This window comes from Monodelphis domestica, chromosome 6 (genome assembly GCF_027887165.1).
Source record: "Monodelphis domestica isolate mMonDom1 chromosome 6, mMonDom1.pri, whole genome shotgun sequence".
NCBI lineage: Eukaryota > Metazoa > Chordata > Mammalia > Didelphimorphia > Didelphidae > Monodelphis > Monodelphis domestica.
This window is the reverse complement of record NC_077232.1, coordinates 250,363,850-250,481,792: the sequence shown is the minus strand read 5'-3', so window position 1 is coordinate 250,481,792 and position 117,943 is coordinate 250,363,850. Positions and strand designations below refer to the sequence as shown.

Sequence of the window (117,943 nt, the reverse complement as noted above, 5' to 3'; positions counted from 1 at the left end):
GAGGCAAGGCTCTGTCACCACATGTTGGGATCTGGAGCTTTGGTCCTAGCACCTGTCTCTCCAGAGTTCACAGGGCAGACTGCTTTCTCAGCTTTTTCTCCCACAAGCTTCTTCTCCTGCTCTAACTGCTGCTCCCCCTCCTGGCAACATTCTAAACGATGGTTTCTCAGTCTCAGTTTTCCTTTCCACATTATTTTTAAATAATCTTTCTCTATCTTATCTGTTTCTTAATCATTTATTGTTTATTTACCTTTATCATCTTTCTGTCTGCCTCGAGATCTCTATCATCTCTTTATCCATTTCTCTATCTCTCTTTGTCTTTCTTGTCTATCTCCTATCTTTTAATCATCCATCCATCCATCTATCCATTCATCTATCTATCTATCTATCTATCTATCTATCTATCTATCTATCTATCTATCTATCCATCCATCCACCCACCTATCTATCCATCCATCATCCATCTATCTGACTGTCTGTTTGTCTCTGTCTATTCATCCATACATCCATCTATTCATCATATATCTACCTATCCAATCATCATCTCTCTCTTTATCTATCTCCCTTTATCATCTATCAATTTACCCATCTCTATCTTTACCTCTATCTCTATCTATGTCTCTATTTCATGTATCTATCATCTTTAACTTTTTATTCACCTATCATCTACCTATCTCTAACTTTTAATGCATGTACCAAAAGAAATAAGGTATAGACACAATATTAACTTAATTATTGGAAGACTTTTAAATTATAATTTTCTATTATTGTAGCTTGGTGTAGTAGTAATACAGTGGTATTCACTGTAATTTGGACTCAAGTATTTCCTGTTTTGATCTTCTGCTTCCTGGGTGTTCTTTGTCTTTTTTTCAGACTAGTGAATATATATATATATATATATATATATATATATATATATATATTCTGTATAATTTCAAAAACCAAGGCATTTTGACTTTTCCTTCTTCCTTCTATTTTCTTCTCCCAGTTAAGGGTATTATTTATTCCACTGACACTCTTTTTCCATTTATCAGGTTTCTCCCCTAATTCAGACTCATTTTTTTCCCTCTTACTCAAACTAAAGTATTAGTCTCCTGATTTGCCTTCCTCTAGTTTCTCCCCTCTCCAATCCATCCTTCACCCTACTGCCAGAGTAAGCCTCCTGATACACAGGTTTGACCACATTATACCTATGGTGACCCCTAGTGGTTGTTGTTCAATTGTTTCAGCGTGTCTGAATCTTCATGACTCCATTTGGGGTTTTCTTGGCAAAGATTCTAGAGTGGTTTCTCATTTTCTTCTCCAATTCATTTTATAGATGAAGAAAAGAGGAAACAGGTTTAAGTGACTTGTTCAAGGACAGACAGCTAGTAATTATTTAAGGCTGGATTTGAACCTGGGTCTTCCTGATCCCAGGCCTGGCACTCTGTCCACTGCACCACCTAGTTGTTCTGTTTTTGTTTTTTTTTTATTCTAGTCACATGCATAGGATGGAAGTGGGCAGTGATAGAAATGGGACCCCCATGCTCTGAAGTCTTTTATTTTTCACCATTTCACACTAATTAGGCATAAATTGCAACATCTGTATTGCTAAGCATTTAACTGCTGTTTATTATTAATCAGTTATAATAGTCTTGCATGGTTTTGTATTTATGTCAGTTGTGTACTGTTGTGTATTACCAATCGCTTGTACCATTCCATTCTGTTTTTATATTAGTCTTATACTGTACTGTACCCTCCCCAAGTTTCTCACTGAGATAGGGACATTCCAGGGAGATAGTGAGGCTTCTCCTCCACTGGGGTGTTCTGCTTAGAATTCCCCAAAGCACAGAAGGGTGGACTATTTTTTTTTAAACCCTTACCTTCCGTCTTGGAGTCAATACTGTGTATTGGCTCCAAAGCAGAAGAGTGGTAAGGGCTAGGCAATGGGGGTCAAGTGACTTGCCCAGGGTCACACAGCTGGGAAGTGTCTGAGGCCAGATTTGAACCTAGGACCTCCCGTCTCTAGGACTGGCTCTCAATCCACTGAGCTACCCAGCTGCCCCCAGAAGGGTGGGCTATTCAATAAATATGCAATCCCTGATCTACCACTTGAGTTTAGCATTTGATCAGCCATTGTGTTCAGTGGAGGTGAAATGCAAAGTAGCTAATTACAGATGGTACCAATAATGGTAATTTATTGGGATTCTGTTATAGTAATTCCATGATTCTTTATCCTTTATCTTTCCCTTTTTGGTGTGGGAGTAAACTGCCCAAATCATGCTTGTACATTAGGTCCTCAACCCCCTCAAACCTTGATGGGGAAACTCTAAACATTGAACCCATTTCTGTTTCTGTTATTAGTAACTCTAGATGTAGTTATTTCCATTGGAAATCTTGGAGACTGTGGTGGTGGAATGGAGCACTAATGAGTCTAATTTCCTTATTGAGAAAGCAAGAAAACTCAGAGCAATGAGTGCAGGACAAATGTTGATGACAAGTAAAGGATAGGAATAGGCATAAATTATCAATCCCTTGGATAAATATGTGCTAAATGCCCTTTCTGAAGAATCTTCACTGACTCCACACTCTTTACTAAATATAATGTAAACTCTTTAGCCTGGTATTCATGGTCTTTCACAATTTGGCATTAACTTATTTGCCCAGGCTCTTTTTACTTTGGAGTCATAAGGAAATCTTCACTCAAGTTCTATCACAGACATTTAACAAGTAACCAACTGTAGTTGTCATTTAGCCTATTTGAATTTCCTCATTTATGAAATGGCTATCGTCATCCTTGCATTCCCTACCTCACAAGGGCATAGTGAAGAAAATAATCATGAATTTCAAAGTGCTTCGTCAGTGAGAAGGTTTGTGTTTATTTCCCTTCATGTAGTCAGTTTATGGTCTAGCCAAACAAAATTATTCACATTATCTAGCTTTGTCTTGCTGTTTCTCACCTCCATTCTTCCATTCTAAGTGACACCTTTCAGTTATAAGCAAATCTCTTTCTTTTCAAGGTCTTGGAATTCTCACAGCACTCTATTTTGACTTCTCTTATGTACCTATATTTTACATTATAGTAGTGTGGTTTTCTAAAACAGACTAGATTATAAGATCCAGGAGCCAGGGGTAGTCTTCTGTGATTGTTAAAGGAATTGGGCCAAGACCAGTATAGATGGTACCTTGCGGTTTACAGTTGATCAACAATAGGAAGGTCACTCATAGGAGGGAGAAAAAGTACATCAATTCTAAGAACACATAGTTACTCTATCAGAGGGTGAACATCCTCACTAGTCTTTCTATTGGTTGGTACAGGGCTAGCACAAGATGAGGCTGGCATGTGTTGTCTATGCATGGCTGATGTCTGACAATGCCCCAAAGGACTGGGCATTTAATATTTTCATCTATACCCTCATTTCTGGGCAATTATCCTGGTCCACCCTGGAGAGGCCAGTATCATCAAATGCTCTCACCTTTGTAGTGGCTATCAATGGAGGAATTTTCCCAATACTTCTCTCTTCTTCCTTTTTTAAGCCTCTCTACTCCAATCCAAAAGAGTAAACATCTACACAGATTCTAGATATGCCTTTTCAATCATCCATGCCATGGGGGAAATATGGAAACACAGAGGATTTTTAACAAGCTCAGGGAAAGAGATAGCATATGCCAAAATTATAGCCAAGCTTCTAGAGGCCATACAATTGCCTAAGGAAGTGTCAGTTGAGCTCACATGTTTGCAAAAGACCCAGTGTCCCTAGGAAACCAAAGAGCTGATGTCACCGCTAAATATGCTGCAAGAATGGGCCTGATAACTGTATTGAATATATCAGTCATAGGGAAGATCTACCAAATTCATATGATAGTGAAATTCAGTCATGGAAAGATAAGTTTGGGGCCAAAAATATAAAAAGTATGTGGTTTTCTGACTTAGGCAAAACACATCTTGCCTAAGAAAATGTTCTATCATGTATGCAATGCTATACATGAGAAAGGACATTATGGGACTCAAGCTGTTATTGATACAGTGTGATGATTTTGGCTAGCACCTGGAATATCCTCATGCACAATCAAAGTCTGTACTAAATGCAAAATTTGTTTGAAATTCAATCAGGGAGTGTTCAAGAAGAAAGGTCTTGGGGGTCAAAGACTAGCTTACTTTACATTTGAATACATACAAATTTACTACATCAACCTGCCTAGAAAAAAAGGGTTTAAGTATTGCCTAGTTATAGTAGACAAACTAACTAGATGGCCAGAAGTTTTTCCAGCAAAAAAAAAAAAAACAATGCATCATTCACAGTGAAAGTGCTACTGAAAGAGATCATACCTAGGTTTGGGATTCCTTCCAGGATGGATTCTGATCAAGGATCCCAGTTCTCAGAATCCATACTAAGGCAGGAATATGAAAACTTAGGAATAAAAGCTAGTTTCCATATGCCATATCATCCATAGAGTTCGGGTCAAGTCGAGAGAGTGAACAGAAAGGTCAAAACTCTGATTGGTAAGATCTGTTCAGAGACTCACCTAAAATGGACTGAGATTTTGCCTCTAATGCTATTACATCTACTAACACACCCTAGTGGAGACTTACATCTTTCTCCATTCAAGATGCTATTTGGTCATGCAATTTGGCAAGGAAAAACTTGTAAGCCTTCCTATATTTCTATGTTAGGAGGAGATTGTACATGGGCATCTTATATAAAGGCATTACAAACCAGAATAAAAGAGCTTCATGAAATGGGTGTGATCCAACAAATAACGCCGTTGGATTATTCATTGCGCAGCATTAAACCAGGAGATAAAGTCTGTGTGAGGAATTTCAATAGAAAAGCAGCTACAGAACATAAAGAGTCAGTCCTTTTGAAGTTTTATTAATCACACCAAGTTCAGTAAAAGTTTCAGGGAAAAAAATTATGGATTTACTGCTCCCATACAAAGATAGAAAAACTTTACACCAATAAAGCAAATCAAAGGACACATACATATGACAAAGAAAATGCTGAGTATAAAAATCAAATTCCAGAAGAAGAGATCACCAGTCAAGTATAAGACAACAGTCAAGAAATAAGACAACAGACAACAATATTTACAAGGGGACGAAAAACATGCACAAAAGGAAAAGAAATGCCAGCCCAGAGGAAAAGCTGCAAGAACAGATAGAAGAAATTTGGACAATTTACAGAGACAGGAAAGACACTGAATTTTGTACATATTTGTAAATAAGAAGTGGACAGACAGTAACCGGGACTTACATAAGAATAGATCACAAACACATTTCACATGGTAGAAGCATCCAACGCACACATAACTTGGAAGAATGAAGACAACTATCAAGCAACTTGTAAGAAGAGGAGTCCAGAAGACAAGAGGTAAGTATAAGCATGCAACACAACACAAAAGAGCTACACAATTTAAAAACAGAGATATTTAATGACCCCATGTAGATAAACAGGAGTCTGTGATTGGTAAAAGCAAATATGTAAATACTTAGCTAGATTCATAAGGTCTTAATCAGATAGGAAGATCAATAGATTTTCCTGTGTGATTAACATCAGGGAATAGGGAATTGAATCATTGTTTGTATATTTTATACATACTCTCTGAAAAAATTGTACATACTTGTAACATAGGTTTGCAAATGTAGCTATAGGGTTTGTGAATATTGTATCATACTTTGTAGATAGATTGTAAATAGAGTATGTATAGAATAAGGTAGAGAAATTAGCATAACATAGTATAACAGTTTAGCAGTAAGCTTAAGAGTTAATGTATACATAACATAGAGTATTACATTGGTTGAGAACAGAATTTTAAACTGCATTGGCAGAATTGTTTCCTAGATGTTCTTTGTGAAAGCCTTGGCTGAAATTGTGTTAATGGAAGAATTTATAGTTAAGATAGTTTTGCATGGTGATAAGTATAGATAGGAAATTGTTGTATTAGTATAGAATTGTAGAAACAATAATAGTAGTAGCAATGTTATTGATTTTTGGTATTTCTTATGTTCAACATTGGCATTTTGTTTTCTGTAGTCATTTTTGTAAACCCAATATCTCACCCTAGGCTTTTCCTGGGGAAAAACCTTAGAAGTAGGATTAGATATATAGAAATAGCATTGCATAGGTATTTTGGGACATTAGCAAATAGCATAGAGTAAAGTAAGGTAAGTATTAAGGTTCACAAACACTGACTTTGGGAAGGTCGGGAATTCGTGAAAGGGGACAACTGAGAAGACGGATTTGCCCAGATACAAGAAAGGTACAGGAACAGGGTAAAGCAGGAAGTAAAAGCATGGAATGTTGAATGACAGGAGGATTCTAAGGCCAATGGAACTCTGGGAAGAACCATTGGAGAGGAGGGTGATTCGATTGTGAACTCTTGGAGAGAAAGGAGCTCTGAACCTTTCCTCCTGGGCCCTTTCAGCTTTTTTTTGGATTGAAAGAGATCTTTGGAAAGACATTTGAAACTCCTGAGTCTGTTCCCCAAAGCCTGAAACCTACAACTGTGTGGACTCATTGAAAATAGCAGTCAGCCTGAAGGGTTCACCTTGAGGATGGTTGCTCTGGGCCAGCAGTGATTCTCTTAACCAGGACCTGCTAACATCCTAGAGATTTATTGATTAATCATCCTAGGATTAGCCAATAACTAGATTACATTTAGTTCAGGGAGGAGTTTCCTGGATTGCTCTCAGCTGGGTTGAGGGCAAAGGATTGTCAACCATTGGGAATAGATAGGGTTTCCTATTACCCTTTTTCCTGAACATCAACCCTTATTCCCTCTTAATAAACCTCTTAACAATTTGGAAAGCAGTCAGATTAATTTAAGAAGATCACAGAGAGATTGGGGGGGAGAAGGGTCACTCAGAGGGAGAGCTTTATAAGGCCCAGGTTAAGTGAAACCCTTGGCAGAAATTCACTGTTATCCCTCCAACAGATTCTGTTCAGAAAGGAGGTCACTAAAGGAAAGCTAGGTTAAATAAATACCCTAGCTAAATGTCAATTCCTCCCTTTCTGAGGTGTTCTCTTTCTGATACAGACTGCAGCATCTTCCCATCATTCTGATCTGGCCAGGGATAGAGAGCATTCACTTGTTCTCTGACTAAAGGGGGGAAACACCCTGATAGTCAGCTTATTCAGACCAACTGACCACTCAGACACAATGGCAACCTAGGGATTTCCTACCCTTTTTACAATATCCAGTTCAAGATGTCCAATAATAGGCAGTTGGAGATACGAGATTGGAGGTCAGGAAAGAGGTAAGGGATCTGAAAATCATTTGGATCTGTGAGAGCAGATGAGATCCCCAGACAAAATAGTATGGGGGGAGCTCTCTTAGGGTACACCTAAGGTTAGGGAATATGACCTGAAGAATCCAGCAAGAAGAATGGATAGGTCCAATGTGTAATGGAGGGAGAGAAATGGAGTCTCCCACCACTGAATTCAGGACCAAAGTGTGGTAGAGATAGAATGGAGTCAAAGGGTGCCTTCAAAATCACAGGTTACTACTCCCTCACAGACTGGGTTGAAATAAAGTACAGAACAGACAGCTTCTTCCTCTCTGAGGAGAGAAGTTTAATTTTCCTCCCCCCAAACTCCAAGTCTCCTTTCTTGGATACTATGAAGCAGGCACTTGATCTAGTAAACAGCTATTTATTCTAAAGGAACATATGAAAGGTAGGGCAAGTAAGTTTTTGGGATAAGGTAATGGAAAGGTAAAGGAAGTCCCTAAAGATAACAATTGAACCCCTTCTCACCAAGTCCTGCAGGGACAGACTTTCCCTGCCTGACCCTCTGGGGTCAATTGTGAGACCTGTCCTGACTCCTAGCTGTCCTAGCTCTTTGAGAGCTAAGCCAGAGGTCTCTCAGAGGGGAGGGTCCTTCTGTCTAGGTGTAGAGGTCCAGTTGAATAAGAATGAGAGACACTGAATGCTCAATCCGTATTTAGGCATCACCTAATGTTCTACCATGCACAGGGTTTGCATTTATTTTATAGGTTTAGTGAGTACATACTTTTCTGGCGCACAATTATTTCTCAAAATACATGTTTCCATAGAACCTAACAACAGACTTGAAGCCTAAGGAGATAGTCAATGAAACATTGTTTCTATAATAGAAATAGATGAATGACATAAACAGGGTGGTCTGGAGGTTAGTTCCTCCTTATCTAGGGGATGACCAGTTAGGAGAATCATTGTTACTTTTGGTCAGCTTTTACAATCAATCACAATTACTTAGGAGATGGGTAACAAAACATTCTGAAGCTAGGTTCAGGGTTAGAGGGTAATTAAAGACAGACCAGAATTGGGATTTTCCTCAGTTTCCAAGCTGTATATTTCTTGTGCTTGATTCAAGCACCTGGCCAGGTTGCTTGGTTGTTAAAAACATAACAAAACAGTGGAATGTCTGTAGCTTGTGTTTCAAAGGAATGATTAATTTACCTATCATGCTTTGCCTGCAGTGGATGTGGAGTGTTTAAATGTGCTTCTGCTTGAGAAAGAAGGGAACACTAGTGGGTAATGGTCTTTAGGTTTTAATTCTGTGTTTGTAATCTTTGGGGGTAATAATCTGGGGGGATTATATATGTGTTAATCTTGTATTTGCTCTCATGTTATTTTTCCTGTTTGGGGGAGAGAACAATAATCATAACAATTCCATTAGAGAGAGAAGTCACATAGAGGAGGGTTCAGTGCTTGCTTCATCTTTCTGAAGGTTGCTCTGCTGCCTTCATTTCCCCAGACTGCAACTCTGTCAGAGAGTGGGGGTATGATGGCTCTCCACACTAGCTATGGACTACTTTCCCAAGGACTATTTAGAGGGATGGAGAAGAAATCTTCCTGTGGTGGATAGCTTTCTGACAAAGTCCTATCCACTCTTATTTGTCTTTCACTGGATACTGGGCTCTGGCTTCACAGGAGGATGTTCCAGGCTCAGAGGTTTACTCAGATCAACCTCTCTGGTGGGCTTTCCAAAGAGAAGTGAGTTCAACTGTTTGGATCTTCTCAGTTCCTCTGTTCCTTCTCCAGAATTCTCTCTCCTTCCTGCCCTTTCCCGCTCAGGTTGGTCTTCCAGCATGATGAGTCTGCTTCCTCTTACAGATGAAAAGCCAGAAGAGAGCAGTTTCAGAAAAAACCTAGAGAGGTGTCAGTGATGCTAGGTTGCAGAAATATCAAGAAGGAATGAGATTTGGGGAAAAAAAACCTCCTATTTGATTCAGTAATTAAGAGATCATTGTAAATTCAGAGAACAGTATCAGTTGATGAGGTGAAAAGCCAGAGTACAGTTAAGAGTGAGAAACAAAGAACCTTAACCTCTTATCAAAGAATGTTTTCTATCTTAGACATAAAAGGAAGGAGAGATTATATAGGATTAGTAAGGGGTTAGAAGGATCACATGAGGGTTTTTTGAGGATGATATTAGAAAATAAGTATTGTTTTATTAGTTTAGGGATAAGAAGTAAAGTGGCTGTTTGAGAAAAGAATTGGAGTTTGAAGCAGAGCTGAGAGAGCATGTTAATTTCAACTGCTGACAGTCATAACCACTTTTCTATGTCAATTACTCACTCTGGCAGCTGGCAGAGACACTCTCAGAGACTCTCTCTCAGGGCTGGAGGAAGTAACATCTTTGCCTCGCTCTCTGTCTGAGGGAAAGATCTGAAGGAGCTCAGTGTTTTCCTTTCCCAACTTGGGAAATGCTATTGAATATCTATTGTGGTTTTATAAATTGTTTAACTCTGAGAAGTATGACCACGAAAATGTGGGTTTCAAGACTTGTAATTGCCAAAACTGTAAAGATAATTTTCAGTGTCTTGATTTTAAATAAAAAATAAGTGGTCGCCATGGGAAAAATTCCCAAATATGAAACATCCAAGTCACCTGGGCTTTATGGAGATTTTAATTAATACGAATGAAGGAATTAAGGGAAGGGAGAGAGACAGAGTAAGAGGAAATAGTAGGAAAAGGCTAGGGTCTAGGCCAAATAGCCTAGACCTTTCTCTTTAAGAGAGAAAACTAAATCAGTCTTTTATCCACTCACCACAAGATTTTGTCCCAGGCAAAACTCTAGTGTTCAGAGAGACCCTCCAATTCAGTTTCCAAACTCAACTAAGTTCCAAGGCCCCGCTACTCCAACTAGTCCAAGCTCCAACTACTCTGAACTCTCACTAGTCTGAACTCTCCCTAAGTTGAGAGAGCCAGCTCCTTTTAAAGAGAAATTTCTTTTATGTCACCTCCCCCAAATTTTCACATCTATTGATCACAGCAGATGTTTTCCATGGGACTGACCATTCTTTATCCACATCTTCTTTTGTTATCACCTTCTCTGAGTAGACTAAAACCTCACACCTCTTGCTAAGCTTGCCCTTTGTAAGTTGCTTGACCTTTTAGTGATTAATTTAACCTTTATAGGAACTTAGTATCCTTTTGTATTAGATCTAAAAATAGACCTAGCTTAAGGTTCTAGCTTTACTATAAGTATGAGTTGGGGACTTTTTCTCATTGTTCCATCAGGAGTTTACAACTTTATCTTCCCCTAAAGTATGCCTAAGTATGGGTGGAGTAATGTTAGAGTTCCCAATACATTCCTGACCAAGTACCTTCATTGTTTAAAATGGGGAATAACCTTAACCAAATGTTCCAAGGTAGAGTCTGAGAAATTTTAAGATTCACAGAAGACAAAGAAAAACCTGTTCTTTGGTTTGGACTCTGAGTCTTAACAGACTGGATTCTTGTTGAGACTCAACCAGCTAGCCTTTGCTATTTTATAATTTGAAGGTGAAGTTAAGATTTATAAGGATAATAGCAGTAGTTTTTTATTTAGATAGTATAAATTTGGGTTAGTCAGATCAGGGAGGATTAGTGTAGCCTGTGAAACACAGGAGAAGTGGTTCCTTGTGGAACCTGGGAGTTTATTTAGGTGGATTTAAAATCCCTTAGAATTAGAAATCCTTTATTTATCTTTATATATTTCAATAAGTACTTTATTTTATAATGAGTCTCTTTAGCATCCTTGCACCTGGCCCTGAAGGGAAGTTCACATTTGAGCTTCACTTCATCTCTGAGGATACTTTTGATTACCTCTATCAAAAGTATCCGAACAGTTTGAACCTGATTGATGAGTTAAACAGTTTTGAACTTATATTGAATAGTTTCAATAAATATTTTATTTCATAACTCGCCAATTTATTTTCATAGTATTTGTAGACAGTTTTTGTTCATTTGTTTCAATTTTGTTCCAATTTGTGACCCCATTTGAGGTTTTGTTGGCAAGATACTAGTGCAGTTTTCCATTTCCTTCTCCAGTTCATTTTACAGATGAGGAAACTGAGGCAAGCAGGGTTAAATGACTTGCCCAGAATCATATAGCTAGTGCCAGAGGCCAGAATTGAATTCAGGTCTTCCAGACTATAGGCCTGAGACTCTACTCACTGTGCAACACTTAGTTGTCCCATTGTAGCCAGAAAAGATAAAATACAAAGTCCTTTGCTTGGCTTTTACATATTGACTCCTTATATATTACCAACCTTCTCATGATTTGGCCCAGCCAAGCTGGTTTCTCCTACCTTTCAACTATTCATCCACCACATCTGGAATATACTTCCTCTTTATCTCTGCTTCAGAATTCCCCACTTCCTTCAAGAGGCAGTTTCTGTACCCACTGTAGAAAGCTTTCCTGATCCTAACTGTAGTATCATTTTAAAAACTTATTCTACATATTTTATTTGTACGAGTTATATTCCCATTTAGAATGGAAGCTTCTTGAGAACATGGATGGTTTTGTCTTTGTGTTCCTTTGTATGAAACAGTAGGTACTTAGTAAATGAATATTGGTTTTGTTAAACTTTTAATGTGTACTTTATAATGGAATTCAGGGAGTGTAAAAGACAATATAATTAAGCAATTTCAGTTTATAGTCACTATTTTATGCCTTTGTATAACTGTATATTCTCTACATGTAATCCCATGAATCAGTATTTTAGTGATAAATTATAAGGAATTATCCCAATTATTAATTGATTGGATAACTGTGTATGAGAATCAGTAATCAACAATCATATTGTGAGTAAAATCCTCCGAAATGCCTTGGCATGATATCCTTGCCAAGGGGAGTTGTGCTCATGCAGCCAGCATCCTGGAATGTGTCCAGACATCATATCTCAGTTGGCTTTGAAGCTAACTTGGAATGTGTTCAGACACTGTCAGTCTGACTTATGGAGGTTTGACCAAGAGACAAATGAAACCAGAGTAGGGTGATACAGCAATGTTTATTTGGAGCAGCAAAGGGGTGCCCAATGCCAAGAGGATTAGCAAAGGGTCCTGTCTGGGTGGGGGGGATACATAGTTTTATAAGTTTGGAGAAGAATAGGGGTGAAGGGATGAGGTGATCTTGGATTAATCTCATTGGCCGTTTCTGGGTAGGGGCAGATGGTTTCTTAGGTTTGTAAAGTTCTTAGCAAGGTGCAGACAGCAAACATTCAGACTACCTATCCATCTTGAACCTGTTATTAGGTCAAGGAATGAGAAGTTTCAGGGTTCTGTCAGGTGGAACAGGCACTGCTTTGTTCTTTGTTTCACAAGTCTCAGAGGGTGCTGGGGTGGTGGTGGTGCTGTTAGTTTCAGTAGGTGTTGGGGGGAGGGGATTTCTGTCCTGAGGACTGTCAGACATTATGGTGTCTCAATTGACTCTGAAGCTATAAGAATAACCTTGGCTTTTGCCATACAAGAAATGGAGCATTTCTTCATAGAATATACCTTATTAAAAAAAAATACCTTTTCTGGTCACCTCTTCTGAGAAGAGATATTTAGAAGTTCATGCCTCTTCTTATTTTTTTTAGAATATTTTTCCATGGTTACATGATTTGTGATTCCCCCACCCCTGCCTTTTCCCTCCCCACTCCCAGAGCTGACAAGTGGTTCCACTAGGTTATACATGTATCATTGTTCAAAACTCATTTCCATGTTATACATATTTGCAGTAGTCACTCCTCTTTTAAATAGGGGGTCTGTGTAATCTGACCCTATATATACACTAGTTGACTATAGTTGATATACAAGGTTGTATATCAACAAGACTAGTTGATATACAAGGTTTGGCTCCTTGGTCAAGCTGGGACAGGCCTGGATCTTGACATTTTGTAATTTACATCTTTCTATAATAAACATCAATTTGTAGATGAGCAATTTGAAAATTATTGCTTTCTGTTATAGGGGTATTTGGGGGATGGGATTAGATGGGATTAACTGAATTACTTTGGGCTGGTATCAAGGTTTCTACACTGTGGGCAAAAGGGTCTAACAGACAGCCCAGACCCTGATCTGGGACCAGTACACAGATAACCAAAGTTACAGTAAATGGAAAGTGTATTTTATTTCCAAAGGGAAAGGTTAAGAGAGAAAGGGAAAAATCCCCAACACCAATTTTATTAGCTAAGTACCTCAAAACTTAAGGGTTTCTCACGAAGGATCTTCAGCGAGTTGATTTTCTACTCTCATCTCCCTGTCCTAGCTAAATTGAAAATCCCCAGTCCCAGTTCTACATATCCTGCGCTAAAATACTAGAGATACTGGTCAATAAAGATCAGACAGGGATCCAGGGGAAAGGTCCCAAATCCAGATGGATTCAGACCTCTGCTTACTAACAGCTTGATGTTGATACAGGATAGTGAAAGCTCTTAAGATCTTCTTCCAAGACACACCACACAAGGACAGCAACACAGGTTGCAATAAGGAGAGGGTCAAACCCTCAGGACTCAGCATCCACTCCCTCCAGGTTCAAATCCAGAGACAGACAGACAGACCCCCAGAGACTCCGAGTTTTCAGCTTACCTCCTCCCTGCAACATTCCTGAATCTTTCCCTGTTGGTCTCATGCCTCTGTCCTCTCAAACCTTAATTGTCCTACTAAACTTATCTCTTCCTTATAACATTTCCAGTATTTATTTTGTTTTTACAGGAGTTTCCAAGAATAGGGTGTTTCAGTGATTTCTTCCAATTTTCTGACAGTAGTAAGCCTTAAAAGCTCCAATAAAACTTAGCCCTTTTAGCTGTGAGATATCAACAATAGTATAAGATAAAATGTAAGAGACAAATCTAAAATCTTATGCTTTTAACTAACTGCATAAGCTCATAATTCATAGCAAGCCACCTTTGTGACAAATATCTGGGGAAGCTAGTGAACTGCAAGGATGTATATATGGCTAGACATTTTTGTAACAAGCATAGGGCAAGTATGAACTATACAAGCCAAAAAGTAAGTGGTTAGGGGTCAGCTGGGTGGTTCAGTGGATTGAAAGCCAGGCCAAGAGATGGGAGGTCTTGGGTTCAAGTTTGACTTCAGATACTTCCTAGCTGTGTTATCCTGGGAACTAATACACAATATTGATTCTAAGGAAGATAAGGGTTTAAAAAAAAACACCAAACCAAACAAAAGTGGCTAGATACCATCTTGATAGAGATGAAAGGATGTTAATAAACTGCGAGTTCTTCAAGGTTCTATCCAGCTCCAAAAATTTTTTTTTTAAACCCTTACCTTCCATCTTGGAGTCAATACTGTGTATTGGCTCCAAGGCAGAAGAGTGGTAAGGGCTAGGCAATGGGGGTCAAGTGACTTGCCCAGGGTCACACAGCTGGGAAGTGGCTGAGGCCAGATTTGAACCTAGGACCTCCCGTCTCTAGGACTGGCTCTTAATCCACTGAGCTACCCAGCTGCCCCCCCAGCTCCAAAATTTTAAGGCTCTAAGATTTTGTCTTAGAAGTGGCATCAGGGTATCTGGAAGAGGGACATCAGTTCCACATCCTGAAATTCAAATTTCATTTGTCTCTATTAAAAGTTACAGTAGTCACCCTATAGAAAACTTCTTAAATACAGGTTCAAGGTACAAAATGAAGTGAGATGATTAGGTCAAGTGGAAAATGAGAAAGATGGTTTGTAAACAGGTTCAAGTTTAACCTAGTCAGGTTATTTCTATTATTAGCACTGTTTTTAGACTTCAGAAAAGTGAGATAGGATACCCAGTTTCTTGTTTCACATAAAGTAGTTTTCAAGGTATGTGAGGGCAGACAACTTATTGGCTCTTGTGAGGTGTTGGGATTTATGATTTTTATTTGGAGAACTCTCTTCAGTCAATAAACCAACATCTAGCTTTGGAAAACAAACAAACAAACAAACAAGGGGCAGTTGGGTAGCTCAGTGGATTGAGAGCCAAGCCTAGACAGGAGGTCCTAGGTTCAAATCTGACCTCAGATACTTCCCAGCTGTGTGACCCTGCGTAAATCACTTAAGCCCCATTACCTAGCCCTTACTGCTCTTCTGCCTTGGAACAGATACACTGTATTGATTCCAAGATGGAAGGTAAGGGTTTTACAAAAACAAACAAAACGCCCTATCCCAGTCCAAGATCTCACAATGGGAAGGGCTCAGAGTCTCTAGGTGGGAGAAAAGAGTGTAATTCTGGCTTACTGTGATCAGAAAATTGGGGAAAATCACTGCCATCACTCTATGTTCAGATATATGTGAGTAATATCAATGTTAAGTTTGTAGACTTGGTATATCAAGGTTTGATGGTTACTTGATATACCTAAATGGCAGGCTCTTACAGGCCCAAATGCTGATTCTTAGACCAAGGTTCAGAAATATCAAAGACAGTGTTATTCAAAATGTAGCAGGATAGGAGGATCAGGAATTAGGAATCCCTAAATTATGAATTCTAGATACTCCTCCCTCCTTTCTACTGGCCTTGCAAAAGGATGTCTTCTTATCTTCCAGCTGCCTATTTCCTATACTCTCTATCTATGAACCCCAACTGAATAACTACCTGATCTAACTAATCCTCCCAATTAATGTTTATATAAGTTTATAGTTGTCAGAGTAGTAGCTTTGAATTCTTGGTGAGTTAAACCTTTTTCAGCCTGGGCCCAAGATGGCTTCAGGACTTTCCCATAGTCAGTTACTGGGTTGCCAGCAGTTTCTCTTCACAGCAGTCAGGTCACACACTCAGGACTCAGGAACATAGTTAGATGACAAATTGGAAGACAAGTGTAGGTAGGATCTCAATACCAGGACACTAGGACAGCAGGACAGGTAGTTTTGGCTCTGAAGAGAAAAGGTCAGCCCACTCCCACTTGGCTTACATAGAAGCTAGCCACAGGAAGTTGTTAGTCCAAGCTCTCCCAGGGTATAGGAACTAATGGCCTCAACTGTCCCACTGTCTTTTTTTTTTAATATCTTCCCCACCTCTAGAATAGGGTCCTTATAGTTCTGTGGTGTGCTGCAAGTCCTTTGCAAACTTGTTTGTAAGCCTTTTCTTTCCTCTTCCTCCGTACAGTTCTAATTTCTCTTTTCCCATTTCAATAATAATAAAAGCTAAGGGAGCAGCTAAATGGGCCAGTGGATAGAGGCAGGTGTGGAGATGGTAGGTCCTGGGTTCAGATATGGCACCAGACACTGCCTAGTTATGTGACCCTGGGCAAATCACTTAACTCTCACTGTCTAACCTGTACTGCTCTTCTGACTTGGAACCTATAATGCACAGTGATTTTTAAGATGGAAGGTAAGAATTTAAGAAAATATCTAACCTTTATATACCAGATGCTAGGGACTGTGCTGAGCACTTTACAAACATCTAATTTTATCCTCCCAACATCCTGGGGGTGGAGGTGATAGTATTTTCTCTATTTTACAGGTTGTAACATACCAGGCATGGAAGTATGGTTGATGTATTAAATACTTGATCAGATCAGTTAATGATGAATGTATAGGCAGTTCTAAGGGCAAGAGAATTACTGGGCCTAAGCCCTCACCTTGTCAAACCTCCTTCCTCTGAAAAGCGCATGTCAGGTGAATCCCCACCTACTCTGATCTTGTCATTGTCTATCCAACCAATGTTAAGACCTTCATGCTATGTTACACATTCATTGATTACCTCTCAATCCACAATAAAGGCTGGGGTGAGGCGCCCTGCTCTCTCTCTTGTTTCCTGCAACCTTGGAGTTCTCCCTGCTGTTTCTCTTTATCTGTCCTAGCACCACTCTTGGCCACATGCTTTCTATCTTGGAATTCTAACTTCCATGTGTTCTCTTATTTCTCATCTTTTCCTTTAATTATTTTTCCAAGGAAAATATTATCAGGGGCCAGCTCCGCTCCCCATTTCAATTAACTTGTCTGTGTCTCTTGATTTATCACCCATTTTCTCCGACTCTTTTCTCTGTCTCAAGCCCAAACCCACTAAGGAAATATTTTATGTAGCAGCCGCTGGTCGGACTGTTATACAGGTGAAGAAATTTGAAGAATACAGAGTTAAGTGACTTGTCCAGGGTCACACAGCTGATAAATGTCTGAACCGGTATTTGAACTTGGCTTTCCTGGCCTCAAGCAACTTGCTAATTTAATAAATAGAGGGGGTTTGGGGATGGGATTGGATGTAATTTAGGCCAGGATCAGAAGAGTAACCTGGTTTTGGGAAGGCCACCCAAGCCCAGTGCAGGCAGAGCCAGACCCTGAGATGAGACACACACAGAACCCTATGTTATAAAGTAACAGTTGTTTAATTAAAATAGGGACAGGTTAGAAGGAATTTGGATATAACTTACTCTAATACTAATTATCTACACATCCCCAGATCTACAGCTCTCTTCAGAGATTGCTTCTGAGTGTGTCTCTACTCCTCTACTCTCTATATAACCTCAAAATTACTATACTCAGCTAACACTAACCCCCTCCCCCCCTTTGATAATCTAAGGAAAAGGGTCTGGGTGCAAGTCTGCAAGGCCCAACGATGGTCTCACGATCGGCTGTTGTCACAAGAGCAGTGCAGGAACTCAGCAAGTGTCAAATAGCTGTAACACTAAACTTCTACTCCGAGCTGCAGGCCGGCGCTACTCCTAGAAGCCCTGGCAAGAGCGGAAGCGTCTGTACTGGCATGGTGCCTCACTTTGGAACAGCCATAGCCGCAGCCTAGCAGGCGGAGGAAGCCCCTAAAACCCACAGGCGGGGCAGGAAAAGCAAAGAAACAGTGAAAGCAGCAGAAGGTAAGGAGCCGGCTCCGCCCACACTGATTGACATAACACAGCCCATTTCAGCCCCGCCCCCCAGCGCTTATTTCCGGCGTCTGCCGTGCAGCACCCCCAACTTCCCTGTCGCAAAACGGTCGCGCGCTCTGGATGTCGTCCGGATCCTCCTGGTTACGTAACCTGGGCTCGAGGCAAACATGTCTGCCCCCTGCCGATGCCTTCCCCCTTTTTTCCGGGTCTCCTGACTTATTAGATTCAGTTGCCCAAACTTTGGTCCTTTCAACCACGCTCGGTCCTTTTTTTTCGACTCGATGGCAGTTGGGGGAGGAAGAGAAGGGAAATCATAGGGTTGCCCCGCATCGCCGAGGAGGAAGGCGGGGCCCCAGTGAGGGAGTTCGGAGTGGGTGGGTGGGACTAAGGAACAAGTAGCCTTCGTCTCTGCGCAGGCGCAGCTCGAAGGTGCGTGTTCGCGCGCGCGCGCGCCTGCGGAATCAAGAACACGAGGCGCCGGTGGGTGAAGCGTAAGGGCGCGCCAGGAGCCGGGGATTTCGGACGCATGTTGGGGACCGAGCGGAGGTGAGGGAGAGGAGTGGGGAGCGGGGCGGGGAAGGCTGACCCGCACCTTCCTCTCCGGCCCGGGGTAAGCGTCTCTCACTTTCACCTGGCTCTCCAACTTTGTCAAGCCCCGGTCGTGCCGGTTCTTTTTCCTTCCTCAGGTAGGAGGCGAGCATGTCCTTTCGAGGCGGAGGCGGCCGCGGAGGAGGCCGCGGGGGGGGCGGTTTCGGTCGCGGCGGCTTCGGCCGGGGCGGTGGCGGCGGCGGTGGCAACAACTACCGAGGAGGAGGAGGGCGAGGTGGGGACCGTGGCGGCGGCCGAGGAGGTCGAGGAGGGGACCGCGGCGGCTTCGGCCGGGGAGGCTTCGGCCGAGGAGGGGGCGGCCGCGGAGGCTTTCAGAAGGGAGGCTACAACGAGGGACCCCCAGAAAACGTGGTTGGTAGGTCACGCCCACGCACGCGCGCACTCGGGGGTGGAGCGCGTTCTCGAGGTGCCCATGTGCCGGGCTGTCTAGAGATGGCGACTCTGGGATAGACTCGGAACCTCCCCCTGCTGTCCCTGAACTTACAGGCTGAAGCGTGTAAGACCTGAAGTTCGGGGAGATAGAACCCATTCGAGAAACTACGGCGAACAGAAAGTGTGGGACTTCTTGCAGGGTTGTGGAAATATAAGAGAAAGATTAATTAAAGCTGGGGTTTACTTGGGGAAGAAGTGCGACCAAGCTGGGGCTTGACATGCTGTGATTTGGATGGGCGAAGGGGAGCGTTTCTAGGGAAGAGTAATTAAGGACTAGCCAGAATTCTGGCTGATTAAGTCTAATCAAGTCAACAAGCACCTTTAAGACATTCTTTAAAAAAAAAAAAGGACAGACCACACACACTGTGTATTTGGGATTGCTGAGTAATGGGGCTACCAAGAATGGCGCCCAAATCGAATGGGGGAGACCACCTGCACACAACTTTGCAACTAAGAATAATGAGAGGGGACGCAGTGAAGTGAAGGGGGGGACTGGGAAAGGTTTCTTACTTAAGTTGAGACGAAGGAAACTAGGACATTGTGATGAGGAGGAGAGTATTCCACCAATGAGGGACAGACAGCCAATAGAAATTACCAGAGGTGGGAGATGGAGGGTCTTAGGTGAGGAGTAGCAGGAGAAGAGGTCAGTCAATGGATCACAGAGTGAACAGTGTTTGTGGGGAGTAAAGTCCAGGAAGGTTTGAAAACTACCAGGGCTCCAACTTATGAAGGATTTTAAATGTCAGAAAGAATTTTATATTTGATTCTGGTTATGAAAGGAGGCCACTTGATTTTATTGAATGAAAGGGAGATGATAAGATAAGGCTAATTACGGAGGCCCTTGAGGATCTGTTTTGGAATCTAGGTTCCGTGTGGGAAGAAGGAATAGTCTACTGACAGCAATGAAGTGATAATAAAAACAAAATTTTTGAAAGACTAGTAGAAATGGCTAGAATCTTAAGATGACTTATAAGGGTTGCTATAGTCAAGCTAAAAGTGATAAAGACCACCACAATGATCAGAAAATGAGAATGGAGATGAAGGGATGGTTATTTGTGTGGGAAATTGTTAAGGCCATGTTAGGAAGTGGATGGATTACATTCCATTGATGAAAGAGAAGGTTAAGTCAGATGATTGAGGCCCCAGAAGGATGGTGAGACTATCTGGTTTAGAGGGACAAAATGAGTTCAGTTTCGAACTTTCTGAGTTTGAACTACCATCCAAATGAACATTTTGGTAAGTTAGCATTTATTAAGTGCTTCTTGATAAATAGTTTAAACATTACTAGAAGATTCTTAGAATGAAAAAAAGAAATGACAGTAGAGAGAAAAGAAAAAGCCTGGGGCCTTGGAGAATACATCGTTATGTTGGAGGTTTAAGTAACAGGAAATAGAAATGAAAAGATGGTCATAGAAATGGGAGTATAAAGAGGCTTAACATAAAGCCAGAAAGCCAAAGAGTATTTTTATGGGATGGTTTGGTTTAACTAATGTTTAATATTGTAACATGACCTTTTTTTATTGCAGTGTTAGGAGAATTCTTGCATCCTTGTGAAGATGACATTGTTTGCAAATGTATAACACATGAAAATAAAGTGCCTTATTTCAATGCTCCAGTTTACTTAGAAAACAAAGAACAGATCGGTAAAGTGGATGAGATATTTGGACAACTTCGAGATTTTGTATCCTTTCCCCCCTTTAAAACCCAGAGATCCGTACTTAACAATATTAACTATGTTTCCAGTTCATTCTAGTCTAATATAAAATCTTAACAATTTGGGGACAGGAAAAGTGGGATTAATCCAGGGAGGAGGAGAAATGTGTTTTTTTTTTTAAACAAAGTAACAATTCTTATAAGAACTTATGGTAAGTGAGATACACTTACAAGATGGATGGAGGTTGAAATTTGTCCTGGTAATGGAGATTTCTCATTATAAAATACAAGTTAATGATAGGTTACATTATTATGGGATTTAGAATTATGAGATTTGTATTAGGTAGTCCCATGAACAGAAGTTTGCTATAGGGGATAGTATAGAGTTGAAGACTTCTATCATCTGCTTATATACTGACTGTACTTTCCCCTATACCATAATTTTTCATTTGTTGGAATGGCACAGTATTCCTGGGCTTGGCCAGCTAATCCAGTCTTTATTATTCCTTAACAAACTTGATAGTATTTTTCAGTTAAACTGTCAGAAAACATGAAGGCCTCTTCTTTTAAAAAATTACAGAAGGTAAGTTGAACATTGTCAAAATCTGATTAAGCAAGCATTGACTTGTCTATCACTAATTTATAGTTACATTCAACTTTGAAGAGTTCACTTTTCAGAGATATGCTTTGGAAGACTCCTAATTAGAAAGCATTAGTGAAATAATTTTATTAATGTAGTAAGTAATGCTATTACTTCTAATGTACTAATGTACTTCAGATACATTAAAGTAGATTTTTCCTGGTGTATATGTAGTATAGAGTTTTGGTAAATTTGAGTACAATTTTATGTTTATAATGTAATTGGTGGGTACTTTTCTTTTTATATATATAATACAATATTTTGATGTTTTTGTCTAGGATTTTCTTAGAAAATTAACTACCTTTCAGTAATGTAAAACAACAAGATGTTGCCTTTTTTAAAGAATTCTGTCGATTTAAAAAAGCATATACTGAAGTCTCTACTTGGAGTGCATTTATTTCCAGAACTCATAGTTAAAAGCCTATTATTAATACCTTTAAGGTAAAATCTTGTGTCACTGGTTCTGGCAAGGAAACAAAGTAAGGTTTATTATCCTTTAGATCTTAGTACAGTGTCTTTAATACTCTGTAAATATTTGTTGATTTGGTTGTTTTGTTAAAGTTGTGAATGACGGGTGCCTATATTTTTGAGTTTCAGTCTGTTTGATCTTCTTTTGGCACTTTTTTGTTGTGAGCTGGAGAGAAATCATTCCATTTAAGGTTGAAATTGAAACTGAAGTTTTCAAAGTTAATTTTTCAGGCATTCTCATCCTGGTGACATCTTGAAAGTTTTTTTTTTTAATCTAGCTTAGTAAATAGAAATAAGGGGGAGTGATTAAGAAACTTATTAGGCAAATGGCTTGTGCATATTCACACAGTCTGCTTTTTCCTTATACCCTCAGTTTTATATTGACCCATACAAACTGCTGCCCCTGCAAAGGTTCTTGCCTCGACCACCAGGTGAAAAAGCACCTCCAAGAGGTGGTGGTAGAGGAGGAAGAGGAGGTGGTGGCAGAGGAGGAAGAGGAGGTAGAGGTGGAGGAGGTAGAGGTGGTAAGTTATTTCTCATACTTGCTCTGGATAAAATGTCTGCAAGACTTTGAAAGTTTGCTAGCATTTTGAAAGAAATACATGAGGATAGGAACTTTTTTCTTGTCATTGATGAAGGATGGGAAATCTTTAGAAATGGGTCGGAGGAGTTAGGTATTTAAAAATAGGACAAATAGGCTTAAGACCTGTTGCAATCTTCTAACAAATGTTGCTATTAGTAAATTGCGTATTTGAAAGAGCCATTAATTACATACATTTTCCAATGGATTAGTGTCCAGGTAAAAAACTTGCTCAATAATGATGTAACCTATTTTAGCCTTTTAAAGGAAGAATATTAAATGTATAAAATATAAGTAGTTCTAGTTTTTAATGCTTTGTTATATGGGTTGTAAAATTCATAGTTCTAGCTCTGGATAAAATGTTTGCAAGACTTTGAAAGTTTGCCAGTGCTTTGAAAAAATAAGAGGCCTATAGAACATTTTTTCTTTTTCTTAAATAACTAATTTTTTGCTATTTAAAATGCTTGTTTGTGTAGCTACTATTCCTTGCTGCACCCAATTTATGAGTGAAATATTCAAAATGTAAGGCAATTTTTACCACAGAAACAATATTATGGGTCAGTGATAGCAGACCTTTAAAAGATGACAAGCTGAGCCCTCCCCCCCACCCCATCCCCCACACTGAATGCCGTGCCCCTCCCTCCCACTGAGTGCTGGGCATGCATGCCCTGCCACCTCCCTTACCTCACATAGGGGAGGGAGAAAATGCTCTTGCTGGGCAATGGGGTGGGTGAAGTGAGGAATGTTTTCATCCAGTGTAGAGAGGGGGAGGGGAGTGGCCCCAGTGCCTGTGAACCATTCACATTATACCCCGGGTGCCCTCTTATGGGGCTGCTGGGCAAAGGGGTGGAGTTGTGAAAAAATGTCATTAGGCACAGTGGAGAGGAGGAGGGGAGCAGCTCCACCCAGTCCCTCTGCCTTTCTAGTAACACACTGGAGGCTAGGGCAGCCCCATGCTCACAGAGAGTGCTCTGTGTGCCATCTTTGGCAACCATGCCACAGGTTTACCATCACTCTTATAGGTAATAATTATTTTCGCATACAAGTCCTCAGAATGAATTCAGCTCTTAACTATCATGATGTTTTTATTGGAAAAGTCTTTTAATTTCATCTTTACAGTAAATATCTTTTTACCATTACATTTATTTTGTTTATCAAAGACTTGGAAGAAAGGCACATTTGTTAAATTTGGAAATTAAAAAAAGAATTTGGGAAGGATAGGTAATGTGTTGGAAGTGCTCATGGTTGTATGCCTAGGCTACTTCCTGAAGATCATCTTATTTTTTAAATTTTTTTCTATGGTTACATGATTCTTGTTTTCTTACTCCCCTTTTCCCTCCCCTCTTCTGGAGTTGACGGTTTCACTGGGTCATGCATGTATTATCACTCAAATTCTATTTCTACACGATTCATTTTTGTAACAGAGTAATCTTTTAAAAATCAAAACCCCAAATCATATACCCATATAAACAAGTGATAAATCATGTTTTCTTCTGGATTTCTGCTCCCATGGTTCTTGATGTAGATAGCATTCTTTCTCATAAGTACAGGGAATATGTCTTGACTCATCTCTACAAGTACTATAAAAAACTACATTTTCTACCTAGTTCAGCAGTGGGGTGTTTGGGTACAGTAAAGGACTGAAATGAGATTTATCTGCATTCTAGAGGAAAAGTAGGCAATACATTGGAAGCACACATGCTTTGTAAGGATTAGATTCTAAATTCATCGTCTAAGGTAATAATCACATGGCAAGCTTGACTATTTTGTACCTGAAATTTACCTTACAGTCTAAATATTATTGGAAGATGGTGAGTTTTCTTCAACAAATAAGAGTTCTAGCTATGAACTAATATGACCTTTGCCCTTCTCTCCCCTCAGCCCAGTGGTATGGTGGAGGTGGTAGAGTTAGTTGCTCACCTAAGGAGGGAGGCTAATGTCTCTGGATCATAGCTCCTGCTGTAGTAGTCATCAATAGGTAGAATCTGAGACCTGGGAAATATGAGATATAGAAGACTCAGCGGTTTTCTGTATACAACTCTACATGTGTTCCCCTTCCCCCTCTCTGCTCCTTCCTGGTGGCCCCCCCCCCCCATGTGACTATGAGTAAGTTTCATTGTATATAAAGTGGGATCTGTAAGAATGGGAACTGAAGAAGAACAGAATCATGTGAAGAGATGGTGCCTCCCAGAGGCTTCCCCTTCCTCTCACTATTGTCACCATAATGATATTTCTAACTCAGGTTTCTTTCTGTAGCATTTATTTTGCTTTTCAGATTTTAAATTCAAGAAATATTGGGTGGTTACACCATTATTTGATATCTTAATATAGATTAAATTTTGTTTTAATGGGTCCCATTTTAATTGAGGATGCCTTTAATCAGAATCTTTCTATAGCTTCAATTGGTTCATTGACAAAGGATTAATATAGTTCCGTGAGAACATGAACACAGGTCAGTAGCTAGAGAAAACCACCTAGGTCATCTGATGGGTGTTAAATGATTTGTCTAAGGTCATACAACACTAAAGAAAAAACTAAGGTTTGAACCCATCTTCTAATTCCAGCAGATATAGTTTTTCATCATTCCACTCTTCACTCCATAATCTAGAACTCTTGAGTATTCCATGCTGATGTTGTAACTTTTTAAATGCAATTTAACAGTTTTAATAAAAATTAGGTTAAAAAAACTAATGAGATTTTTAGTTATAGTCTCTTTTTGGGTAGGGATTATTGCCTTAGTCGTTATGCCCCCCTAATTACCTGGTATTATGCCTTACACTTATCGAGGGCTTCAACAAATGTGATTGAATGGTTAGAGACTAGAGAGCAGATGATGGCTAGAGAGAAAGATCATCAAGTTGTGGTTAGGCTTGAGAGAAAAGTGAAAATGGTGTGATTCTCAGGTAGGGTCTGTGAACACATTATGTATAAATTGGTGTGATGATAGTCAAAGTGAGATGGGAAAAGAGATAAGAATAGATGCTTTTTTTTTTTTTTTTTAAGTTTTGAGCTAAGGTCTGTGAAATCTTACAGAGTACATTGGTAAGAGGAAGTGGAGAAGGAAGGTCCTAGGTGGCTGGTTGATCCTAATATAAAATACATTAATTACTTATCCCATTACCTCATCTCCTTTTTTCTTTCCTAATTTTGCTGATATTCATCTTTACAGCTTTCATCATCCTTCCAGGGAGTTCCCCTACCAGGATGTTGCCCACACCAATAAATTCACAAATTCCTCCCCCCTACCCCAAAAGGTTATATTTCAATCCCCAAATATAGATATGTTTTTTGGCATTCACCCTTTTTGGTGTAGACACAGTCTGTTCCTTTTTGCCCAAGACCTTGCCAAATATAAGGGCTTTTTTTTCCAGCACTGTTTTTGGCACACAATTGGTCATCCCTCCCCTTCAAATTTTCCTCCCTCATAGTATCCTGTATACTGTTTCTCTATCCTTTTCTTTCTTGAAGTTTATTGGCCTTTTTTTTTTGTACTGTAATAGGTGAGTTAATTAATTTTTATTGGTGCTGAAGACTTTTCACATCCAGTCTTCATTCTCATCTCTTACCCAGTCTTCAATTTCCAATCTCTAGAAAGTCTTATATACAGAGTCTATTTCAACCAGGGTAGTCTTAATTTTAGAAAAATGTTCATGATCTAAAGTCTAGTCTAGGGTTCACTTTCACAAGGAATTTAAAACTTTTTTATGATACTTTGATCTTGTCACTATTATTCCCCATAGCCTTTATAATTTAAAACACAAAGTTTGGCATTTAATTCTACTCTATATATGATTGTTATGCATAAAAGGAACTCATTTAAAATAACTTTCTACCTTTTGTTTAAGACTTATTTTAAACTTTAGCTTGGTGTCCAGTGAGGGGATTACTAAAGCATTCTTCTGCCTACTAGTTGTATTTTCCTCATAAAAGTTATCATTTTCAGAGAATTTAACTTTTGTATTTTGTGTGTTTTTCTCCAGGTGGTTTTAGAGGTGGAAGAGGTGGTGGAGGCTTCCGAGGAGGACGAGGGGGTGGTGGCTTCAGAGGTGAGAGTTAAAGAAATTTCCACATAAAGTTCTGAGTTATATATGAACATTTTTCTTGGTTCTCGTTGACAATGTTTTAAATGTATTTTTCTAAAGAATTTACCACTTGAAGACCTGTAGCATACAAGTTTAACTATATAAATCTAGACAATAGCTAAAACTTGGAAGTATGTTATTAGTTGGTAACATCTAGATATTTATTTTTATGTGTACTAGATGGTTAAGGTAAATGATAGCTGGGTTAGTGTATCAATAATTACATATTGATAAGAACTAATGCAGTTTGACCTTGATTGTATAATTATATTAGTAAAAATTATATTCCTATCAATCTTTATTTTTCTTCATATTCTAGGTAGAGGACACTAAAGTGGAACTTTGGGCAAGTAAACTTCATCAGTTGACTTTCTGAATTATTCTTCAGAATTAAGGAATTATTTCTGCTGTGGATCTCAAGATTTTTTTTTTTTAAAGCAAATACAATACTGAGGAACTGGTCATTTTATGACGGTGTATCAACAGTGTCATACCATGCAAAGTGGATGCAAAGGATGAGACAGTTTTGCTCCAAAAGAGCATGGACTTGAATCTTTTATATATTTTGTACAATGTTCAGCACTCCGTGGGTGCTTAATAAATGTTCAGTAATACTTTTGGTGTAATTTGGAATTTTTAAATATGAAAAGTTAACCTTTTTCTTAGTTTTAAAATTGATAGCTGTTGTTACTAAGGCTTGACTTCATTTTTGAAAGTTAAATGCCCAATGAATAAGTTTTAAAAAGCTTTAGCAGCCCGGACATGAATATATTTGCATAAAAGCAGTTCATAACTTCTCAGTTTGAACTGTGCTAGTGCTATGGTACTATTGTACTTATAAACTATGTTGAATGGACTCTTCTCAAATACTTATTGTATATGGCAACTCAACACTTTTTAAATGACTGCTCACTTTATGTAACAACAGTTGTGATTCCTTTACTACTTTGATCAGTAGGTAATTTGATAAATTGTATAGGTGAAGAGAAGTTTGCCAACTGATAGGAAATTTAAGAAATAAGTATAGAAATTTGGGTTAGTTACTTCAATTGAGTACTGGCTGGAAATTACTGACATTATAATGTGTGGCTATAATTCATTCAACTTATGATCTGAAATATTCAATTTATTTCACAGTACTCTGCTTATTTAGTTCTATTTGTTGGGAATTTAAAGATTTAAAGTGTTCATGAATTATTCAGACTCCTGTTAGTTGAAGGTGAGCTTGAGGGTCTACAGAAAATTGAATTAGTGGGCTCAGAGACTGATCCAGCTTGTATGACAATTATGTTGATATATTTAAGAAAATTTAAAATACAAAAATATTTGCATGGAATACTGGTTTCAGGAAAGTGTTCTTATGGTGTAATTTCTGGAATTTTTATATTCACATATGCTCATTTAAAACAGTGGTCCTCATTGGTTTCTCATGAGTGCTTTTAATAAAACTATTCCAGCTGTTCAAATTTGCAAGAAACCTCAACAGTTTTACATTGTGCCACTACGTTAATTTTTACACTAATTTTTTTCCTCCTGATACTTTTGAAAGATGTTATTAATATTGTTTTCTTTGCCCATCATGCCTTAGGCAAAGTTTGGAAACCATTATGACTTTTTCTTGAGTAATAATTTATTGTTGATTTGATTACCACTTGAGATTCCAGTCATAATTCCATATTAGTATTCTGAAGGAAAAATTTTTTTTGCTTGACTTTTCCTCAGTCAGTTAAACTATCTGGATAAGTGTGATTTTTACTCTTGAGGCTTTGGCAAACTGGAACTCATGTTTGAGCAGGAAAGGTCCTGTTGGACTTAATTATTGCTTTACTATTAGGTTAAAATTTCAACAAGTACTAAGGTCAAGTGTTTTCTCTTGGCTTATGATAGAAATATCAGACTGCACCCAAGTGGGTGATGTCAGTGCCCCAAGGGCAAAATAATAGTATATTTTTTCTATAGTATTTTTTACAACTTCGATTTCTGTTGCATAAATTCTTTGTCTTCTTTCTGATGTATTTGAGCCCCATTTGGCAAACTATTAGAATGGTATAGTTAAAAGCACTCAGGGATTCATGCATCAGTGGAAGTATAAATTTCAGCATTGTTGTCTGGCTTTGACCATTGTTTATTCCAAGTCTTATTATTTTCCTTATTTGTTGATATGAGAGGCTTTTTGGGAATTCCTTCTTGAAATGAAATTTCCAGGAAACCCAGCATTTTATAATTAACTTGTAATGTTAAGTCCCTTTTTGAGATTCAGGATAAGAATATTTTTGAGGTTCACATTTTTTAACCTTTTATGTTTTAATAACTTTCTCTTAAATTGTTCCCATGATTCCCCTTCTATCTACCTAGACCATCAAGCATTAAAAGATCACTGGTGGTAGTAAGTAAATTGCTTTTGGATAAAATGAGTGGGCATCATGGCTACAAATACTATATAAAGTAGGATTCCTGATTTTTTTTAAATCATGAAGTTTCTATGTTACATATTTTTATGTCTATAATAGACATTTTTAATGGCCCATCTAGGCTTTATTCACAATATAGCTTTATTTATATTATTGGTGGCAGAAACCTGTTAAAAACCACTATGTGTGTATGTGCTCACCATAATCTAGAAACCTCCAGGGACAAAAGAGAACATAGTCAGAGGGGCTTATTTTCCCTTTTGTTTGTGCAAGATTATATTTCCTTAAGTCTAAATAAATTTACCGACAAGTTTGAGATTTTCTGACAAGCTTACAGGCTGAAGTTTAAAATTATTTGATTAAATGTCTGCTATAGAAGGGAGTATGAGCTATAATTTTTTTTTTTGACATAACAGTTTCGTGGAAGAGAAATTTATTTTCTTAACATTTACAAAGGGCTTTCCCTACAACCCCAAAATATAAATAGGAAGTGTTAACTCTTTTTTGCAGGTGAGGAAATAAATAATGAAATGTCCATCCATGGTAGCAGTTAGTAAGCTTTAAGACACCTGAGCTTTGACTAGTCTTTTGTTTTAACTTAAATGTGCTTCTTATCCAAATTCTTTGTTTAGGGTTTCATTTTCCTATGTTATAGAAGTTATATAATAGAATGAGTGCATCAGGAAGTTAGCCAATTTGCTTTCTGGTAAATGTTTTAAATGTGTTTGTTTCAAGTATCCTGGGTTTGCAGAAATGCTCAGTTTCCTATAACAATAATTTGAGGAAATCTTTTTTGGGAGAAAGTAACAAATTAGGTTAGCAAAACTTTACTATATGCAAAGCATAAGAGTAGATCATGTCTGTTATTAATGGTAACATCAGGAGGCTGCATGAGAAGGTGCATAGATTTTGCAATTGTGAGAGACTTCAGTTTTGCATGGCTATGTCAATTCAGTTTAAAAGGTTTTAATTAATTCTACTCTGCATAGGAATTTGGGAGAGAAATTATGTAAGATTTGGTCCTGACCTTCATGGAACTAATATTCTAAAAGATAGTGGGCAATCACTGAACCTCTTTGGATTGGAAAATCAGTGCCCTCTTGCAAAATGAAGTGGTTAAATTAGGTAAAGAAGCAGAAGGTGGAAAGGGTACTTGTAATCTGATTAAGGCGATTCTAGGTTTAGAATTCTGCCTCCAGAACTTAGAAGATGTTTGATTGTGGCTGACTCCTTGAGTCTCTCTTGAATTTCCCCATTGGTAAAATAGAAATAATACCTCTAACACCTGTGCCATTGCTGTACCATATGTGAAGAACTTTGTAAACCCTGAAATCTTATAATGTCTGTGATCATGGTCTCTGATCTCTAAAATGAGAATGCTGGCCTAGATGACTTCTAAGGTTCCTTCCAGTGCTAAAATAAATCTCTAATTCTGGATTTATAAAATTGAGGTGGTGATAAATAAATGGATGAATATGGCCCTCTAGTGGTTGTATGACATTCCTACAGTCTAAATTTTGATATCCCATTATTATTCTTAAAATGTTATTTTCACTAAGACTATGATCTTGGTCATAAGTAGATGATATATCAGTCTGGTGTAGAGAAAAATACGGAAAGGAATGGAATTCTTGAACCATTTGTCACTTCTGTTTTTCATTGTGTATGGCTTCATTAAGTTATATGTAATTGGCCTTTTTTTTAAAGGCATAGAAATATAATCTATATCTTGTACTCTATCAGATCAATAACCAAATCCAGGAATTCTTATGTAAGCTATACTTATTATTAAAGAATATTTATTAAATGACCATGTGTGGATAGTACTGTATGGTGTTAAATAAATGATGAGGTATGTAATGTTTTTATTAACATCAGTAGAGAAAACTCAGAACTCAATCTCAGCAGTTTTAGTGACTGATTATTAGCTCCCAGTTCTAGAAGTCATTTCTAAGGATGACTGAAGCTAGTTGTTATGCTGATTTTTTCTGAAAGTGTGGCTCTTAACCTCTAATCCTCCTGGGGCTTTGGGAACATCACCATAAAGGACAAAATGGAATGCAGTCTGCCAAGGGCCAAGTTATATCTGATTTTGTTTGGGACTAATGGAAACTTTTAGGCCACTGTATTAGAATCAGGGTAAAAGTATACTTTGAGCAATCCTGGTAGAAGCTGCTTATGGTTGCTCTGTCAGATCTGAGAGGCTTCTGAGATTTGAGGGGCCTGGTGATATGGAGCAGTCTCCTGGGAGAAGCTTCTCCAAATGTCTGACCATATGAGGATAGAACAATCCCCTGTGTCGTTTATATCCAAAGGCTGTTTTCAGTATTGCTCCCTCATATAGCTGTCCTGACTCGGGGAAACCCTGACCAAAAAAACCATTTAGTTTTCAGAGTATTTTTCAGTTGTGAACTTTTTGATTATGAAAAAAGCATTTGACTCAACAACAAAACCACCTTACAAGTTTTCATTTTTCAGCAAACTTCTCTAAACATCATAGTCACTCAAAATACCATAAGGAAAAAACATCAAAACGGAGCTCTGGTCAATGCAGTGACCAGCCATTCTTCCTGAGCAGAGGTAATGAAAATTAATACTCACTTTGTGACAGAAGTCATCAATTCCACGGTCAGTTCATTTGACTGCAACTGCACCTGTCTGCCACGAGGGTGTTTTGCAGATAGATGGATGATGAGCTGGACCCAGAGTCTTAAAAGGTGGATTGCTATCGGTGAGGTTTAAGAATTTCAATTCCTTTACCAGTTATCTCCGACACTGACCTTGTGTATGTGTGTATCAGACTTTTAATGTATTAGATGTTTTTGATAGCAAAATTCAGCCTTCTCTACCTTCCCTTTTGCTGCACATCCTGAAAGAAAGGTCTGAGCTTTGTAAAAACCTGGGTTGGAGACTGAGCAGCACGTTCTTGGGTGGGCTTGGCATCTGTAAATTGTTGCTGGACTCAGCTACTATCCCTCAGCAAATAAGCTCTGCTGGTTCAGAATGATAGAATTGTAGCTTAGGAGTCCTTCTCTAGTTATTCCCCTATAGAGTTCAGTCTGTGCTAGAATTGAATTCATGCTCTTTGACTCTAAATCCAGCCCTCTTTCTGCTGTACAGAAAAAGATGTCATGAATGGTAGTAAGATTTGTATTGCTTTGATAATCCAGAGAATTCTTTTCACCTATAGTCAAAATGAGATTTTTTTAGGGTAGAATGTTTATTTCAACATAGTATCTTAAGACAAGTTTGTTAAATCTAACTTAGATTCAGAACTAGAAAGGGACCTCAGGACATCTAGTTCAGATGAGGAAACAGACCCAGGCAGGTTAAGAGAACATCCTAAGTTCTTTCAGTTGATACTCAGGGTAGCATTGATTGCCAAAACTTTTCACCATCCTGATTTGCTTACTGTATGGTATCCAGAACCCAATATAATACTTTCAGATACCATCTGACTTGTGCAGAGTATAATTCTAGGCCTGGAAGCTTTTGGCCACTATGTCTTAGTTCTATGTTAAGTTATAAGTCCACTAAGTGCCTCCCCCTATTATTTTAGACAATCTGCTGTCTAACCATGCCTCTTCTACATGCTGAAATTGAATTTTTGAACCCAGGTATAAGACTTTACATTTATCCCTATTAATTTTCATATTTAGCCTATTAAGATGTTGGAGTCTTTCATCATACATTCAGTGTATTTCCTAGCTTTGTGTCATCGTTAAGTTTTTAAGTATGCTAGCTCACTTATTTCAGTTATTCACATGGATATCAGTCATTAATTAGGCCTGAACTTCTGTTCATGTCTTTGACCAAAAGTGGCATTATTCATACCCCAACAACTTTTTTTATTAACCACTTTTTATTAAGTGCTATTTAGTAGTGTCAATATGCTACCACTAAAAATTTTAAGGTTATTTTATTTATTAATCAAATTTAAAAATAAATTATTTTTGAAATTTTCAATTGAAAATAATTAGTATTTTTTAAAGAAAACTTTTTACTCATCTGTAAAGTAGGCATCATAATCATCTTGTCACTACTTACTTATATTTGTTTCTACAGGTGAGGAGTTATCAGGATGTCATACTTCCACATAGCTGAAGCCCCATTTCCTGCCCCCTGCCTGTTCAAATCCTGGCTACTATCTGTTTGACCGTGGGCAAATTACTTTATCTGGTTTTAGTTTCTTCACCTGCAAAATGGGAGGGGGTGGAATTGAACTAGATTAACTTTTTAAGATCCATTCTACCTCTTCAGTTTAGCTTCCTTTCTGTCTTCCCCCTGGTTCCCTCACGTCCATCAAAGGGAAGTTGCTCAGGTGAAGACCAGGAGAATGTGATTAGTCTTGGCTGAGTCTCAGAAGTAGGTCCTGACATGATGAGCTTTTCTCTTGGGTTGTAGCAGTTCAAAGCCCTTCTCTTTGTGGTCCCAATGCAAGTCCTGGATGTCGGCTTGCTCCCAGCTCTTCTGTTCCTATCTGTTGTCTAAAGTCCACAAGATGTTTTGGAATAGACAGACTGAAGTATCTCATCTTGATTTGGTGACTTGGAGTTTATCTGCTCAATTCTGGCAAGTCCAAGCCCAGTGGATCCCACCACATTTCATTGTAGATGGCTCATGAAACGCCCTCTTTTAACATCTCTCTGGCCTTAGAACTTGAGTCTCAGAACTCTTCCAGGTGAAATGCAATTAGAAAACACTCAACAGCGTAGCAAGGGAAATGACAGGGTGCAAAGAGTTTTGATTGATGTGCCCTCAAGACTCAGAATTCTCCCAGGGCTGACAGGAAAAGTTCCAAACTGTTGAAGACACAGTTCCCCAACTGACAGTCTGGAGCTGAGAAGTAAAGCCCAAAGGGTGCAGGTCTGATCTCTTCTGAACTCCCTTGGACATCTTGGAAGCAGCCTCTTTGAATATCATCAAGCAAGAGTGAGTAGGAGTTTCCCCAGTACCCTCTGGTGTACAGAGAGGAAAATTGGAGGAAATCAGTCTCTCTTTTGGACATCTGAAGACTCAGCTGGGTTCCTGTACCTGACCCATTAAAGGACTGAGTGTGAGAAATCTGGTTTCCTGTTGAACTTGCCTTTAGGAATTTGTTAAATAGTGCGTTTAATTAGAGGGTAAAGCTGTCAGATTTCCCTTCTCCCATTTTCCTTCCTCTTCCCTTCTCTGTTAATAAATGCAATATTATTTATATGTGCTGTTTTCCCTTTGTATTACCTTCCCCTTTTCCAAAATATAGATTTAATAACAGGCAATCCATTTCACAAGATCTAGAAGAATCTTTTCCCAGCCTGACCCCAATACTTAATAATCTCTTTAGACTAATGCCCATGAATCTTGGTCAGAACGCCTAGTGTTGGCTGCCTTTTGTTCAGCTAAGCTTATCTTCTGGGAACTTAACTCATTTGCAGTTGAGCCCAATTAAATCCAGTGGGGGAAACCCTCCAATGAAAGGGCTTCTTTTTGAGGTCTTTTTGTGGAACTGATTTGTCCTAACAATCTTACCCTGAAAACATTTCATACCTTCTGAAGCCTGGTCTGAGAAGTTGTTCCCCAACATCTACTCAACGAAATGTTTAAGAACAATTCAGTCAAGACTTTGGCACCTGAAAAGGAAGGTCCCTCAGTCTTTTCCCCAATTGAGCACAAAATTGTTGCTGCGTATTTGATCACAGCAGGTACTTGTTTTTCCATTTAAACCATTTCTAAATGTTTTAAAACTGGGGAAGTAAAAGAAAAATAAGGGGAGTTTGGGTTATCTCAAGTCAACACATCTATGTTGTTTGATTACAGTGTTACATGGAAGAGAGATGAGTAAAAGGCATTACTCTGTAGTTTTAATTAATGGTCAGGAATATCACCTCAATTTGGCTATTATGAAGAAAGAGATTGCAACAAATTTTATTATTGGAAATAAAAAATGCCCACCTGCAGTGGCAGTAGTTGTTTTTAGACTGTTTGCTATTTTCTCTAAATGTTCACAGCCTTATATATGGTGGTTAAACTTGGGTTGATTTTTATAGGTTTTTCACTTTTTGACTAGTTGTGATTTCACTGATGTGGGGAATTCTTGGTAAGAAACTTCCTGTGATCATGAAGCCTGGCACCTTTGCAACTAATATTCCAAGAGAATTGCCTAATGGTATGAAATGGAAATGTAGTGTCTCAAAAAGGAAGTGCTTTGGATTTCCTAATGAGAAATCCATGAAAATAAAAATATTCTTTGTTGTCATTGATGATGCATTTAGAAAATCTGGGTACTACCTAAAAATAGCACTTTTCCTGGAATCATTCATATTTCTCTAACAAAATGCTTTTATCAGATGAAATGATTTTTATGCTCAAATGCTAAAAAAAAAAAGTTAAGAATTTAAATGGGTGTGTGTTTTTTTGTAGAACAGTTATATTTATAAGTCATGTACATTTTCAGCTTTTTGCTGCTGTATCAGATTTCTGAAATAACCTCATCATTTTGGACTTGTTAGCAGTTTTAAATATTTTTTCCAATGAGATTACTTCATTCTTTCATGAAACTGAATTCCTTTCTTTTTTGTTTTTAAATTAAGTTTATTTGTTTAATTAATTTAGAATATGATTCATATTCTTTCACTCTCTTCTCATCCTCCCTCCCCCTTCCCTTAGCCAACAAGCAATTCCACTGGGTTTTACATGTGTCATTGATCCAGACCTTGAATTCCTTTCTTTTTGAGCATCAATGTTGATTTACATAATTTTGAGGGAAGAGGAATAAGTAGAAAAGTGTTACAAATTTTTTGAAATTATTTTTGAAAAGGAATATTGTACTATTTTAAAATGATATGTAAAGGAGCAGCTAAGTAGTTCAGTGGATGGAAAGCCAAGCCTGGAGATGGGAGGTCCTGAGTTCAAATTTGAACTCAGACACTTCCTAACTATGTGGCCCTGGATAAGTCACTTAATTCCAGTTGCCTAGCCCTTATCCTCTTCTGCCTTGGAATCAGTACCTCTTATTGATTCTAAGATGGAAGGCAAGGGTTTAAAAAGAAATGATATGGAAGTAAAATCTCATTGGACAAGGAAATGTTCCTTCTAAAAAAATTGTATGTCCTGATAAATGGGCCATAGATATGATGTTTCTGATGAAAAGAATAGTAATCCTCATCTAGGTAAATCATGATTTCATTATAATGTTCTATTACATTGTTACACTAAATTTATTTAGATATTCTCCATTGTTGACAGTTTAAGTTATTAATAGTTTTTGATAAGTGCAAGTAATATCATAACCACCACCTCTGCCCCCCTTTCTGGCAGTGATTTTAGGAAATGATTCCAATTGGAAGCTTGTTGGGTCAAACAGTAAGATTACTTTTGTAATTCTTTTACTGCAATGCCAAATATTTTTAGGAAGAGATTCTACCCATTTAAAATTCCACCAGTAATATATGAATATACCCATTGTCTATGATTGTACAACACTGAATTTTATTTTAATTATTTTTGCCAGTTTGATGGGTGTCTGAAGTTGTTTGAATGGACAATACTTTTAAAATGTTTAATTTTTACTTTTTTTCAATCTGGGTTATACATGTATTATGCAAAACATTTCCATATTGTTCACTTTTGTAAGCGAATAATCATATGAAACCAAAACCCCAAAGCAGAAATCCAAATAAACAAGTGAAAAATCATATGCTTTCATCTGTATTCTACTCCAACAGTTCTTTCCTTGTGTTGGTTAGCATTCTTTGTCATAAGTCTCTCAGGCTTGTCCTGGATCATTGCATTGCTTTTAGAAACAAAGTATCACATTTGATTGTCCCACAACATTTTAGTTTCTGTGTACAATGTTCTGGTTCTTTATATTACACTCTGCATCAGTTCATTCAGGTCTTTCCAGCTCTTTCTGAATTCATCTTGCTCATCATTCCTCACAGCACAGTAACATTCCATCACCGTCATAACACAATTTGTTCAGCCATTCCCCAATGAAGGACCATCCCTTTAGTTTCCAATTCTTTGCCATCACAAAAAGAGCAGATATAGATATGTGATATATATATTATATATATATATATATGTAGTAAAAATGGAGTTTTTGAACCCTAGACTTCAATCCCCAGAAGGCCTTGATATTTCCCAGAATTCCCTATAATCTCACCTGAGTCTCCACGTAGGCGAGATCACACTTTGTATTTAACTGGCAGTAATGCCTCCCATGCTCTCTTCCATTGAAATGATGTAGCAAGTATAGTAGTAAGCTAAGCTTGGGGTTTTTTATTTTGTATCCTCTTTATTCCTTGATTTCTAATAATCCTTAATAAACCTCATAACATTTTTATTATTAGAGATATAATTTAATGTATATATATAATATATATTTTATCCTTTTGGGATATAGACCTAGCAGTGATATTGCTGAATCCAAGGGTATTATTTGCTTGTTAGAATAAATATTAGCTAATTGTTTTAAATATTTTTTGTTATAAAAATATTTTTGTTCCAAATCTGTTTCCAATAATTTCTCCAGCTAGACAGTGTAAACCTTAAAATTTCTTAGACTTATGAATGTTGGAAATTTCCCCATTGGGAAATCTCGTACTGGAAAAAAATTCCTACTGATAGTAAGAACTCTATTGGAATGTGAAACCCCTTGGCAGAAACCTTTTGCTAAACAATGGAAAGGGCTTTGACCTATGCTTAAGCATAGAACAGGAAGTTCTTTGAGTCATGATTGATTTTAGAATTGATACAATAGAGATACTTGGAATGACAGAACCAGGTCTTGGAACTTACAATCTCCACCCTACTCAGAGTAACAGGATTTAGGAAGGGCTGCAGCATAGATCAAGATTTAATTATTTGAGAATATGACCTTCAACAGACATGTGCAAAGCCACAGACCTCTGGGCAGTCCTGGGTTAAACTAGAACCACCATTGGCACAGGGGAGACATGGACAGTGATTGGTAGATGTGAGAACTGAGGGGAGGGAACTTAGATGGTTTCCTTAAAGATAGCGGGGTCTGAGGAGAGGGAGAAGAGGTTTTGCTCTGAGGAGGTTGCTCTGAAGGAGAACTCAGGAGGTTGCTCTGAAGGAGGACTGAGGAGGGGTGGATGCTCTGAAGCAGTCTGAGAGGAGAGAGGTCCTGGAGGGAGAGCTCCTGGAGAGGTCTTGAAGGAGGCTGTGGAAGGAGAACTCAGGAGGAGTCAGGAGGAGAATTCTCTGGAAACATTTCTTGAAAGGAGGCTCTCTTGAAGGTGGAGCCTGAGGTTGGCATGAGAAGCCTTACCTAGAGAGATCTGGGGTGAGTGATAAAACGAACTGACTGATTTATTCATTCTTATTCCTTTCTTACTTTCTCTCTTTTTCTATTGATTAATCAGTGTATTATAAATTAAATTTCTCTATAAACCCAGTTGGCTTGGGCATATTCATAAATTGGGAATGTATTCCTTGGCGACCATCTTATATTTATATAAAACCAAGACACAGTAGAAAACATATTTCAGCGGTCATAATTGATATATATATTTCCCTTGCTCCCAAACATTTTAATTATCACAGTTTATGACTCCCACTCTTATCTACAACTATTTGATGCTCAAAACTATTTTAAATTAACAACAGCAAGGTGGTGCCACAGTGCAGCAGAGCATTGGGCTGGAAGTCAGGAAGACTTGAGTCAAATCCTTTCTGAGATATTCTCTAGCTGTGACCCTAGACAGGTCTATCTGCCTCAATTTCCTAAACTCTTAAATAATAGCTCCTACCTCCCAGGTGGTTGTAAGGTTCAAATGAGTTAATATTTGTAAAAAGGGTACTTAATAAATCTTCCTCCCTCCATCTGTAATATTTATTGGGAAAGGAAATGGGAAGGATAGAAAAACTGAGGATAAAGTGAGGTTTGTTTGGGGGTATGGATTAGTTTAAGGGGATAGAGGGAATATTGCTTGGTGAGGCAAAGGAGAGAGATGCCCCCTTCCGAGAGGAAGCAGCAGGGGTCCACTAAGGACTGTTTGTTGTTGAATGACTGAACTGGTGTTCAGCTCCCTCTATGCCCAGAAAAGATAGTTCACTTATCTGACTGCGAATTCAAATAATATAAAGTTTAATAACCAGTTGGGATTGGAGTTTTTTCCTCAGCTTCAGAGTTGAGGCCAGGGCCCCAGAGTCTGGCGGAGGGTTTCTCCCACTCCCATCTATATCAGTCCTGCTTTGTTTAATTCAGAATCTTAGCAGTTGACAAAAAGCAAACAAGAACAGTTCTGACCTTCAGAAGAGATTGGGCCTGAATATTTGGGCTGAAGCAAGAAGAGGCACACCACACCAGACTGGGCTGAACAAGCTCCTCCTCCAACACCAGGAAAGAAGTCAAACCCCAGCAGGAAGGAAGTGCTAGTCACAAGTCCCAACTGCCACTCCCAGTTGCCCCTTCCCCCACCAACTGTTAGTCTAGTTATCATTTGACTCAATTCAGATGGGCAAAATAGTAGTGGGCTAGCAGTGAGGATCCCAAGATAAAAATTCCTAACATCAAGGAATCTAATAGTTTACTAGAGTACAATTAAGATTCAGTAGTTAGATGGCCTAGTGAATGAAGTGCTAATCTTGGAGTCTGGAAGACCAAGTTCAAATCCTATTTTAGATACTTATTTGCTGAATGACCTTGGATAAATCGCTTTTCTTTATCTGAAAATGAGGGAAGTGGACTTAAGGATTTCTGTGGCTTCTTAAAGTTCTAACTCTGTGATCCTGTAGTAAGATAAATGTAACATTTCTTTTTGTTTTTTTCTTTTAGACAATTCATAAATCATTCTGCCTTCTGAATATGCTATTCTGAATAATCTCACCAGCACCTTAAATTCAACATATCCAAAAATCAACTCATCATCTTTGCACCCAATCAGCACTATCCTTTAACTTTTCTGTTTCTATTAATAGTGCCACCATTCTTCTAGTCACTCAAGTTTATAATCTGGGAACCAACTTAGACCTTTTCCCTCTCTCTCATCTCCTACATCAAATCTTTTGCTCCGTTCTACTTTCACAATATCTCTAGGATGTAGACTCTCTCCATTTCCACTGCAAACATGCAAGTTCATTTGGACTTGAATCTATAGTTATGATCATTGAATCAGATAATCACGTAGAAATAATCATTGAATTCATGAGAGTTGATGGTATAGCCAAGAGATTAGTGTGTAGTGAGATAGCAGAAGAGGACCCAGGTAGAGCCTTGGAGCTCCTGCACAATTAGGAGGAAATACTTGGGTAAGCCCCATAATTCATGTCTATCCCTCAGCACACTTACTTCTCTCTCTGCCTCGTTTGGGAAGAGATCCAGGAAAATAGTCTTCAGACAATCCCAGTCCTGATAGTTTTTTTTTTTTTAACCCTTTACCTTTTATCTTAGAATCAGTGTTGAGTTCCAAGACAGGAGAGTCGTAAGGGCTAGGCAATGGGGGTTAAGTGACTTGTCCAGGGACACACAGTTGGGAAAGAGTCCCTGCAGAACCTGAATCAGCACCCACAGAGAATGTTTACCTTGTCCTCCAGGTGTCTATTTCAAGTGCACTACAAATAAAGGGTGATGATACAGCAAGTAATCCTGGAAAGGAGTGGTGAGAGCTTAAGGAACTAAAGGAGACAAGCTCGTGTAGAAGAGTGGTCCATGATGTCCAAGGCTGACAATATGTCAAGAAGGAAGAGGGCTGAAAAATAGCTACTGGATTGGCTAAGTTAGTTATCAGGAGCCCTGGAGAGAGCAACTTCAGTTTAGTGATCAGATCAAGAACCTGTTTTATAAGGGATTAAGAACAGAATGGGAATGAAGAAAATAGAAATGCCAAGTATAGATTCAGGTGATTTTGTCTTTGGTTCTGAAAGGGAGATGGGATTTCAGATTATTTTTTAAGGGAATGGCAGTGTCAGAAGTCTGTTTGTAGAATGGATGAGATCTAGACTTGTTTGTAGATATTAAGGAAGGCATTAGTAGATAAAGAGATGGAAGATGAGAGAGAGCAGTAGGATGATCTTGATGGGTGAGTTACCAGAGGAGACAGATAAGGGAATGGCTTCAAAGGCATTGGCAAAGAGAAAGAGGATTTCTTCTGAGATGGACACAAAGGAGAGGAGAGGAGAGTGGTTTTGAATGATAGTTGGAAGAAGCTCAATGGCTTCTTTTTTCTGTCAAGTATAAGATAAAGTCTTCTTTTGAGAGGGAAGGGACAAGCAGAAGAGAAAAATTTTGGAATAGTGACTAGGGGGAGTATAAAAAAGAATAAGAGAAAAATTAAAGGATTGCCTTAAAGCAATGAGAGTCTATTTGAGATAAACATATACTTGAAGTTGTGTCAGAAGGTCAATGATGGCTGAATTCTTGATACCACCTTCTGATTCCTTCTCTATTTTCTTTTGTATGTCTGTACCAGAGGTTATGGAACCCTTGTAATCAGCAGCCATGGACTCTTGACATCATCAATGAGTATTAACCATCTTTCTATTATTTAAGCCTTCCTTTGTTTTTGCCAATACAATTTTATAGTTGACTTTATTTGAACAATTTAATTTAATTGATTAATATAGAACATGTGTCCATGGTTACAAGATTCATGTTCTTTCCCTCCCCTCCTCCCACCACCCCTCCAAAAGCCAATGAGCAATTTCACTGTGTTTTACATGTATCATTGATCAAGCCCTATTTCCATATTACTGTTATTTGCATTAGGGTGATCATTTAGTCTACATCTGCAATCATATCCCCATCGACCCATGTGATCAAGCAGTTATTTTTTTTTCTGTGTTTCTACTCCCATAGTGTTTCCTCTGAATGTGAATAGCATTCTTTCTCCTAAGTCCCTCAATAGTTGGCTTTTCAAAAATCATGTGACTCACATTGGATTGACAGCCAGCATAGAGGCAGGAAGTCCTAGGTTCAAATCTAGTCTCAAACCCTTCCTAGATGTGTGACCTTGAGCAAAGTTACTTAATCTCCACTGCCTGGTCTTTGTCTGGGAACCAATCTGCCTGGGAACCAATGCATAATACTGATTTTAAGAATCCCCCCCCCAAAAAAACAAACCCCTATCGTTATCTGTTTGACTTAGATTCCTGAAGTATAAAATAGGACTAATGATAGCACCTCTCTGATCCCACATCTCCTAAAAGGATGGAGATCCAAAAATTTTCTCTTCTGCTTGTCCCTTCCCTCTCAGAAGAAGACTTTGTCTTATACTAGATAGAGAAAAGACACCCTTATTTCAGGGGGCAGCTAGGTGGTTTGTTGATTCTAAGATAAAAAGTAAGGATTTTAAAAAAAGGAACCTTATTGTTATCTAGTTGCCTTAGTTTCTCCAAGTATAAAATAGGGCTAATGGCAACACCTCTCTCATTCCACATACATAAAAGAATGGATTTTGTGGGGGCAGCTATGTGGCTTATTGATTCTAAGATGGAAAGTAAAGTTTAAAAAAAATTTAGTCTTGTGGGTTCAAGTAAACTAATTACCTGATACTTAATGTTTATGTTATTTAACATTTATAATTTTTAAAAATTTAGTTTTGTTTATCATAGAATATATAATTATAATAATAAATCATTGATTTAATTTTGTAATATTTAGTTATACTTAATATTTTATAAATGTTTTAATTTAAAATTTTTAATATTATGTTGATTTAAATTACTTACTAATGTTCTCTCTTCATTTTACTCTATTTTTATATGTCTACTCCCAGCAGAAGATAAGCTCCCTGAGGATCCCTGGTATCTACACCCTAGTTCAGAGTTCTTTTTTTGGGTCAGCACCTATTCAGATTTATATCTCATAAACCCAATATAATCTTCCCTTTTTTACCAAATCAATTTAGATTACACAGTAATTCAAAATAAAAAATATTCAGCAGCTAGGCTTAATATTCCCTGAAGCCTATCTTAGTTTCTTTTGTACTTTTTGTGTTCTCTTTCTTTATTTTCTAATTTTCACACTCCATACTTTCTCCGTTTCTGTTGATTGGTCTATCTTACTGACAATTTTATTTACTAATTCAATTTTTCATTATTATTTGTTATTCTCTTTCCAAGTGGATATATCATGTAAGTAGTTGGAGATAGGACTTTGGAGCTTAGATCAATCTGGACACATTGATTTCAAAATAATCAGTATAGAATTGATAGTTAAATCCACAGGGCAGGACCAATTTTCAGGAGAAAGGAGTAGTAGACAGAGAATATCTGGTCAGTGCCAGAGTGAAAGGAGCTAGCAAAAGAGGAGTTATAGAAACCCAAAAAAACTTTGAAATGTGTTGTATTGTATAGGCCAAAGGATGGTTAAATTTCAAGAAGGTGATGGTCAATAGTTTAAATTGTGCAGTCAGTTCCCTTCCAAAATGGACTCCTGAAAATTAAACCCTCCTTCAAGATACTGTTTGAATGATTTTAGGGGAGAAAACCCATGACATGACTTTAATTCTTTTGTGAGTCAGGACTACAGCCACACCCAGTCAGCACAAAAAAAGAGATGCTCAAGTTGTCTGTCTGTGTCTGACTGTCTTTATACACATACATACACATATATACATAGCTATGATTCTTTTATTTGATGTTTAAAAGGAAAAAAAGGTATCTGATCAAATATTTGTGTAATGATTATCTAAGCCAAGCATTTCATCATTCATTCAAAAGAATTCCAAATAAAATTCAGAGCTGAGGGTCAGGAGGAAGACAGGACATCTCAACACTTCTTCAAAGTGCTTTATACAGTATTCTCACAACACAATTGGGGATTGAGGGAGGCCCCCAAACTTGGCCAATGTTCCACATACTTTGTGTGTGCATGAGTGTATGTGTATACAACTTGGATCCTTCTCAGTCCTGTTTGATATTTGGGTTGGGACAAATAAATTCCTTTTAGCTACCATCATGTTTTTGGCTGCCATCACAAGGAGGCATATATATCACTTAACAACTCTGGAGGGGCAAGGTGGAGTCAGTAACCTTTCCTCTGAATTTCTATAGCTATTCTGAAGTTGATTTCCTCCTTATAAGTATTTTAGACAGGTCAAAGGAATCAACTACCAATTTTCTGTGAGCCGGTACAATTGGACCCTAGCATTTCAATATCTCATTGTCTACTTCTGATTGATATGAAGACACGATAAACAATTATTTAAAATATATTTTACTGCATATTTTGTCTTTACATTACCCAAATTTTCAATCATATCTCTCTTCCTCCCAGGGAGCCATCTCTTTTAGCAAAGAATCCTTTTTTAAAGAATAAAAGAAGTGAAAAAAAAACCCAACTCAAAATTAATACATCAAAGCAAAATCTGACAACATAATGCAGTTATCTACATCCATGAACCTTTTTCCCCCATGCCCTACCCATACTTCTGCAAAAGGGTGGGAATAGGCGTTTCCTTATATCTTTTATCGAAGGCCAAACATTCCTTTAAAAAAAAACCCCATTAATTCCTTTTATTTAATTTTCTTTTGAAAAGCAGGCATAGGATACAATCACAATGCCACAAAGATACAGTGAACGTTTACAAAAGTTAAATACAGGGGTTACAATTCTTTTATTTTGTTTGATGTTTAAAAGGAAAAAAAAAGTTTCTGATCAAATATTTGTGTAGTGATTATCTAAGGCAAATATTTCACCATTCGCTCAAAAGACTTTCAAATAAAATTCAGAGCTGAGGGTTAGAAGAAAGACAGGACACCTCAACACTTCTAAGTGCTTTATAAAATATTCTACAGTAGTTTCACAACACAGGTTGGGGATTTAGGAAGGTGCCCCCCCTCCCCCCGCCCTCCAGTTAGCAAACATTTCAAGGCAAGTGAGAGGAGTTAAATACTGGTATCTAAACCAATTGATAAATTTGTAAAAGAAGCGCTTTGCTGTGATCACTGAACCAATGCATCTGTAATAATCATTGGATCTGTGCTTGGTGTACCTTGGGCTTGAGAAATTTTTATAAAATCTAACCTTTAAGCATATTTCAATAATAAATCAATTACCTCCACTTTCCTACAAGCATACCAGAAAAGCTGATTAGCAACAGCTGCATTATTTCCTAAAATATAATTTGGCCACCCATTTTATGTATTGTTAGATTTTTAGGTTTGGTATAGCATCCTAAAAGTTGAAACACTGAAAATATAAAGACTGCCATGGCTCAGCTTTTATATAGGTTAACCTTTATTTTATATTTATTTGTATATTTATATATTCTTTTTTGTTCTTTTATATGTTCTTTATATATATATTTTGAAATACAAATCAAGATATTGTATAACTTATTCTTCCTCTTAGAATCAATATTTGTGTATTGGTTGGCAGAATATCGGTAAGGGCTAGACACTAGGAGCTATCCCAGGTCTCACACAGTTAAGAAGTATCAGAGATCAGATTTGAACCCAGAATCTCCCGTCTATAGGCCAGGTGGCTCCACTGAGCCACCTATCTGCCTCCTTGCCTATATATTCTCTATAATTTTATATTGCTTTGCAATAATTGTTCTTTCCATTTCTACTATATGCCAAATTTTCTTGACTGTCTTGTTCATTTTGCATCAGCTCATGTCTTTCTATTCTTTTCTCTATTTGCCAGTATTTATTTTTTTTACAAAATATTTTTTACAAACATTTTACATATTTTTTATGAAATTGCCTTTATTCTTTTTTCTTTATCTCTTAGGTTTACAACAATAAAGATAAATAACCAAGTCAGGGTGGATGTATTTTTAAAAAATGCAGAATCTAACAATGAACCGGTTTTGGATTCAAGGCAGGGGATAGGGTTAGTAGACAAGTAGTATCTAAGTAGTTTGTACAAATGATTTAATTACAAGATTAATATTGACTTACTTTGAACTATACTACTGGGATCAGAGTCTCATCTTTAAAGAACAAAGCATGATTTCCTTCAAAATATAACAAAGCAATGAAGAAAAAAATTACTGGGTAGCAAAAGGATTTAAAACATTTATTTTATGATCATGGGAAATTATATTTGTCAGCATTTAAATGACAATGTTGAGTGTGTTCTGAGAGCTTCAAGGAAAAGTGGTCATATGGGTTGCAGATTGGTGGGAGGGGAGTTGTTGCTAAACCACTCTAAGGCAGCTTGGAAAGCACCAGCTGACCAAGTGAGAAAAGTGCCTTTCTCTATTTTTCTGAAGGTAAAGCAGGGAATGGAGTCAGAATATCAAACACAGGAGAGACCTAGTTAATGAAAGTTAAGGAACTAAGACAAAGAAGTCAGACATGGAAGGGGGCTCAGTTATTGCTTTTTGAAAAAAGAGGATTAATTTGTTATATTAAAATTTTCAGGTATCTCCCACCTTCCTTCCCCTTTCCACACTAGAGAAGGTATGATTTATGGGCTTGTTTTTATTGATTAGTTCTTTCTTTGGAGGGGGACACCCACAAGTCATTCTTCAAACAATATTTGTCTCTGTATATAATGTTTTAGTTCTGCTTGCTTCACTTTTTTTTTTAATCCTTACTATGTATTGGTTCCAAGGCAGAAGAGTGGTAAGGGCCAGGCAATGGGGGTCAAGTGACTTGCCCAGGGTCACACAGCTGGGAAGTGTCTGAGACCAGATTTGAACCTAGGACCTCCCCTCTCTAGGTCTGACTCTCAATCCACTGAACTACCCAGCTGCCCCCTCATTTCACTCTTCATAATTTCATGGAGGTCTTTCCATGTTTTATGTTTAAAGATATTCTGAACTCTGTTGATTTCTTATTGCAAATACTCCCCCACTCCTAATCCACTAGATCAATGAAGGCTCCCAGTCATTGTGCATACAAAAGCATACTCTAATGATCATTTCTGGCCACTTTGATTTCATTTTGATCTCTCTTTTAGACATATCCACATTATACTGACTTCCTTGTTTTCTGTGTCTTTGTAGGTGTGATCAGTATTGTCAGCAACGTCATTGTGCTAGGCATCTTTGTCAAATACAAGGCTCTTCGGACAGCAACAAATACAATTATCATAAATCTGGCTGTCACAGATATTGGGGTTAGCAGCATTGGTTATCCCATGTCTGCTGCTTCAGACCTCTATGGAAGTTGGAAATTTGGATATGCTGGATGTCAGGTATTTAAGATCTTTTGAATTGTTAGAGAATAATATGGAATAAGAGTGCTGGCTCTGAAATCAGAAGACTTAGGGTCCAATGCTTCTTCTGAAATTTACTGTATGACCTTGAACCAGTCACTTAACTTCCCTATGTCTGAATTTTCTTAATTATAAAATGAAGGTATTGGACCTAAGCAGAGGTTCTTGACTATGGTCTTGGTCTTGACTATGGACCAGAGTCTTGGCAAGGTCTTGACTTGCCTATGGTCTGTGGAATTAAAAAAAAATTTGCTATTTGTATTTCAATACAATTGATATCCTTTTTTATCCAACATATTTTATTTCATGGATTTAAAAAAAATTTGTCTGAGAAAGGGGTCGACAGGCTCCACTAGACTGCCAAAAGTTCTATAACAAAAAAAGTTTAAGAACTTTTGGATTAAAGACACTCTGAAATCCCTTTCTGCCCCAGACCTATGATCCTAAAACTTTAAATATTGAAAGCAATTTTTATGTTTTTTGGGAAAAAAATAGAGTTATTGGACTTTTTTTTTTTAAAATTAAAGAGGATTTCATTAAAGTGGGATTTTATCAGATCTTAGATCTAATGCTGGTTGAATGATTAGGAATTTGCTCTTGACCAGAATACAATCAGAGTATTGAATAGTTTCACACACACAAACATACACACCACAACAGTCCAAAGAGGAAACATGCCACTAAGGAAAGAATATTGAAGTAGAAATCTGAAGCCTGGGAGTCTAGTTGGGATTTTTGGGATGTGTGAGCCTTACAGGGCTGCTCGTCCACCTTTGGGGTCTACTGTTTTATGGGCTTAATAACAGCTTACATTTACAGATTGCTTTCCATACATTATTTTATTTGCTCTAGATTGTCAGATCCAGAAAGTCAGCTGGAAAGTTTTGCAAACTTTAAGACAAATTTTAAAAGTGAATTATTTTTTTTTTTTGCAAAATGGATAATTATTATTACATTAAATTTTTAAAAAAGTTTTCTACAAATAAAAGAAATGTCAAAATTATAAGGAAAGCAAAAACTGGGGGAATATTTTTTTTAGTTTTTTAGATAGAGGTTTCATATCTAAAATATATAGAGAATTTTTTTTTCACTTCATAAGAACAAAAACCTAACCACCTCCAATTGATAAATGGTCAAACGATATGAGTGTTTGGGGACGAAAAACAGTTTGAAGATTAAAAAAATCAAAGACAAATATAAGGCATATGAAAATACTCTCTGAATCACTGATTAGAGAATTGAAAATCAAAATTATTCTAAATGTTATATCATACCTCTCATATTGGCTAAAATGATTTTTTTTTTTAATTTTAATATTATTTTATTTGGTCGTTTTCATACATTATTCACTGGAAACAAAGATCGTTTTCTTTTCCTCCCCTCCCCCCCCCCCCCCCCCCCCCCCCCCCCCCGCCTTTCCCTCTCCCATAGCCGACGCATGATTCCACTGGTTATCACATGTGTTCTTGACTCGAACCCATTTCCCTGTTGTTGGAGTTTGCATTATAGTGTTCATTTAGAGTCTCTCCTCAGTCTTATCTCCTCCAACCCTGTGGTCGAGCAGTTGGTTTTCAGCGGTGTTTTTACTCCCACAGTTTATCCTCTGCTTGTGGGTAGTATTTTTTTTTAGATCCCTGCAGATTGTTCAGGGAAATTGCATTGATACTTATGGAGAAGTCCATCACCTTCGATTGTACCACAATGTATCAGTCTCTGTGTATAATGTTTTCCTGGTTCTGCTCCTTTCGCTCTGCATCACTTCCTGGAGGTTGTTCCAGTTCACATGGAATTCCTCCACTTTATTATTCCTTTTAGCACAATAGTATTCCATCACCAACATATACCACAATTTGTTTAGCCATTCCCCAATTGAGGGGCATCCCCTCATTTTCCAATTTTTGGCCACCACAAAGAGCGCAGCTATGAATATTAAAAGTGAATTATGATTACAATCACCCCTCCCTGCCCCACCCTCCTTTTTTTTTCTGGATGAGAAAATTGAGGCTTAGCAACAGCAAATGACTGGCTCAATGTCATATTGCTAGAACACTCCCACTAGAGCCAGAACTTCTATCCAGTGTTCTACCCATCAGGCTATACTGTCTCTCTAGCAGTAGCAATTTTGTGATGTATATTCCCAAGCCAAGCTAAGTTATAAATACTTGTTCATGTATTTTCTTCTAAAAATTTTACACTTGATTTTAGCCAAAAGGCCATGAGTTTTAAAAAAATGTTTAAATCTTATTTTGTTGGGGCAGCTAGCTCAGTGGATTGAGAGCAGGGCTTAGAAAAAGGAGGTTCTGGGTTCAAATCTGATTTCAGATATTTACTAGCTTTATGACTCTGGGCAAGTCACTTAACCCCAATTTGTTAGTCCTTACACTCTGCCTTGGAATTCAAACTTGCTATCAATTCTAAGATGGAAGGAAAGGATTAAAAAAAATCTTATTTTGTTAATATCTTTTGACTTCATATCACTTTTATTTCTGAATGTACCCCTTTCTACTCTCCTACCCATTGAGCCATCCCATATAATAAAGATAAAAAAAAAAGAGGAACATCTTTTTGTTTTCAAAAAAATATGCTTTGTTATATGGAATGGCTCTCTAGGAAGGGAAAAGGATGGTGAGAGATTGTGGTGAGAATTATGATATAAAAAACAAAAGACATCAATCTAAACTTGCTTGTTTTTTAATTAAAAATTTTTAATTTGTTCACGTTTTTATTTTTTCAGTTACATGTAGAAATATTTTTTCACAATTATTTTTTGACATTGAAAAATTTAGACTTTCTCCTTCCCTTTCCCTTCCCTCCCAGTGGCAGCAAGTTGTCTGAAATAGGTCATAGCCATGCTTTCATGTCATACATATTTCTATATTGCTCATAGACACCTATCACACATACAATAGAAATCTCCTGAAGGAAATATAGTGGAAGATGGCATGCTTTGCTCTCCCTTCAGATTCCAACAGTTCCTTCTTTAGCTATGGACAGCATTTTCTTCATGATTCTCTTGTCTTGGAGACTTGCTTTGCTGATAATGATTTAGTCACAATTGCTCATTGCACAATATTGCTGTGACTGTGTACATTGTTCTCCTGGTTCTGCTTACTTCACTTTGCATCAGTTCCTATAAGTCTTTCCAGGTTTTTCCAAGGCATTCATTATTCCTTTTGGCACAATAGTATTCCCTTACAACCATATACCACCACTTGGAAAACTTATTTTTAAACAAGGAAGAATGAAGCTCAGTAAAGCTAAGCAACACCACATCTACCTCCACATTTCTTCACTTCTTCAACTGGAGAGAGGAAAAGTATATTTTCTCAACTATTCTTCAGACCCAAGCTCAGTCATTATGATTCTTTGGCATTCAGTTTTTTGGTTCTTTTGATTTACATTGCTATAGTTATTTGTTGTAATATTCTTTTAAATTTTATTTTAATTATAAAAACCCTTACCTTCCATCTTAGAATTGATACTATTGTATTGGTTTTAAGAGAGGTAAGGGCTTGGCAAGGAGGGTCAAGAGTCTTGCCCAGGTCACACAGCTGGAAAATGGTTGATTCTAGATTAGAATCTAGGATTCCCCCCCACCCCCATCTCCAGACCTGGCTCTCAATCCCCTGAGCCACCTAGCTGCCCCCTGTACATATATTCTTAAACCAATTTCCATGGTCACTTGTTCAACAACAAAATAGTTTTGTGGTCTGATTATAGTATCTAAGAAATTTAGTTCAGTTACTATAGTTAAGAGTAAATATTTCCATTAAGAGTCTCCATGTGGAAGTAACAATTAAAGATAGTCATTTATATTTATTGTAAAGAAAACAAATTAAATCTGAATTTTTGATGCAGTAGTTGAGGCTACTCATCATAAACATAACATCATAAACATAATAAAAGTTAGCCAAAGGTTTTTTTTTTTTATCTTAAAATGAACGAATGCTGGGGAAATCTCTTCAGATAAGAGTTCATCACAATGCTTACCTGAAATGAACTTATTAAAACATTAAAAAAAAAAGACAGTTATTTTACTGATTAAGAATTAGCAAAATTAAAATATGTCTGAATATAAATAAACCTTTTTGAATCTATCAGTCAAATAACTCTAATTGTTTCTTGGGAAGGTGATTAAAATTGTGTGTGATTTTTACTTTCAGATTTATGCTGGTTTAAATATCTTTTTTGGAATGGCAAGTATTGGATTACTCACTGCTGTGGCCATTGATCGGTACCTGACCATCTGTCAACCTGACCTTGGTACAATCCTGTCTTTACCAGCTTTTGAAACTAATTAATGATGAGGGCTGGCTGAGCCACTGCATCAATTTACACTACCAATTTTGATGTGTCTGAGCCACTTGGTATTGCTTTCATAGTACTATATACCATTTTCCCCAGGCCATTTTCAAATGATCCTCTTGCTTCTATTGTCTAAAACAGTTATTCTAAAACAGTTTTGGTCTTGGGGCCTTTTACACTCTTAAAAATTAAGGATCCCCTAGAGAGGTTTTGGTTTATGTGGGTTGTAGCTATTGATATTTACTGTACTGGAAATGAAAATGTTTTAGGATTATTACAAATCACTCAGTTAGGACTTATTAAACATCTACTATGTGCTAGATATTGTGGGATGTGATCTGTTTAGGATTCAACCCCTTCTTCCTCCCAAGCAAGCATGCTCTCAAGAATCTCACAGTTTTGTTTTGACCCCTTAAAGGGTTTTGGAGATTTCCAAGGGTCTCCGGATCATCCTTGGAGAACCCTTGTTCTAGCATTTAGCATCTTTAAAATCTGCTTTGTATCTTAAACCCCTGCCATCAACTCAGGATTTAATTTGGTCCTTTCTGAAAACTTCCTGTTAATTATATGGAAACTACCCAACCAGAAAGTATCTCTGGAGCCACTCTCATCAGTCATTTTGTGCTGTATTGAAACTCTCCCTACTTACTGTGTCTCTTTAGTGTTTTTTTGGATGAATGTTGATTCTGAGTTCAGCACATATTTTTGTTCTTACATTTAGAATGATTTCTTCCCATTTTCTTCAAAAAAAATCTGCATAATCCATATTTTAGAAATGACCCCAAAATTGTGCCTCATTATTATCTCTTCTGTAGGTTTCTGATTTTGAAAGTAACAAGCAAACTAATCTTAGAATCTCAATTACAATTTTGGGGAAAAGATTTTCAGTCTTTCATTCTATCTCCTGATCAGTGGGCTCATGGTGAAGTTACAAGCATGATACTCAGGTGATATTGAAAATCTATCAGTCTGGTCTAGAGATGGGTTCAAAGCTGACCTCAGATACTTCCTATCTTTGTGACCCTGGACAAGTCACTTAACTCTTGTTTCCTAACCCTTACCAATGTTTTGCCTTGAAACTAATATCTAGTATGGATTCTAAGACAAAAGGTAAGGTTAAAAAAAAAAAAAGAAACATCTTATCAGTCATGCAAAGATAGTTTATAAGAGAACTGCCATATTGCCTATATGGCTTTGGGACCATATTTGTTACTCAGGTATTGGGCAGCTAGGTGGCATTGTCAAATGTAGCAATCATTGGTTTTGTTCTTTTTTCCTTTTAACACAAATTATTGTAATTTATAAGTTGGTTATGTTTGCTAGATTCACTGGGGAGACTAGTCTTCCAAAGGATCTCGGGGGGATTATGAAATTGGAATCAGTTACCCTAAAACCTATGATTCCCAGCAACCCACTCACTTCCTGTTGTTATGTGCACAGGAGATAAATTGGTTGGAATTTTGTGTCTAGCTCTTTCTTTCCTTCCTGTTGGAGGTTTTGGTGGAACGGGCATTTTGAGCAGGTAGAAAAACTTAGTCATGTGTTTCTATTTTGTCAGATAATAAACTTTAAAAATATAATACTTGAAGTATTAGACATTCATTTAACACTTACATTTTGGCTCAGTGGATAGAGTGCAGGATCTGGAGTTTGGAAAACTCATCTTCCTGAGTTCAAATCTGACCTTAGACAAAAACTAGCTGCTAGGCAAGTCCCTTAAAATTGTTTGCCTCAGTTTTCTCATCTGTAAAATGAGTTGAAGAAGGAAATGACAAACCTCCAATCTCTTTGCCAAGAAAACACCAAATGAGATCACAAAGAGTTGGACACAACTGAAAAACAAAACAAAACAAAACCGAACAACAACAAAAGTGTCATTAGGTAGCCCTCAGGTTAGGGCTGGTTTTTCTCTCTCAGATGGTCTATATAAAGCTGAAGAGGTCCCATGTAATTCTGGACTCCAGCTTACCTTTCTATAAAGGATTAAGACTCAAGTCCAGACATCACACAGGAAGCTGTGGAGCATGTGTTTTTTTTTTTCTTTAAATCATTTCCCCATTGGGAAAGTAGACTCTAAAATGATCCCTCTATTGCAAATATTAATAATATGGAAATAGGTCTTGATCAATGATACATGTAAAACCCAGTGGAATTACTCATTGGCTACAGGAGAGGGGAGGGAAAGAACATGAATCATGTAACCATGGAAAAATATTCTAAATTAAATAAATAAATTTAAAAAAAAAACATTTCCCCAATGTCTATTGGCAAACTCCATTTGGTTCTTTTTTTTTTTTTTGGTGGCATCTCCAATTTTCTTTACCCATTTGCTGATATAGTTTAGTCTTAGCATCCTGAAAAGGTCAAGTGCTGGCCAGTCAGCAGATTGAGCTCTTCATTGCCTAGAGACCAGGCAGTGAAACCGGAGTAGAGATGGGGGGGGGGGTAAATGCTTCACTGGAGAATTTTCCCATTTGCCAAATTGAATGGTGTAAGTACTACGGAGATAGAAGATATGTGCTAAGCACCGAGTAGGTCACAGACTAAATGAGTTTATCTGCTTTTGATAACATGATACCTTTAATAATGAGGTATGTGTGTACAATGAGTCACAGACTAAATTAATTTACCTGCCTTTGATAATAGAATACCTTTAAAAATATGTGTATATATACAAAGTTTGAGAGAAAGTGTAAAAATATTAAAAAACAAAGAAAAACCTAACACTAAAAACTTACTTAATAACTGTTTAACTCAATCCCAACTTTAAAATTAATCAGATATAAATACAGAACAGTTTATCAGTGAATGATTTCAATATTTAAAAAAAATTTTATTTAATTGATTAATTAATTAAGAAAAATTTTCCATGGTTACATGATTCATGTTCTTTCCCTCCTCTTCTCCCATCCCTCTCCCATAGCCAATGAGCAATTCCATTGGGTTTTATTTTTGTCTGAATGACATCAATATTGATTATGTTTGTTGATCAACAGGAGGAAGAATGACTTCTTATAATTACACCCTAATGATTCTGACTGCTTGGGTGAATGGCTTTTTTTGGGCCTTGATGCCGATCGTAGGTTGGGCTGGTTATGCCCCGGATCCGACTGGTGCTACGTGTACTATAAACTGGCGAAAAAATGATGCGTAAGGGAGTTTACTACATAAAATCATATGCTAGAAATTTTGCAATGCCTATATTCCTCTGGATTTTGGCTTAGTTTACTTATTTTTAGTTTTAAGAGTATTCTTCAGCCTTGAAGATGTTTTCAGAGCTAGAAAAGTTCCTAGCCAGGGTAGAATTTATAATGGTGGGAATGGGTTGAATGGGAGGGGAAATTTAATGTGAATTTTTACATCATAGAGAACATGTCAAGAGATATGGGAAAGTTCCTTTAGTTGTTTGGAAGAAGAATCATATAGTTTCTTTTCTTCCTACTTGGATATTTTCTCCTTTTTTTTTTCTTCTTGATATTCCTGATGAGTGGAGGGTATTTGTTTATAGGAACACCTGAGGTAGGACCTAGAGTGGAGCAGAAAAGAACTGGAGATGGGATGAGGAGCCAGAATTTATAATGACAACTTTTAAGGGCATAATATCTACTCATTCCTTATACTCTTTAAGAGATTGCCTAAGAATAAAACATCCTTTGGGCATTGTATAGACAAAGTACCACTCCCACAAGAATTCTGGGGAAAAGCTGAGGGAAGCACTTATAAAGTTTCTCTGAGGAGTAGAGTTCATCAAAATAATATTACTATGAAAAATGGAAACAGATTTAACTTTAAAACAATGAATTTTTAAAAAAGGCAAACTTTCAGGGATAGCTAGGTGACTCAGTGGATCAAGGGCCAAGTCTAGAGATGGGAGGTCTTTTATTTAATTTTTAAATTTGGGTTTAAATTTGGCTTCAGTTACTTCCTAGCTGTGTGACCCTGGGCATGTCACTTGAACCCCAATCCCTACCCTTACCACTCTTCTGCCTTGGAACCAATACATAATATTGATTCTAAGACAGAAGGCATGGGTTTAAAAAAAGAAGACAAATTGTTTAAGAGAATTATGAGAGTAATTTTTAGATAGGATCAATTTACTCTATTAATTTTTTGTTTGAAAATTATTTAGAGCATTGTTAACCATTGCCTTTATTTTTCAGATCTTTTGTTTCTTACACAATGACCGTTATTACTATAAATTTTGCCATGCCCTTAGGGGTTATGTTTTACTGTTACTACAATGTTTCTCAAAAGATGAAACAATATTCTCCTAGCAACTGTCCTGATCACATAAACAGAGACTGGTCAAACCAAGTTGCTGTAACAAAGGTAAGAGGGGATGCTCTTCTAGAAATAGCTACTCGCTCTCTTCATTGTGTGAATCCATCCCAGTCAGGCTGTCATCACATCTAGGATTTTAGGCTGCAATCCCTTGAACCTCTTGCCTGCTCTTCTACTTTACCTGTCTCCTCCAATATGGTGGGTAGGACTGTTTTCAAAGGCTGTGGACCAGTGATCCATGTAGGACTCAAGGCTAGTTTTCTCAGGTTCAGAAATATTTGCTGCTATCATACTCTGTCCCTATTGTATCTGAGTTATTGATCCACCTCTTTTCCCCTTTCTTCCTCCTTTTTGCTGCCCCTCTCCCCCTCATTCCCACCTCTGACCGCTGTCTGCTCAGCAGCCCCCAGAAGAATGCCGGCACAACCCCTTTTAGAGGTTGCCAACCTGGGTTCTGGGCAGCTAAGGGGAAAGAGTGCCTAATGAGAAATTGGGAAGTCTCATCTTCCTGAGTTCAAATCTAGCCTCAGACACTAGCTGTTTGAATCTGGGCAAGTCAATTAAGCCTGTTTACCTTCATTTCCTCATCTGTAAAAAGAGCTGGAGATGGACATGGTAAACCACTATATTATCTTTGGCAAGAAAACCCCAAATGGGGTTATGAGGAGTTGGATATGACCAAAACAACTGAACAGCCACCACGACCTGTGTTCTAGGGTTGCCTAAATTTGTATAGCAGTCACAAAATTAACTTGGGATGGGGTTCGATGTGTTCATGGGTGCTTGGTTCTGATATTGGAGTATCTCTGGGCACCCAAGGAAGATGAAACTGAGGGAATGTGTGTGGAATTGTAGATAATTGCAAATATAAAGCTCCTGGTCCTAAGAGGAGTGCTAGGAAACAGACCTGAGATTTCACTGATGCAGGGAACTTCCAGGTAGGTCAGTTCCCTTCAATAGTGCAGGTTAAGTCAATCAGTCACCAAGTACTTACTCTGGACTTAATTACTAAGTTATTAAGTGCTTACTATATATCAGGGGGTGTATGGGGTGCTCAGGGAGGGGTAGTATCTCTGGTATGGAGGGCTTGTCCTGCCCTCCTAGGGCAGCTCTCCAGCCTCTGACCCTCACCTGACACCCAGCTCTCACTTGTGGCTCCCAGTAGCTGCTAGCATGCGGCAGCGGCCACACCCTGGGCAACGGCTTTGACAGACTGGCCAAACCTTGTGAGGGTAGCCATCGGGTCGTTGACCCCTGGTGAACCAGGGCTTTGCTCACCCAGCATGTGAAGACTGCTTCTGCGGAACAGGCGGAAGAAACCAACAAGAAGGTTCAACGGCTGAGAGGGCGATGCAGCAAAGCACTGTGGAGTGCTCAGGGCGTGTTGGAGCACAAAAGACAACATGGCCATCCATTGCAGCTGAGGAAGTCTTCAGGTGTAACGCCTTTTCGTGCCAATGGACCCAGGCTTCCAACGCCGAGAGAGTGGGACTGTCTCTGTGCATCGGCTTTTCCACTTAAATCTTTATGCTCAAGTGTCTTTGTGCACAAAAACGCACAAAGACAATCGTCATCCTTGGTTACCGACAGACTACTACCATACCATATATCAGACTCTGGAGGATATAAAGAAATAATTTCTGCTCTCAAGGGGCAAAGATTCCAATGGGGGAGACATGTAAATAATTGGCTAAAGAGAAGATGAATTCAGAGGAGATGGGGATAATTTATTTATTTATCTTTTGAATTTAGAATATTTTTCCTTGGTTACATGATTCATGTTCTTTCCTTCCATGCTTCCCACCCTGCTCTCATAGCCAATGATCAATTCAATTGTGTTTTACATGTGTCACTGATCAAGACCTATTTCCATATTATTAATCAAAAGAAAGCATTAGCAGCCAGGGGGGAAGTCACCCCCTTCTGTGGCAAATTGTGGCCAGAAGTCAGGAAGATTGGAGAACAAATAAAGCCTCAGACTCTAGCTGTGTGAACCTAGGCAAGTCACTTAATCTTGATTTACCTCAGTTTCCCCTACTGTGAAATGGGGATAACCATAGTACCCACTTGAGAAGGTGTCTTGAGGATCAAATGAGATAATATTTATAAAATGTGAGTATTTATAAATACTAATTTACATAAGTAAATAAATAAATATTTATAAAAATAAACACAATGATAAATAAATGAAATGTTTATGAATTTTTAAATGAATAAAATATTTATTAAAAACTGGCCAATATAGAGCTTGGTACATGGTAGGCACAATGTAAATGTTTCATCTTCTCTCTTCCCTTTAATTTATACTTTGAGAGATTTGCCTTATAGTACGGAGATGGCAAATGACTTGCTTATGGGTCCGCCAGTCCAAAACTGTCAGAGGCAGGACTGGCTTTGCAGACAGCGCCCTAACCATCATTCCACACTGCTTTGCCCCAGGACTAAGCCAGAGAGTTTTTCTACGAGGAAGGGTTTAAAGGGACAAATGTTTTGTTTTCCAGATGTCTGTGGTCATGATTTTAATGTTCCTGCTTGCTTGGTCGCCTTATTCTATTGTGTGTTTATGGGCTTCTTTTGGGGACCCAAAGGAGATTCCCCCAGCAATGGCCATCGTCGCCCCTCTCTTTGCCAAATCTTCCACGTTCTACAATCCCTGTATATACGTGGCTGCCAACAAAAAGTAAGTGCCTCCGGGCGGAACTCTGAAAGTTGCATGGATACGAAATGGTAACGGAGGGGTGCTTATGGCGGAGGTTTGGAGTTGGTAGGGCCCTTGGAGGTTATCAAAACCAAATGCCTCCTCTTATAGACAAGGGTATCAAAACCCAGAGAGACTCAAGTGACTCGTCCAAAGTCACAACAATAGTACCCGTAGTGAGGCAGAATTTAGACTAAGTCCACCTCTCTAGTCATTAAATCCTGCTGCCTCTCAGATTTGTTTTGAAAACCCTACTCTTCTGTCTTAGACTCAATACTGTGTGTTGGTTCCAAGGCAGAAGAGTGGTAAAGACTAGGCGATGGGGGTGAAGTGACTTGCCCAGGGTCACGCAATTAGGAGTTGTCTGAGGAAGATTTGATCTCCCTCTTTACCCCCACAAAAAATAAACCTAGGATTTCCCAACTCCAGACCTGGCTCTCTCTCTCTCCCCACTGAGCCACCTAGCTACCCCCAAGACTAATATTTATAAACAGGAATGAATGATTTTGTGTTTGATTCTGGAGATGACAGAAATCATATTCAAAAAGGCAGCAATGAAGACAGGAACTAAAAAGTTCTCAAACAAATAATCACAGATTTCAAAATGAAAACATCTTCTAAATGACTTTATTCTCCACCCCTCCGAAGTTGGTCTTTTGGTAGTTTTTATTTTATGCATTTTTAAAGGTGTTCAATTGGAGATGTTAGTCTGAGAGACAGAGAACATTTGAAAGTGTGGGTTTTTTTTTTTTTTAACATTTCAAGCAATGTTGACATATCAAACAGATTTCTCCCCTTCCTCACAGGTTCCGGAGGGCGATATCTGCAATGATCCGATGTCAGACTCACCAATCAATGCCTATTTCCAATGCATTGCCAATGAACTAACTTGAGCTTTTGAGTTATGAAATGAAAAACAACCAACCCACATTATTTTCTTTTTTGTTGTATTTTAACTTTGATCTATCTAATATTCCCACAAAGCCTTTACCTACTTGAATTCATGTACTGCTATGAATTTGTGAGCTTTTGAGACCCTTCTCAAAAGCAGGGACCATTGTCTGATTTTACATCCTGCGCCCTTCTGTTGTTGTTTCAGTCCCGTCCAATTCCTTGTGGCCCCTTTTAGGATTTCCTTGGCAAAGATACTGCAATGGTTTCCATTTCCTTTTCCAGCTCATTTTACAGATGAGGAAACTGAGGCAAACAGGGTTTGGTGACTTGTCCAGGGTCCCACAGCTACTAAGAATCTGAAGTCTTCCTGACTCTCTTCACTATACCATCTTTCTGCCTCATGTACCCTATTAATACATGGTATTCATTTCATCAGTTTTAAAATTAATTGTTGAATCAAATGTTCCTAGATGATATACTAAAAAATCTACTTTATCTGATTTTTGTTTTCTTTTCCTTAATTTTCTAAATATATAATATACTTATTTTTAAACTGTTACCTTCTGTCTTCATTTCAGCTCTAAGACAGAACAGTGGCAAGAATTAGGTAATGGGGGTTAAATGACTTGCCCAAGGTCACACAGCTAGGAAGTGTCTGAGGACAGATATGAATCCAAGACCTCCCATCTCTAGGTCTAGCTCTCAATCCACTGAGCCACCCCGCTGCCCCCAATATGGTTTTAAATAAAAGATCAAGATTGTATTTCCTCAAAGCCATAGCCAATCTCATCTTCTTGTATACTCCTTTTTGCTTAGTTCACTCCTTTTAGCATAATTAATTATATAGTTTTTTAATATGAAGTATCAGCTTAGCATAATCAATCAAGGCCAGTTACTGGAGTTCAGAGAGACATGGATGAAAGTCTGGTGTTTGACACAGGGCAATCATCAAACCTCTCAATGCCCCAGGCAACTCTCTTTTAGACTATGCCTTGATCTGTATTGATAGAAGGATTTTCCTCACTGGGAACTCTATGTTAATGCAGTCATAGGTCTGTTCCAAAATTAGGGCTGTCAACCAAGATGCTAAATAGAAGAAGCCTCTAAATGACAAAAGGGTAGTTTTCCAAAAGCTCATTTGTACCTTTGTTGTTTTTAACTTAGAATATGTGGCCCCAAAGAAGTAACATTATTAAAGGAATAGTTAGTTAGGTTTCCAGGTCAACTCACAAAAGTCCATTTGATGTATAATGGACTGACTTTGTCTAAAAAGTCCCCTTTCTTCTGCTCCAACATCTCCTTGTAGGGTGGGAGCTAGTAACCATGAATTATTTTTAAAAATAAGTTTTTATTGATATGAGATTTTGCTTTCCATTCTCTGAATTCCCCTAATAATAAGTAATAAAAAGGGGGAAAATTCAGGAAAACTAACCAACATAGCAAAAAAATCTGATGTGAGATGCCTTCTCATAGCTCTTCTTTTGGATAAAATAATTTTCAGTTTTTATTGCTTTGTTATTATTGTTCTATTTATATTCTTGTAGTCATCATGTATAGTATTTTTCTTGGTTCTGTGTACTTCATTCTGTATCAGTTCATTAAGATTTTTTATCATAGTCATATCTTTTTATGGCACAATAAATAATATTCCTTTATAATTCAGGTATCAGAACTTGTTTATCCATTTCCCAAGCTACCTTGCTTCCAGTATTTTGGTTCTACTAAAAGTTTGACTGTAAATATTTTGGTGGGCTTTCATGGTCCTTTTCTTTTTGTCTTTGACTCCTTGGAGTGATCTCCCAGCAGTGGAATTTCTTGGTCAAAGGATGTGATGGTCGAGACTGACCTAGATCATTCCCAGTTAGGTGTAGGTTTGGTGTTGGAATGAGATGAGATAAGATAGAGGTTTACTCAGGTGTAAAATAAAAAAGATATTCAACTAAGATATGGCTGCAATTGGCTTAGGGAGATGAGGTCCTGCCCATTTCCATATTGTGACAAGGAAATCACTTTTAGAAGACTGATATATATTAATTTAAGGTCACCAAGGAATTCAGCTATGTAATTCCTTAATGAAAACTCAGGTCAGCCGTCAATCTTTTATGGAGTTTTAATTACAAACAGGAGGAAGAAAGGAATTAGAGATAGAGAGATAGAGGGAGAGAGAAAGGGGGAGAAGGGAATAGGGCTTAAATACCCCTTCTGTTTAGGCTGGGCCAAAAGGCCCAAGCCCTTAGATAGCTGGGGCAATAAAAGGAGATCAGTCCCTATTACTCACGTGACCAAAAATGGAGAAACAGTCTCAAAGGCCCCCACCTTCAGCTTCCTTCAGCTTAAGCTTCTCAGAGCACACCGCAACCACTCTGACAAACTCCTCAACCACCTCGAGTCTTCAGACCCCCCTATCCTTAAGGAAACCATCCAAGTTGCCTCCCCTCAGTTCTCACATCTACCAATCACTGTCCATCAATTTCCCTGTGCCAATGGAGGCTCCAGCTTAACCCAGGACCGCCCAGAGGTCTCTGGCTTTGCACATGTCCGTTGAAGGTCATATTTTCAAATAATTAAATCTTTGATCCTTTGCTACAGCCCTTTCTAAATCCTGTTAACCTGAGTAGGGTAGAGATTGGAATAATTAAATTTTGATCTAGGCTGCAGCCCTTACTCAATCCTGTTAGGACTGAATAGGGTGGAGATTGATTCCAAGTATCTCCATTGTATCAATTCTAAAATCAATCATGACTCAAAGAAATTCCTGTTCTATGCTTAAGCATAGGTCAAAGTCCTTTCTATTGTTCAGCAAAAGGTTTCTGTCCTAAAGTAATCTTAAGAAGGGAGGAGAAGGAACCTCCCATGCCAATGGGGTTCACATTCCAATAGCCAAGACCCACTATCAATAGGAAATTTTTCAAGTATGAAATTTCCCAATGGTGAAATTTTCCAACAGATATAAGTCTAAGGAATTTTAAGGTTTACAATATGGAAATAGTTCTGATCACCTGGGGAAGGTATTAGGACTTGTGTGAACTTAGAACATCTTAAAACTTTCCTGGTTTTCTTGACTTTTCTTTCAAACTTAATGATAGTCAGCACAGGAAATATTCACAGTTCCTTAGTACTCAAATTTGAAGTATCTCCAGTCATTCTCAGATGAAAGATGGCTTTACTGGTCATTGCACAAACTCTTGGTGCAGTTAATTTATTATTATTTTTAAACCCTTTCTTTCTAAGTAACAACTCTAAGACAGAAGGACAAAAGCTAAGCAAATGGGTTTAAGTGACTTGTCCAGGGTCACATAGTTAAGAAGTGTCTAAGGTCATGTTTGAACCCAGGTCCTCCTGACTCCAGGTCTGACACACTATCCATTGTGCTATGTAGCTGTCCCTTAGCATAGTTTTAAGCTATTAAAGCTTACCTCTGCCTCAGTTTTAGTTGTTTAAGCTATTTTAAAACTTAAAGCTGTGTTGATTGGAGATACCCTGGATACATGGGTGGGAACTGTCTCAAGTAGAGAATTATTAGAGATATATATCTAATATATGTCTATATGTAATATATATAGAAATATAGAATTATTAGGTTTAATTTTGCCCATTAGAAGACAACAAGAGGAGCAGCTAGAACCACTGAACAGTGGTTAGAGAGCCAGGCTTTGGAATAGGGAGATGTTGGGTTCAAATCTGTGAGTTTGTTTTAAAATATGATTACAAAAATGAATAAAATGGAAATAAAAAAGAAGTTATCTTAAAGATGAAGACTTTGCCAGGAAAAATTGCCATGACTAAAAGCTTACATGGTGGGGAAAAAAATATCTGAGTTCCTAGCTATGAGACTCTGGGCAAGCCACTCAACCCCAGTTGCCCAGGCCCTTACTGCTCTTCTGCCTTGGATACTTAATACTGATTCTAAGACAAAAGATGAGGATTCAAAAAAAAAAGGAAAGCAAGAAGGAGATGAGAAAAAATCAATTAGGAAAATGAATAAATAGCTTTCAAAGCAGACATTGTTGAGGTGGTCTAGCTTCAGAAGACTCGATTGAGTTCCTGTGTGATCTTAGGCAAGTCCCTTAACTTTTTGAGGCCTCAGTTTCCTCTAATGTAAAATGAGGGCGTTAGACGACTTGCCTCTCAATGTTTCTTCCATTCTAAGCACCTAACTTCCGGACTGATGTTTCTAGCTCTCTGGGCACCTGCTCTACCTCTACTAACCCATAGGTGGCAACATTGTCAACTTTATCAGCCCCTGTAAAACACTATCCATTTCTGCTTTTTCAGTTCAGCTTTCTTTGTGATCTCGTTTAGAGCCATACACCAGCCTATACGTTTTGTGTTAAGACACCTAAATCATCTAAAAGAGAGCCCGAGCAATGAAATGTTGGTTCTTAGCTCCGAATAGATACTTCTCCAAAGTGCAACCCCACCGGCAGAGGGAAGGGGCTTCCAAAGCCCGTTTCCCCCCTCTAGGAATCCCCGTGTAGCAGCTGACCGCTGTCACCACTTCCCCAGCGCACAACTCATTTTCTTCTGCTTTCGGATACGCAGCTTTGATGGAGCTACTGTATCCACCAGCCTAGTTTGACTGATCCCTTGCGGGATACATTTGAAGGTTAAGTAACTCCAGATCTCAGCTAATCCCGTGTAATCTGCTCTGACTAAATGGACGTTCACATGCGCGCGCACCGGCTCCTGAATGCTTGGGATTTGGCTTTTCGCTTTCCTTCCAATATACTTTCATAGGAGGGATGCATCGGTTGGCTTGTTTGGGCCTCATGTTTAGCTTTTTAGCCCCAGCGAGATCTTCTTGTCCATCTCAGTGCACCTGCGGTTCCCCCAGCAGAAGCGATGGCGTCGGCTCAAGGTACGCATTTGTTGCCACGACACGATTTAATTCCGTGTCAACAAACCAAAAACAACGTAGGCTGACAGGAGCGGAACCGAGGCTCCTCCGCCAGGGCAGCGATAGGGAGCAATTGTGCTACTATCGGCGATCCGAGGGAGGAGCTTTAACTCGCAGGAGCTGGACCTCACTGCTTAAGGGTTCTTGGCTCACAGATAACGCTTGCTCAGCCTCGGCTGCTTTGATTCAGCGTCCAGGCTCTTAAAACACCTTCCAGCCTTGCGAAAACCCAGAACTCACTCGGATTTGACCTGTTTCCCCAGATTATTCCCAAGCAGAAGCTCTTGTTTTCTCTTGGAAGTGGAGTGGTTTCCTTAAGCGCACAGGCAAATCTTAGCATTAGAGGAGAGCCCAGGAAGCCTAAGGAAGATTAATGCCAACAGGCCCATTGCGGCTCACCCAAAGGAGAGCGGACCCAGCTAGCCTCTGCTGCTTTGGGGCTCAGATGGCGTCCTCCTGAGTGTGACATCCAGGGAGGAGAGAGAGACAAAGGGAGATAATGATGAAGATGGTGACGACCCCGGCTCACACAGAGCTCCTTTACCGTGCCAGGCACTTTAAAATTATTCTCTCATTCCATTTAGGTGCTGTCATTAGCCCCATTTTACTCTTGTGGAAACACAGATCACAGTAGGGTTCTTTTTTTTTTTTTAACCCTTATATTCCATTTTACAACCACTACTCTATTGGTTCCGAGGCAGAAGAGCAATGGGGGTTGTGATTTGCCCAGGGTCACCCGGCTAGGAAGTGTCTGAGGCCAACCCAGTACCTCCCAATTTCTGTTCTCTGTTGTAGACACAGGGTAGGGACTTGTAGATTGCTTCGTTAATTGTTTTAATTAATTAATAAATGCTTAATTAATTAAGAGAATATTTGCTTTGAAAATGAATAATATGGAAATAGGTATCAAGTGACAACATTTGTACAACCCAGTGGAACTGCTTGTCGGCTCTGGGAGGGGGGAGGGAAGAAGAGAGGGAAAGAAAACAATCATGCAAACATGGGAAAATCTTTAAAAATAAATAAATATTTTAAAAAGGGAATATTTACTTTGATCAGATTCTGGGATTATTAGAAATCTTTAAGAAATGCCAAATATTCTTTTTGTATTATTATATCTATGCTTTATATATATAAATTTAAGGAGGTAGAAGTTTAATCAAGGGAAATTCTGATCAATTGAGTCCCCTCTGAAGAGGAAGAAAAGAAGCATTTGTTAAGTACCTACTATGTGCCAAGTACTGTGTTAAGTGCTTTACAATTATTATCTCATTTCATCTTCACAACAACCCTGGGAAGTAGGTGCTGTTATTACCTCCATCTTACAGATGAGAAAAATGAGACAAACAGAGGTCAAGTCACTTGCTCAGAGTTACACAGCCAGTAAATGTCTGAGGTTGGATTTGAACTCAGGACTTCCTGACTACAGGCCCAACATTCACTTAATGATATTTTAAGGCACAGACCTTTGTCAGAATGGGAAACCATCTACTGGACTGATAGGTACTCTGGTTCTAAATAAAATGAACCCTACCATTTGTTTTCAGAGAATCTCCTAAATATAAATGACACAAAATTACATGGGGAGACAGATGAAGGGGAAACATGCCACCATGAAAATCTCTAACCACCTTCTCTTGCCTCTGGTCTTTCCTTAAGGGAACTGGCCCATGGATTTTTAAAAACATCAGTGAGTAACGGGATAGAATCATCCAGTTCATGGTTGGGGGCACAAAGCAGAAACATTTCTGAATAGAATCAGAAAGCTGATCCATGAATTCTAAGCGGCCAGTTTTCTTTACCTGAGGAGGCCATGGATGAGCATGATCAGAATGAACCTTGATGGGTGCAGGGATGCAGAACAATCCCTAATCACTCCCCCTACCCACCTATAAAAAGAATCAGGGATCTCTCTCTCTCTCTCTCTCTCTCTCTCTCTCTCTCTCTCTCTCTCTCTCTCTCTCTCTCTCTCTCTCTCTCTCTCTCTCTCTCTCTCTCTCTTCCCCCTTCCCCTCTCATCCCCCCATTTTCCTTTTTCAGTTTGCGCCATGTTGAATACAGGCAAACAGGAGAAGTCAACCAGGAATTTGTTTAAAGTCTGAAATCTCAGGGGCTCTGAGTCTGAGGTAGAAACTAAGCTCAGATTGACAGGGATGCCCCTTTTATTTTATTTTTTTTTTAAACCTTTACCCTTACCTTCCTAAAACTCTCACCTTCCATCTTAGAATCAATATGTATTGGTTCCAAGGCAGAAGAGTGGTAAGGACTAGGCAATGGGGGTTAAGTACTTGCCCAAGGTCACCCAGTGAAGAAGTGTCTGAGGTCAAATTTGAACCTAGGACCAACCTCCTATCTCTCGATCTGGCTCCTAATCACTGAGCCACCCAGCTGCCCTCTGGGATGCCCCTTTTAACAAGTTCAGGCAGCAGAGTCTAAATGAATTCCTTTTCAATACTTACTAGTTGCATGGTCATGGGCAAGTCATTGAATCATTGGGGGAAATTATATTTGTAATACCCAACTTACAGGGTTGCTGCGAGGGAAGAGTTTTGTAAACTTTAAAAGAATGTGAGCTATAGGGCAACTGGGAGGCTTAGTGGATAGAGATGGAAGGACCTGGGTTCAAATTTGGCTTGAGAGAATTCCTAGCTGTGTGACCCTGGGCAAGTCACTTAACCTCCATTGTCTAGTCCTTACTGCACCTCTGCCTTGGAACCAATACACTGTATTGATTCTAAGACAGAAAGTTAAGGTTAAAATAAAAAAAAAAATAGCATAAAGGAGATAGTAAGATGGTTCAGTGGACTGAGAGCCAGGCCTGGAATAGGAGGTCTTGAGTTCAAATCTGGTCTCAGATACTATTTGACCTTGGGTAAGTCATTTAACCCCTTTTGCCTATCCCCTTTTTTTATTTGAATTTTTTCTTTCATTTGATTTGCAGTACTTTTATTTTTCCTAACACAGTTACACATTGGGTATTACAATTCTCTACTCTTAGGATGACTTAAATATTTTGGTATTCTACTATTGTGTGAGAACATTAAGGCAACATACAAAAATCTTACATAAATTAACTAGATGCTCCAATTTATAGGGGTTGTAAATTCAAACTTTTTTGCAACTGAAGACTGAGACCCATGACATAGGGGGAAAACAGTGGGTTTTCTTCTGCCTTAGAACCAATACTTAGTATCTATTCTAAGACAGAAATAAGGTGGTTTTAAAAAAGTGAGTTATGATTTATGATATTTTCTTTAACTTTGTTACAAAATGCTCTGCCTTCCATCTAGCAGTGTGGAGGCACAAATCAACATTTGCTTTGAGCTCAGCAATGTTTGTTAATGTATTTTGCAGTGTAGATATTACACACACACATAACAGAAATGTTTTGGGTTTGTTATGCATTTTATGCAGTACTGCATTATGGTTAAGAACTGTGGAAGAATAGTTTTTATCTATTCCGGCAGCATTTTGGAAACAGTCGCATTTTTAAAAATGTTTTTTTTTTACATGAGTATAATATAGTCTGGGAAAAAAAGATACTGATGGTAGGCAAGGTCAGCTCTTTTCTATTCATCCAATATGTCTCTGACTCTCTTTTCTCCCTCTGCCTCTCTGCTCCCTCCCCCAACTTTTCTTCCCTCTTTCTTCCCTTTCTTGCTCCCCTGCTTTCCTCTCCACCTCCTCCTGTCTCACCCTTTTTCTCAGTAGCTAAATGGTACAGCATATCTGGAATCAGAAAGACATGAGTTCAAATCTGATCTCAGACAGTTATTACCTGTGTGACCCTGGACAAGTACAGTAAGCTCTGCTTGCCTCAGTTTCTGAAAATATAAAATGGGGATAAAAACAGAACATAACTTGCAGGATTTTATGAAGATTAAATGAGATAATATTTGTAAAACACTTCTTGGCACATAGTAAGAGCTATATAAATACTAATGCTTTTCCTACTTCATTTCTCTGTCTCTGTCTCTCTGTCTTTCTGTCTCTCCCCCCCCCCCCCACCCTTTCCTTATTCCATACACAGGGTGTGTTCTAAAAGTCTTAGTGCAATCAGAATCTATGAAAACTTAATATTGAGTTAAGACTTTTGGGGGCAGCTAAGTAGCTCAGTGGATTGAGAGCCACATCCAGAGCTGTAAGTTCCTGGGTTCAAATTTGACCCCAGACATTTCCTAGCTCTGTGGCCCTGGGCGAGTCATGTAACCCCCATCACTTAGCTTTTACCACTCTTCTGCCTTGGAATCAATACACAGTATTGATTTTAAGGTTCAAAGATAAGGATTTTTAAAAAATGGGAATAATCGCTCCTACCCCTCAGAGTGATTATGAGAATGAATGCTTTGCTTTGCATGCTCATATCCATAGCCATATCTATATTTAGAAAACCCTTACTTTATATCTTAGAATTCATACTAAGGTTTGGTTTTAAGGCAGAAGAGTGGTAAGGGCTAGGCAATGGAGGTTAAGTGACTTGCCCAGGGCCACATAGCTAGGAAGGCTTTGAGATCATATTTGAACCCAGGACCTTCCATCTCTAGAACTGGCTTTCTATCCACTGAGCCACCTAGCTGCCCCTTTCTTTGCATACATTAAAGCAATATATAAATATTTTTCCTGCTGCTTAGTCATTTCACTATGTCTGACTCTTCCTGACCCATTTGGGATTTTCTTGGCAAAGGTTCTAGAATGATTTGCTGTTTCCTTCTCTAGCTTATTTTACAGATGAGGAAACTGAGGCAAATAGGATTAAGTGACTTTCCCAGGGTGGTATAGCTAGTATGTGTCTGTGGCTAGATTTGAATTCAGGTCTTTTTGACACCAGGCTAGGAGCTCTATCCACTGTGCCTCCTAGCTTCCTCCCCTTTAAAGGTAGGTCACTTTAATGAAAGAGTTACAATGGACAGAGAGTCCCACAAGATCAGCTGGTTTAGGAATCTCCATGATGATGATGATATGAAAGGTTGTTTTTAAGTTGGCATTTGGAATCAAAGTTCTTTCCTTTCGTTGATCCTGCTCTGTCTACACTTAGGCTAGTGTTGTGCAATGACCCAGACATGCACGAGATTCCTACCAATGTTCCTGTGGACACAACGAAGCTCCGAATCGAGAAGACTGTCATACGCAAGATCCCCGCTGAAGCCTTCTACTACCTGGTGGAGCTCAAGTACCTCTGGGTGACTTATAATTCTGTGGCCACCATTGACACGGGTGGCTTTTACAACCTCAAGCATCTGCATGAGCTGTGCCTGGATGGGAATTTGCTGACCGCTTTCCCCTGGGAATCTCTGCTGGAGATGCCCAATTTACGAACGCTGGATTTACACAACAACAGAATAACCAGCGTGCCAGCTGAGGCCACCAGGTACCTGAAGAATCTCACCTATCTAGACATATCAAGCAACAGACTCACTACTTTGCCCCCTGACCTTTTGGACACCTGGCCCCACTTCTCAGCAGATTTAGGACCAAGAGGCATGGGCCTTCCCCCATCAAGAATCATATTGGGTAAGCACACTGTCTTTTTTTTCACTCACAGATGATGGCTCTCAGTGCCAGAGACCACCTTTAATGGTGCACTTATTGAATGTGGTATTCTGGATGGAGTGCTGAAATTGGAATTGGAAAAGCTTGATTCTGAATCCTGGCTCAGACATTTACTGACTGTGTGAACCTGGGAAAGTCACTTAAACCCAGCTTTGGATTTTCCTGTATAAAATGGAGATAATAATGGCCCCCTACTTCACAGGGTTGTTGTGAGAATCAAGTGTGATTTCCTTAGGTGATATATAGATGCCGGCTATTATTGTTCTTGTTGTTTTCCTGATGTTGTTTCCCTCGTTATTTTACTGTAATCATATACATGCAGACATAAGACCTGTTAGGGATTTCTTTCTTCTTTCTCCCTTCTCCCTTCTCTCTTCCCCCTTCCCCTTCTCCCTTCTCCCTTCTTCCTTCTCCTTCTCCTTCTTCCTTCCTTCCTTCCTTCCTTCCTTCCTTCCTTCCTTCCTTCCTTCCTTCCTTCCTTCCTTCCTTCCTTCCTTCCTTCCTTCCTTCCTTCCTTCCTTCCTTTCCTTTCTTTCTTTCTTTCTTTCTTTCTTTCTTTCTTTCTTTCTTTCTTTCTTTCTTTCTTTCTTTCTTTCTTTCTTTCTTTCTTTCTTTCTTTCTTTCTTTCTTTCTTTCTTTCTTTCTTTCTTTCTTTCTTTCTTTCTTTCTTTCTTTCTTTCTTTCTTTCTTTCTTTCTTTCTTTCCTTCTTTCTTTCCTTCTTTCTTCTTCTTCCTCTTCTCCTTCTCTTCCTTCCTTCTCCTTCTCCTTTTCCTCCTCCTCCTTCTTGTTCTTATTCTCATTCTTTTTCTTCTCCTCTTCCTTCTCCTCCTTCTCCTTCTCTTTCTCTCCCTCCTTTTCCTCTTCCTCCTCTTTTTCTTCTTCTCTTTCTTCTTCCTCTTCTCCTCCTTTTCCTCCTTATAAACAAAAACCTTTACCTTCTGTCTTAGAATCAATACTGTATATTGGTTCCTAAGCATAAAAATGGTAAGGGCTGAGCAATGGGTATTAAGTGACTTGCCCAGGGTCACACAGTTAGGAAGTGTCTGAGGTCAGATTTGAACCCAGATCCCCTCAACTCTAGACCTTGACTCTCTATCCACTGTGCCATCTGCATGCCCCCAGGACATCAAAATTCTTGACTGCACACCAACCCTTTCTCAGTACTAAGGACAAGATCATAAATTTAGACCTAGTGTAAGAAAAATACTCTGTTTACAGATATTAGACCAGGGTCAATCAATCCTCTCTCCAACATTCCAAACCCTTTCTGTACAATTTTCCCCACACTAGACAGGACCTTAGAAGTCATCTTGTTCATTCCACCTCTTTATTTTACTGGTAAAGAAGGTCACATAGCTAGTACATGTCAGAGAACAATGATTTTAACCTAGGTTTTTTGTCTCCAAATCCAGTAATAAATGATGACCCTGGTTTCTTTTTTCAATTCAACAAACATTTTACTTTTTGTATGTGAAGGTCCTATTTTAGAGGTTGGCAAGACAAAGGTGTCCTCAGGAAACTTTAGTTTCTGCTCTGGTCTCTTTAACTAAACCCTTTGACAGGTATCTTTGTGAGCTTTTGAGGGATGGGGGGGGCAGCAAAGGAAATTCCTTCTAAATTTCCTATTGACTTAAAGAGGTTCATAGTAGTGGGACCACTGGCTTGTTCTGCCTCCTCTGTTTGCTCAGGTGACTGTTTCACTGTCCCCAGCTATGTACATGGCTCTTCTATGATATTTGTGTCCTTGTTAAGTTATATTTATATATTTTAAAAATCAATTTCTTATAAATCTCTCTAGATTAATTGAAAAAACCTTTACATATTTCTTTAGTTTTCAGGGGAGTTTGTTTCATGTGTAATTTATCCTCCCTTCTCAGAATGTAAATCTGCAAATGGCAGTGGATGTGGAAAGAACACTGGAGGTAGCTACGTTGCTCAGTGGTTAGAGGACCATGTCTGGAGTCAGTAGGACCTGGATTTAAATCTGGCCTCAGACACTTCCTAGTTGTATGAACCTGGGCAAGTCACTTAACTTGTTTGTCCAGCCTTTGCACTTGTCTTCTAGAGTTATCAATAGAACAGAATGTAAGAGATTAAAAAAAAAGGAGAAAGAACACTGGACTAGGTTTGGACTCTTCTCCATCAGCCATGTGACCATGGGAAAAAATTGCAGTCTTAATTTGATCATCTGTAAATGGGGATAATAATATGTAGGGTGCCTGTTTCATAATGTTAAAGTGAGGAAAGTACTTTGTCAAGGAAAAGCGCTATAGAGAGTCCAGCTACACTCATTTATGGGGAGATGAAGTGGGATTTATATGGATGTTAGATCATCTATAGAATGTGTGGCTAGATAAATAAAAAGGTGGTTTAGTAGGTAGACAACTGGGCTGGCAGTTAGGAAAGCTTGAGTTCAAATCCAGACTCAGATACTTAACTAGCTATGTGACCCCTGGGTAAGTCACTTAACCCTGCCTTAATCCATGGCAGAAGGAAATGGCAGACCAATCCAAGGTCTTTGCCAAGATGGAACAACAACAAAAATGATGTAAAGGGCATTGTGGGAAGTCATTAAATGATTTTTTTTTGTCATTGCTTTCAAATAAAATGTCCTTCAAATCTCAGATCTGTTTATCTACTTCTTGGTTACCTCCAATCGCCTAACAGACATCTCAAATTGGATGTCCCACGGACATCTTCAGCTCCATGTGTCCATGACTGAACTTTCCCTGAACCCCTTCCCTCTTCTACACTTCCCCATTACCATTGAGGATGCTACCACTCTGCCAGTCCCATTCTCCCTCTGGGATTACCTCCAATTTATCCTGTATATCTCTTGTGTGTTCCTAGTTGTTTACCTGTTGTTTTCCCTATTTTTTAGACTGTGAGTTCTTGGAGGCAGGGACTGGTGTTCTCTGCCCTTCCCTCTCCTCCCATTTTGTATTTGTTTGTTTATCTGTATTTATTCTTCCATCAATTTGCTTTTTGTTTGTTTGTTATCTAATTATTTGAATCTGGAGCTCCAGAACTTACCCTTGTACATTCATTACTGATCATCTCTACAACTTAGACCTCTTCCTTTTTTCCAAGCAAGATTGGCTTGTTCCTCCTTAAGCAATCTCCTGCCTCATATCCCCTTATTCCCCGCTCCCCCCCCCCCATATTGGTTGGGGATTTATTTGGGACATCTGAATGGCTTAGCCCATTGCAACTCATAATTCCTGACCTTAAGTAACCCATCAGCCTCAACCTTCGCTGATTTTGGAACCACAGGCGTGGACCACCAGGGGCCCAGCATCTTCTGGGTCATTTAAAAATATTTTCTTGACACTTTTTTTCCATCTCTCTCACTGACCCCAACTCTTTCCCAACAAAAGCCCTCTCCTGTAAATGATTGTTGACAGAATGTTTGTTGTTACTATACTTTTTATTGTTTATACTTTTTTATTATTTAGTGTATTTTTTATTCTTTTTCCGAGAAAGTTTCCATAAGAGAATGAACTCTTTTGAACAATGATTCAATTTTAAAAAGTTAAACCTTTGACTCCCTGGGTAGGGGAGAGGGAAAGGATATGTCAGGAAATGAATATGATGCAAAACAATAGTTATCAATGGAAATAAGATGAAGAACCTTGATGTTTTCTCTCTCAGTTGTATCTCTTCAAATATTTCATTTCTGATGTGTGAAATCAGTAAAAAAATTTGATCCAATAAAGATATCTAGCTATAATGGCTAGCATGAATATAAATCATAATAATTATGACTTTGTCAATTAAAAATGCATGCTGTTTGTAAATCTAGGTTTAAACAACCTAGAGAGCATTAATTTTGCCCTCTGGTACTCTGTGTCTAACCCTCAGATATAAAAGCACCATTTATACCACAAGATTCTTTAAAAACCAGTCTTTTATTTACATTGTTGGTGCTATGTTGTGGGTATGTGTTGGGAGGGAAGGACATCTTTAGGACATACTTTCTTAAAAGTGTTTATTGCAGATTTCCCCCAGAGACAGTTAGGTAGCACAGATAGAGATAGGCAGCCCTGAGTTCAAATCTGGCCTCAGACACTTATAAGCTCCATGTCCTTGGACAAGTCATTTAATGGCTAGCTGCCTCAGTTTCCTCAGCTGTAAAATGAGAGTAATAATAGCACCTACTTCTTAGGGCTGTTGTGAGGATCAAATGAGATAATATTGGTACAGTGCCCAGCACATAGTAGGGACTTAATAAATGCTTGTTTCCTTCTTTCCTCTTATTTGTAAATATGAACTTTAATTAATAATAATAGCTAGCATTCATAATAATGAATTACACAGTAGCTAGCATTTATATAGTGCTTAATAGTAACTAACATTTATATAGTGTTTAATAATAATAATAATAGCTAACACTTAAAGCTGCTTAATAATAATAGCTAGCATTTATATAGTGCTTAATAATAATAGTAGTTTGCATTTATATAGTACTTTAGGGCAGCTATGTGATATGGTAGAGAGAGTACTGAGCCTTGAATCAGGAAGATTCATCTTTCTGAATTCAAATCTGGCCTCACACACTACTAGCAGTGTGACCTTAGGCAAGTCACCTAACCCTATTTGCCTCAGTTTGTTCATCTGTAAAATGAGCTGGAGGACATGGCCAACCACTCTAGTATCTTTGCCATGAAAAACCCAAATGGGGTCACAAAGAGTCAAACACAACTAAAACAAGTGAACAATAATAACAGATGGTGCTTTAAGGCTTGCAAAGCACTTTACAAATATCATCCTCACATTATTAGTCCCATTTTACAGCTAATAAATATCTGAGGCTGGATTTGAACTCATCTCCCTGCCTTAGAGTCTAATTCTACTGTGTCCCCTAGGAGCCACACAAGAATCAGTTATCCCTGTAGCAAGGACTAAGACTATATTTAATGTTAAACATTATCCCTTGTGTTGTTGAACAATTGGTTAGTCCATCAACAGACTCTTCTTATTTGTGTCTTTTGTGAGATGGATGGGGGGGGGGGATATGCTGGAAGGGAGGGATACAAGTTCAAAGAAAGAAACCTGGACCAATTCCTCCCTTTGAGGAGCAGGATGCAGCCTCTTCTGAAGGCTAAGTGGTTGTAAATAATGGGATACTTTAATTTCATTCACTGGCCTTAATTCAAGGGTATGGAAGGCAAAAAAAAAAAATGGATTTATTCCACCTGCTTCCATTGAGGTTAGTTTGTTATTTAAATGAATGCAGGGCAGCGAGGGATTGAGAAGGCTTCAGAATGGGAAAAGCCTTTGGAGATGGGCAGCAATCCCCAATTGCTGTGGGTTTACTTAATTTTTAACAATTCACCATTTCTGGGAATGAGGTCAGGGCTAGGCTGCAAAGCTGCCTCATTTGTACAGGAGATTTTCTTTTTTCTCTCTTTTCCTTTTGCACGAGCTCTCAAATTGGCGATTGCTTTCATGGACTTAAAATGCCCTTGTGTAACACAGAATTTCAAAGTTTCAGCATATATAACAAATATATATCGCATTATATAGAATGAATATCCATTTGCATATTTATTTTATGCTGTGAAATTTTTGAAATGAATATATATTTTATTAGTTTTGTATACTGCAGATCCATTAGATATTATAGTAAGTCAATGGAAAGGCATATACCCATCAAATAATTATATTATCTATTCATTCAATGAAAATGAACATATTCTACATGTCACATGTAATAATATTCATATTATTTTTTAATGATATTTTTATAAAATTAATTGAATTCAATTAAAGTAACTATGCTCTGTGTGCTGGTATACACACATGAGCACGTCCTGGGGTTGAGGAGCATGGTGCCCGCTGCAATCTGGAAAATCCACACGCGGTTTTTTGTCTCTCCCTTCCTACTGGGAAGAAGTCTGGATTTTCCCTTTTTCTTTTATGGGGTGTTCACAATAAAAGAAATTGTGTAAATTTATAGGATTAAAGGATAAAATATGTTGATACTATACAATAGCATACATAGATTTTATGTATTTTTGAGTTTCTAAACCTTTTCTGTGTTGTCTGCTGGTCTTTGTGTGTCTGTAACTATGGCAAAACTCACCCCAAGTCCCATTTAATTTCTTATGCTGACCTATGATATATCGAAACTGTGATGGGGAAAGTTGTGATGTGGAAGGGATACCTGTACATGTATGTATATGTATGTAGGTATACACATACATACAAGTACTCACATATAAACACGTAGATATATATGTGTATATATATATATATATATACATACACAAATGTATATGTATGGTGTGTGTGTGTACATGATGCTTTAGAAATTCACTAATTCCTGAGGAGGCAACATGGTAGAATGGGATGATCATTGGATTGGAAGGCAGGAAGACCTTTGGATTCTCTCACTAACTTGTTCTGTGACTTAGTGGAGGGAAGGAACAAGCCTTTATTTATGTGGATTCATTTTGTATCCTGCAACTTTGCTAAAGTTGTTGATTATTTCAAGTAACTTTTTGGTTGATTCTCTAGTATTCTTTAAGTAGACCATCATGTCATCTGCAAAGAGTGATAGCTTGGTCTTCTCATTGCCAATTTTAACACCTTCAATTTCTTTTTCTTCTCTAATAGCTACTGCTAGTGTTTCTAGTACAATATTAAATAGTAGAGGTGATAATGGGCATCCTTGTTTCACTCCTGATCTTATTGGGAATGCGTCTAGTTTATCCCCATTGCAGATGATATTAGCTGTTGGTTTTAGATATATACTGTTTATTATTTTTAGGAAAGACTCTTCTATTCCTATACTTTCTAGTGTTTTCAATAGGAATGAGTGTTGCATTTGGAACAAGTCTTTATTAAGCATCTATAGTGTGCTAAGCACACTTTGCCTGCATTTCCTCATTTATATAGGTGCTATTATGATATTCATTTTACAGTTGGGGAAACTGAGGCAGATAATGGTTGAGTGGTTAAATCCAGGGTTACATAGAGAGTAAGTGTCTGAGACCAGATTTGAACTCAGGGGGTTAGTGCTCTACCCACTTGACCACCTAGCTGTTTTTCAAAATACTTTACTGAGCAAATCATTTAACCTCATTTTTCATGGGTAAAATATTATCTTCCCTACTGATCACTCATTGTTTTGCTTCTGTTTTCTCTGCTATTTGGACTGGAAAGGACAGAACAAATCATACTTTCAGGGAATTGTGCCCAAGAAATGGAAGCTGGTAGTTCAGAGAATGCTTAGCCATTCTTAATGCAGTCATTTTATCTGGATGGGATGAATTATGCCCTTTGGTACTACCAAAACTGAGGGTGACACATCAAAGATCTTAGAAGACAGGAGAGGTGCTAGAGATGGAAGAAGAGCTAATGCGCCTGTTTTCTTTCTTTAATAGTCTTTTTTCCCTCAATTACATGAAAAAATAATTTTTAACATTTAAAAAACCCTTATGTAAGTTTGTTCTAGAATTGATACTTTGCATTGAGGTATTTTCTTATCAACTTCTGTATGTGTGTGTGTATGCGTATACACCTTCTGTCTTAGAATCCATACTGTGTACTGGTTCCAAGGCAGAAGAGAGGTAAGGGCTAGGCAATGGGGGTTAAGTGACTTGTTTTGTCTATCAGAGGAAGTTTCTGAGGCCATATTTGAACCCAGGACCTCCCATTTCTGGTCCTGGCTCTCAATCCATCTCTTATTCTTGTAGATCATTTGGTTAGAGGATAAAATGGTGGGATTAAAAAAAAAGTATTTATTGATGATTCCATGTTAGTTTGGCAGGGGGTCTGCAGCAAATCCACCAGGGATTTTTTCCATCCTGTGCTGATATTTTTCATTAGTGACATGGATACAGCCATCAATGGCATTCTTATTGGACTTACAGAGGGCGAACACATTGGATAATGAACAGAATTCAAGAAGATCTGTGTCCCTCCAGCAATCTGGACCTGTCATCCAGATCCTGTTATCAGTTTGTAGTATAACTCTACTAAACCCTTTTTTTGGTGGTTGTTTACTACTTTAAAGGAGGGATGTAAAAAAAAAATTGGGGCAGCTGAGTGGCCCAGTAAATAGAAAGCCAGGGCTGGAGATCAGAGATCCTGGGTTCAAATCTGACTTCAGACACTTCCTAGCTGAGTGACCCTGGGCAAGTCACTTAACCCTCATTGCCTAACGCTTACTACTTTTCTGCCTTGGAACCAATACACAGTATTAATTCTAAGATGGAAGGGAGCGATTTAGCTTATTTATTTTTTTTTTATCAATTACATATAATACATTTCCACACAAGTTTTCCTAAGTTATATGATTGAGTTATCTCCTTCCCTCCCTTCCCCCGAGTTATACATGGATTATCACACAAAATGTAAGAAGGCAAGGGTGTAAAGAAAAGTGAATTGCGCTCTCTCAGGAGGTCAAGGGCTCCCCCTCACTAGGCTTCTTCAAGGAAAGATGAACATGACCATATTCTGGATATGTGGTTGTGGAGATCCATTTTGGGGAGTAGGTTGGATCGATCACTGAGGTCTCTTTCAACTCTGAAATGGGAATAGAGTAATGAGCATTCATTAAGAGCCTACTATGTGCCAGGCACTGTGCAAAGTGCTTTTCAAATATCTCTCATTCAATCCTCAGAACAATCCTGGGATTCTGGGATTCTGTGTCACAGAACTGGTGTAAAGATACAAAGACATATCACATTTGGAAAATTGAGAGGGAAGGAGCAAAGTACCCAGGTACAATGAGGCAAACGGAGTGATAAATGGGACATGGAAAGACAAATGATGATGGTAATTAAACTCAAGAGAACATAATAGGGGAAGGGGGTAGAAACAATTCTTGTATCCTTGAGTGGCCTTAGAGCATGGGCTGGGTAGGCTAGTCTTTTCTTTCTTTTTTAAACCCTTACCTTCCATCTTAGAATCAAGACTGTGTATTGGTTCCCAGGCAGAAGAGCAGCAAGGACTAGGCAATAGGGATTAAGTGACCTGCCCAGGGTCTGAGGTCACATTTGAACCCAGGATCTCCCATCTCTAGGCTTAGTGCTCTGTCCACTGTGCTACTTTTAAATAAATGAGAAGATAACTTGCTGGGATTCTTAACTTAGAGGTCTGCTCAATGTGGTAGGCATGCCTTGCATTTTTGCCTGGGATTCTTTCAGCTCACAATTCTGACACAGAAATTGATAAGATTGTTTTTTATTATTTAACTCCTGATGAAGTTTACATGCACTGCCCTTCTCTAGGACTGATTAATATGGTGGAATGTGTGAAGTTTATTGAAAAACTTCCAGATTCCAGGAAGAAAGCATTACAATGTCAGAGAAATGTGTATGAAATTGAGGAATATTACCAAATCATTTCAGACTCTTTAAAGCAGTTAAGAGGCTAATGCTTTGCTTCCATTATTTGTAAATAAAGTCAACTCACAAATAGTAATAGTTCTATCTAGTTTGGACCCAGAAGGGATAAACTGGATTGACATGCAATCCATATGCTAATTTTTCTATTGACTAAGATAAACCCTTTCTTTCAAGGTAACTAAAAAAATTATACATCTTGAGTGCTTTTATTTTTATTTTTTTTTACCATCTCTGGATAAGTTTGAAGGTAAAAAAAAAAACATTCATGATAAACCTGCTGGCTTAACTTTCATACCTCAGGAAAAAAAATAGATTTGCAGCAGATAAAAATAATGAATTAAAATCCATCTAATTCTTTGTACTTTAAAAATAGTATTGGGTTGCTTTGGTGTATTTTCTGTTTCTTTCTCTCAACATAATTTTCTGTTTCTACAGATGTCATTTAGTTTATGGTCTCTAATGATTAATCCATTGATTTCTTGTGGTTATGAAGATCTGATTTGTAAGTGTCCAATCTCATAGGTGAAGATATATAATTAACATAATAATCTGTTCTCTTAGTTTATGCATGACAGACCCATAAGATGCATAGGAAGTATTGTTCTGAGGGATTATGTTTCCAGTAAATGGATGAACTTCCTTCTGTTCCTTTGTTCCTTCCTTCCCTCCCTACCTCCCTCTCTCCCTCCCACCCTCTCTCTCCCTCCCCGTCTCTTCCTTCCTTCCTTCCTTCCTTCCTTCCTTCCTTCCTTCCTTCCTTCCTTCCTTCCTTCCTTCCTTCCTTCCTTCCTTCCTTCCTTCCTTCCTTCCTTCCTTCATCTTTCTTTCCTTCTTTCTTTCCTTCTTTCTTTCCTTCTTTCTTTCTTTCTTTCTTTCTTCTTTCTTTCTTTCTTTCTTTCTTTCTTTCTTTCTTTCTTTCTTTCTTTCTTTCTTTCTTTCTTTCTTTCTTCTTTCTTTCTTTCTTTCTTTCTTTCTTTCTTTCTTTCTTTCTTTCTTTCTTTCTTTCTTTCTTTCTTTCTTTCTTTCTTTCTTTCTTTCTTTCTTTCTTTCTTTCTTTCTTTCTTTCTTTCTTTCTTTCTTTCTTTCTTTCTTTCTTTCTTTCTTTCTTTCTTCTATACATTTACCCTCAACACAAATGGACCAGGGGCCTACTGTTTGTAAAGCATTGTGCTGTATGCTAGGAATATAAAAATGAAGTAAAATATAGCTTCTTTCTTCAAGACATTTATAACCTAGTAACCAATCTCTCTCTCTCTCTCTCTCTCTCTCTCTCTCTCTCTCTCTTTCTCTCTCTCTCTCTCTCTCTCTCTCCTCTTCCCACCCCACTCCCATCTCTCTGTTTGTCTCTCTTTTGATTCCCATAATGACCAATGGCATGCTTTATAGGTTGATTGCCTGGCATTTGGGATGTTTTCTGTAACCAAAGAACAAAGTTTTCCCTCTCTGGGAAGCTCATATAAATATCAGAGGCAGTATGTGTAATATAGAGAACATTAGATTTGGAGTCAGAGGCACTGGATTTAAATCCTGGCTCTGAAATTTACTAGCTTTATGACTTTGGGAAAGTCAGTTGACTTCTCTCAGACTCAGTTTCCTCACCTATAAAATGAAGAGTTTGAAATAAATAGCCTCTAAGATCCCATCCAGTTCTAAATCTATGACCCAATGAACCCTCAGTCTTAATCTCATCAGCATCATTGTTTAACAAATTGAAGCTGCCAGGCAGTTTGGGTAAAGTTAAAAGCATGACTAATCCCTGAAGTTGGTTAAGGGAGCTTAATACTCTGTGGGATAAGAGTTAAGTTCAAATATGACTTCATGAATTAGAGAACTAATAGAAAATATAGAGAAGAAAGTTGAGGAGAAGTTTCTAAGGCCAAATTTGAACCCAGGACCCCATGATTTTCTATCCATTGTGCTACCTAGCTGCCTATTAAGCTAAAATTATTTTATTCTTGATTCCAACTCCAGCACTCTATCCATTGCTGTCAAAATGACATGGTTCTTGAACAAGGCTGGCAGAAAGATGTTTTCATCCTTTACCTTTTCTGTTTTCTGTTTAAGGTTTGCAGGACAATCCATGGTTCTGTGACTGCCACATTTCCAAAGTGATGGAGTTGTCAAAAACTGTAGACCCCACTGTGGTGCTCCTGGACCCTTTGCTGATCTGTAGTGGACCGCAGAGTCTCATGGGTATCTCATTTCAAAGGGCTGAGCTGGAACAATGCCTGAAGCCATCAGTGATGACCTCGGCGACCAAAATCACATCAGCTCTTGGAAGCAATGTTCTCTTGCGTTGTGATGCCACAGGGCACCCTACACCACAGCTCATCTGGACCAGGACAGACAACTTGCCAGTTAACTCTACAGGTAGTTATTTTTTCTTTCTTCATTCTTTTTTGTTGTTTTTAAAACCCTTACCTTCCATCATAGAATCAATACTGTGTATTGTTTCTGTCAGGGAGAAAGGGGGTTATTTATAAAAGGATTGGACTGGATTATTTAAGAGTGTGGTCATCAGGAATTTAATTCATTCCAAAGAGATTTATTTACAATTTCTTTACAAAATGTAGAAAGAGTGAAGTAAGAAAATCAGAGAGGATAGGGTAAAATATCTAGCCTAAGCACTAAGTAATTTACTTCTGGCCCCTAGCCTAACCTGGGCAGGGAGAGTTGGTTCTTAGCTGGCCTTGGCAAAGCCGAGGACCTGGAAAAAAACTCTCTCAAGAGGCTAGTCTCTCCTGAGGTTAGTTTCTTCAGAAAATATCCAGGAAAAGAGTCAGATCTTTCACTCACCTCGTGTCAGTTCAACAGTCTCATAAGGAACAGGTCTCAGGTCCAGTCAGCAGATTTCTCCTTCAGCCTCTACTCCAAAGAATGAAGAAATGTTCCTCATAGGAAGTGACCACTCTTTGTAAAGGTGCTTCTTTTGCATCACTTTCTGTGTCTTCCTCCACTTTTTTTATGTGGACAAATCAGTCTAAAACCTTGCTTAGGACTGCCCAGGAGGCAGTCAGTCAATTCTGATTTGTCACCCACTCTTGCACACATGGATCACAGACCTCCCACTTAATGATTAAGTGGGATGTTTACACTTTTGGTGAATAAGTCTAAAAATAGGTAGGGGTTACATTTAATCTTCACAATCAGGGGAGAGTTAAATTTAATCTTCAGAATTCCAAGACAGAAGAGCGCTTAGGTAAGGGTTAGGAAATGGGGGTTAAGTGACTTGTTCAGGGTCACACAGCTAGGAAGTATCTGAGGCCAGATTTGGACCCAGGACCTCCTGTCTCTAGACCTGGCCAAGAAATGGCTGAAAGGGGGCAGCTCAGAGCCTCAGTGGTCTCTATCCGATGAACCATCCAGCTAAGAAAAGGGCCAGGGTGCCAGAGATGGATACACTATGGTACCATCGAATGTAATAGGCTTCTCTACTAGTAGCAATGCGATGATCCAGATCAATTCTGAGGGACTTGGGAGAAAGAACGCTATCCACATCCAGAGAAAGAACTGTGGGAGTAGAAACATAGAAGAAAAAGAACTGCTTGATCACATGGTTCAATGGCAATCTGATTGGGGATGTAGATGCTAAGCAATCACCCTGGCGCAAATATCAATAATATGGAAATAGGTCTTGATCAATGACACATGTAAAACCCAGTGGAAATATGTGTCAGCTATGGGATGGGGTTGGGGGAAGGGAGGGAAAGAATGTGATTTCTATAATCCTGGGAAAATACTCTAAATTAATCAAAAATGAGAATAAAAATGAAAAAAATTGACATCAGTCTCATACTTGAACTTGAGTTTTAAGACCAGCAAGTTAATTTGAGCAAGACATTTTGAAACCATTGAAGACAGGGAAATGGGGAAATGACTTTTATTGGAGGTAATAGTATCAATAACTGCCAATGTGTCCCTCCTCTCCACCCTGCCATGTATATTAGGCTAATTCTTTCTTTAAAAGATGAGGAAATTGGACTCGAGACTTGATTGGCCCAAAGGTCTAAGGCTCAAATGGAAAGCTGTTGACATTGCATCCTGGTCACCAGTGGGCATGAACTAATGTATCTGTCAGACCTGGTGGATGGCCAAGAGTGTTTCAGCCCCAAACAAACAACCTGGATAAATACAAACCTCACAAACGTTTTTCTTGGCCAAAAGGAACCTTCCTTTGAAGTCCTCCTCAGCTACACCTTTATGACTTGACTGTGACTCTCCATCATTAAAGGGGCATAAACTATGGCATATTACCAAATGGGAAAGACTTTAAGGACAGGATTGATGACAGATTTTATTTTTGTTATTTAAGGACTGGTCTAGCAAAATTCTTACAAACAGAGTCTTGGCTGACGAATGACAATTTTTCACTTTCTAGAATAACTCATGAAACTATCTATTAAGTTATGGTGGGGTTGCAATCTGTATCAGGGAAGAGATTGCTGCATTGGTGAAATAGGCTTTTAGAAATAGTTGGAGAGGGAAAGAGCATGATATCATGGATGATGGACTAAGAGTTAAGGCTACTTTTAACTCCCTCTATGACCTTGGATGAATTTGATAACCTACCTAGCTTCATAGTGTCTTGGACATAAATTATCCATTTGATTAGTTGTTTTTTTTTTTAAACCCTTACCTTCCATCTTGGAGTCAATACTGTGTATTGGCTCCAAGGCAGAAGAGTGGTAAGGGCTAGGCAATGGGGGTCAAGTGACTTGCCCAGGGTCACACAGCTGGGAAGTGTCTGAGGCCAAATTTGAACCTAGGACCTCCCATCTCTAGGGCTAGCTCTCAATCCACTGAGCTACCCAGCTGCCCCCTTGATTAGTTTTGAAAAGAAGAAATTAACATTTTATGTCTAGGAGGAATTTTAAAGTTCACTTAGTTTAGTTCTTTAACTTTACAGATGAGAAAAAGAGACCCAGTGTGGTAGAGTGTGACTTGATGCATCGAAAGAACTGGGATATGGCAAGAGGATGAGACTTGGTGGATCCATTTGGACCCTGAAGGCAGAACTAGAAATCTGAGTGGAATTTTCAAAAAAGTAAATTTGGACTTAAAATAACCAGAATTATTTTAAGGAGGAAAAGGTAGAATATGAGGTCTCAGAAAGTGGGCTCCCACTCACTTTTTTAATTTATTAATTTATTAATTATTTTACAATATTTTTTGTTAATTTATTAATAAACTTAAACAGCAGTTCAGTGATTACTTTGCAACCATACCATGGAAGGGTTGATTTTTCAGGAATTGTTGCTGTTTAGTTGTGTTTCACAATTTATGATCTATTAGAAATTTTCTTGATAAAGATATGCTAGAGTGGTTTGCCATTTCCTTTTCCAGCTTATGTTAAAGGTGAGGAAACTGAGGCAAATGATGTTAAGTGATTTGCTCAGGGTCACAAGCTAGTGTCTGAGGCCAGATTTGAACTCAGGAAGATGAGTCTTTCTGACTCCAGGTCAGGTATTCTATCCAGTGCACCCCATAGATGCCCTGGAATGGGTCAAACTCAATGGCTTCTGAGTCCCATTTCAATTCTAAAATTCCATGATTCTGTGATTTTCCCAAGACAAACACAACTAATTAAGAACAGCTAGGTGGCACAATGATTACAGTGCCAGGTCTGGAGTCAGGAAGACTCATCTTTCTGAGTTCAAATCTGGTCTCAGAAACATATTAGTTGTGTGACTCTGGGCAAGTCATGTAACCCTATTTGCCTCAGTTTCCTCATCTGTAAAATGAGCTGGAGAAATAAATGACAAACCTCTCCAGTATTCTTGCCAAGAAAACCTCAAATAGGGTCACAGAGAGCTGGACACAAAAGAACAACAACCTTGAACCCAGGCCTCCTGACTAAACCTTTCCCCAATAACTGGCTATCTAAAGAAAAATTGTTTTCGTATATCTCATTAGACAATGAAAACTGATGCTGTAAATACTCAGAGACTCAATCACTGTAAAACAAAAGCAGTACCTTTTTTGGTGTATTAATTACATAAATCAATCTATGGGAGGTTAGCTTTGCTCTTGTGGGTAAATAAATCCTGTTTCTCTACATGGGTAGTATTTGCAGTTCATGGTGAGGCTAAAGAAAATAATGTTAGTTGAGCCTGTTCAGGTCCACAGAAATTTGGCTCACCTAATGGAAAATGATTAAATAAATAAACATTTGGGTCTGATACCACTTTGCGTAGATAATTCTACATCATGAAAGTACATAAACTCTGAGCTCATGGAAATACCACTTAATATGTGATTAGGCAGGATCAGGATCCAAGATTTCAAGCTGAAAGGAACCTTAGAGCCTATTGAGTCCAGTCTCTTCATGTTACTGGTAAGAAAACTGAGGTCCAACGAAGGTAAACTACTATTCAAAATTGTGAGAAATTGAAAGATAGAAACATATTTTAACATGACTCAGAAGATCTTCTGCAGATTTTTCATGTCTTCGATGGTAAGACTTGGCTTATCATTTATCAGGTTCTTCTTAAGAACCATATTTATTAGTCTGCTAATATAATCCCCAAAGAATTCTATGCTTATCAGTATGGTGAAATTAGATTTCAGTCCTAGGATTGGGGATTTATAGGGTGAGAAATCAGAAATGACCCTTTCCAGAAAAATGTTACACTCTTGCCTTCTGTTTAAATGATGGTACTGGGTTTCATTTTTTTTTCTGAGTGAAAAATTATTTTGAAAATACTGTTAATCTGGGCACTGAGATAAAAATTCCCACAAGAAGAAGCTGCCTCTGTCCATGGACAAGTGGTTCTGGCTCTCTTCTCTTTCAATAAATATCTTGGTTTTTTTTTTCTTCCAGTAATTCAGGAAACTCCAGGAGATGGAATTAGATGGTCCATAATAAGCTTGACTGGAATTTCTTACAAGGATGCAGGTGATTACAGCTGCAAGGCCAAAAATCTGGCTGGAACATCAGAAGCCATCGTCAGTGTTACTGTGGTTGGCATCGTTGCCACAACGGTATCCCCTCAAATGTTGGGAAAGAGAGATGGAACCCATCAGCCTCTGGAAGAGTCCAAGGATGCAGCTGAAAAGTCTACACTCATGACTACATCCCCATCCCCTCCAAGCACATTTTCTTCATTTCCTTCTTCTTCTCTTTCTTTTTCTTCTCTTTCTTCTGCTTCCACTTCTCCCATCATTACTTCTACCACAATCCCCATCACCACCGAAATATCGGCAAACACCAAGATGACGAGCAGAAAGCCCCCCAAGTCTTTCCCCATAGGAAAAAAGAACTCAAAGGTGGTCATAAGTGGAAGCAAACTCCCACCAGCCAGTGCCAGCAAGAAAGAGATTTCCTTACTGAGCACTGCTGCCATCACGGAGCCTGGCACCATCATAAAAAACCTCAAGGTAGTTAATGAGACCCATGAAAGCGTGACCTTGACCTGGAAGGCTGTCAACCCCACGAAGAACACTGCCATTACCGTGCTGTATTCGAAGTATGGGGAGGAGGACATGGTCCCACTTAGCACGGACTCCAGGGAATCACAAATCACGATAGATGGTTTGGAGGCTGGTATGCAGTATGTGGCTTGTGTCTGTCCCAAAGGAGCCCCTCCCAAGACAGACCAATGTATCACCTTCTCCACAGACAGAATCAATGAAAAGACGAACTCTCAAATTTCTTTCCTCATCCTGACAAGTAGTGCTGCTTGTGTGGTTGTTTTGCCACTGATTTTCTATCTCTTTTACAAAGTTCTTAGGCTTCAGTGCAAGCCAAAGGCCATCAGGGAAGATGACCTCGCAAGAGAGACTTATATTCAGTTTGATACTCTGTCTCCCAAACCCCATCCTTCCCGGGAGCTCTGGACACGACGACGCGCAGACGAATCAGAAAGGTTACTGTTGCTTTGTTCTCAGTCAAGTGTGGACTCTCCTGCGACCTTCAAAAATAAGGGTTCCAGGTCAGAATACTATTGCTAGTGTTTGGCCGTTAAGAGACACGGAGCTTGGAAAAGTCATGATAGAACGGACCTTGGCTTAGCTATCAAATGCCAATACTTTAGCTTCTGCATTGTCCAAAAAACCCACAGAGGGTGTGGGAAGGTAACTGTTCCCTTGTTTAAAAAATTGTATTTTATGCAATGAGGCTACAAACCTGAAAGAATTTATTGAACGCAAAAGATGTATGTGATAGACCTTGAACATATTTTGGGGGGAGTGTCTTTAGTATTATTTAATTCTTTAGTGTTTTTTTTTGTTTTATTTTTAAAAATTCATGGCAATATTACAAATGCTCATACTGTATAAAGTGGACTTACTAAATCTTTTTTTTTTTAGTCACAGCCACCCCAAACTTCAACTTTTATTCAAGTCTGAAAAGTTGTGTGATATTTGCCACTAATTTATCAAGGGTGGCTTTGGTTCATTGCCGTATTTGATGAGCACCATTAGGGAGACTCAGCTAGAGAACATGAATTTTATTTATTGAAGATGAAGGCATATCTTCTCTGTACCACCCAAGGAAAATGCTTAATTATGAAAAAAAACTAATGGAGATATATACAGGTGTGCTTAAATTGTCTGGGAGAAATTTCTTCTCTTGCCCTTGCATCTGTAAGTACAATCAGAAGATTTAACCATCCCTACTAAGAGCAAACGTGATTTACTAAGCCCTTACTGTGTGTAGAAGAGACAAAGTTGGGAAGAGACCAAGTTCAGACAATCTTACAGTTTATGTGTGGATGGGGGTGAGGTGCAAGCTATATAATACACAGGATTTCATTGAAAACGCATTAGGGACTTATAAAACAAAATGCAATGTGGGAACTGAGAAGGAAGGTCATTCATTACCAGTTGCCATTACAAGAGATGTTTTGGAGACCGACACGTAGTATGTGGCTTGTGTCTGTTCCAAGGGAGACCCTCTGAAGATGGAGCAATGGATCGATCACCTTTTCTCCTTTGGTTGAATGAATCAATGAATGAATGTGGGGAGCAGAGAAAGCTTTTTAATGGGTTACATTGACAATTCTAGAAGATTTTTGGAGGAATTGATGGTTTTATTTTTTTTATTTTTTTTAAAATATATTTTATTTGATCATTTCCAAGCATTATTCGTTAAAGACATAGATCATTTTCTTTTCCTCCCCCCCCCCCATAGCCGACGCGTAAGTCCACTGGGCATTAGATGTTTTCTTGATTTGAACCCATTGCTTTGTTGATAGTATTTGCATTAGAGTGTTCATTTAGAGTCTATCCTCTGTCATGTCCCCTCAACCTCTGTATTCAGGCAGTTGCTTTTTCTCGGTGTTTCCACTCCCATAGTTTATCCTTTGCTTATGAATGGTGTTTTTTTCTCCTGGGTCCCTGCAAGTTGTTCAGGGACATTACACCACCACTAATGGAGAAGTCCATTACGTTCGATGATACCACAGTGTGTTTGTCTCTGTGTACAATGTTCTCCTGGTTCTGCTCCTCTCGCTCTGCATCACTTCCTGGAGGTTGTTCCAGTCTCCATGGAACTTCTCCACTTTATTATTCCTTTTAGCACAATAGTACTCCATCACCAACATATACCACAGTTTGTTCAGCCATTCCCCAATTGATGGGCATCCCCTCATTTTCCAGTTTTGGGCCACCACAAAGAGCGCAGCTATGAATATTTTTGTACAAGTCTTTTTGTCCATTATCTCTTTGGAGTACAGACCCAGCAGTGCTATGGCTGGGTCAAAGGGTAGATATTCTTTTAGCACCCTTTGGGCATAGTTCCAAATTGCCCTCCAGAATGGTTGGATCAGTTCACAGCTCCACCAGCAATGAATTAATGTCCCTATTTTGCCACATCCCCTCCAGCATTCATTACTTTCCTTTGCTGTTATGTTAGCCAATCTGCTAGGTGTGAGGTGATACCTCAGAGTTGTTTTGATTTGCATCTCTCTGATTATAAGAGATGTAGAACACTTCTTCATGTGCTTGTTAATAGTTTTGATTTCTTTATCTGAGAACTGCCTATCCATTTCCCTTGCCCATTTATCAATTGGAGAATGGCTTGATTTTGTGTACAATTGATTTAGCTCTTTATAAATATGAGTAATTAAACCTTTGTCAGAGGTTTCTATGAAGATTTTTTCCCAATTTGTTGTTTCCCTTCTGATTTTAGTTATATTGGTTTTGTTTGTACAAAAGCTTTTTAGTTTGATGTAGTCAAAATTATTTATTTTACATTTTGTGATTCTTTCTATATCTTGCTTGGTTTTAAAGCCTTTCCCCTCCCAAAGGTCTGACATGTATACTATTCTGTGTTTACCCAATTTACTTATGGTTTCCTTCTTTATGTTTAAGTCACTCACCCATTTTGAATTTATCTTGGTGTAGGGTGTGAGGTGTTGATCTATTCCTAGTCTCTCCCACACTGTCTTCCAATTGAATTGATGGTTTTATAATGTGTTTCTATGTCTTACCAAAAGAACTACCTATTTCAAAGCAGAAATAATAAGGTAAAAAGAGAATTTTAGCCCAAATTAGGTGAAAAGATTCAAACAGATTCCAAGGTGCTTACAATAAGTCTATAGACCCAGTGAATTTTGCCTCAGGATGCTGAAGGAAGTTGTAATCTCATAATGGCTATCTCTAATCTTGGATAAATCGTGTTCAAAGGAAGAGATGCCAGAAAGTTAAAGATGATGTGTCTATATTTATTAAAACTTTAATCTTCTCTCTTAGTATCAATTCTAAGACAGAAGAAGGGCAAGGGCTAGGCAATTGGGGACTAAATGGCTTGCCCAGGTTCACAGAGCTTAGAAGTGTCTGAGGTCAGATATGAACCCAGGTCCTTCTTCCTGACTCCAGACCTGACTCTTTATCCACTGAGCCACCAAGATTCCCTGACTCTATATTCATCAAAAGAGAAAGGGTGGTTCCTGCAAAGGAAAGACATGGAAGCCTTGCTTGAACCATGGCAAAATTTTATAATGAGTTTTATTAAACAGATACTAAATAATTCAAAGATACAAATTAATTCAATGATCCTGACAAGCCAATGTTTTCCCAGAATAAGCCATACCAAACATTTCATTTTTGGTTAGTTTTTTGGTGTAGATCAGGGAATGTGGAAAACAAAGGCTATATTGATTTTCACAAAGCATTGGCAAAGTCTCTTATGATCCTATGGATAACATGGTGAAATGTGGGGTGAATAGTGCTATTAAGTATATTGTCTTTCAATTGAACTAGGAATGTGGAGGAATGTCTTTGGGTCTCCCTGGAGGGAGACCTTTGGTGGTTTCTGACCTTGACTCTATCCTATTAATGACCAAGATGATGATGATGATGATGTATGGCCATTATGCAGGTATGCTTATTAAGTTAGTAGATGGCACAAAACTAGAAAGAAAAGTTAATACAAGTGGCATCCAAGATCAAATTTATCTGGAACATTAGGTTGAAATAAATAGGATGAAATTTAGTAAGAATAAAGTTATCTAGGTTAAAAATAGGATTAAGGAAACCTTGATTTGCCCTAGAGAATGGAGATTGTGCTTTGCATTTTTTATTCCCAGTGCCTAACCTAGTATCTGGCACATAGTAGGTGTTAAATAAATTTGATTGCTTGCCAATACTTCATGTGAAGATGTTCTGGGGATTTAAGCTTAATGTAGGCTTAACATGAGCCCTAAAAAAAAAATCCACATTAACAACCTTACAATGAGTAGTAAAAATGCAACACCCATGTTATATTGTGTTGGTGAAGGGAATTTGATTCAATACACATCTATTAAGCACCTACTACATACAAGGCTGTGCCAGGAAATAATAGTCTTATCGTCTTCCTCACTGGTCCAACCACATCTTGGAGTACTGTCTTCATTTCTGCTTGGCACATTTGGACAACTGTTTACTAACTAGAGTGCATTGGTGGGAGGGTGACTAGGATGATGAGAAAGTTTGAAGTCACTTTATATGAAGGAAAGTTGGTTAATAATTCCAAGGGTGCTTTGTTGTTGGCGTTGAGTAGTTTTAGTTGTGTCCAATTCTTTGTGACCCCATTTGAGATTTTCTTAGCAAAGATACTGGAGTAGTTTATGATTTCCTTTTCTAGCTCATTTAACAGATGAGAAAACTGAGGCAAACAGGGCAAAGTGACTTGCCCAGAGTCACAAAGCTAGTAAGTGTCTGAGGCTGGATTTGAACACGGATTTTCCTGACTCTAGGCTTGGGACTCTATCCACTGTGCCACCCTGCTGCCTCCCAAGATACTTAAAAAGGAATCTAATCCTATGTTATTACCTAGTTAAACAAGGAAAGTGCATTCATATTTTTGTGTCTATCTGGAGGGAGGTCTTCCGTTAGTCTCCCTTGACTCTATCATGTATAATAACAGTCTCTTTGAAGATTTCTGTCTTCAGCTTTGACTTTTGATGACAGTTGTCTTCAAAATCAATAGCTGCTGTGTAGAAAAGTAGGAAAGAGAGTATATTGTTCTTCATTGCTCCCAAAAGACTAATAGGTGGATGTTACAAGGAAAAAGATTTAGGCTGAACAAAGAAGTCATTTTCTTACAACTTGAGTTGGCCAACAATGCCTTGTAAGTTAGCAAGCTCTCTTCATTGTAGATATTCATGGAGAAGCTGGATGACCATTCATCAGGAATGCTGTAGAGGGATTCCTGCATTAGCTGGGAGATCAAAGGTCCTTTGCAACTTTAAGATTCTACGATTTGGTCTATGGACAATTAATAAAGTATGTTTATTTGTTTTAATGGAAAGATAATGTAAGAATGATACTAATTCTAACCCCCTGTGAGTTTATTATATAATAAAGATTGATTTGATATATGTTTCTCTCATTTTTTTCAATTTTGGAAAAAATAAAAAATTACATTACATATTTTATATTTTGGGGTTGTGTGCAATGTGTGCAAGAAGTAAGTCATTAATTATTTTCCCTCTTCTTGTTATGCAGTGTTATAATACTTCAACCAAATATTCAGAATATATGTACTATTTTAATATAATTTGGGAACAAATTTACTTGTAAGTCCAAATTAAATTTTTGGTATTACTACTATTATTTTAGCACACATGAGTATTTATTGAGTGTAGTGTCTAGTGATGGAATTTACTTTAGCGTTTGACACAGTGTTAGTAATAATTCAAGAAGAGAATCATCAGCAATTAGTATTTGCTCATGTAGAGACCTCTATTGAATTCCTAATTGTCCTGTGATGGAGTATTCCTTACCATATCCTGAATTCACCCAGGTAAAGGAAGAGGAAGAGGAAGAAGAGGAAGAGAAAGAAATAGAAATAGGAAGGAAGATGGCCACCCAAAAAATGGTGAATAATGGAAATCTTGCTTTGACTGTCTAAAACAGATTGAAATCTGTTGTAAATATTGATGATAATGTGTGTCCTTGTCCTTAAAGGATTTTGCAGTTGGAACAGGGCACTCTGGTAAGACAGTATAGTTTTGGGGGCAGCTGGATGGCCCAGTGGATTGAGAGCCAGGTCTGAGGATGGGAGGTCCTCATCAAATCTGGCCCTGGACACTTCCTAGCTGTGTGACCCTGGGCAAGTCACTTAACCCCCCTTGCCTAGCCCTTACCACAATTCTGCCTTGGAACCAATATAAACTATTGATTTTAAGGTGTAAGATAAGGTTTTTTTTTTTTTTTAAGGCAGTATAGTTTCTAATTTTAATAAAATGCCACATATTCAACACTTGGAAGAGATGCCAGCCCAAGTCTGGTAAATAGAACAAGACTATGGATTGTGGGTGTGGGAGTCAGTGGAGAACACTGAGAAAAAAAGGAGAAAATGAATGGTTTCTTCTTGGACTTTTCCCATCAGTGTGGAGAAGATAGATGCTTAGATACAATTTAGTGATGCCTGCAGGCTGTTAGGATATGACTATTTTAGCCAGGCGCTCAAGGTATTTGTTTTAAACATGATCCATGCTGTCTAACAGCCAGAGTCCCATTACGGCAGCTGGCCCACCCTCTGATGGACAAATGGAGGGATTTCCTTCACCCTGGGAAATGCCTGCAAACTTAGAATAGCATTCTGCCTCTCTCTGCCTCCATCCAGTTCCCCCTCCCCCCCAGCCCAGCCCCCTCCTTATCTTGTTCTTTTCCTCCTGGCAGGGTCCAATTTCATCTGGGCAATTTGGACATTTGTAAAATTGGACACTTAGGGTTTTAATTTTCAAAGCATTTCATTGGAGGAAGCGAAGCTACTCTCTGAGTCTTCTTTAAGGGTGTAGAGCTCCTTGGGAAAGTCTCTCCCCGCCCCCCTCCCCCCCAAGTCTTCATTTGGAATTTAAACAGGATTCTCCAGTATTGGTGGCAAGCTTGTTGACCAGAAGCATGTTTTAGAATGTAAACCTTCCAGAACCTTGACTATTAATTGGGTGGAGGAGAGGGACTGAGAGAAGGGAGAGGATGGAAACAGAGAGAGGGAGAATTAAATTAGTTTTTACCATTCACTCTGCCCTTTATTGGTACATCTTAATGTTTTGGGATCATGGCTAACATGCCAGGGAGACTGTCAGAAAATTCAGTCTTGCATATTTTAAGTCTCTAAACAAATGCATATAAGTTCCATGAGTTGAATTATTACTCTCATAAGAATCTTACTTCTTTTTAAAAAAAAACTCTAACCTTCTTAGTATCAATTCTTTTTTTTAACCCTTACCTTTCCATCTTAGAATTAATAGTAAGTATCAATTCTAAAAAAAAAATGATAAGGGCCAGGCAATTGGGATTAAATGACTTGCCCAGGGTCATACAGCTAGGATTTGAACCCAGGTCCTCCCGACTCCAGACGTGGTGCTCTAGCCATTATGCTACCTTGGTGCCCCTACTCTGGTAATATTTCAAGGAATGCTTTTGGAAGATGATACAAAAGCAGCATTTAATGGGGATGAGAATACTGCATTTGGAATCAAAGGAGGCAGGTTTGCACCCCAGCTTCATCATTTATTTGATGTATATCCTTGGGCGTAACATTGAATTTCTGAGCCTCAGTTTCATCACTTGTAAAATGAGGGGGCTGGACCAGAGGGCTTCTAAAGTTCCTTCCTGTCTTGACTTCTGTGATCCTGTAAGCCGATATATGAGAACTGCTGAATTTTTCCATCACCTGGAAGTCTTGGCTTCACTCCTTTTAAGTATTGATGACAGGACAGCAATGTGTCACCCTCCAAGAAATGTTACTAAAGATGAAAATGTACACCAGGGTGCAAAGTTCTCTATCAGGTTGGTGAGAGTCTTTGTGAGACTGGTATGTTAAAAATTAATAACCAAAGGGCTTGTGGTAGGAGCAGCTCATACCATTTTATTTTCATAGCACACAGTGCAGGATTGATCACTTCATGAAAACTCAACACCAAATTCAAATCAATTCAGCAAACAACTTAACATATCTTTGTAAATGTGGTCCCCACAGTGAAGGGTTCTAGAACAGGGCTTCCTAATTTTTTTTTTGCATCATAGATTCTTTTGATAGTCTGGAAAAATATATGGAATCCATCTCAGAATAATGTTTGAAGAAACCAGTTATATTCCAGTCATACTGTGATAAAGATGTATTTTTTTCCCCATTTCCCAGAAATCTAGCCATTGATGACTGTAAGGATAATTTAGGGTTGTGACCTAATCTAAATTTGATTTTTGGCCGCCAGGGGATATCCCAAATAAAATACCCAAGTCAGTTTGAAAATATATGGTGGTTTAATCAATATATAGAGAATAAATCAAGGAGAAGAGAGAGGGAAAAGGTATGGGATTTCTCCTGCCCAGTCTGTGCCAGGCAAGCCACGAGGTCCTTGAAGATTAGAGGCTTCTCTAAGAGGACAGTATTTGGAAGGCAAAGGAGAGAAAAATCAGCCTAAACTCTGAGAGATCTCAGAGAAGAACCTCACCGAACTAGGCTACTAGGCTTCCTCCAGTATGGTATCAAGGAAAACTCACCGCTAAAAACCAGATAATAGCAGCCGCTATCCCAAGATGCCGACATGCTCAACCAGCTGCTGCCAGCCACCTCTCCGCCGTCAAAAAAAGCTCAAGAGAGGAAGTGACACCAAATATATAGACGGTTTTACATCACTTTCCTGCATCTCACATGTACCAATGATATTTTAAGCTTGACTTAGGATAGCCCAGGGGTCTGTCAGTTGTTTCTGATTTGTCATTTGCTAGCACATGTCTCTCATAGGCCATCCTCCTAAATACTTAATCCTTAAGTATGGGTGTAGACATTCCTGATTTTGTTAGACTAAGCAGGATGGATTAATCTAAAGTTCACAATTTCCTGATTTTTGTTAGACTAAGTGGGGTGGAGCAATCTAAAGTTCACATCCCTTAGGTTTCCATGGACACCAGGTTAAGAACACCTGCTTTAGAGCCTTGGACTTAGAACCCTGAGGGATGGATGGATGATGGTGTCATAAATATGTAGGGTAACTTTAGAATTTTGATATCCTATTTTGATTTTCAAATGCCTCACTTCCTCCTAATAGAACATGGAGCCTTGATGGGGCTTTGAAGTCCTTATGGGGCTCTCTGGTGGTTATATTTATTTAAAAATACAGCAGTGAATTAAAATTAATTTGGTTTTAAGAATTTCACTGTCCATCTTGGGATAAATGGAGACATATTCAACCCAGTCTGGGAATCCTTTATATTCTCTTAAAATAAAGCATAATCCAGTTAGGATGAAAAATGTGATCTACTTCTAGAGAAAGAAATGATGAAATCTAAAGGTATATCAAAGCATATTTAATTTTTTTCTTTATTTTTTTGTTTTCCTTCTTTTTCTTTTTTGGTCTGTGTTCTCTTTAGCAATGCAACTAATAGGGAAATTTGTTTTTGCATGACGGTACACTTATAATTTATATCAAAATGCTTGCCTTCTCAAAGAGGGGTGAGGAAAGCAAAGGAATTCAAAAATTCTTTTAAAAGGGTTAAATTATTTTTATATGTAATTGAAAAAAAATTTTTTAAATGACCTAATTACAGCAACAACAGCAAAAATCAAGTCATGGTTCCAAATAAATATCGACAAAGAAGAAACGAAATCATTGGGTTTTTTTCAGATGGTTTGATGGTTCATTTAATTGAAATAAAATTTTTTAGTAAAGTAGTAAGACATAAAATAAGCATGCCCTCCATACATATACACTTTCTGTATACAACCAACAAAATTCAGCAGAAAGAAATAGAAGGGAAAAAAATCACATTTAGAATCAGTACAGAATGTAAAAAATATCTGAGTTCACCTACCAACATATACTTGGGATTTATATAAATATATTACAAAACATACTTTACAGAAGTAAAGGAATCAACTGGAGAGATATTAATTGCTCATGGATGGGTTATGCTAATATAATGAAACTGGAAATACTAGCTTTATTAATTTGGAAATTCAGTGCCACACCAAACTAACAAAAGGTTAGTTTGTTAGATTAGACAAAATAACAACAAAATTCATTTGTCTAAAGGAACAAAAGGTCAAGAATCTCTAATTATAGTTCAGTGCCTTTCTGTGAGCTCAATGGAAAGATCTCTCAGAAATGTCATGTGGCGGTGTGGACCAGAGGTCTTCTAAGCTGACTTACACTCATAGTGTTTCGGTGTTAGAGTTAGTAGGGAACTTTGAGATTTTCTAGTCCAATTTACTCATTTTGGATATGAGAAAACAAATGTTATATCCTCTGTTATAGAATATGAGCTCCTTGATGACAGAGGCTGTTTTGCCCTTTAAAAAAAATATCGTCAATGCTTAACCCAGTACCTGGTACACTGAGTGCTTAATTAAGGTTTTTGATGCGTCAATTTCTTAAGTGACTTGTTCAAGCTAGTTAGAAGCGGACTGGATTCAAACTCTTGTCTTCAGCTTCTAAATGCAATTTCAAAATTATATGCTGCTCATGGTGTTCTTCAATTTTTCATCTGTCTGCATCTTTGCCCCTAAAAATGTAAACCCACTTCCAGACCACTGACTCTTAATTTTAATTATCTGATGACCCAAACAGGTGGCAAATGTCCCATCTGATTTACTCCTGATGCTTTATAGAAGTCAGAGTAACAGGAAGAATACATGACTTTATGATACCACCTGGGGTTCTCCCAGCATTTCTAACAGTCTTTCTTCATGAAAATTATTTTTGAAATCCTGAATCATTTAGCTGTTCTCTTTTAATCTGTTTCCATGTTTTCAGGGTTCCCTTTGCTTTATTAAAAAAATAAGGGGGCAGTTGAGTAGCTCAGTGGATTGAGAGCCAGGCCCAGAGATGGGAGGTCCTGGGTTCAAATATGATTTCAGACACTTTCTAGCTGTGTGACCCTGGGCAAGTCACTTAACCCCCATTGCCTAGCCCTTATCACTCTTCTGCCTTAGAGTCAATACACAGAATTGATTCCAAGATGGAAGGTAATGGTTTAACAACAACAACAACAAAATGACCTCTGGTTATTTTAAACCATCAATTCTTTCTTTTGAATTCTTCAAGCACTCTAAATTTTCACCTTATCTCCTCTCTTTAATTCTATTTGTTAAATCATTTTATTGAGAACTTTTTTTACATCATCAAAATTTCTCCCAGACTTCTTCCCTTCCTTCCAGACAGTCATCCCATTTAACAAAGAATCTTTTTTTAAAACAAAAAGAAAAAAGGAAGAAGAGAAAAAAATCAGAAAAATTGATCGATACACCAAATAAGTCTGCAAATATTTTTGAGGTATACATTCATGGACTCCTTACCTCTTCAAAGGAATGGGGTCAGGAGGGGGTAGTCCTCTCAGATTTCTATTGGGGTTTGGGCTTCAATTTCTTCATCTGAAATGATAGTAAAGTCTCTTCCTGCTCTAAAAGCTTCAGATTCTATGATCTCCTTATGTAAGCCACTTCAGCTATGTGGTTTTTCCCCCCTTATATGATAGCAGAATTAAGCAGGACAGCAGAATTCAGTTTGGATTTGCTGAATGAAACACACAATCACTAAGCAGTGTGGTATGATGAAGAGACAACTGAGTCTTGGAGTTTGGAAGACCCCGATTCAGGCCTGGTGGCTGACACGTAGTGGCCCTCTGACCCTGGTCAAGACCCTGGACAGTAACAGTTCCTAGGCAACTCTTTCAGACACTAAATGATAAAGTATGTGCTGACCCACCCTGGTAGGGAAGGGTTACACAGAGATCCCTACAGCCATGAAGGACAAGGTCTGGACAAAAAAATAATAACTTGTATAACTCAACTGAATATGAACCTAGGGCTAATCAGGCAGTCCACATTCCCCTGTGCATCCAACTGTTGATTCTTGGCATCAGCTAGAAATGTGGTACCATGAAATGGCAGTAGAACCCCATGCTTTGGGTGACTTTGTAATGTCCTCTCTGGAATGTCGTTAATTTGGTATCTATGTGCATGAAAATCATCTGAGTGAACACAAAGAATTCTGTTTTCTGGGTTCCTAAAATGACATTTTACTTAATAATTTTTCAAGAACAAATTTTTTCCTGGTATTTTTTATTTCTTGCACCATCATCATTATCCCAAGTCTTCTTCCCCTTCTCCATCCTGGAGAGCCATCCTAGAGAGACAAATTGTATGTTTTTAGGGTGGAAAAAATGACTCAGATCAACTGACTAATACATTGATAAAAATCACCAAACGTGCTTAATGTATGCTTATTTGTGGCCCTCCTACCTTTACTTAATTCTGAGTGGATTTGAATTCTCTGTTCCGGGAGCTTCCAGTCTAAAGGCAAGCCGATAACAAATATGAGCTACCTGGGGAAATGGGACCACGAGGGGCCAGCACATGAAACTGCAGTTATGATCATGTACAAACTGGTCTTTTTTTTTTAAATATTTTATTTGATCATTTCCAAGCATTATTCATTAAAGACATAGATCATTTTCTTTTCCTCCCCCCCCCCACCCCCCATAGCCGACGCGTAAGTCCACTGGGCATTAGATGTTTTCTTGATTTGAACCCATTGCTATGTTGTTAATATTTGCATTAGAGTGTTCCTTTAGAGTCTCTCCTCTGCCATGTCCCCTCAACCGCTGTAGTCAGGCAGTTGCTTTTCCTCGGTGTTTCTACTCCCACAGTTTATCCTCTGCTTATGAATAGTGTTTTTTCTCCTAGATCCCTGCAGATTGTTCAGGGACATTACACCACCACTAATGGAGAAGTCCATTACGTTCGATTATACCACAGTGTATTAGTCTCTGTGTACAATGTTCTCCTGGTTCTGCTCCTCTCACTCTGCATCACTTCCTGGAGGTTGTTCCAGTCTCCATGGAACTCCTCCACTTTATTATTCCTTTTAGCACAATAGTATTCCATCACCAACATATACCACAGTTTGTTCAGCCATTCCCCAATTGATGGGCATCCCCTCGTTTTCCAATTTTTGGCCACCACAAAGAGCGCAGCTATGAATATTTTTGTACAAGTCTTTTTGTCCATTATCTCTTTGGGGTACAAACCCAGCAGTGCTATGGCTGGATCAAAGGGCAGACACTCTTTTGTCACCCTTTGGGCATAGTTCCAAATTGCCCTCCAGAATGGTTGGATCAATTCACAACTCCACCAGCAAAGCATTAATGTCCCTACTTTGCCACATCCCCTCCAGCATTCATTACTTTCCTTTGCTATCATGTTAGCCAATCTGCTAGGTGTGAGGTGATACCTCAGAGTTGTTTTGATTTGCATCTCTCTGATTATAAGAGATGTAGAACACTTCTTCATGTGCTTGTTAATAGTTTTGATTTCTTTGGCTGAGAACTGCCTGTTCATGTCCTTTGCCCATTTATCAATTGGAGAATGGCTTGATTTTTTGTACAGTTGATTTAGCTCTTTATAAATTTGAGTAATTAAACCTTTGTCAGAGGTTTCTATGAAGATTTTTTCCCATAAACTGGTCTTTATTAAACATCAATTGGGTCACCTACCTCACTTCTCCTCCCTGCACTCTGTGTGTGTGTGTGTCTCCTCTCAGTCAGCTCTGCCTTCTCCTTGTCCCTTGTGGAGATCAGCCTGGACAGCTGTGATCCCAAGCAGGGTGTGTCTCCTGGCTGTGATGTCTTTCTCTAGAATATCTCTAGCCTCATGGCATTTGGCCATATGATGGGCTCTCTGGCTTGGCCTTCTGGGCAGCTGGAGAGGCTGCGTCAGGGGCTGTGTGGGGTCAGGGAACCTTGTGAGTGGCTAGTTCTCCAGCCTCCCATGAGCTCATTGTTCCCTTCTATGGTATGGGAGATGCATCTGGTCTCCCTTGCAGAGAAACACAGTTGCTTCCAAGGAACCAGATGGTTTTCACCTTGAATCTGGGCTATGGTGTCGGGTCACCTTATATGGAGAAAGAACATACCACATAAGTAGGGACTTCATGAAAGATGCTGCTTTCTCTTGCTTCTTTGGGAAAGCAATGCATGCTGGTAGATTTTTAGAGACCATCCTTGGAATAATGACCAGGACACTTTCTGCTGTAACCTGTCCCACTTGGGCCTCATCCCCATTAGCTGGGACCTTGGGAGGAATTATAGAATCAAAACTACAGAATTAGTTGGGCAAGCCACTAAAATTCTGTATGCCCAGGAGGGAGGTAGATGGCACAGTGGCTACAGCACTGGACCTGGAGTCAGGAAAACCAGAGTTCAAATCCAGCCTCAGATATGTCTTAGCTGGGTGAACCCTGGGCAAGTCACTAAACCTCTAATCCAAAAGATCCACCGGAGGAGAACATGGCAAACCTCTCCAGTGTCTCTGCCAGGAAAACGCCAATAGACAGCTCTGATCCAAGGGGTCATGAAGAGTTAAACACTACTGAACAACAAAGGGGTAAGAAGGAACTTCATGGACCATTTTGTCCCATCACCTTCATTTTATAGATGAAGAAACCAAAGCCAAAGGGGTCTAAGTAGCTAATCCCAAGTCACAGAGGTAGAGAACACTGAGCCTTTGATTTCATAATAAAAATCATATCTGTTCACCAAAAGTTAAAATGATTTAATGGCTCAGGAAGGAAATGGGGAATCATAATATATGGGGTCTGCTTAGGTTAAGCCTTTCTGTGACTTACCTATACTTTGAATTCTTCAGGAATAATAAGAATAGAGCCTTAGTAATTACATAGCATTGTAAGGTTTGCAAAGTGCTTTTACAAATATTATTTCCTCCTCACAACAATCCTGGGAAATGTGTGCTATTATTATTACATACGACATAATATAATAAACATAGATTTTTAGACATAGCTAATTTGAGAATTTGTTTCTCTTGAATAAGCATATTTATTATAATTTATTATATATCTATAACAAACAATATATTTTATTATTGTTTTAAAAAATCCTTACCTTCTTGCCTTGGAGTCAATACTGTGTATTGATTGGGTAGAGAAATGGTAAGGGCTAGGCAATTGGGGTTCAGTGACTCCCCAAGGGGTCACACAGATAGGAAGTGTCTGAGGTCAGATTTGAACACAGGTTACCCTGACTCCATGCCTGGCTCTCAATCCTCTGAGCCACCTAGCTTCCCCAACTGTTTGCTATTATTATCCTCATTTTACAGTTGAGGAAATTGAGGCAGATGGAAAAAATGTGACTTACCAGGGATCACATAGCTAGTAAGTGCCTGAGGCTGGATTTGAACTCAGGTCTTCAATCTCTCTGAACTCCAATCCTTCCTCCAATTAGTTTCTGAAGTGATTTTCCTAAAGCACAGGTCATCCTTCTTATTTAACTCTATCGACATCTCTAAGACCAAATATAAAATCATCTGTTTGACATTCGAAGCCCTTTATGACCTGTCTGCACCAACCCTCCACCTTCCCAACTTTCTTCCACCTTATACCACCCCACATGTTCTTTGATCCAGTGATGCTGGCCTCTTGCCTATTTCATGAGCAAGACATTCCATTTTTCATCTCCAGGCCTTTTCACTGACTGTGCCCTGTGCCTGGAATCTTCTCCTCCTGACTTCACTGGCTTCCTCCAACTCCCAACTAAAATCCCACCTCTGAAGCCAAGATTCAGTCTTCAATGAACAGAATTGTTATCTTTAAATGTTATTTCTTTTACATTACACTTGTCATTGTTGAAAATTGTTTTCTTAGTTGTGTTTACTCTGCTCTGCCTCAGTCTTCATACGAATTCTTCATATTTGTAATTTTTTATGGTGCAATAAGATCCTATTCCATTTATCTGCCACAATTTTTTCAGGTATGACCATAGCTGATGAGGACCCACTTTGCTTACAATCTTTGCTCCCACAAAAAAAAAGTGCTGCTATGAATTTTAATCTATTTGTATGAGACCTTTCCTTTGATCTTTGACTTTTTGAGATATAGTATCCAGTAATGGTATCACTGACTCCCATGGGTAAGTACAGTTTAGTGATTTTTCTACTGTAGTTCCATATTGTTTTCTGGCATAATTGGGACAAAAATTACAGCTCTAACAACAGTGCATTGGCTTTACTTTCCCCATAGTGCCATCATTATCATTTACCACTTAGTTTTGTTTTTTTAAACATGGTAATCACTTTTGTGACAAAATTTCACATATTTTGAAAAGGGGTGATGAATCAAATTAGGAACTCATTGAACATCAGAATTGGAAGATCACCTAATCTAACTTCTCCCCCATCTTATTTTAGTTTTACAAAGGGATATGATTTTTATTGACAATTTTATGACATTTTGCAGGCCATATTCTCTGCCTCCTTCATACTCCCCCCCTCCCCAAGAAGGCTGGTGATATAATATAGATTGTACATATGTCATTATGCAATATATTTTTCTATGTTTGTCATTTTGTGAAATAAGGCACATAGTGCTTACACTAGAGAAAAATTCATGGAGGAAATAAAGTGAATGATGATATGCTTCAATTGGTATTTAGACTCTGTCAGTTCCTTCAGTGGGGAGTAGACAGTCTTTTTTTGGTCATGGGTCCCTTAGAGTTGCCCTGGATCTTTGTCTTATTGATAATATTAGGACATTGTCAGTTAATTATTGTACAATATTGTTGTTACTGTGTACAACATTCTCCTGGTTCTTCTCTCCTCACTTTGCATCACTTTCATCTTTCTAGGTATTTTTGTGACCATCTTGTTTGTCATTTCTTATGGAACAATATATTCCATTAAAATAACATGCCATAACTCGTTCAGCCATTTCCCAGTTGAGGGACATCCCTTTAGTTTCCAGGTCTTTGCCACTAAAAAAAAGAGCTCTCTCTCTCTCAATTTTTTTTTTTTTTGTAGAAGTAGATCCTTACCCCTAACTTTAATCTCTTTGGAATATAGACCTTGTAGTGGTCTGGGTTAAAAGGTATGCACAGTTTTATGGTCCCTTAGGCATAGTTCCAAATTGCTTTCCAGAATGATTGCAGCAGTTCACAGTTCAATAGTGTATTAATGCCCCAGTTTTCCACATGCCCTCCAACATTTATTATTTTCCTTTTTGTCATATTAATATGACAGATGTGAGGTGGTACCTCAGAGGTGTTTTAAATTGCATTTCTCTAATCAAGAATGATTTGTAGCATTTTTTATGTGATTAAAGATAGTTTTAATTTCTTCATCTGAGAATTGTCTGTTCATATCCTTTTGACCATTGGTCAATTGGGGAATGCTTTGTATTCTTATAAGTTTGACTCAGGTCTCTATTGTTAATCTCATTCTTATACTGTAGATTTGAAAAATGTGGACTTCATCATAGACACTATAAAGATTTCCTCCTAATTTTTTGTTTGCCTTTTAATCTCAGTTGCATTGATTTTGTTTGTGCAACCCCTTTTTAATTTAATGTAGTGTCATAATGTTCTCTATGTCTTGATTGGATGTAAAGCCTTCCTTTATTATTTTGCACTCCCCTAATTTGTTTGTGGTTTCACCCTTTATTTCTGAATCATGTATTCATTTTGACCTTTCGTTGGTAGGGGGACATGTTGTGTCTATGGCTTGTTTCTTCCATACTTTTTCCAGTTTTCCCAGCAGTTTTTATCAAATAGTGAATTCTTCCAAAAATTGGGGTCTTCTCTCCCTCATTTTATATGTAGCATGCTCTTTGGTGATGAGATAAAGTGAAAACCAGTTACAAAATGGAGTTGGGTGGGTGGGGAAAGAACCAATCAGAGTTTATCTCATGAGCATTAACTTTATCATGCTGCCACATATATTCTCCTCCATATTGTTATTTTTCTGTAACTCATTAATAAGAAATTGGATGATATAAATCATCTATTGTTCCATAAGTGCAGGTGAATACAATTAATCAACATCCCTCCATTGAGAGAATAAAAAGACCCTGAATCCTATTCTTTTCTCTCCAATCACATTTCTCACTCTTTCCCCCTTTCAACTTGGAAAGTCCCTAATCTTTCCTCTAATTAGAAATCAGATTACCTAATTTTGTGTCTTGGTTAATTGTTTTCTTATAACTATCTGGTTTATTTGATTAATTGCTTTAATGTATTTAATATATTTAAAGTCTCTCCCCCCCCTCTGTATTTGGGGTCCAGTTTCACAGCTGAATAATGCTGTTACTTCCAATTTGTTGGGCAATTGGCATGCATTGCTCAAAAAATTGATATGTTCTGAAGTTTAAACCTTTGTTTCCCAAGTCATTTCATTTTTTACCTGTCACATTGGGTTACTGTTGCTTCCAACTTGCTCTTGTGGGTTGTGTCACTTCTGCATTCCTAAAATTATAGCTCACAAGCCCCTACTGATATATTTGCCGTTAGTAGTCAGCCAGAGGATACAATTAACTCAAAACAAAGGCATTAACATAAAGAACAGAAGTAATGAAACATTCCTCCCATAAACCTGGGTTGCACTATTCCATTAATTTACATGGAATCCCTGGGAAGAGGAGGAACACATACTGACTATACTACTGGGGAGGCACCCACATAAGGAACACACAAGGTAAGACAACGCAGATCTCTGACAATGCCTGACTCCAATATCCTGTCTCTTCTCATGGTTTCTTTATGATGCTTCTCCAAGGGCAGTATTTCTGCAAAGTAGATTGCTTATCTTGGCTCCCTAGGCCCACTCCTTTCTATAGCTCTACTCCCTACAGATGGGGAAAATTCTTTCTCAATTGCTCTCCACCAGGCACACTGTCATCTACTGATCAGGTCATTTCACTACAAGATGCCATTGCCAATGTTCTAGCCTTGCCCCTCAGGTAGCATTGTGTTAGCATTTTTTCCACAAACTAGGAGTCTCCTGCATATTCATTGGCATGTGAAATGCCCCAGGCTTGGTTGGAAAACAGGGGTTACCCCTAGATAACCTCTACAATCGCATACACATTTAAATCTATCGTCCTATAATCATAACCGTTCCCTTTGTGATTTTAGCTAAATATATAGCTTTCTCAGCTGTAAGAAAAAGGGACTTGATAACATGATCCCTGAGGTCCCCAGACCTAGAAAAGTCAAACAATCTAGAGGATACTGATGTGGGTTTATTGCAAATCATCACAGTGAAAATCCTTGTAGCTATTCAGGGTACCATAGGTGGCACAATGGATAGAACACTGGGCTTTGAAGCAGGAAGACTCATCTTCATGAATTCAAATCTGGTTTGAGAAACTTCCTAGTTGTGTGACTCTGGACAAATTACTTAGCCCTCTTTGCCTCAGTTTCTTCATCTATAAAATGAATTGGAGAAGGAAATGGCATACCACTCTTTGCCAAAAAAATGCCAAAATAGGGTCACAAAGAGCCAAACACAATTGAACAAGGAAAGAAAGATTTAAGGGAAATGAGTTAAATAAAGGAAATGTTATGTGAGTAAATACATGTCCTTCACATGTCACATGAAATACAGCACCATATTTCATTTATATTCCTTCCCCCCCAAAAGAGAGTATTGCAAACTCAGTATTTCCTGTGAGAGGAGAGGTTTAAAGCTGGGGTTGCTTTAGTAAACTCTTACTTCTATGGAGCACTTTACAGCTATACAATAGCAGGTCCTGATTTTTAAAAGCTAGAGCTTATTCAATCAAATGTCTGTTATGCCCAAGACACAGAAATAAGAAGGGAATTCATTCCAGGCATGGAGGACAGCTTGCAAAAATATGGGTGTGGGGTATGAAATGTGTAGAGTGAAACAGCACACTTCTCATTTTTCTAGAAAATCAAGGGCAGGGGCAGCTCGGTGGCTCTGTGGCTAGAGAGCCAGGCCTAAAGTCAGGAGGGCCTGGGTTCAAATTTGACCTCAGACACTTTCTACCTAAGTGACCCTGAGCAAGTCACTTCACCCCAATTGCCTAGCCCTTATTACTCCTCTGCCTTGGAACCAATTCACAGTACTGATTCTGAGATGAAAGGTAAGGGTTTAAAAAAAAGAAAAGAAAAGAACAGGTAGATTTGGTTGTAATTACTGGTAGGAAATAATGAAAATCATTTTGCATACCTGGAGACAAAATCTTGGGAATGATGAAAAAACTCCCAGGAATCCTTAGAATTCAGATATAAATTGGGGACTTTCTAGTACTTTAGAAGCTCTAAGGCAGTGTGGTTGAGCTATTTCAGATATGTCTGACTCTTTGTGACTTCATTTGGTTTTTTTGGGGCAAAGATACTGGAATGGTTTGCCATTTCTTCTTCTAGTCCTTTTACAGATGAGGAAACTGAGGCAAACATCATTAAATGACTGGCCCAGGGTCACACAGCTAGTAAGTATCTGAGGCCAGATTTGAACCCTCCTGATTATTCACTATGCCACCTAGATGCCCTTCAATATCTTTGTGATCACTCCTTTTTGGTAGTAGTGGGGTTAGGATTAGGCATGAAAAGAATTTGTTGTTTATTATTATGACTTTCTATCACCCCCCTCCCCCATTAAAATAACTATGCAAAGAATCCCTTTTGTTATTTATTTGCAAAAGTTAAGAATTAAACAACAGTGAATCTAGGGTTTTAAAGGTTTGATTTTTTTTAATGAACAATCTTTTGAGTGTCTCTGCAAACTAGGACTGCTTAAAATCATCTTTCCAGAGGCTGGTGGATGGCCTTTCTTCAGATTACCTCCCATTCAAGGAATCTGTTATTTCTTCAACTCATTTGACTAGCTGAACTTTCAAGAGAAGGAAATGGGACTGTGTTTCCTCTTTCTACCCATGCACATCACATGGTCGTTGAGAATTCCTGGGACCAAAAACCACTTCAAGTCCAAATTAATCTCCCCATTTCATCTACTTTTCTTTAACATTTTTTTTTCTTTAACATTTTAATTATTTTAATGAACAAACATAATGATATTATCTCCTTTATCCCTTCTCCCCCCTCCGAAAAAAAAGAAGAAAAAGAAAAACCCACCCTTTTTAACAGAGCTAAAGAAAACAAACTTCTTCATCAGTCATATCCACAAACACGTTTCGTTCTGCACCCGACTCCTCATCTCTCTGTCAGCAAGGAGGTAGTAGGCTTCATTAGTTCTTTGAAACCATCCCTTTCATCACTTCTTATGGCACGTTGGTATTCATTCTGCTTATATACCATGATTTGGTAAGGAATACTGCCTCCACCCCCAGAGTTTCTAGTATTGTGCTACTTTGAATATTTGAGATTGTTCATCTTGTTCACCCAGACTATTTGAGTTAATAAATCTAGCCCTACTTCCTTCTCAGCCCCACTTCCTTCCCTTTCTTCCCTAATACACTCCTCTTTCCTTCTCTTCCTTAAAGATCATCAAAACATAATCAAGTCACTCGAGGCCTTTTGTCTTCTGTAACTCTTTCTCAGAACTTTGAAGACGTTAGACTCCTGAGGAGAAACTGGTTTCTTCTCTTCCCATTATTGTGTAAACATTTCCTTCAAATAGAATTCCTTCTGATTCCTTACTCCTAGTTTGATTTTTATGTTTTTCTTTATTGCTGTGGTTTATATTTGTAAGTTTCTACTCAGCTCTGGTCTTTTCATCAGGAATTCTTGTATTTTCATTAAAGGTCAAATTTTTTCTGAATGTGTGTTCAGGCTGCCTTTAGTCCTACTTAATTCAATTCAATAAACATTTATTGAGCACCTACTCTGGGCCAGGCACTGGGGACACAATAAAAGGTAAAAAAAACTGCCCTCAAAGAGCTTATAATCTTTTTTTAAATTTTTATTTTTTAAACCCTTACCTTTAGTTTTGGAATCAATACTATGTATTGGTTCAAGGCAGAAGAGTGGTAAGGGCTAGGCAATAGGGGTTAAGTGACTTGCCCAGGGTCCCACAGCTAGGAAGTGTCTGAGGCCAGATTTGAATCTAGGAAAGAGCTTCCAATCCAATGGAGGAGACATCATGGTTTAGTTGCTGCTATCTCTGTTTACTAAGTGCTGGATTCTTCAAGGATTTTGGAGGTGGGTTGGGATAGAGAATTGTAAATCTGTGTTGTTTTCAATTATATTTGATTCTTCATGACCCCATTTGAGGTTTTCTTGGTAGATGCTAGAGTGGTTTGCCATTTCTCCAGATCATTTTATAGGTGAGGAAACTATGACATGCTAGGTTAAGTGACTTGCTCAGGGTCACATAGCTAGGAAGTATCTGAGGCCAGATTTGGAGTCAGGATGGGTCTTTTTGACTCCAGACCTGGCACTCTATCCATTGCTTCAGTAAATCTTCAGTGTTCCCTAACTGTTCTGATACAAAGTGAAGTCGGTTTGCTGCTTTTCTAATCTGAGTTTAAGATTTGTGTCTGGATGATATTTTCCCTCAATTAGAAGAAAGTAGGTTATGTTTGGCTCCAGCCTCTTTCGGCTACCCTGCTCAGCCACAGCCTCAGTCCAGCCTGAGTTCTAAGTCCCTTCTCGGGGTCAATACAACAAAGCTGCCAGTTTTTTTATTTGGCACGGCTCACAGCTCAGTACACAGCATCAGGCTCTTTCTTGGTTAGTTCCTGAACCTGTATGTGTGGTTTGGGTGATATAGCTGCCAGTCTAGCTCCTTTCTCTTCCTCCTACTGCCTGGGTACACAGCCTCAGGGCCAGCCATTCTGGATCCACAATTGTACCTTGCCAAGTCCAATGCCATTTGCCATTTTGAAAGGCAATTCTCTGACCTTCCTGGATGGACCCCAATCCCAGAGTTAACAGGTCTCTGGCTGTCTTTCTGTGCTGCCCTGGGTTCAAAGAATATCCCACCATGGCTTCTCTTTGGATTTCCCAATCAGTAGTCAGTCTGATGCTCTTCCTTGATATTTATTGGAATGGAAGACAGTTGAGTTCCAGTATCTTCTCTTGTTCTGCCATCTTTATAGATCTCAGTCATATTTTCAATAGGAGAGCCGGGTGACACAGTAGATAACAGTACCAGATCTGGAGTCAGGAAGACTCATTTAGTCTCAGACACTAGCTGTGACCCTGGGCAAGTCACTTAACCCTGTTTACCTCATTTTTCTCATCTGTCAAATGAGCTGGAGAAGGAAATGGTAAAACACTTCAATATCTCTGCGACATCAATCCATGGAACTCCATGTTGGACTGGTGGCATTGGAAATCTTTACCTTTGATAAGAAAAGTCTTTTTGGGAAATGAGAGATGTCTTTAAGTATTTGGAGAGATATCATTTGGAAGACTTGTTCTCTTTGGCCTCAGAGAGAAGAACCAGACGTAATGAGGAGGTGAAAAGAGGAAAATTCAGTTTAGATGTCAGAAAAAACTTCTTACCAGAGTTATCCAAAAGTGGAATGGGTCTGGGATGAAACCTCAGAATTGTTTTACTTATATATTTCTAATTAGTTGTGATATGAAACATTTTTATGTGGTTATAAATTGCCTAAGTTTCTTACCTTGAGAACTCTCTGTTCCTATCATTAGACCATTTATCAGTTGAGGAATACTTCTTTTTCTTATAGATTTGAATCTATTCCTTATATGTCTTTTTTTTTAATCAGAGAAACTTGCTGCAAAGACTTTCCCTCAGTTAATTGTTTCTCTTTATATCTTAGCTTTCTTAGATTTGTTTGTGTAAAAACTTTTAAACTTTATGTAATCAAAACTATCCACTTTATCTTTCATGATCCTCTTTATTTCTTGTCTGATTTTGAATTTTTCTTGTATCCATTAATCTGATACGTAATTTATTCCATGTTTCTCTTTTTTTGTTTATAATGTGAGCTTTTTGTATGTAGGCCATGGGTCCATTTGGAGTTTGTCTTTGTACAAGGGGTAAAAAATCAAATCAGTATTGCTCTCCAATATTCTAATCAGTTTTTTGTCAAATAGAGGGTCCTTATGCCAATTGTTGGAGTCTTTTTGATTCCTGAAAAACTAGGGTGTTAGACATATTTGCACCTATATATTGTATACATAATTTTAAAAAGGCGAAAGATTTGTGTGATCTTGGAGAGAAATCAGAGTATCATATACATAATTTGTTCCATTGATTGATCTTTCCAGTTTTTGAACAGATCAAATTATTTAAATAATAATTGCTTTCTGGCATAGTTTGAGATGTGGCACTGTGGGACCCCCTTTGTTGCTATTTCTATTTATTATTTATTATTTCTCTTTTGCTAGTTTGACTAGGATGGCAATAAAAGAGAAAGTTAATTTTGGTAGTATTGTCATTATTAATTGGAGGCAAGAAAATTAAAGTAATTCTGGGATTCTTCAAATCAGAGAAACACAAATGACAAAAATGGAAAATTATAAATGTTGGAGGGATTTTGGGAGAACAGTTACATTGATGTACTCTTGGTGGACCTAGAAATGGGTGCAACCATTCTGGAAAGCAATTTGTAAGTAGAGACAAAAAATATCAAACAGTATGTGACCATTAATCCAGATATACCACTGCTAAACCTAAGCTACAAAGAGATCAAAGAAGGAGTAAAAGGCCCTTGATGTACAAAGATATTCATATTAACTCTTTTTGTGGTGGGAAAAAAAATCCCAAACTAAGAGCATATCTATCTATTGAAGAATGGCTGAATAAGTTGTGAATAAGTGATGGCATATTACTGTACCATAAGAAATAAGGAAAAATTTATTTTCAAATGTTTCTTATGTGTACAAGTTCATTTTTATTTTTTAAAATGTGTCTTTATTTATTCCAGTAATACATTTCCACTTGTTTTCCATGGTTCAATGATTCATGTTGTCTCCCTCCCCTCTTCCATCTCCCTTCCCAGAGTTGACAAGGAATTCCACTGGGTTATACATGTATTATCATGAAAGAGATCATTTTATAGTCAAGGAAAGAGATACTGATGCAGAGTAATGAGATCAGACGTGGGACAATCTATACCATAACAATAGTATAAAAAAGTTTTGAGGACTTTTATAAACTTGTAACAAAGAATAAAATGAGAACCAAGTGCAGTAATTGTATAATTCATTATGCAAAATTATACAAAAAATGTGTAATTGTCTTTCCAATGAGAAGACAAACTTTGAAAACAATAAGAACTATGTTTAATACAATAACCATCCAGTATTCTAGAGGACCAATGATGATGGGTTCTATCCATGACAGAGAGGTACAGAATGAGACACATGCTACACATATGCATAAGCATTCATGTGTATGTATATATGCATGCATGCATGTGCATGATACCATTGAGGGGATTTGTTTTGCTTGACTGTCCCAATGGGATGGGGAGTGAGAGGAGAAAAAATAGATTTCTGTGAATTAAAAAAAAAAGTTAGAATGTTCTAGAGATGTGAAACATTCCACAAACTTCAAATGAAGTCACTATATTAGGTCTACCTAATGGTTTTCTTTGTTTCAAGAGATCCTTGGCAAGGCAGGAGTAATTTGTAGAAATCTATAAAGCAGAAAATAATACATCAATAAAACTGAAAGTGTAAAAACAAAAATAAAGTTTTTAAACCCGAAAAAAATTATAAATGGATTCAAAATGAAAAAATAAGAAGAATGAGCTTCCTTTGGAAGTAGTAGTTTCTCTTTGAAGACCTTCAAGCAGAGACTGGACACCACTAATTGGGCATATTATATTAAAGACTTCTTTTGTATGGGTTAGCCTAAATGGTTTCTGAGGGTTCCTCCAAACTCTTCAATTCTGTGATCAAATAAACTGTCTCAAAATTTTGTTCTTTCCAGCCATTTCCTTTTTCCCTGTCATAGTTTAACTTCCCTCTGGACCTGACCATTAGCAGCTACGTAGCGGCTGGCTCTTCTTGGTCAGCAGAGATGTGTTTCTATTGATGAGTTTTACGAAGGCTTCTCCTAAAGTCTGGGCCATGCTTTAGATTGTGATGTTGCTGTCATTGTGGGTCCTGAAGGGATTCAATCAAGTTGTGCTCTGCTAGGTCCCAGAAATTCAAAGAGATCTATCAACTCTTCTCTGGATGTTTTCCTTCCTCCATTTTCTGCCACCAGTGGGAAGCTGGCAGCTGCTGAGGGTGACAGATAGCAGAGGGAAAAGACCACATGAGGATTATTTAGACCAAAGATGTATTCATCTAAATTTCAAATTTCATTTCATAAGCCATGATATCAAAGAAATCTAAAATGCTATAAATGCTAAACTGCAAAGCATAAAATATATTCTCTTTTCTAATTTAACGTGTAACAACATCACTCTGTAACAACGTCACTCTGGCCCCTCTCACATAGTTGACTTTTAGAACTGGTTGCACTTCCAGATTAAGATGGCCTTCTTACTTATTACTGACAATCCCAAGGTGGGCTCCAATCCTAACTCCCTGACCAATGTTTTCATTTGGATGGGCTGTCATTGCATCCAAGCTAACATGACTAAATCATCTTCTTCATTTCCCCTTTCCGCCCCTCCTCCCTTCCCTTCTCCCCTCCAGACTTCCCTGTTCTTATCAATGATGCCATTGTTTCTCCCAACCCCCAGCCTAAACTCTTGGAGTCAGACTTGGCCCCTCCTCTGCCATTGTCCCTTCAATCTATTCAACAATAATATCCTATCAATTCTTCCTTTGTAAAGCTCCTAAATTGATTGCTTTCTTCTATACCCAATATCACAAAGGAATATCATGTTAGTTCAGGCTCTAAATCACCTCCCACCTGATCTAATTTGTATTTTACTTCTAATTAATTTCCTTGGTCTAATCGTCTTCCTTCAGGCCTCTCTGTACCAATGCCTAATTACTACTCCCAACAGACTTCTTTGCATGCTTCACAATCTTGCTCAAAACCCTTTGCTCAAAACACACACATGATAGAGTGTGACTCTATCATGACAAATCACTTAACCTCTCCAAGTCTTAATTTCCTCATCTGTAAAATGGAGATGGTTTTGGAACTATTTACCTCCTGGAGTTGTGAACAGGTTCTGTGTGAAGATGGGTTGTTACAAAATACTATGGAAGGTTGTTAGCTGAATATCTGACATTTTCCACAAATTGGGTCCAAGGTACTTTTTCAGCATTATCTCCTGCTATTCCACCTACATCAACTTGCTATTGAAGGCAAACTGTATGACCAAACGAGGAATATGGTAAAGATGCAGAGAAACCTTTTGAAGTTCCCAGGGCAACTTCTGGTGAACAATGCCAGTTGAGAACTGAAGGAACATGAAAATTGCATGATGAGTTAATAGTATTGTTATAAGATCAGTGCACTAATTATTTTTACCAGTTGGAGCAGCAGCCCTAGATCCTATTGTCAAAACTGATGACCCAATATATAAAATTATAAAGATGGTTAACATTCTGATAACTCTCTAAGTTTAGTCATGCTATCTACATATGGTCCATCGCATCAACACCATTTTACAGAATAGTGTAAGAGAGGAATTTGTAAAAGAGAGAAATCAGATTCAGTAGTGCAAGGAGCAGCTCTTACAGGGGAAGGGCAGAAAGAAAAAAAAAAACCAGGATTCCAGTGAGAGAACAGAAGCTGAGACAACTCAAAAACTGCCAGCTCACCTCACTCCTCCAGCTGAGAGCCTGAGAAGAGGATCTCTGAGACTGGGGGTTCCTCTGGATATCAACTGCTTCCCAGTGAACCCTTGAAATCTCTAACTCAGCTAAAATATTGTAGCCTGGGACTTTGAAGGAAGCCATCTATTGAGAAAACTCCTCTTCAAAGATTATTCTCCACGTCTCTCCCCAACTTGTCTTGAACCATTGAGTAATGAAGCCATTACTCAAACTAGATTAGCTCAGGAGAAGGGGACCAAACCATCAACTGACCAGAAGAGGGGTCAAGGTTGAGAGCCTGGACTCCCAAGATTTGAGGGGGTAAGTCTACCAATCAATAGAGACTCCTGCTACCCACTTTCCTCACCTAATACCTTCATCTCTCCCTTCCCTGAGTGATCCCAGATAAAGTGTTATTCTTGAGATCAGGTCTGCCTAGTTCCTGACATTGAGGAAGGGGGCTGAAGATTTGGGGAGAACCATACCTCTCCCTAAAGAGGAGGGTTAGCTCAGGATCCCAGGGATCAAAGAAACTAGATCTAAGGAATAATCTCCCTGGGGCTGAAGAGAAACTCTAGGTCTTGGGGGGTGGGGGTGGAGAGAAGTGGCAGTTGGTATACTTGAAGGACTCAGAGGCAGGAAAGTCTGTCTTGTCTCTCAACAATAGCTGAGACCAAGAAATGTGTCATTTTACCAAACTCTTTCCTCTAGTTCCTAAACCCCACCTCCCAGAACCACTCTCTGAGAAGATATACTCTGTTCCTCAAGGAGACAAAACCAGGTTACCTTCCCACAAGGGGAAGAGAGGGGGAGATCAAGCTCTTCCCCCTCTCCATTCTCTCAACTCTTTCTCCCTTTCCCTCTAGTTCTCCTGTGTATGTGTGGTGACCCTCTTTCTGACCCAGACACTACAGTTGGCACCCCAGTTAACTGGACAAAGAAGAAGCCACCATTAACAGTCACAACTGGCAGTCGAGAGAGACTGGGGGAAAGAACAGCCATTTTGGACGTAGAACTTTGTGAACAGACTCACAGCAAGGAAAGGAGCTTATAAGACAGATTTAAACAGACATCTTTTTTTCCTTTTGGGGAGGCTTGGACAGATATCTGGGTGAAGGTGAAGTACAAAAAGAAGCAGAATGTATCAGAAGATACTGTGGACTGGCCTGATACTGGCTCATTCGTATTATTCAATCTTTGGGGCAATTACCACCATATTCCATGATTACCTGGGGGCAGCCATGAATATAACTAAATATTGGGAACAAATGAAAATTGAAATGACAGCCTTATGGCCTATGTTTCCAGTGGTCTATGGATCTGTCATGATGACATGCCAATTTTATTCAACAATAAGGAAGGGGCTCAGAATGATCTTGGGCAAGGGTGACATTAACAACATGGAAAACAAACTAGACAAAGTATTTTCCCAGATGGCAGCCATGACAGGCATATACCAAGACTTTATGACAAAGATGGAGAAACTGGGGATGGGAAAGGACAATATGACAGATACAAACACAAACACATTGACACTAGCAAAGACAAGGACAAGGACACTGGGACAGTGACATTGACAGCTCTGACTGTAGAGATAAGCATAGAGAAAGTAATGGTGGATAGGCAGACCAATACAGAAGCCATATATGCTGAGGGACCTGCAGAGGCATAAAAGATTATGCCTCTTAGAGATTTTACAAAGATTACACCTGACTTGGGGGTCTTCCATATGAAAATCCATAAAGCTTTCTCTGTACAAGATTTAGAAACACTCCATAAGAGAATGCCCTGCTCCTGTACCAAACCTTTTAAGTGTTTACAGGAACTGAAACATGCTTTCAAGCTTTTTGAACCCAGTTTTGAGAATGTAGAACTTTTACTGGGGAACTTTTTAGTCCCCAGGAACAGCCCCAATTCCTTAAAAAGAGGGGAGAAGATGAAAATTTAACCAGCTAGTCAGAATCCCATGCAGACATGGAATATTCTCATCCCCCAAATTGAACTTTTATAAAAAAAGCTCATGAAGACCTTCTGGAAGCAATCAAATGATTCTGAGTGCACCCAAACACATGGGGGAAATTTGAAAGGATTAGGCAGGACCCCAAAGAGCATCCCTCAGTTTACCTTGATAGGCTCCTGGAATATATAGAGACAATTTGGGGATACCCCCAGGATAGTGAATAGGCCATGCCTCATGTCAAAAGGCAGTTCCTCTGGGGCTGTAATTCCATGCTTAAGAACTTTTTTTTTTTTAAACCCTTACCTTCTGTCTTGGAGTCAATACTGTGTATTGGCTCCAAGGCAGAAGAGTGGTAAGGGCTAGGCAATGGGGGTCAAGTGACTTGCCTAGGGTCACACAGCTGGGAAGTGTCTGAGGCCAGATTTGAACCCAGGACCTCTCGTCTCTAGGCCTGGCTCTCAGTCCACTGAGCTACCCAGCTGCTCCCTGCTTAAGAACTTTTACAAACATTGCCCATGATTTGAATCACTCACTGCAAGAATTGTGTGATACTGCTACAACTCTTGCATTACACACACAGAGAACAACAGAGGGAGGATGACTTAAAGCAAAAGTTAGAGGAAACCAAGGAGACATTGAGACAAAAAGAAATAGACTTAGTGAAGAATTTAGCAATAATTAGAACTTTCTCACAACAAACAAGGCGCTAATACCAACAGAGATGGCAAGAGGATGGTAGCAAATGCTTCCTTTGCAATAGAATCGGGCACATAGTCAAATTTTGTCCCATGAAATCACATTATGAGCAGGGAAACAATAAGGGATCACAATACACCAACTATTACAATCAAAATAGGGGATACAGAAATAACTCAAACAGAGATTACAAGGAACACACATATTACAATTCATACAAACCAAAATACTGTGAACACTGTGAATTGAAAAATCAAAATGTTCCTGATCTCAAAACAATGCGAAAATTAATCAGTGATGGAACAAAGCCCAGGTATGCAACCATTGTTGCAAAAGGGAATGAATGAAGCCAGGAACAAGCCTCTCCTAGTACAAAGAGGGTACAGGGATGCAAAATAGGGGCTGTCACACCACAGAGAGTACTAAAAGAATTGTTAGTGGAAGAAATAGGGGTGGAGATCAAAAACAAGAACTTAAAACAGAGGGAAATAGAAAAATAGAGAGAGAGAGTTACAAAAAGACATAATAGACATGAAAAAACAAAATATTTGAAACATACAGGGGCACAGAAGAGAACAATGGGAAGAATAAGGAACAAATCAAGAGATACCTAGAAAATTTTCTAATATGCAAATATGGATTGGGAATAAGGAGCACAGGAGTTCATAAGAAATCCTTAAGTGAAATCTAGCATCACAACAGAAACATGAACAAATCCAAACCTTTCACTGATTCTCCAAACCCCAAAGAGAAGGGAACAAGCAAAAAGCAGGAGACAGCCCAAGAAAAGTACAGAGTTACAGATTCTAACACACAAAAATCCATACCCCCACATGCTAAAAATGCAAGGGCAAGTCTCTATACAGAGGGAACAAAAGAGTGTGAACAAAAGTCCAACTTAGATCCTAGAGCAAATGATTTCTTTCCCAGAGCAATAGCTGATTTACAACACTCAGATCACAACAGAGAATTAAACAAGAAGCCCAAACCATCACAAGAGACCACTGAGAGGAAGACCTGGGAAGGGGAAAGCATTATTCAAACTCCAAACCAAAAGGACATGTTTTCCCATGGACCAGTAACTTCCACAATATCCAAGGAGAGAATGAGGTCAGGGAGAATGAGACAAGATCAAACAGCTATACATTCCCTAAGAAGCTAACACTGAACTCATTCAAAATCAAAAATTACCTTTATCACACTTTGTAACAGAAAGCCAAAAGAGCCCAGCACTGGACAACGTACACACAAGAGATCTTATGAGGGGCACGGACACAAAGGTAAAGGAGGATACATGTGCAACACCATTTTACACAGACAAAAACCAAATTACAACAACTTCAAAGACAGGGTAAAGAATTAATATCTAACAGAAGGGAAAACAAATTTACAAACTGCAACCATGGGTCCAGAGCAAGAAATCACTGAGGTAGATTTAGCTCAAGAAATGGA

General features: G+C 38.5%; 3 protein-coding genes across 4 annotated transcripts; all 3 read left to right on the top strand.

Moving 5' to 3' along the window:
* The first annotated feature begins 18,355 nt into the window (after positions 1 to 18,355).
* GAR1 (GAR1 ribonucleoprotein) lies at positions 18,356 to 30,697 on the top strand. Of its 2 annotated transcripts, none has more exons than XM_007495994.3 (7): positions 18,356 to 18,492; positions 18,699 to 18,976; positions 20,580 to 20,734; positions 21,230 to 21,289; positions 22,188 to 22,338; positions 26,375 to 26,440; positions 26,796 to 30,697. In XM_007495994.3, the coding sequence occupies exons 2-7, from the start codon at positions 18,712 to 18,714 to the stop codon at positions 26,807 to 26,809; spliced, it is 711 nt and encodes a 236-aa protein (XP_007496056.2). In that variant the 5' UTR covers positions 18,356 to 18,492; positions 18,699 to 18,711; the 3' UTR covers positions 26,810 to 30,697. The 2 variants fall into 2 exon arrangements, with proteins under 2 accessions (XP_007496056.2, XP_001362130.4); XM_001362093.5 differs by having other exon boundaries at positions 18,420 to 18,558.
* A 126-nt stretch (positions 30,698 to 30,823) lies between these two features.
* Positions 30,824 to 61,095, top strand: RRH (retinal pigment epithelium-derived rhodopsin homolog). The gene is made up of 7 exons (XM_056803085.1): positions 30,824 to 33,819; positions 46,797 to 46,987; positions 51,172 to 51,271; positions 54,310 to 54,463; positions 55,474 to 55,642; positions 58,096 to 58,274; positions 59,099 to 61,095. The coding sequence occupies exons 2-7, from the start codon at positions 46,931 to 46,933 to the stop codon at positions 59,178 to 59,180; spliced, it is 741 nt and encodes a 246-aa protein (XP_056659063.1). The 5' UTR covers positions 30,824 to 33,819; positions 46,797 to 46,930; the 3' UTR covers positions 59,181 to 61,095.
* A 2,369-nt stretch (positions 61,096 to 63,464) lies between these two features.
* On the top strand, positions 63,465 to 91,793 carry LRIT3 (leucine rich repeat, Ig-like and transmembrane domains 3). Its single transcript, XM_007495996.3, has 4 exons — positions 63,465 to 64,044; positions 69,119 to 69,594; positions 81,055 to 81,360; positions 85,811 to 91,793. The coding sequence occupies exons 1-4, from the start codon at positions 63,929 to 63,931 to the stop codon at positions 86,938 to 86,940; spliced, it is 2,028 nt and encodes a 675-aa protein (XP_007496058.2). The 5' UTR covers positions 63,465 to 63,928; the 3' UTR covers positions 86,941 to 91,793.
* The last annotated feature ends 26,150 nt before the right edge of the window (positions 91,794 to 117,943 follow it).

Coding starts and splice junctions, on each gene's coding strand:
- RRH (XM_056803085.1), top strand. CDS start 46,931: ATGTCTGCTGCTTCAGACCTCTATGGAAGTTGGAAATTTGGATATGCT. Junction 54,464..55,473: donor AACTGGCGAAAAAATGATGC/GTAAGGGAGTTT, acceptor TTTATTTTTCAG/ATCTTTTGTTTCTTACACAA. Junction 58,275..59,098: donor TACGTGGCTGCCAACAAAAA/GTAAGTGCCTCC, acceptor CCTTCCTCACAG/GTTCCGGAGGGCGATATCTG.
- LRIT3 (XM_007495996.3), top strand. CDS start 63,929: ATGCATCGGTTGGCTTGTTTGGGCCTCATGTTTAGCTTTTTAGCCCCA. Junction 64,045..69,118: donor AGCGATGGCGTCGGCTCAAG/GTACGCATTTGT, acceptor GTCTACACTTAG/GCTAGTGTTGTGCAATGACC. Junction 81,361..85,810: donor CTTGCCAGTTAACTCTACAG/GTAGTTATTTTT, acceptor TTTTTCTTCCAG/TAATTCAGGAAACTCCAGGA.
- GAR1 (XM_007495994.3), top strand. CDS start 18,712: ATGTCCTTTCGAGGCGGAGGCGGCCGCGGAGGAGGCCGCGGGGGGGGC. Junction 20,735..21,229: donor TTGGACAACTTCGAGATTTT/GTATCCTTTCCC, acceptor CAAACTTGATAG/TATTTTTCAGTTAAACTGTC. Junction 22,339..26,374: donor AGGTGGAGGAGGTAGAGGTG/GTAAGTTATTTC, acceptor GTTTTTCTCCAG/GTGGTTTTAGAGGTGGAAGA.